A 141,603-nucleotide genomic window follows, 5' to 3' on the forward strand; every position below is an offset into this window, starting at 1 on the left:
CACGAAGCGCCTGGCCTGGCCATTGGGATGGGGACACTCACGAAGCATTATTGTGGCACTCGCTGGCCCTCGGGGAGGACAGCAAGCCCGGTAGGGCCCCCCCACGCAGGAGGTGAGCCGCAGGCCCGGGCCTTGGTCCCGGCAGAGTTGGGCAAGGCCACTGACCCGTCCTACCGCCCGCTGCTTCCGAGGCCCAGCTCTCCGGGCAGAACACCCCGGCCGGCTCTCCCCGTGGCAGCCCCTCCCCCTCCTTCCCACATACTCGCCAGCCGCCCCCCACACCCCTGGGAGGAAGGCAGGAAACACCAGGGCTTTCCTCATGCTTGGAGCTTGCGGCCATCTGAGAAGAGATCGGTGCTCTGGGCCCGTAAGGCCCCTGGGGCCGCACGCTCGGCCACACTGGGTTTGACCCCGGAGTGTCTCCAGGGCTCCGGACACGCGCGCAGTCTCCACGTGATGCCTGTTCAGCGGCCGCCGCGGGCTGCTCAGCAGGGGACACGGCACTGTGCGGGGGCAGGGGTGGTACAGAGCATCGAGTGGATCCAACGTCCCCAGACGGAGCTGTTAGAGGGACGGCATATGCCCGAGAGCAGATAATGGGAAGAGATGCTCAATTTATGGGCGCAGTGAGATCCCAGGGGACAAGGGTTTCCTTTCCTTCTTATTTCTGATGATGCGAGTGCCCTCCGTCTCTCTCTCCCCGTCTCTCCCTGTGTCCCTCTGTCCCTCCCCATCTCTCCCCATCTCTCTCTATGTCCTTCTCTCTCTCCTCCATTTCTCCCCATCTCTCCCTGCCTCTCTCCCTGTGTCCCTCTGTGTCTCCCCCATCTCTCCCCATTTCTCCCCGTCCCCCCCTCGCTTCTCCCCTGCTCACCCAGGAGCCGCCCCCAATCACCCCTGAGAGGTGCCCGTGGTGGGTCTGCCGGTGCAGCATCCTGCCAAGGCCCGGAATTCCTCCAACACCCACTGAGAGAGCCTGAAATCAGATCTAGCTCAGGGGACACCAAAGTGACACAGCCCTGGCCCAGCGGACACTCAGGTCCCAACCCACAAATTCTAGAGTACAAAGGCTGGCATGGCTGCCAAGTTTTGGGGTGATTTGCTGTGCAACAGGTGTTCATGAGCTCACAGAGTAAACCAAGAGCACAGGAGATTTGAAGGTGACAACCTGGTCACTCCAGGGCTCAGACCCTTGGGCACGTGGCCCAGGCAGCTGGTTTCTGGGCTTTTTTCTGGTGCTGGACTGTGGCTTTGGTGGCCTTCGCTCTACTTTTTCGGAGCTGATCACTGTGACCTGGGGCCCATGTCCTGACCTCCCAGAAAATACAAGGCAAGTGGAGATTCAGGCTCATTGGAGATAAACGTCCCTCTGGTTGTGGTGACAGGTGGCTGCCCATTTTGCACAGCAGTGTCTTCTGCCCTGAGGCCCAGCACATTCTCAGCAGCCCTCCCAGCATGGGCAGCCGCGAGTCCCCAGAAGCACCCTTGAGCCCCAGTGGTCGGCCTGCCCGTCAGTTCTACATCCGAGCCCGGCTCCTGGAGCCCAGTGGACCGGAGCAGAACCTGCAGGAGGGAGCACTGGGTGGGCAGGGAGGAGGCCGACCGGGAAGGCACCCGTGTCCGGATTCTAGGCCGAGGCCGCAGGGAGGGGGCTGGCTGGAGGGGGCTCACTAGCCAGGTGCTAATGGGGGTCGGGCCTGAAGCACACTCCTCTGGGCTCCAGAGCCGTCTGTGCCCGCAGCTGGCCAGCCCAGGGCCCTCGAGCCACGTGAGTTAACTGATGAGGCCTGGACATACGTGAAACAGCGTGTCACAGACTCAGGGATCTGTTTCTATTGAAAGGTCTTTTCAGGACAAACTAGGGCGGCTCCATGTCCCCTCGGCCTCTCTCCCCTGCGCTGTGCCATGGACGAGTCTGTGGGGGGATGGGTAGTGATGTCATCTGTGCGTGTCCCAGAACAGGCAGAACCAGGCCTTCTGCCCCCCATGGCCCCTGCCCGCTGACACTCCTGTGCACAAACCAGCTGCAGGCAGGGGCCCTCCCCACGGCTGCTTCCACCCTGACCCAGCCTGCTGGCCCTCACCGCTGTCCCCAACCTGTTGGGGCCGTGGTGGGCCATGAGGGTCCCTCCCTCACCCTCCTAGGCCCTCAGCTTCCTGGGGGTGCATGGACAGAGCAGCCAGAGTCCAGGTGGCTGCAGTGATGGTGACAGGGGACTAAAGTTCTGGGGGACAGCAGCTTTGTGGAAAAAGTGATGCTTGGCCACCGGGATGAGCCAGGTATGGGAAGGACGGTCCGGGTGAGTGGAGGCGAGGCTTGTGGCCAGCTGGCGGGGTCTTCATGCAGTGCTTGGGGCTCTGGAGGTCGGGCTGGGGGTCTTCCAGAAAGATGGTGGGCATGATGCAAGAGGAAAACAATTAGTTGGCCAAATTAAAAGAAAACTTGCCTGAAAACAAAGAAATTGCAAGATGCCAAACAAGGAACTCAGGAACCCCAGGAGACAAGCCGGTCAAACCCTCTTCCGTATCTGGGGTTTCCGCAGCGTCTGGCAGACCTGGGCAGTGCTGATGAGCACAAGGGCTAGGTGAGAGGATCTCCCGAGGCAGGGCACATGGACAGGGACCCTTTGTGAAGCCAGGACTTCACAGGTTGAACAAAAACCTGCATGTGGAAACACGCAGACATGCCAATGTTCCTGTCTCAGCCCTGACACTGAGGAAGGAAAGGGACTCGCCTGAGTGCTCAGGAAATCCAGACAGACCTCAGCACAGAGGGCGGTCTGAACTCAGGCAGACTCCGTGGTCCAAATTTCAAGCTGATTATTTGCAAAAACAGTCCCATTGGGGCATTCCCCCGGGTGACAGAAGCAAACACATCTTTTTGGGGAGAATTAAGTCAAGAACTCAAAGCATTACAACCAAATATACTTCCGAATCAAACAAGAAGTTGGTGATCAAAAGTCGTAAGAACGAAGGAAACAAGTCACCATATCAATGTGTAAGCAACAGATTAGATGCAGCTGAAGAGGGAAACAGTGAACTGGAAGACAGACCCAGCGGAGCTACAGCAGAATCGTCCAGAGGAGCAGAGACGTGGGATCTCATCTAATAAGAGTGAGATCACATCTAATAAGATTTTTTGAAGGAAACGATGGAACAAAGAAGAGGCAGTATTTCAAGAGATGATGGCTGAGGAGTTTTCAGATCATTTACAGATAGCCAAAAGATTCAGTAAGCTCAATAAATCCAAAGGAGAACGAATTAAAACAAATTTATATCTAAATACGTAATAGGGAAACTTCAGAAACTGAGAAAAAAGAAAAGATATTTAAAAACAGGCAAAACCATAGATTATTTACAAAGGAACGACAATCAGATTTTTGGTTTCCCATCAGTGTCAACGGCAGCCAGAAAACAGTATAATAACTTAGTCTTCAATGTACCACAAGAAAGTAACAACCCAGAGTTGTAGAAACAACCATACTATAATGAGGGCTAATTTTTTTCAAACAAAAAGGAAATGTGAGCGTTAACTACCAAAAATACTGTTAACAATGAAAAAAAAATACTGTTAGCAATGAAAGTATTCTGGCCGTGTTGTCTAATATTGTGGCGCTGACTTGCGCCGGGCTCTTTAAACATAAACTAAATACAAGTTTACTCCTCCTCCAGGTGTGTGGTTTCAGCAGCACCCGAGGGCGAGGTGTGGTGCAGCCGTGCTGTGTGCCCCACCGGGCCGCAGGCCTGTCGCCCCCGGTGCTCCGGGACGGTCTCCACACAGGTCTGTGCAGGACAGCCCACAGGAGCTGCAAGTCCTCCCGGGCCGGCCCCAGCTCAGCACCACATTCTCGCAGCTTTTCCATCAGAGCTCCTCCCACGGCGCGGGCTGGCCCGATGCCCGTGCCCCGCAGGCGCCCGTCTCTTCAGATCCCAGGCTCCTGGTTGGCCTGTGACAGCAGCATTCCTAGGGCCCCGGAGAGCTGGCTCTTGTTGCAAGGGGACAGTGACATCGCTGTAGCTGCCTAGTTCCCTGGGCAGAAGCGGTCACCTCGCTGCCTCTCCCGGGCACCTAGGACTTTGGGGCACGGGTCTACAGCTTGTCTCTGTCCACGGCTGCTGGAAGTGACACAGTTGGGTTTTTACTTATGTTGTGCCTGTGTCTGAAAGTCACAGGCTCTGCTTCGACGGCTCTGGGACCTCCTTAATGTCGCTAAGATGCCCTCTTGACGTGGCCCCCTCTGGGCTTCTGGAGAAGCGGGTGCGTGGCAGCCCCACTGTCTACGCCTGGATCTGGGACCCCAGACTGTCGACGGCGGGTGTCAGCACAGTGATTTCAGCCTCACTGGCTTCTGGGCTCACGGCCGTCCCTCGGCCCCGCACCTTCCACATCCCTGGGCTCGCCCGTCCTGCTCGGCACGGTCAGAAGTTCCGGAGATCTTTGTGCCTAAGTTTCCAAGGCTTTACGTTTCTGAAAATGTGTTTAGGCATTTGTCCACTTTCTGCTTCTTCTGTCCTTGCATTTTTAAGAAACGCTGTCTCACCATGTGCTGCCTTATTTCTGGTGAAACCCGTGCGTGGTCTCCTGCCGTCCTGGCTCTCAGAAGGGGGTCATTTCTGCATCCGCTGTTTCTGAAAACAGTGTGGGCTGCAGGGACCTCCGCCGGTCTCAGCCTCCCCGCCGGGTGCCCTGCCCCAGCTCACAGTCCCGTCCAGGAAGGGGAGCCGCCCGCAGAGCACCTGTGGGGCCCTGTGCTCCCATCTGCTGTCCCAGCTCTGCAGCCCCCTCCTCCTCACTACACGCTGACATCCTGCCCTTTCCCTCCAGCCACACACAGACGGGAGGTGTCGGCTGCGCCACTGCCCCTGTTTGCCCGAGGGCAGGCCGAGGGGCAGACAGCATCCTGGGTCCAGAGTTTCCCCCTGAGGCTTCGGATCCCAGACCAGGTCCCTCCCGCACCACCTGCTTCCCTGGTGCAGGATCCCTCTGGAAGGTCCCTCCCTTCCCACCACACTGGCCCTTCCCTGAAGCTCGTGGCCTTTCAAGAGCCCTGGGTCCTGGTGGTGTCCCCCCCACACTGCTTGTCCAGGCACAGGCTACCCCCAAGGGACTCGGTAGGTCCCCGGGACCACCAGGGGGGCTGGGAGAGACAGTGACGAGGCAGGGAGAACGGGTGGCCCCCTGTGGCTGCAGACACGCCAGCCACCTGTGCACTGTGTGACCGTGTTGCCCAGAGAATTTTGATCTGGATTTGCATGAATTCCTCTGTTCTTTAAACCACGGCCTGCCCAGCCCAGCTCCCAGCGTCTGCGGCGAACCCCACCTGCTTTCCCCTTGGTTCTGCTGTGGGAGGGGCACGGAGGCCAGGGCAGCAAACGGTGACAACAGTGAATTTGGAAATGGCAGCCTTGTCCCTTTTATTGTCAGGAGCCAGGCCACCTCTCTGTCACCAGGAATTGGCTTTGCCCACGTGACGGCTCCTGTTTGAACAGACGGGGACCGTCCAGCGTCACTCTCTCCCGACTCCCACAGCCCGTGGCCGGCGGCTGACGGGAAGCCCCTCGCGGACCCCAGACGGCTGACGGAAGGGACCGGGCTGGCCACTCTCTGCCCGGCGGGCGACGACACTCAGCCTGCAGTGGGCATTTCCTCGGAGAACAGTTACGAACAAGGCGATCTGACCAACTCCAGGACGGAGACCCTCCCTGCTTTGCCCCTTCCAGGACCAAGCACGAGCTTCAGCGGGAGAAGCTCCGCGACACGCTCTGGGCTCTGCGGGCAGACGGCGTTTTCCTCGCACAGGTCAGCCCTGACTGCAGTGGTCCCGCCCCCCGGGGGGACGCAGGCAGCCACGGAAGCCGGTTAGTTCTGGGCAAAGGGAGAAAGAAGCACTGGTTGGAGGGTCATCCTCCTCTCACTTGGCTTAGAAACAGGCCGGCTCCAAACCAGCCTTCTCCGCCACGCTCTGTCCAAAGGCGCGGTCCACTCTCTCCCCAGAACGAGGCTTGGGACGCACAGCAGGACACCCCGCTGACCCCAACCCCAACCTGGGGACCCCGGGGGTGGGCTGACCACGTCTCTGCAGACAGGCCAGAGCGAAGGGCGCCCAGCATGCAAGGCTGGGCTGGGGAGGGGCTGGTAGAGAAGACCCGAAGCTTAGGGTTGGCTCCCAGGCTGGGAAAACCTACACCCTTTTAAATACTTTTACTCTATAGCTGAATCTTTCAATTCAGAGTTTTTACAAAAGGAGGTTTCTGGCCTATTGTAAATATTAACGTGTCAAAGTAAACCCTTCCACTCCTCCCTCACGTGGAGGCACTTGCAACCCAGCGATCTTGGCTCCAGCCCCACTATGTGCCCAGCTCACGCACCCCTGCGCTCGCGGGCCCCACCCTCACCCCGTGTCCCTGCTGCTCCTTGATCCAGAACCTCCTGAACCCTGCTCTAGCCTACAGCCCCGCCCCGTCACCAGCCCCCCGGGTCCTCATCTCCCCTGTTGCCTCTACTGCCCAAACACCCCAGAGACAGCGAGACCCTCAACAGGTGACGGCCAGGACTCAGGACCCACGTTTAATATCCCTCCCCCTCCACCGTGAACCGTCCACCTCCCACCTCCACCGTCTACTCCCACGTAACACTTCCGGAATCAGAAGGTCGTCTGGAAAAGACGTTCATAGAAATTATGTAATAATTTATCACCTGTCGATTCGACCAGGCTTTTGTTACGGTGTTTGGAAAGCAAAGGGTGTAAACCACCGGGCCTGCAGAAGCCGTCACTGTCTGTCACTGCTAGTTCCGGGGCGTCAGCCCACACACATCAAGGGACTGTCGTTCGCCCGTGGCCCCCCGTCACGAGTCACGAGTCCTACGTAGTTTCTTTCCTCCTAGACATGCCAAGGGGAGCTGTGGACGTCGAAGGCTTAATTTCATCGCTTTTATGCCAACTCGACATTTTAAAATAAAAGCCTTCTGTCATTCCGTTATCTCAAATGTATTTTCACCCAAACTCGGAGCTGCCAGTTGAGTTCGTTCTATTCATGGCCCACGTCCTGCCTGTGATCTCATTCTTCTTGTCAAACCATCGAACCAAATTAGACTGATTTTCTGTCAAGAAAGGTCTGACCCACTTTTTCAATTGCGATAAGGGAATTAATATACTTTCCCCAGGATATTCCACAAGAAAAACACTGAGAAATGAAACTGTAGAAGACACGCTATGAAGTAAGTTCCTGGAGGCGGTAAACATGGACACAAAACCCACGTTACAACAGGCCACGGAAAGAAAAAGTGCTACAGGCTGCTTCCCTTTGTAAGAAATTCACAAATTTAAATAAATATGTAGGTAAATGCCAGGTTATCCAGTGATGAGGGCAATGATAAAACCTGTGTGTTGTGTGTTTGTGGAATAGTACAACACCTCAGGGGCTAAAGACGAAACGAGAACTAAATGTAAAAACCATCTCTAAAACGTCCCTCCTTCGCCAATTCTATCGCGCATCAGGATCTGCGTCTCCTTCGTGTTTGATGAGAGAGAGACGCGCACACGCAGCCACGAGCGAGTTAGTCTGGCCGTTGGCGCGCGGTGAGCTGCCGCCCACGGGACCCCGCCTGACCACTGTCCCCACAGACGCTCTTGTGCGGGTCCTGGGATCTCGCAGAAGCCACCGTCAGTGCGGGTCCTCGTGGGAAGGCTCTGGGGCGGAGAACCTGTACCGGTTCGTGCTCTTCCAGGGTCTACATCACGGGAGGCTTGGGCAAGTGGCAGGACGTCCGCGAGCAAACGCGTGCCTCTGGCCGCCCGCTGTCCCCGTGTCCCGGGCACGGGTGAAGCAGCGTAAGCGTTAGGAGGAGAGCACACGGGGAGCTGGACGTCGGTTCCGGGGATGGTGGAGCGTGAGTACGCGCTTCGGGAGATGCTATCGGTGGCCCCCCTTTGTGAACCTTCCCGGGCGCCTGGCTGCTCCGTTGGTGTGGGGTCATGTGTTCGAGCCCCGTGTTGGATGTAGAGATGACTTAAAAAAACAAAAACCCTTCCTGATAGTTCCCTTAATTTTATTTAAACTTAGGGAATTTACATTCGATGGCATTTTATTTTTTTCTGTGTACATTACCTGTGTTTGTGTAAAAACAAATCCATGAGCCCTTAGAATACCATAAAAATGGAATTTTTAAAAAGTCTTTGTTCAGGGGCGCCTGGGTGGCTCAGTCGGTTACGCATCTGCCTCCGGCTCAGGTCACCATCCGAGGTCCTCGGATGGAGTCCCGCATCAGGCTCCCTGCTCAGCGGGGACGCTGCTCCCCCCTCTGCTCCTCCCCCTGCTTGTGCGTGCTCTCTCTCGCTCTCTCTCTCTCTGCCAAGTCAACAAATAAACTCTTAAAGAAAGGAAGTCCCAGCCAGGTCACCTGCTGCAGCTCAGCTGTGACCCTCGCCTAGGTGGGGAGGTCGGCGTGTGGCCGGGTCACCCGGTCGGCCGGGTGTCAGCAGTTGCCATCAGCCCCCAAACGTCTCGGGATGTCCTTGTCTTTGTCCCTTGCGTCGTCCCGGCCAACTTCACCCGTTCGTCAGCTCGTCTACTGTGCTCGTGGTTTCCGATTCTTGTTTTCTTGTCCTTTCTTACAACTTTCACCAAGTTTATTGTAAAATCGGGGGTCTGCTCTGAAACCTCGGCACGCATACTTACCGAGCCTAATCCAATACCAACCATTTGGATATTCCTGGTTGTGCTTTTCAAACGTCTCATCTCCCCGAGGGGGGTTGCTGCCTGCTCTGACAGCATGTTCAGGACCTCGGTGTGACTCCGGGGTGCTGAGGGGCAGAAGAGGTGGGGAGCCCCAGGAAGAGGGCCCAGACTCCGGGCACGCCGGAGCCCGCAGGACACCGTGGCTCTGCGGGTGGGATCAGGCAGGCGGGGAAGCACGGGGCCCCCCACAGGGCCTTTGCACACCCCTGACTGCTTCGGGGGACGTGCCCATGGCCCCCAACCCGCGGCTTGTGCGCGCCCGTGGTCGTAGCCCAGCCCGAAAGCCGACCGACAACAGCCCTACGCGCCCCACGGAGCGGCCGGCTGGGGTCTCCGCTGAGCCTCGGTGCACAGGGCCGCGCAGGGTGGCCACGGGCAGGGCTTCGGGGCTCTGGTGGGCATGGCTGCTCCGCTGTTGTGGGACCTGCGCTCCCCACAGGGTCATGGGGGGGCGCGTGGTGCCTGCAGGTGCCCACGGGGGCTTGGGTGCTGTGATGTGGGGGCGCGGGGAGCGGGCATGGGCTCTCCGCGGGGGGGGGGGGGCTTTCCGCGGGGGGTGGTGGGCCCAGCAAGTGGCGTGGTGCGGCGGACTCTGAGCTCCGCTCCCGGATTCCCGCTCCTCCTGCCACAGTTTCCGACCTGCGAGCTCGCTGGAGTGTTGCTTCTGCTCCTACTAAATATTTGTTTTAATTATTTAAACATTTAATTATGTCACTAATATCCAAGCTCATTAAATAACTGCTCCTCCCTCCAGCGAGGTCCCACCTGGAGCTAACATCCGGCTCGGTCTGACCCCCCCTCCCCTCACCCCTTCCCTCCCCGTGGGGGCTGCGGGCGGGCACTTCCAGCCTCCTTCCCCCGGGGAAGCTCCGCCAGCGCAGTGGCCTCTGCGGTGCCAGCACCTGGGCGGGCGGGGACACGGTGACAGGTCCCCAGCCTCATGGCCATCAGGTGAGTGCCTTGAGGCACAGCCAGCAGCCTCCCCTCCCCCCCCATGACCTGGTAGGGGGCTTGCTGTCCCCATCCTTTCTCAGAAGCTTAATGTGTCTTTTTAGGCTACATATTTCCATTTTATTTAACTCTTTTTTAAAAGATTGATTTGTTTGAGGGGGGAGGGGCAGAGGGAGAGACAGAGAGACTCGCAGGCAGGCTCCCTGCTGAGCTCGATCCCAGGACCCTGAGCTCACGACCTGTGCAGAAACCGAGTCAGACGCTCAACCAGCTGAGCCCCCCAGGAGCCCCACATATTTAATGTTGCTTTTATTGTAGGAAAATAACAGAATGAAATTGATGCAAAACAGAGCAAATTATTTGTCAACAGTGCGTTTTATTTGTGTGTGGATTTTTACTTTTAAAGACATTTTCCTGGTTATTTTTCTCTGAATTGTAGGAACATCAGACAAATGGGTAAGTTTTAAAAAGTAAAATTGAATTAAAATCACGCCGAATCCTCAGTCGTTCACAGGGACTGGGCTGTCCCACGTACGCGTGCCTGGAAAGCGTCGGCATTTCTTTAGCACGAAATGCAAAACGGTGGGAAGACTGCGATTAGCACATGGTGGGTTTGGAGCATTCGTTAGTTACCTGCTCCCTAATTTATTAATCCCCAGTCTCTGGTAATTGGTCTCTGCAGCCGGTTTCACGGGTTTATTATGAACGTCCTGCAGAAACGTGAGCCCTGAATAGTAAAGCCCCCCCACCCCCCATAACTTAGCAGCTGGGCCGTCTCCCTGCACCTGGTAGCCCAGTCCCCCCGCCCAGTGGCCCACTGGTGTCCACACTCTTCCTGTGTCTTCCCACTCATGCTGCCCTCACACAGCCCAGCAGGTCAGTGGGGACTACATCGTCGTCCCTCCTTACCCGCGGGATCTCGCCCGGGGGCCGCCGTTTCACGGTCCTCTGCACAACTTCCACATGGGAGTGGGTGTGACGCGTGCTCAGGAAGACCACGCGGGACCCATGGGTCCCACGGGCTCAGTGGAACTGTCCTGAGTTGGGTAAATGTGCTGAGCACTGGGGCAGCGCACAGGGGACAAGACCAGTGTATTGCTCTCAGCCGGTGCTTACGAACCCCTCCCGATCACACTCATCAGGACGGACTTCGAGGGGACCAAGGGGAGAACTGGGAAGGAGAGAAAAGCCAGCCACACAGCAGCGGTGGAACACGGTGTCTTTTATTGAGAACATCTCCAGTCCTTTGTCTACAGGACAGCGTCTCATGCTTGGTTCCGGCTGGTCTCGGTGCGAGGGCAAGCTCATGCGGGTCGCACGGGTGGTATATACATCAGTGTACGTACAGAGGACACCGGGGCCTGGGTCTTAGCGACAGGGCTCTTGGCTGAATTACATTCATAGAAAAGTGTCCCAATTCTAAAATAAAACAAAATAAAAGCACATCGCCCAGTATCTGGAGAAGCAAACTGCTTCCAGGCTCACTTGACACACATTCCACAGACTGCCTTTAAACACTGGTGGTGGCGTCCAGAAGGACGGGCGTCGGCTCCTGATGTCCCATCAGCCCACGGCGGGGCCGAGCTACATGTTCTTGGGGCTCGGGGCTCGTCCCTGCACCGTGAGCGAGTGCACACAGCGGCTCCAGAGGACAGCAACGCGTCCAGATCGAGCCAGACCGTGGCCTCACCGGCCCCAAGGACGTGACTGGCCGCATGGCTGTAGAGGGGGTCACAGGACACGCCAGGGGACAAGGACAGACAACACTGGACACGTGCATGGTCACAAACACTCTGCCCTTCCCGCGTACATAGGTGTGGGTTTGATAACGAGGAATCTTTTGAGAGACTCTCTAGCTTCGTAGATTTTAGGGATGGGAAAGCCAGCCGATTTTACTTCTCTTGCTAGAACGAATTTATGGTTGGGGTAGACCCTGTATTTTGGTGTAAGATGTTTCAGAAATAAAAAAACATCTGATATTTGTGTTTTGAGAAAAAGCGGAGGGGCGTGCAGCCCTCGCCCACAGCATTCACGGAGCCACACCCAGGTCTGCCTGAGAGCGGCCTCGCCCCAGCGTCACTGCATGGAAACACGGAAACAGTTTTTACAAAGAAGCGGCGATCCCGTCGTCTGGGCAGCAGGGAGGGAGGTCATGGGAATAAAAACACATCCCAGGGAAGTGAGCGCCGGGTGAGATGTTGGCTTGTACGTTTTAAAATAAAGTAACTGTTTCTGGTTAAATGAGTCAAGCACACTCTGATTCAGAATCAGAATTGCGCTCTGTGGCATCTGACCTGCGAAGAGGGGACGCCCGGCCTGGGCTGACCCCGGGCGGCGGGAAGAGCCCCGCCGGGGACACCACTGTGACTCAGGCCTTCCTCTAGCAGGATAGTGGCCCACAGCGGGTGTCTTCCTGGAATTAATAGGTTTAGCGAACAAAACAGAAGAGAGCCCTCCCAACCCCCTGGTCAAAACTTCCTCAAAATTGAAGATTTTTCTCAAAAACCCAAGTTCCTGGCTGTGTCAATTTGTCTAAGTCTCTAGAATCCTGACTAAGGGCACGGTATGCCAAGTGACACCTGGGGAGACCGGGTGGTGCACCCTGAGCTTCGGAAGGGACCCTTTCAAGGGCCGAGTCTCCTGACCCGGTGCCTGGAGGGGTTCACGTTTCTGCTTCTGTTCTGCTCCCGCCGTCCGACCTGGGAGCCGCCCAGGGTCCCAGGCGGACAGGGCTCCCTTCCTCCCTCCCGACCCACCTGTGGGCCTGGACCCTCACACAGCTGGGGGTCGGCCGGGACCGGCACACAGGACAGCCGCGCACTCGGAGCGGGGACGTCGCGCTCGCCCCAGTGGTTAGTGGGAGGGAGGAAGTCAGACATACTGGGTAGTGTTTGTATGTATAATGCAATACATTTCCACTGAACTTTTCATCAAAATCCACGTATTTTTTTAAAAACTAAGTCCATCTCCCAATCCCCATTAGAAAAAATACCATTTACCGAGAGAAGAAAAACGCAGGGCTCTCGGATGGTCTGTGCGCAGCACCTGCTTGGGGAGGGCGGCGACACCAGCTGACACCCTTCCTGCTACAGCGGAGAGAAGGCGGAGGCCCCTGAGCCAAACCACACCCCTGGGTCCCTGCAGCACGCCAGCCCCACCCCCCGCCCTCCAGGGACTGCTGGCGACAGGGGCAGGCACGGCACTTCTGGTCCAAGTCTCCTGCTCTGAGCACGTGGGGTCCGGGCAGAGGGGACCGTGGCCGCCCTGCTCCTGTTCTGCGTTTTCACAGTCTGGCAAGGTGAGACGGGGTCTCCTGGCTATGCCTACAGCCTCCACAGCAGCCCCTGCCCACTTCCGTGTAAACGGCCCTGATCCAGCAGGGGCAGGATGCTCCCCAGGGCTCCTGTCTGATCCTGAGTGGAAGCAACAAGGCAATTGGTGCAAATCTCTGAGCTCAGGTCCAGGTGCCCCAGGACCCTTGCCCGTACTCCTGTCTGCTGACTCGGCCCAGGGCCACCCGGGGTGCTGGGGGATGTGCAGCAGCGCCCCTGGGCCACCCCGGGCACCAGCAGCACCCCTTCCCTGCCGTGACTGTCAACGTCCAGACCCTGGTGGGGACGATGCCCGCACCAGCTTCCAGCCTGAATACTGACTTCCAAACATGTCTTCGATAAAGCTGGAAAGAAGAATTTAAAAATACGCCTTAGTGGCATTTTCTAAGAACGAGTCTATCTACTTAATTCTATTTCCTTCCTGTGAAGATGTCTGGGGAGTCATCCATATCCGTGGGATTCGGAGATAGGGAGGGGATTTTAGGCTGACTTTTGTGCACTGGCCCCTACGGCTTCCTCCTAGTCCCTGAAAGTCAAACACTGCTGAGAACCTCACAAGAATGGCCAGGATCACTGCCCCGGTCTCATCTCTGGTTACTGAGAGGTAAACCAACACACGTTTTCCATGATGTGATTCCAGTTCCGGGGATCTGGGCTGCGCCCCCATGGGTGCACGCCGTCACTGCGTGGGGGACTTGGGGGAGCGCAGGGCCGGCCCCCTCCTGCGGGGTCTCCTGCGCTGGGAGGACCCGCCGAGCGATCCGGGGGACCTGCCCGCGGCACGGCTGCGAGGCTTCTCCTCCTACCGCTACTTCCTCACCTTCTCCACAGATAAATGCTCTAATTACTTTATAAACCACGTTCCTAACTCTGAATAAATTATTTATTCAAAAATTTCACACAAAGTAATTTCTATTTTCCTAAACTTAAGGAAGCCCTACTCAGTAGAACTCAATTTCTAGACGTAAACGGAGATGGAAAGCAGTCACTGGGTCATTCCAGGGGTAACGATGTTGTAGAGGGAGACGCTGGACCCCACACCCTCCCTGCCCAGCACCCCGCGTCCCCACACCCCTGCCCCAGTTCGGACGTGAGGCTCCGGAGACGGCGCCGGACGCGGGCAGCCCCCCCCATTCCGGGTCAGGGCGTGAGAGAGAACTGGTCCTGCTCCGTGGGCTTCTCCACCCAGGCGCCCAGCCCCGCCTTGATGAACGCTTTGAACAGACACGCCTTGGCGGCCTGGTACTCCTTGGCCACCAGCTTGGAGTCGTGGTACATGTTGGGCTTAGCGATCCTGGAGCGCAGCAGGCTGGAGGGAGCCTGTGAAGAGTTCGAACACAAGCACGAGTGTGGAAGCGGCCAGAGCAGAAACCAAAGCTCAGTAAGACATTCGAAACCTGGTGTTCGGTCCCGTGCAGGCTTCCGGGGGGTGTCACCCGCCGGAAGGCGCCGCCTCTGAGGACTGCGTCACGGGGGCTAAGCGTGAGCCCCGGGGCGGTCTGTGAACTCTCCCCCACAGGGTCCAGGCCAAACAGGCGTTTTCGGACCCCAGGCTCTAAACAGGCACTTCTGAACCCACAGGGAGTTGATTCTCATTCCAAGGTGAGTGTTTTCAGCCATTTACAACCCAGCACCCGACTGGCCACCGTGTCACACGGGAGGACACGGAGGCACTGCCCCCGCGGCTGCCTGACTCGTGTTGGTGCAGATTTTGAGAATAAATGCGGTGCAAGCCCCCGGCCCAGACGCCCGTCCTGTAGGCTCAGGGCCTGAACTCGGTGGCCTCTGTCCACACGGCCACGCCGAGGGCACCACCTGCTTCTCAACAAACACCCACCACCACCCATGAAGGGGAACCAGGAAAATGCCCGTCGACCGGAGGAGGATTTATCTGGGGAAACGGACTCTGCCCTCCAGCAGGAAACAGGCCCAGAGCCTTCTAAGGGCTGTGGGAGCCCTGGCTCTCCCTCCTCCGGGTGGGGCCAGGCGGAGACGTCCCAGGGGGATGCAGGGGCAGGGTGGGAGGAGCTGCGGAGGAGGCTTTACTGGGGAGATCCGGGGCCACACTCTCAGGATGGAGGAGAAGACCCCGGAAGGCTGGGGAGTGGCTGTGCGGGCGGCGCGGGGCGTCACGGGGGTGGCTGCGGGGAGGGGGGGTGCTGCGGGAAGGAGGGGCCGGTACCTTGCCGTGCACACGCATCCAGCGACAGTACAAGGCGTGCTTACACAGGCGGGACGCACGGCCCAGCTCGTCCTTCCCTGTCGTGGCGTTGATGACCTCGATGGCCGCGTCGCCCACCGTCCAGTTGACGCTGAAGTTGGGCGCCTTCCCCGGCTGCCGCGCTTCCGCGTTGCTGATGCCTGGAGCGGAGAGACACCGGTGAGGGACAAAGAGCCCACGGCGCGCCTGAGCGGTGTGAGCTGCCCAGGTGCACTCACCCCTGCCCAGTGCCACCTGCTGCCGCCCAGGAGCGGCCTTGACTGTGCTCGGGAGGTGGGCAGGGCCCGCAGACACCCGGAACCTGTCGGGACATCACAGCAGCTCCAAGCGCGGGCGCGCGAGCCCCTTCTGGGGCTGAGTCGGGTTCCGTAAGGTTGTACGGGTGAGGGCGGCCCTCACGCTCACGCCCCGAGCGCCCCACATGCCAGGGGCGGGGCACGGTCGGGCTACCCCCCCTTGCACGCACTGTACCTAAGACTCGAGGAAGCAGACTTAAGCAGCGCAGATACGTTTTCTTACCACACTGACGTGGTCTTGTCATCGCGAACCGAGCCTCCCTTGGAGGGGTGGAGAGACTTTTAAAGGACGCTCAGATGACTGGGAGCGGAGTGCTCACCTCCCCTCATCGGTGCCGCGGGTGCGACAGTCCACACCTCGGCGGGGACACAGACCACCTGACACAGGGGTGTCTTCAGGTCACACCCCCGACGGCAGCCAGCCGGGTGCGGGGACCCGGAGGAGGAGCTCAGCCCCAGCATGGGCAGCCGGCCCCTCCCTGACAGCCGGGGCGCGGTGAGCTCCGCGGGGCTCCCACCATGGTCTTCGCTCCATTTCTGCTCTGCGTGACTGTGACCCTCCCCCGGCCCCGAACAGAAAGCCAACGTCACACGTGGGCCAGCAGGAAAGCTTCATCACGGAGAAGCCCCAGTTCTTCGGGCAAAGCAGTCACCAGTGTCAGAGCAGGGTGAAAAGTCCTCCTTATAAGTCACCCGTGTCTGGGATGGCTGCTGCGCCAGAGGGCCCTCGGCCGGGGGGCCCAGCACTCCCATGGCTGCACTCAGGCCGCCGGGAGCCCTGGCCCTCTCCTGCAGGCTCCTCTGCTCCTCACCGCAAGGCCGGCAGTGGCCGGTGCCAGCTCCAGCCGACCGCGCGCCCCGGAAGCTCCTCCCGCAGTCGGTGCGACGCCCCGGGGGCCGCCTTGTGACCTGCTTCTGAGGAAGAAGTCAGGATTGTGGTCGCCACTCTCATGCTGGCCCCGGGCAGTGAGCGCTTCTACTTCCCAGAGGCCTCTTCATTGACCTGTCACAGACCACGAGGGCACGGCCTCAGGAGTGTTCACAAAGGGCGCACACCTGTCACCAGCGTCCCAGCAGCCGGTCACCAGCCAGGGCCCACTTGTCTGGGAGCTCTCCTGCCTCACGACCGGTCCTGCCCCGCGCAGGTCGTCATGGCACTGACCCCAGCACTCTGGCTGGGGCTGCCTGCTGGGAGCCTTAACTTTGTGGGGCCATTTACACACATGTACTCCCGTGCGCCGCACACTTTACTTGAGGTCACGTGTGTGAGTCACACACCCCGCGACAGAGCTGCCGTCTGCCCGCCCCCGTTGCACCGGGACCCCGCTGGGGACATGCCACTGGAGGCCTCCTCACTCTGTTGTTGGTTCTAGCACTTGGCTATTCTGAAGAGTGTGTGTGAGCATTCCTGACCACGTGTCGGTGACACAGGGCCAGGTGTCTGACGGATGCACACCAGGCGTGCAACGGCTGGGTGTACACGCAACGTCACACGGAAGCGTTGAAAATACCAGGCAAACCAGGTCAAGCTGGCTAGAAGCGTCTCCTACTTGATCACCTGGAAACGCTACAGGGAGCCATGAAACGGCGCGGCAGCGTCTGCGGGGGAGCAGGGCGCGGCCACCACTCAGCCGGCTCACCACACAGTTCAAGAAGCCACTCGAAACACGGGAAAATCAACGAAATTACAAATCAATCCAACAAAATTGCCTTCCTAGAAAGAAACCCTACTGGCTGGGACAGTCCCTGAACTTCAGCACGGCGACGAGCTCCTGTTCTCCCAAAGCAGGCGGTCGCACAGGGCGCTGGCGCCGTCCCACGGCCCGCACGGCTCACGCGGCCCCTGGGATCTTCGGCACCTGCTTCTTTTTCCATTTGTCGAGATTAAACACAATTTCAAAGGTTCTGGGTGGGATGTCACTCACAGTTTTTGGTTAGATTTTGATAAAACCGTCCTGTCGGTAAGCAAAGGGCCATGAGAAGCCGCAGTCCATCCACCCGAGAGGCCAGACCCGACCAGATTAAGGGGAACCGTGGCCCGTGGGCCGTTGGCAGTGCGACACGTGGTCTGCCTACAGCTCTTCTCTAGCACAAAAAGAACGGGGAAGACAGGGCCAGAATCTGTTTTTTTAAAGGCTTTAAACAAATGCTGATCTTGCTGAGACAGAAAATGCGATGTGTGTGGCCAACCTTCCTGGGACGGGATGGCGGCAGGGCTCAACCTGACACCGCAGTCATACGCCCTCCATCACAGGGCTGTGGGTCTCCATACACAAGGTCCCCGGCCGGCCGCAGCAGACGGGCCACGGACAGCACAGCCCGCAGGCCCCCAGTCAGGGCTTGCGGGAGAGGAGCAGCCCTCGGTGGGCACAGCCGTGTGGGCAGCTTCTCCTACAGTCAAAGCCACCTTCCCCTCAGACTTCCCCTTTCATCCGCCCTGCTGCTCGGAGCTCACGCTTCCCAAGTAAAGCACTTTAACTTCTCCCCTCCGTCTCTGCTGTCCAGGGAACGCAGACCAAGACCTGGAGATGTCGTTCCAACTTCCAACCAAAACCAGCCCTGGACGACCGGCTGCTCAGATCACCAGGCACACAATCGGGGCTACACTGCAAACACTCTATTTTGGAAGGGGGACACAGAAAGCACCGGTGTTTAAGAATGGGCGTTCTGTGATTTAAATATAGGTTCAGACTTTCATTTCTGGGTGAGACGGAGTAAGAGCTGCTGGATTTACCCTCCGTACTAAAATAGTAGCAAACCAGACAAAATACATCAAACACCAGCCTTCAAGACCCTGGACATTAAGCAAGGAAGGGCAGTGGTTCCCGAGAGACAGGAGACCCATGAGGTGAACCCATGAGTGCTCCAGGCTACGGTCCTGACAGCGTCCAGGCGACAGTGCGGAAAGAAGGAGCCGAGGCAGAGCCTGCAGAGCCCCTGAACCGAGAGCTCGGGAAACTAAGGTGGCCAGGCAGTGGCCAGGAGGGTGCAGAGGCCAGGGAGCTGCAGAGGGTCCCCTGAGCGTCAGCGGAAGGCGGGCAAGAGCGCGCTGCTCAACACTGGGCAAAGCCGCCCCAAAGGGTCGAGAACATGCCTGATGGCCACATAGGGACATGAAGAGCTTAGGTACACACTTGAAGTCATCAACCACCACACAGAAAGATCTAGAACAGAAAAAAGATTAGTGAACTTAAAGATACAATAACACAAACTATTCAAAATGAAACACATAGGAAAAAGGGGAAAAAGAAAACCCAGCAAATCAGTGGCTGTTAGACAAGTCTGTCAGCCTGACGCACATGTGACTCAGTTCCCGAAGGAGGGGAGGCAGAAGGGGGTACAGAAAACATGAAGAAAAAATTAGACAAATTTTCTGAGATCAATAAATGCACAGATCTAAGAATCTCAATGAAGCCCAAGCACAAGAAATGTGCAGAAGGCGACAGCAAGCACATCGTGGCCAACTGCTCCACGCCAGTATGAAGAAAAAACGTCAAGCCCGGGCAGAGGAACAACACCACATACGGAGGGACAAAGATGAGACGGCAGATTTCTTACTGCAAATAGTGCACACAGCACGACAGGGAGCAACATCTTCAAAGTGCTAAAAGGAGAAGAAAAGAAAACACTGCCATTTCAGCAAAAATATATTTGCCCAGAAATATATATTTTAAAAAGGAATGCAAACTAAAGGCTTTTCCAGACACACTGACGCTGAAAGACTTCATCACCAGAGGACTCGCACCACAAAAAAGTAAAAGGAAGTCCTTCAGGCAGGAGGACATGGTAACAGAGAGAAATGAGGGTCTACTTAGGGGAATGAAGAGCACCAGAAGTGGCAAATCTCTTTAAAAGCTAATTGGTTGTCAACATAACACTGTTTATCAACTATACTGGAATTAAAATTAAAAAATTAAAAAAAAAAAGCTAATTGACTGTTGAAACAAAAGTAATAGTATAGTATGGGATTGTTACCATATGCAAATGTTAAATGTAGAACAATATCAGAGACACCAGGAGAGGAGAAATGGAAGATTCCATTGAGGGATCTTAAAAAAAAAAAAAAAAAAAGACAAAAAGATCAATGGAAGACACTAGTATCCAGAAACAGACCTCCATGTGTGCATGCAAACTGATTTTTAATAAAGATGCAAAAGAATTCAGTGGGTAAAGGATTAACTTTCCCACAGATGGTGCTGGGTTGACTGGGGATATGCTAAACAAATGAACACGTGAGCTCAGGATGGGACGTAGTCCCAAGTTCAAACACTGAGCTGTAGATTTTCTAAGAACACAACAGAGGAGAAAATCTCTGTGACACTGACTTAGATAAACAGTTTTTATTTTATTTATTTATTTTTTAAAGATTTTATTTGTTTATTTGACAGAGAGACATCACAAGTAGACAGAGAGGCAGGCAGAGAGAGAGAAGGAAGCAGGCTCCCTGATGAGCAGAGAGCCCGATGCGGGGCTCAATCTCAGGACCCTGGGATCATGACCTGAGCCGAAGGCAGAGGCTTAACCCACTGAGCCACCCAGGCACCTAGATAAACAGTTTTTAGATGGAACATCAAAAACATGACTTAACAAAGAAAAGTTGATAAATAAGATTTTACCAAAACTAGAATTATTTGTGGTCTCTGAAAGCCATGGCTAAGAGAATGGAAAGAAAAACATTTTCAAATTATGTATCTGATAAAGATCTTATAACCAGGACACGTAAGTAACCCTCAAACCCAGTAAGAGATTAAACAACTCAGTAAGAAATGAGGAAAGTTTTGAAAGGTTCACTGAAGACAACATACGGATAGCAAGAGAGCACACGAAGAGATGCTCAACTTCCTTGGTCGTTGGGGATTAAAAGCCCACGGAGACCCCCCTCCACCCCCGTCACAAAGCCCGGAGCGGCTCCTTACTCAGCGCTGGCGAGAAGGAGCACAGATGGATGCTCACACAGCCCCGGTGGGCGTGTGAAGGGGCACAACCCCTCCAGAAAGGTGTGACAGTGTTCGGAGAAACACGACCTGCACCCTTCACACTGCTTGGTATCCACTGAAGAGGAGCGGAAAGGCATGTCCGTGCAATGGCGTGTATGCGAACGTTCTAGGCGCTTCCTTTGTAGCAGTAAAAGACTGAACACACCCCAAATGTCATCAACGGCCGGACGGACGCACAAGCTGCGATCTGTCCGCACAACCCATCATGACTTAACCATGAAAGTAACAACCTGCTGATAAACTCCACAAACACGGATGAATCCGAGAACAGTCATTCTGAATGAAACATGCCAGACAAAAAAGTACGTATCTCACGATTTTTGTAAAATCCTAGAAAATGCAAACCAATCTCTACTGGCAGATCAATGGTTGCCTGGGGATGGGATGGAGGAAGGGCAACCGGGAGGGTGGTGGGTGGGCTTGTCACCCTCCCTGCGGGGAGGGCTGCAGGCAAACAGATACACTTACCAAACTGTATCTTTTAAATACACAGTTTATGCCAATTACACCTCAATGAAGCTTTGAAAGAACACTGCAAGGTAATTTAAAAAGAAAAAATATTGTTCTCATTAAAAAGTAACACTTGCTCGTTGCGGGAAATTTCAAAAATTTACAGAAACCTGAAAGATGAAAGCTACGACCCACAGAGTCTTAAGCCGACAGAAGCTTCTATCCATTGGAAGCGTGCGCGCACGTGCGTCCCGCCTCTGAGGCCCGGACTGGGTAGGTTTTGTGCGTGGGGCGGCCCTGGCCGCCGGACACTCCTGAGACTCTGCAGAGGTTCTTACGTCCCCTCCCGCCAAGGATTCTTCCTCCAGATGAGAATCGCCACTTGAATCCCTACCCTTCGGCCGCGCACCCCTGCGCTCGAGAGGACAGGCGCGCGCGCGCCCCGCGGGCTCACTTCTGTGCCGCGCCGGTCCTCGATCCCCTCGTACTCCACTCGCAGCTGAGCGGTGCTGACAGCCGTAAAATTAAGCTACACTTCGACCTCTGGGTCTGTCGCTAAACTTGATTTCTAGTATTTCATTCAGGAGTTTTGCGTGTTTAGTCGTAGGTGATGCTGTCTGTGGTTTTCTTTCTATTCGTGCCTCTCCGTCCGGTTTTGGAATTAGGTCAACTGCTCTTTCCTATGACCTGGAACGTTCATACAGACGTGGAATGATATGTTTTTTGGCAGACTGATTGAACTCTGAACTTATTGGAAGGTAATGTGTTGATAATATTTTCGAAGGCTTTGCTGGAAATTTCCTTTGCCAGATTTTTGCATTTCTGTTGGGGTAAATTTTGGCAATTTACAACTCGCTTGTCCTTTTGTTGTTGCTGGTGAGATTTCCAAATTGATCAGTATTAGACTTGAATAAAGAATTATTTTAAAATTCTGCTGCCCGCCTCCGTATCGGTAGGTGCAGCAGATTCTACCATTACTTTTGTTTTGTCTGACACTATGACTTTTACCTGATGGTGGTAGATCTCCCTCCCAGTTCTTCAAATCAACACATTTTACTTTCATTGATGGCCTATAATCTTGTTCCTTGTTCCGTCCCTCCCCTTTGCTTTCTGCCTGTTTGATTTTCTTCCCTCCTCCTGCACTCAGCGTCTTACTTAGCTCTGCTGTAGTTTTCCTTCCCAGTTCTGGGCCAAATGCTTAGCTCACTGGTTTTCATTCATTCATTCGGGGCCGTGCACGATTTCTGCCGAGTGAAACTGTGGCTCTCATTTTTGATGTGTGTATTCTAGGAATCCAGTTTAAGGACTGGGTTCTTCTCTGATTGAAGAATTACTGACGAGAGTCTAACCTCCCAGTGGCTGAGGACTTTTGGTTTTAATATCAACTCTGTAGAGCTAACTTTGAGTTTTGAGGTCTGCAGTAAGAGGAGGTCACCTGTACAGTTAATGAGTCTGGATTTAATTACCTGTGACCGTGACTGTGTGAGGTCCGGCAGAGCTGAGTAGTGTGACAGACTTGAGAAGACAGTGTTCATCCTGTTACTAAGTCCAAATGACTTCAAGGAGACCATTTCAAGCACCCACTTGAAATGGACTCTGTCCCATCTCACACCAAGTCCTCAAAAGCATCCCAGGGCTAGGTTAAAACCCAGCAGTGGTGCTCAGTCTGAGCCCAAAGGCCTGACGATCAGGGCAGATGGGGTAAATCCTGGTCCAATGGCAGCAGCAGGCGGCACCCTGGCTCCCTCAGTGAGGCAGGAAAAAAGATGTAAATTCCTCGCTCCTCCACTTTTTGTGCTACTTTGTGTTGTGCATTCTTTGTTCCTCAGAAGGCTAGAAGATGTCCACCCACAGTGGGGAGATGCTAATTTCACCCTTCAAACACCCTCCTGGACGAAAACAATGTCTAATCTGGGTGCCTGGGGCAACTCAACTTGACACATAGTATGAGCCGTCACAGTATAGCAGTTTACCCTTCCTTTCCTAAAGAGCTTTTTGTGTTTCCTGGAGTTTCCATTTTCCTTTTTTTTTTTTTAACTGTTCACTGAGAAACATTTACTTTCACATTATTGCAAAGACCATTTACGATAGTTACGATAGTTTCTTAGGCTACTTGTTAAAATGCATTCACTTTTTTTGGAAAAAAAACATTATTTTTAGAGTTTTCTGATATGATTCTCCATTCTAACATGGAACCGTTACGTTTTAGTCTTGCTGACAACTTATCTATTTCACTGTATTCTTAGATTTACAAAGTATTCTTTCTTGGATTTCACGTTTCTCTTTCTTAGATGCCTTTTTCATTTTGCTAGGGTATCTTTACTTTTTTTTCCTCAAAAAAATATATTGGAAAGAAACCCTCTGAACCCTTGAATACCTGAAAATTATCACTTTGTCCTAATGCTTAATATCTGGTTAAATAAGAAATTCTACAAAAACCAGTTTCTCTTCAGCTCCAGCTTCCAGTGTCCCTGGTAAGCGTTACATAAATCTGATACTTACTCTAGTTAATTTGGAAGCTTTCAGCATCTTCTCTTTATACCTCCACTGGTCTGAAATTCGTAAGGATGTTCTAGGAATGGATTTTTTAAAATTAATTCTGCTCACTACCCAGTGCGCTCTTTCCATTGCAGTACTCATGCTTTTCTTCAGTCCCCCAAATTTTCTTCTGTCATCTCCTCCTCTGCTTTCTGTTTCTGAAATGCCACCAGAGGGACACTGGGTTAGCTCTCCACACCTCCTCACTCTTTACATTTAATACTTTTCTGCTCCGAGTTTCCAGAGACACACCTGATGTACCTTCCTCTCCGCTCACAAGAATTACAGTCTGGGGGGAGAGTTTTGTTCTGCCCACTACTCACCCCAACACAGAACACTGCCTATGACACACTCACTTGGTGTATTTGTTGAATGCCTTCTAGACCTTCAGACTGACACTTGCTTTCCACACTCACAAAGTACTCGATGTGTACTCACAAGGTTTGTTATTTATATTCTCTTCTATTCCCTGAGTTAGGATTGTTTTCTCTTAGTTGTTCAATTTTCTCATACAGAACATTCACGTTTGTGCTGTTTATTTTCCTTGAATGATAATGGTTATTCATTCACGTTTGTGAATAAAAATCTTGGTTAATTACTTTGGGTAGCTGGCATGGTTTCTTCTACCTGTTTCCTGCCTGTGTATGTGACTGGAGGGAGAGCCTAGAGGGAAAGCCATGTCCAGCCAGGACCCACATCACCTTCTAGACCAAGACTCCAGAGGTCCAGCCCAGTCACTGCTTGGCTGCCGGGATGGTCAGGGGACTCTAACCACTTACAGAGTAGCCCCACCATGGGTGAGACTCCCTCAGAGGAAACAGGTGGCCTCTCCCTAGATGTCACAAGACCATGGGACATCAAGGCACCGTTAGGAGTTAAACATCATCCCAATACCACCTTTTTCTCATTTTACTGATTCTCTGTTATCAGGAACCCATACCTTATGCTCTGGAGTTCTGCCAGGGTCTCTGGGTCTTTGATAGGGTTACTAGCACACCTGTCCTCTCTCTGGCACCCGCCTGGCATGCAGGTTCCTTCAGGCCACTGAGCTCATTCAAGGGCACGGCCTTTCAAGTAGACAGAATCAGGGAGGGTTTCCTGGGAGTCCTGAGTGGAGGTGGGGACCTGTTTAGGAACAACTGGTGGGGAATCTCTACCATAATGGAATTGAATCTTTCATGAATAAATGGATAATGCTTATATTATCTTCCTTTAGAATTCCATTAGTTGTTTACAATAAGATCAAAATAAAGGATTATTTTTAATGATACTTAAACCTTAGAATTACAACATTTCACATATTAAAACTAGAGTTAACTGAGAAAAATAAGACTTTAAAGTACAAATCGTTTTTATATTTTCAGCTAAATAAAGTGCCATCTTTAGCAAGAATGGAGAAAATAAGGCAATAAGAAATAGCTAGCCTGAAGGTTCAATGCAAACCATATGCCTTTTCTGGGGCGGAAAGCTCTCAAATGGTCACAAGAGTGTATGTATGTCTATGAGTCCCCAGGGCCAACACCACTGTGGGGACAGACACTAATGAGGAACTCGTCTTTCTGGGGCCACGGAGCGAGAACTAGGGTAATGAGTCACTCATGAGCCACGGTGCAGAAACCAATAAAAGCAGATGCGGCTCGGCTGGCAATGGGCGCCCCCCCCCGCCCCCCGCCGCTGTGCATCAGGTGTGCTGAACCCGAACTTTCGGAGCAAAACTACAGACTGGGGGGGCGCCTGGGTGGCTCAGTGGGTTAAGCCTCTGCCTTCGGCTCAGGTCATGATCTCAGGGTCCTGGGATCGAGCCCCGCATCGGGCTCTCTGCTCAGCAGGGAACCTGCTTCCCTTCCTCTCTCTCTGCCTGCCTCTCTGCCTACTTGTGATTTCTGTCTGTCAGATAAATAAAAAATCTTAAAAAAAAAAAAAAAAAAAACTACAGACTGGGAGCTGGCCTGATGACTGACACCGTGAGCAACTGAGAGCTCTGTGTGGCACTGGTACAGCTGCGTTCCCTTCCTCAGACTGTCTTCTATGGTTCCTCACACACTGATGGGTCCTCAAAAGTGACGTCTGTATGGAATGGTTGGTGACAGACATTTAGGGCCACGAGGGGTTCCCGTTACAGAAACTGTTCGCCACTTGTTGGTTGACCAGAAAAATGTAGAGCTGATGATCTCGGTGGAGGTGGCCTCTGTTCTGCAAACAGCCCACAACCTGTGAAGGCGTCCGTACAGACACCGAGCGTGTGGCCTCCCGCAGCGATGCCCCTGAGCCTGGGCTGTCTGCAGACGTTTCTGCTGGCAGCGGAGCACCCGCGAGACGGTCATTCTGATTTTTGTTAAGGAAAGTGACTCCTGAGCTGACAGGGAAGTGAATGAAGCCCGCGGGGCAGTGAGGCTCAGGCTCTTCCTGGCCTGGGCACTGCCTCGTCCTCCCGGGTGGCCACTAATCCTGGCCACGTCCCTTCACACCAGCACCTCTGGCCAAACAGCACTTCTTCTTGGAACCGGGCCTTGGGGTTTTACAGCACTGACTTTCGGGAAGAACCCGGGTGCTCTAGTCCAGAGAGACGAGCATGACGCTGGCGGCCTGGGCTGGGGAGAGCCCGTCACACAGACCCAGGGGCACCGGCAGGATCCTCACCGGACTCTGCGTTCCTGAGGCAATACGGGGTTGGGTGCGTTGCATTCTAAAGTTTCCACCAGCCGGCAGGCTGTGGGAGTGACAGAAGGGGCTCTGACTTTGGATGTGGGAGGAAGGAGGCCAGCAGCGCAGCTGTCCATTGTGTGTCTGTGCAGGGCGGGGCGGCGCGGGGTGGCAGCTCGCTCTATCCCGAGGGGAGACGGGAGGCAGGCTGTATGCGCCCCAGGACCTGGTTTGAAAGCAGCACTCCATCAAGTATTACAAGTTATCTCGAAAAATCTTCAACAACGTCAATTAAGTAAGTAAATACTTCACCACCAAAGACCCCAACAGAGAGAATTTTGAAAAACAACATGCAGATCACGTCCACGGGACTTAAGAGTTTAGAAGACACTTGCAGGTCGTCTCGGTGGCCTCCCACCGGAAGCTGCTGTCACCGCGTCCCCTACAGGCACTGGGGTCATCCAATGCGAGCACTTGCTGCTACCAGGGGCTGAGCTCCCATCCAGAAACTCTGGCCGAGGCCGTTCCAGCCCCTTGCGCCTACTTCTGTCTGGAAAACACCCTCCTCACCCGCTGCTCCACACAGGCCCTCTCTTGTGCTCTGGGCGAGAGGCAGATGTGGGCTCCTCCAACCACAGTGAATGGGGACGTGGATTTCCACTGGCAGAAGGTGCACGTGTCTCACCCAGCAGGCCAGCAGCGCCCCTGCTTTCTTTCTGCCGCACGTCCCAGAGGCCCCCACGGACCGGATTCACAAGAACCTACTCGCTCCTGGCGTTGCCCCGATGGTCACGCCCTGTGTCCATGCTGACGGTGCAGCCGGCCATGACCCCAGGGCCCCGGGGAAGGTTCAGACCATGGGCCTTTCTTCCTGAGGTCTCTGTGTGTACCTGGACAGCAGCCCAGGCCAGCGCCGAAGCTCAGACTCGGGGCAGACGGGTGTGAGCCAGAAGCCAGAAGGGTCCCTCGGCCTGCAGGGGCCAGATCGGAAACGCATCCGGAAAGAAGATCTGAGAGCTCAAGAGGCTTCCACGTCTGAAACGTCAGGGAAGGTGTCATGCGTGTGCCCGTGGCCCCATGGAAGCAGCTTGCCGCCGAGAAGTGCTTTCTTCTCGTAAAAATCTACTTTCCGGGGGCACCTGGGTGGCTCAGTGGGTTAAGCCTCTGCCTTCGGCTCAGGTCGTGATCTCAGGGTCCTGGGATCGGGCCCCGCATCGGGCTCTCTGCTCAGCGGGGAGCCTGCTTCCTCCTCTCTCTCTGCCAACTTGTGATCTCTGTCAAATAAATAAATACAATCTTTTTTAAAAAAAAAAAAACTACTTTCTGTGCTGAGAGGGAAACGACTCATCTGTCCTTGGTGGCACCAAGGAAGCCAGCCCAGAGCGATACCTTTCACCGAAGTCTGCCTGGGTCTGCTCTGGTCTCTGCTGAACAGGCCGTTCCCCGTGCGGCGCTGACGGCCACCCCGTTCCTCCCCGGGATGCTGTGCACCTCGGTACTGCTGTGCCGTCCTTCTCCCTGAACCCAGGCACCCTCTGTGAGACAATGGGAGGTGAGGGGGTAGGACAAACGCCCCGGAACTTTAACGAATGCACGCACACCCCTACGCAGGGGACCCGAGGGCAACAACTCCAGCACCCGGAGGTTCCACCGTCCACATCCCTTGTTCAACACAAGGCTTCCCTCGCAAGCAAGTCTGCAGGGCTTAGCCATGGGGCCCACCTCACGGGAGTGTGACCTCCAAACAGTCTCTGCTCTCGACTCCCCGTGCTCGAGTCCTTCTGTCCAGAACCACACCTGCCACGTTGTCAGCCCCGACTGCAGGGCGGGCCGTGGGCCCATGGAGCGGCGGCCGCGCCCCCTCCTGGCGTGCTGGTGCCCCCTGGCGTGCTGTCCCTGCTGGCCACGCGAGGACGCCAGGGACTGAGACGTCTCCAGAGCTGCCTGCTGCACAGACCTGAGCCCTCCTCGAGGTAAAGCAGCAGCACAGCCTCCGAATACAGCCTCGCCCTAGGTAACTCCCCCGAGCAGTCTGCGTTCTGAGGCGGACTTTGCCGGCGGAGTGACACTGCCCAGCGGCCCAGCGTCTGAGAAACACTATGCCTCCCGAACCCCAGGGCTGCCCTCGGATTTCACAGATGGGTCGTGCGGGCACCGGCCCGGCCCTGTCACGAGGAAGACCAGGAACCCAGGCTGTCCAAGCCGCCGAAGAGGCAGCAGCAGCCGGCCACCCCGACCCCTCAGGAGGCCCTCGGCACCCACGGGCACCGTCCACCAAACCGCCCGGGAGCGGAAGCGACACCGGGAGAGAGCGAAGAGCAGACTGATACTCGGTGACGGACTTGGTCTCTGCAACGAGACACAGGACGACTTCACGGTCTCCATCTCGCAAACGCTGTTTTCACCACCGTTTCACAAGTTCGTGCACACCTCACACACACATGCTGTGACAAGAACACTCCTGACTGTCACAAGTGCGCTTCCCTCCAGGGTCTTTAACATCCCCTCGGCAACAGGACCCTGGGCACAGTCCTGGCCAACACGGCGCTGGTCAGGCCATGCCCGAGCACCTGTCCTGTGCCCGGCGTCGCAGACCGTGGAGGCCACACGGGGAAAGCGATTTTCTGCGTCATGGGAAATGTGCGTCCTAACACAGGACAGGATACTGACGCGCGTCCCCTCTCTCCCAGGGCAGGCTCCATGCGTGCAGACACTCGGGGGCCCCCACCATCAAGTTTTAGCAGAGTCAGCACTTTTTCGTAAAAGTTAAAGGTTAAATTCAGGAAGCCATAAAATGTGATCAGAAACAACCACTGGTTTTCTCCGTTCTGCATAATTTATGTGCTCTAACAGACGAGGCTTCAACTCAAACCATGCTGCTCTCCTCCAGCTAAGGGCGAGCTAGTAGCCAGCACCACAAACCAGGAGCGCACACACAACGCCAAAAACACACGTGTTAGTTTGGGATTACGGTTTTAGTTCTCAGCTTTAAAAAAGTGAGTAAAATGATATTTTCAAAAGGATAAAAATACCTTAATTGTGTCCCTTAAAGAGGGGTGAACTGAGAAGTTAGGACCCTTGCACTCGAGAGCTCTACTCCCCTCACCGGTCACCACTGAGCTGCTAAAGGGAACACAGCAAACAAGTCAGTGACCACGGGCACTCAGGACCAGCCACCGCCGCATCGCCGACCTGTCCCGGGGGCGCAAACCTCCATCCCCACCTCCCTCCGCAGGAGGCAGCTCAGCATCCCTGAGTCTCTCCCTCTGACACGGGACGTTAATACGTACAAGGCAAAGAAAGACGGTGGGTGCCAAGTCTGGGCTGTAATTTATCTCTAAAAGGGAAGGCTTTCGGTCCGTAAAGAGAGGAACTGTACGAGGACCCACTTCAGTGGCACAGAGGCCCTGAGACATAGCCTCCCACTCTCTGCTCTGACAGACAAGAGCTTCCCTACAGCATTTTCACAGGTGAGACCCCGATGCGGCCCGGCCAGGTCACGGGAACACGGAGCCTGAGAGCCCGATGTGGCCCGGTCAAGGGACACCAACACAGCCGCGCGGCCCAGCCCGGTCATGGGAACATGGACCGTGAGAGCCCAACGCGGCCTGGTCATGGTCACGGGATACAGACACAGCTGCGCGGCCCAGTCATGGTCACAGTCATGGGAACACGGAGCGTGAGTGCCCAACACAGCCCGGTCACGGTCACAGGAACACAGAGCCTGAGAGCCCGACGTGGCCCGGTCACAGTCACGGGACACCAACAGAGCCATGAGGCCTAGTCACGGTCACAGTCATAGGAACACGGAGCGTGAATGCCCGACGCGGCCCGGTCACAGTCACGGTCACGGGAACATGGAGCGTGAGAGCCTGACGCAGCATAGTCACGGTCATGGTCACGGGACACCGACGCAGCCGCGCGGCGCAGGCACTTGCCGCTGAGCAGGGGCTTGTTGAGCATGTAGAGCGGGGGCAGGTCCTCTATGCCGCAAAGCCGCTGGTACATGGCCCTGGAGAGGTGGTCGCCGTGGTAGAGGCTGCCCAGGATGATACTCGAGAAGTAGATGGGCTCCACGAAGATGCTGAGCAGGGACCCCTGCACGCCCACCACGTTCCACCTGCGGGCAGAGGGGGCACACTGTGAGTGGAGGGGCTCCATGCCAGGGGACGCCACAGCCCTGCACCTGCACACAGACGTCCTTCCCGGCGAGCAGACCGCACAACCGGGAAGAGACAGCACCCAGAAGTGACACAGAGCGAACCCTGCTCAGCACTTCTTCAGGACCGTGCAATGGCCTCTGGCCACCCTACCTCCTGGGACGCATTCCTGAGGCTCAGTGCTGGGAAGGGGTCCATGAGCCACATTTCTTGGGAGAAAAACCAAAAGAGCACATACATTTTTCTTATTTCCAATAAAAGCAATGGCAAAGCAGATCTTGAAAACCTCAAACTGGCTGCTTCCTGCTCCCTGGTGACAAGGTCTGACATGTGAGGGGGAGGCTATGCCGGGAGGGGAGGGCGAGCTTCCCACCACCCTGGGTCACGAGTCATGGCGCCAGTCCCATCGCTGGCAACCTAGGCCTTCTGCTCCCACGCACCTGCCCGCTCACCAGCAGGCCCCTCCTCCTTCCCGAGTCCCACAAACAGCAAGAAGCCCGTGGTGCTGGGTGCCAAGGCCACGGCGCCAGGGAAGTCACCGCCCCGTGTTCCTGGGGTCGGGGGGCTGTGTGGACCGAGGGCAAGCAGGAATAAGGCAGACACACGACCAAGAACATAAAGGGAGGTGAGAGCGATTGGAGGGAAAGCGGGATTCCAAGAATAGGACACGGGGGTGCTGACCTCAGGGAAGGCTCCCGAGGGCAACCCTGACACTCGGGCCCAGGAGGGACCTCCGAGGTGGACGGAGGGGCCCAGTCAGACCCTGGAGGAGCTGCAGTGGCAGTGGGAGGAAGACCAGGGAAAGGCAGGCCAGGGCCAACCTGAGCAGCCCCAGAGCCGCAGGGAGCCGCGAAGGACTCTGGGCAAGGCAGTAGCACCATGTGATTTCACGGGAAGATTTCTAGAGGCGACGCCCCTCCATGCTGGGGAGGCTGTTGGGGGCCACCTTGGTGGCAGCAGGAGTCAGGGCTGAGCGGGGACAGGAAGGGAGGCCCATGGGCTCAGGCTCAGGGGCTGAGGGTCTGGGCAGGCTGTGGGGCTGGGGCTGGGGTGCCAAGCCCCTCTCCACTCCGTGTGCTGCCCTCACTGCGAGGCCACTGTGGCCGCACCGTGCTTGTACTTCGGGCCCAAGTCCAGTGGCCCCTCAGCCCTTGTGGAAAGGGGCAGAGGGCAATGCCCAGTGGGTCAACACTGGCAATGGGTGGTGGCACAGGGCCCACTGCCCACACTCTTGACCCACCCAGCTCCAGCTCCACACTGGGGCCAGAGCTGCAGAGTCACGGGTGGGCGGCTAGCAGAGCTGGGGACCCCGGGTCAGAACGGACCCAGGAGGCCCCATCTTGCCATGGCCCCTGCTGGACCGCAGATCTCAAGTCACAGGTCCCCAGCTGCTTCGCCGCTATCTCCTACAGAGACCATGGCTCCCACCCTCAGTGGCCCGTCCCAGGAGAGCCTCCGTGGGACCCTGTGCACACAGGCCAGGCCAGGGCACTCCTGTGCACAAACCCTCCAACACCCCCATCTTCCCCCTAGAAATCACAGTCATTTCAAAGGCCCCTCCACCCCATCTGGCCTGGCTGCCCCTTCCCCACCCTTCCCCTCCCGGGCATGGGCCACCAGGGGTAAGGGGGCTTCTGGCCACTCCCCCCAGGCCCTCCAGCCTGGAGCCCATCCCCAGCAGCCTCCGGGCCACAGTGCCCGCACCTCTCGGTCTCTGCAGGAATCCCTTTCGCCACAGGTGTGGACTTCCCACCCCACCCCCGGGCCCTAGTCCTCATTATCTGTCTCCATTCCCACCTTCAGTGTGTGAGCTCCAGGAGGGATGCGTGGGCTTCGTCTCCCTCACTGAGACCCGGGCACCAGAACCGCGTCCCTAATAAAACCCGCTGAAGGGACATACCCCAGTCCTACAAGTTCCTCCCACCCCATGGAAAGGAAGTTCAAACACAGATTTTCCCGTCTTCCAAGAAAAAGCGTGAAACGCCTCCATGCTAACAAAACCCACAGGGCACCCCTTATGTAAATCCAAGCCTCTATGGGGGTTTAGACCGTCTCCAAGGGGAATTCAGCTTCCCAGGGCAAACCCTGAGGCGTGATCCTGCAGAACCCTGCGTTTGTGCCGAGTCAGTAATTCTGAACACATGCTCCGTGAAGAATTCTAGCAGCCACGATGGCTCTGTGGAGGCCCGCGGGGACGCGTGGGACGCCAGCACTTCTGCAGATGGGCTCTGCCAACGTGCCTCACAGAGCATGGGGAGGGCGGGGAGGGCGGAGGCAGCCGGGCTCCCAGTGTCGCCAAGCAAACCTCTGCAAAGACTGGGGGCAGGTGTGCCCACCCACCGATGCCTTGGGGCCGGCTCAACCCCCCTGAGGGCGCCAGGATCTGCAGCAGAGCTGGCTGATACTAGGAAGAACCCGCAGGTGTCCAGGTAAAACGGCCTCTCTCTCCCCACCCCATCCCCACCGCATGTGATTTCTCCGAGGCCAGGGCTCAGAGCACCGTTGCCCTGGGTCCCCTCTCCTCTCCACTGCCCTACTGCCCTGCTCCCCCGCCTGGGCTGCCTCTGAGTCTGCCCACCCAGCAAAGTGGAGGGCACCCGCCTCAGGTAGGAGGTCCCTGCTTCCTCCCCCCTTCCCTCCATGCAGGTGAGGGCACAGAGGCTGTGGTCATGGGAACCGAGCCCCCACTCCTTCGGGACAGGACTCGCTGTGCGTCTCCCCTGGCCCCGGTGGCTACCCTCTCATCACAGGCCCCCACCAGACAGACAGACGGCACCTGGTGACCCCCAGCTGCAGGGCCGCTCCTGCCTCCCCACACCCAGCCTGCCCACTGCCCCAATCCTGTGTTCTTTTGTCCTAACAGGGACGTCTGTGGCATGGGGTGGTGGCCCTCTGTAAGGGACACGGGAAGCCTCGCCTTCCAGAGGGGCCACCCGGGATGCTCTCACTCCCTCGGGGAAGGGACAGGACTGCAGCCCGCTGGCAACACCCTGGCTGCCACAGCATTTCTGAACGACCTTCTAGCCGCCTGGCCTGTGCTGCTCCCTTCAAGCCTACCTGAGACTATGCTGCTGAGGTGACCCCAAGAGGGTGGGGGCTGGTCCAGGAGACTGGAGGGCTGGGCCACCCGACCCACCCCCGACCCCCACCCCCACTCCTGGGGAGGGCAGAGGGCTGGAGCTCCCGGCAGGCACCAGTGACCAAGGACTTTTTCTCTGTTGCCTTCCAAAATCATTTCTTTACTGTTTCCTTCTTTCCGTGTATTGGGATTTGTTCTCTTTGTAACTTAGCAGCTGTGGGGCTTCTGTGATCTGCTTACAGTCATTTTCTAATTTCCACTGCGGTTCCTTCTGGGAGTCACGGAGCTGCGGCTGACATACATACTGCGCGTGGTAAGGCACACACGGGATAGGAGGTGTGTGCTTGCTTGTTTTGAAGCAAGCTCCAAGCCCAGCACAGGGCCCAGCGCGGGGCTCAAACTCACGACCCTGAGATCGAGACCTGAGCTGAGATCAAGAGTCGGACCCTTAACCAAGCCTGAGCCACCCAGATGTCCCAAGAGGTGATCTGTGTGTGTTCTAGAGACCATCACCCCCAAAGCCCTCTCAGACCTTGTCCTATGCCTGCTCTGCTGCCCCCCACCTCCGTCCCCTCCCTGGTCGACCCCAGCCTGCTTTCTGTTGTGGGGGGTTGGTATGCATTCTTTAGGAGGTCTGTAAATGGAACCACCTGGCACGCACTCCTGTCTGGTTTCTCTCACTTTGCATCATCGTTCTGAGCATTAGCTGAGGCGCACAGGGCATCACTGTTCACTCTTATTTTCCCCAAGGAGTAGCCCACGGCACGGACACACTAGCACACGTTCATCTACCTCCCTACAGACGGCTGTTCAGGTTGTTCACACTTCTGACTACAAGGACAGCTGCTAGGCACGCACATGTGTGACTCTGGACGTGCGCTAGGCACATCTTTAACTTTCAAGACACCGCTGAACTCTGCACGAGTGGTTGTGCCGTCCCTACGCCCGCCCTCGGCAGCTAAGGGTACGGGTCCCTGGCATCACTGTCCACACCGCATCTGCTCAGAGTTCTGGTGGGTGTGTTTTGTGTCTCGCATGCGTTCCCAGTGAGGATGGGGCTGATGGTCCTCTTGACGTCTTCTTTGATGAAGTGTCCATTCAAATATTTGCCCATTTTAAAATTGCTTTTCCCCCATGTTGAGTTTTGAGGGTCTGAAGTTTAATAATGCAAACAGGCCCTTTATCAGATACCTGATTTGTGAATATTTTCTCCCAGTCAGTGACTTTATTTCTTATTCTTTCAATGGTGTGTTTAAAAGAGTTTGGGGCACCTGGGTGGCACAGTCGTTTAAGTGTCTGCCTTTGGCTCAGGTCATGATCTCAGGGTCCTGGGACAGAGACCCGTGTCAGGCTCCCTGCTCAGCGGGGAGCCTGCTTCTCCCTTTCCCAGTCCTCTTGCTTGTGTTCCCTCTCTTGCTGTCTTTCTCTCTCTGTCAAATAAATAAACAAAATATTTCTAAAAAATTAAAAATATAGAAGAGAAATAATTTTAATCTAATGAAGTTGAGTGCTTTTGGTATTTTATGTAAGAAGGCGCCTACCACAACTGCATGTCCCTTGCTTTCTTCTACAACTTTTACACATCTCAGTCTGTGACCCATCTGGAGGTAACTTTTGTATATGGTGCAGAATATGAAGTTCATTTGTTTGTTTTTACATACGGATGTCCAGTTTTCCCAGCACCACTTGTTAAATAAAAAGACTTTTTTCCACACTGAATTAACACTGCACCTTGGTCAAAAGTCAGCGTGACTAACATGGAACAAGTGGAATTTGAAATTATAACACATAAACCCATTTACATTACTGACATCAACAATTAAATACTTAGGCATAAATCTAACAAAACACATACAAGATCTATATGAGGAAAACTACCAAACTCTGATAAAAGAATCAGAGAGATAAGCGGGAGAGGTATCCCATGTTCATGGATAGGTAGACCCAACACGGTCAGGATGTCGGCTCCTCCCAACTCCACACAGATTCAATGAGTCTCCCTCAAAGGATCCCGCAGGTACTGACAAATGGATTCTGAAGTTCAAGCGGAGGCAAAAGACCCAGAAAAACCAACACGGACAGCACAGGAGGAGAACAAGGCTGAGCCCAAGACTGCGGCTTTACAACCGACCATAAAGCTACAGCAACGGTGATGCTGTGATTCCTAAGAACTGTATCCCGCCTGACGTACACTTGGTCTCCATTCCTGCTTCCCGGCTCATGGCTCCAAAAACCCTTGGGATTTCCCGAGTGAGGAGAGCACTTAGAGGTGTCTTTTGCTACGTGAATGAGGTAAGTTTTAGAAAGCACTTGAGGATGAGGGTAGAACCTCTAGTCCCATCCCCCAATCTCTAAGGAGCAGAGAGGGGCTAGAGACTGAGATAATCACCAATGGCCAATGATTTGGGGCGCCTGGCTGGTTCAGCTGGTACAGCATGTGCCTCTTGATCTTGGGGTCATGAGTTTGAACCCAACATCGGGTGTAAAGATTACTTAAGAAATTAAAAAAAATTTTTTTTAAATCACCAATGGCCAATGATTTAATGAATTGTGCCTGTGTAACGAAGCTTCCATAAAAACCCCAAAGGCAGAGCTTAAAGCTTCTGGGCTGGTGGACATGGGGATGTGAGGAGAGCAAAGCCCCTGGAGAGGGCTCATAAGCTCCCTCCTGAGGCCTCGTGAGACCCTTTCCCTGTGACCCACCCTCTGCGTCTCTTCATCTGGCTGTTCTGAGTTAATCCTTTTCTAATAGCTGGTGATTAGTGAGGAAAATGTTTCTCTGAGATCTGTGAGCTGCTCCAGCAAGTTAATCGGACCCAAGGAGGAGGGCCTGGAGACATCCAACTTATAGCCGGCTGGTCAGAAGCACAGGCGAATCACGGGACACCCAGCGGGTGCCGAGGGTTCCTTGTTACATGTGAGGGACCGACCCCTCCCCCACACAACGGAACTCGATTCAAAATCCAACGGTACGACAGTGTCGTGTGGCAGAACAGCAGACAAACGCGTCCCGGCAACAGAACGGAGCCCAGACACACCCGCAGAGATGCAGTTAACGATCCCTGATGAAGACACAGAGGCAGCACAAGGAGTCAACCAGGGCGTCTTCAGCAAGTGTGTCCCTACAACTGAGCAGCCACACGCAAACACGGGTCCCGAAAGACCTGATGCCCTCCTGACTCACTCATGGCAGGTCACAGACCTAAACGTAGCAAGCATAACTGGAAAACTCCTAGAAAAGAGCTCAGGAGACAATCTGGACGACCCTAGGTCTGGTGAGGACTTTTCCATGCACCAGAAAGGCACAACCCATGAAAGAAACACTGACAGGCTGGACTGCCTTAAAATTCAAGACTTCGGTTAAACACAGTATCCACAGAATGAGAAGACAGGGCACCGGAAATTCTGCAAAAGATACACCTGATAAAGGACTGTTATTTAAAATACACGGAAAAAACTCCTAAAACCCCCAAAAGAAAACAAACCACCCTATTAAAAAGGTCTTAACAGACAGCTCGCCATGTTTGTAGTTCTTGTGAGCTAACTTGAGCGTAGGTGAGCGTGAGCGAGCAAGGATCTCTTGGAGACCCGGCTCTCAGTTCTTCGGGGCAAATACCCAGAAAGGGAATCGCGGGGTCACACGGTAATTATACATTTAACTTTTAAGGAGCCAATATTCCTGGATGGATCGATTTAACTTTATGTTAATTCTTTCCATTTCCACCCATAATTTCACAAGTCCACACAAAGTCTAAGCAAGACATCTGGTGACACTTGAGCAGATTCTAAAACATGTGGGAGGCCACGGTAAGGCTTGAGACGAGGACCAAACCAGGCCCTGACTTGTGCCTCCTTTAAAGGCTGAAGAGCCGAACAAAAGGCTTAGGTCGATAAAGTCGAGTAGCACTGAGAGAGGGTCTGCTACTGGGGCCTGGGAAATAGATAATGGGAAAGCTTGAGGGGTTTTCTGTGCATGTTGCAAACTCTTTAGTAATCAGCTAAAAACAGAAACTTTCTTATGATTGTTTCTGTTAGCTATATAATGCCTCACAGCCTTGAATAAAATTGGCACTACTGGACATCCTCCTTGGTGCTCCTCCTGTCCCCATCTCTTGTCTCTTAATTTCTTTTCACCATCCTCTTACCCTCACGTTCCTGATCGATCTGTTGCGCCGGCTGCGACAAAAACATTCTCAGGAGAACAGAGGTGCATGAAAGCTGCAAAAAGACTTGGAAGACAGAAGAGCAAAAAACGACAGCAATACCCAGTCAGGTCTTCAGACACACCGAAATGCCAGAAGGTAAACACTGTGGGATCTGTACAGTCACGCCTGACTACGAGCTAACAGTGATTCGAGAGACTAGGAACGGACCCATCCCTGTAAGACAGTTCCATGTGTAAGAGAAATGCCTTCACAGATCAACGAGGAAAACGAGGCCAATAATTTAATAAATAGTATCTGGGAAACAGATTCGCTGTATTAAAATAACAAAGCCAAATTGTTACTTACAGTACAAACATGTTATGGGCCTGAATCTGAAAGTAAAATGATAAAAATCTCAGAAAAAGGTATGGGAGAACATTTTTATGTCCTTAATTTGAGAAGGAATTTCTTAAATAAGATTCTGAAAGTGCAAATCACTTTGAAACATTAATGAATCAGGTAGTAACAAAATGAAGGGTTTCTGTTCAGTAAGAGCACGGCACGGACCGAGACGAGACATGGGTTTGGACTGGAGAAGACACAGAACTTTTTTTTTCCCAAAGATTTTATTTATCCATTTGAGAGAGAGAGAGAGCACATGAGAGGGGAGAGGTCAGAGGGAGGAGCAGACTCTCCGTGGAGCTGGGAGCCCAATGTGGGACTCGATCCCGGGACTCCGGGATCTGACCTGAGCCAAAGGCAGTCGCTTCACCAACTGAGCCCTCCACGTGCCCCAACACGGAGCTTCTGAAACCGTCAAGGACAGCAGCACAAACCACACAAGGAACGTCTGTAGACAAAGAGGGAAAAAGCACGAGAGCCCAAAGACAAATGGGCAGAGGGTATCGCCGGGCAAGTCTGATGAGAAAGCTGCCGCCCCACGCGCCCAGCAGACACCAGTTTTCAGATGAGGAGGAGAATGGTGTCGCACACAGGTGGTGGAGGTGTGAACCGCGTGAGCGCTCTGGGGCACGTCTGCTATCATCTGAGAAGTTCCCCACGAGTACAGCAGAGATCCTGAATGGCGAAGGTCTAGAATGAGCTACGCTCACAGAAACTCAAGGCTGAACCATAGAGGAGAGTCGGGGCAGACCCAAGTCTGGTCGGTGAGGGAACGGACAGGGCACGGTCCGTGATGACAACAGGGTCTTTGCAGAGCTGAGAAGTAATCAGCCCACTACTTAGAGCATTGGGGACAGTCCCCGAACACTGGCTTGAGTGAAACTGTGAGACGCAGAACAGCATTTAAAACCCAATTCCAGGGGCGCCTGGGTGGCTCAGTGGGTTAAAGCCTCTGCCTTCAGCTCAGGTCATGATCCTAGGTCCTGGGATCAAGCCCCGCATCGGGTTCTCTGCTCAGCGGGGAGCCTGCTTCCTCCTCTCTCTCTCCCTGCCTGCCTCTCTGCCTACTTGTGATCTCTCTCTCTGTGTATCAAATAAATAAAATCTTCAAAAAAAAAAAACACCCAATTCTATCTCTAAAAATTACAATATACGCTTAAATACCCCAGCGTGACACGTGTTTTTCAAGGCTGCACGCACACGCACGCGCGCGTGCACGGACGTGAAAGTGAATGGAGGGCGGACACGACAGGCACGTGATAAGCAAAGGCGTCACGGTGGGCACAGTGGGCACCTGCACTTGGGGGGGCCGCGGCTGCGTGTAAGGAATCAGGTTCCATGTCCTTGAGGTTCCCTGACAAGATCCACTCAAGAAAACCAGCCTGGAAGGCTCACAGACCACTGATGAGGGTGCTGTGGGCACACGCATGCGGGGCTGACCGCTCTGGAAGGGCAGATGGGAACACGCTTGCAGCGGGCGGCACAGCAAGGATGGGAAGACGGACGAGATCGTAGCCTCACAGGCTCTGTACCGTCAACTCTCTGCCATCTACCTACCATCTACCTACGTTACTTTTTCTTCCAAGTAGACATTTGTTAAAAACTAAGAGTACTGGAACTAACGCCAGCATCTGAGGAAATGATCACCCGGCCTGCACACACCTGCTTCCAAAGAAACATCTGTCACACGAAGGCGAACAGTGTATCTGCAGCAGCCTGGCCTCGTGTGGAGCTGCCCCAGCCAGGATGCTAGGGACACGTGAACTCAGTAACCCAAAGTGGCAGGGAGCAGCGAGCAGGACCGCCTAGGTGGCACCCGGGAGGAATGAGGACACTGTCCCTTCAGACGGTTGTAAAGTCACCATCTGCAGCCCCTGGACTCCGCAGAACCCGCACGTGTGAACACAGATGCAAAGCAGCGTGAGCGGCCTGGGGCCTCCAGCACTCGGGGCCCAGCTTGATGCCTGCCAGGGAGGAGCCCCGGGCCTGCGGAGAGCGTGGCGGGCCGGAGCCGGGAGCCCGCGGCCGGGGGCCTTACCGCGCCATCTTGTCGCTGCAGGACATGGTGAGCAGCCTCTCGCCCTGCAGCACCCCGTCCCACGTCTGCAGGCTCGCGCTGGATCGCACGGGAATCGTGCCTTCGCCAGACTCTATTTTCGTCCGCAGCTGTCCTCTGGCCTTGCGGTTTGGGTGTCTGTCCGCTGGTTCTAGGAGAGGGAGGCCGGGTGAGAGTCCTCGCGGGCAGCAGCCCCGGGACGGCGGACGTCAGCTTGCAGCCCTGCGCACACGCATCCGTCTCTCCGACATGGATGTGCAACACGGCAGACAGAACTGGGCGGGACGGGCTGCGCTACAGACCTAATTCGTGACACTGGTCTCTCCAGGGGTTAGGGAGAAAGGGCTTCCATTCGAACCAAAATGGTTTCTCTCATGAAAAAGGAGCTGGAGCAGAGAAGACAAAACGCGAACATGCGCTAACTCTAGATGACGGGAGTTTGAGTGTTACGTCTTCTCCCTGCGTCTTTAAACTTTCGAAAACAAATCCCAGAGATGCTGAAATCAGTGAGAGGAAGTGGGCACGCACAACCCCTAACGTGTCATCTCTGGGTTACGTGAACACGGGCGGCCAAAATGTTTTCTCACACTGTACAACACGCAGCGGTTTCCCATAGCGGGCACGTGTTTGCTTTGTAATCAAGGGGAATGACGTCCTCAGATGCTAAACTGGAGTTGCTTCCGCTTAGGAGAAGAGATGAACGAGGACACGAGTTACTCCACAACAGCAGCACCGACCTGGCGCGACGACACACCAGGGCCCCCTTGTCGCTCGTGTGTGCCTGCCTCTGACGCACCCGCCACAGCCCGCAGGTACGCGCACCAGACCACAGCTCGTCCGAAGCCCAGAGGCGGAGAACGGACGGCTCCGATCTAAATACGAGTCTGACTCAGCAGCCTCGCTCTCACCTGCTAGTGCACGTAAGGCACCACTCAGGCTTCCTCATCCAATTATTCATTGAAAAGAAAAGCCTTGGGGAGCTTGGGTGGCTCAGTGGGTTAAAGCCTCTGCCTTCAGCTTGGGTCATGATCCCAGGGTCCTGGGATCGAGTCCCGCATCGGGCTCTCTGCTCAGCGGGGAGCCTGCTTCCCTCTCTCTCTGCCTGCCTCTCAGCCTGCTTGTGATCTCTGTCAAATAAATAAATAAAATCTTTAAAAAAAAAATCCTTAAAAAAAAAAAAAAAACACCTCGTGCTTTTATATATTCCCATCAGATCCACTTTCAAAGCCAGAAGTTTCAAGAAAAAGAAGAAAAGGACACTAACGTAGGTTTGCTCTGCTGTCACCCCATAACCCGAGCCTCCCGGTGACGCAGCTGGCCGAGCCCCGTACCTTCCAGGATGGGCTCGTGCGGCGAGAAGATCCTGGCGTCCCCGCAGGGGGACGTGCTGATGTACAGGTGGAACTGCACGCTGTCCCTCAGCTTCAGCCCTCCGCGCTCCGACTTCTGAAAGATGGATCGCTTCTGATTGTCTTTGTTACTAGAAGGAAACGAGTTGTAAAAATGAACTTTAAAGCCGTATACAGCCAAATTTTTGTCTATCATAACTTACGACAGAGGCCACTGCTTTCAACAGGGTACGGATGCGCTCGAACTGGGACGTTCCCGTGTTGATGAGAACAACACAGCTAGTGACCAAGTCCACCCAATGAAGAAGCCGTCGGAACGGCACGAGCGTCCCTTCTTCCCATTCAGAACTTCGACACAGACAGACGGCATGTAAGCAACGGCTCAGTAAAGAAAAGCGGCTCAGACGGGACTAGAACGAAGGGCCCTGGGCCCCAGGTGGCTCGGCTCTGCTCAGGCTCCCACTGCGCCCAGAAGCTCGCTGCCCCAAGCACAGACTTCAGATCAACGGCCGAGTGAGCCGCGAGCACACGTGTGCACACGTGTGTACCCGCTGGACTCGGAAGCTGGAGCATCATGGGAAAACAGGACCCAACCTCATCCTTGCCAATAAGTCACTATTTTAAGAATTTTTCAGAGATTACAGAAACCATGAAGGTTTTGCAATACACTCTGACGGGCGGCATGGTTTTTAAAAACTGCTTCCTTAGGGCACCTGGGTGGCTCAGTGGGTTAAGCCTCTGCCTTTGGCTCAGGTCATGGTCTCAGGGTCCTGGGATTGAGCCCCGCATCGGGCTCTCTGCTCAGCGGGAGCCTGCTTCCTCCTCTCTCTCTGCCTGCCTCTCTGCCTACTTGTGATCTCTGTCAAGTAAATAAATAAAATCCTTGAAAAAATCAAAATAAACAAAAAAGAAAAACCGTTTCCTCTAGTCCTGCGCTCCCGGAACTCACGTGAAGTAGAGCTCGAGCTGTGTATAGAGGAAGCGGAGCAAGGCCCGCCGTGCTATGATCTCCGCATGGCAGTCGTTCAGCGCGAGGCCGCGGTCGCTCATGTACTCGCCGTTGATGCACTTCGTCCCCGTGGAGACACTTATCACCTTGGCGTCTTTCACGTCTGTGCCTGGAGAACGAGCAAGAGAGGACACCTCGTGCCTCGCCCCCTCCCGGCTCTGCGGCGCTCCTGCTGTCTGGGCTCCCGGGGGGAGAGGCCCCTGCCCCCGGCTGGTACCCGCGCAAACTCAGTCTCTGGAAACCACCCCCCCCACCCTCGAGGACTCATGGCGCGACGCTTCTGGACGCAGACCTCCCTTGCCCGTTAGTCTACAGTCTCTAACCCCAAGGAAGGTGTTCCCTCTGGGGCGGCCCGGTCTTCTCCTGAACGTTCCCCGCTGGCTCCCGGGAGGCAGTCTCAGGTACAGGCCGACTAACTGGTCCACCAAAGCGTCGTGAGGCTACGGGGAAGGGCGTGCGGCCGCCAGAGGGACCAGAGGGAAAAAGGATGTGGCCGGTGGGGTGTTGGGAAAGGCCCTGGGAGCGCAGCCACTGATGGGACATCTGCTAACAGACCACGTGCTGCAGACACAGGGCTAGACGTGGACACGGCCCTATGATAACCTCCCTCGCCGCCCGCTACACGCACGGCGCGCCCCGAGCAGCAGGTGCAGCACCGGCCTGCAGGGCAGGGTCTCCGCTTCATTACCACACGCGCCCTCAGGGGCACGCGACTCGTCTCCATTTAGCTGATAAGGACCCACGGGGCCAAACGGCCTGCCCAAAGTCGCTCAACCAGCAGGAGCCCGACCTCAACCCGCCATCTGACACCAGGGCCACAGGCCGCGGGCTGGGTGGCACTATCTGCAAGGGAACACGGTGGCCCTGAGTAAGAGGTCCCCAGGGAATGCGTGGCGAGGGCACCACGGCCCGGGAGCCAGTCCGCGCCCCCGGGCTGGCGGGAAGAGCTACCCGGGAGGACCCGGCGTTGCTCACTCCTGCCGCTGGCCGGGGCGCAGAGCCTCGCCCAGGGAATACAGCGTCCCAGGAGCCGAAGCACCCGCCTTTCGTCATGCGACAGACAGCAGCAAAGGGAGGGGGCGGGAGAGCGCGGGCATCCATCCGCAGTTACACGGAAACCCCAGGGAACGTCCAGAGCACGTCCTCCGACCGCAGACACACCCTCAGCTGTGCCAAAGTGAAGACATCGTGCACGAAAAAGCCGTCATTAAACAGCACTCAGGTGTCCTCGACCATTGAGGGGCTGGCCAACACGGGGACCACGGACTCACGTCCGGCCTACAATGGGAGAGAGAGCTACCGTGGAAGAAAGGACGGTGTGTTCGCCCACACAGAGGACAGGGGTTTTCTCCCTGAGCAGCAGGTGTAGACAGACAAAGCGTTCCCAGCTCGCTCGCTCGCTCCCCGGCCTTCGGGCCTTTTTGCACACGGCCCTCTAGGCTCAGCCAGCCAGCGTGGGGCCGAGCGGGTGCCCCAGGGCAGAGGGCCCCATAGGAGCAGGGATCCCCACTGGGGCCACCACTGTGGTCTCCTGTCCCTGGGAGTGGTCCCCGGGCAGACAGGGCTCAGCGTCCTCACCCCTGGGGTGCAGGAAAGGACTCAGGGGTACCTTGCACTGGTGGGAACTTCTGGGTAAACTTAACAGGGCTCCTTCTGCCATCCTAAAGTGTGCTTCTTACCTGTGCATTTCCTGTTCTTGCTAGAGCTGCCTGTCCCCACAAAACTAGCTATCATGGTCACTCAGGGGGCGCCACTTTGCTGGACTTTCCAGGCGATCAAAACCGCTCACGTGGGTTTACAGGAATCAGATGCTGATACAGCATGCTTTCTCCAAACAAGAAAACGTAGGTTAAAGCAATGAACATGTAGGAGAAAAGTTTGGGAAGTGCGGTTCCTACGTTTGCAGGTGGCAGGGATTCTGAAGAACTAGGAAAACAGCCCCCTTAGTGTCACAGAGACGGTCGGTCGAGGCCCGAGAGCATGTCCTCTCTCTGTTCAGCACAGCATTTTACCTGTTGTCATGACGACGCCGGCGAGAACTTTCCTGCGAGCGTGAGGAGAGGAGAAGTTGTCCGTCAGGTCGCCGAACTTATCCAGCACCAGGCGGGCCACGGCATCGGCTAACACCTGAGGACCACAGCAGGGAGTCAGGGGTGCGGACTGGCCCCTGCCCTGCGCACACCGACAAGCTGTCCCTTCGGAGTGGCCTTACAGACGGCTTCTCTTCTGGAAAACCACACGGGCAAATCTGGCAAATAGGCACGTGTGTGTGTGTGTGTGTGTGTGTGTGCGTACATGCTTTTTTCTCCCTCTAAAACACTCCCTGGAAACAGAGGCCCCAGGAACACTGGAGGCTCTGGGTGGAATTCTTCAAGAGTCTCACAGACAGGGACAGTCCAGAGCCCGTGCCACCCCTCTGGCCCTCCCAATACCCCAGCCCCGCCCCCAGATGAAGAAGCTGAGGCAGGCCCCAGCCAGGGCGGCCTGCCCAGGCCACCCACCTCACACCCTCCGCGGCTCTGCACCCAGTTCTCCCAGCCTCCAAGGCCACACTCCCTGGAGTGACAGGGTTTTGGGAGGAAGTGAAAGTGCCCCTTTTCCTGAGTGCAGCAGGGGTGGCCATCCACTCAGGGGCTGACCAGGCCAGGGAACACTCCCCTGAGTGTGACCCACAACATCAGGACAAGAGAAGGGGCTGCGTGATGAATGCCCAGGAGAAGAGCCACGTGGCTGTGCTCAGCCTCCGCCCGGGGCACCTGCTGCACGGCCCAGGAGCAGCGCCGACGAGGCCTGCGAGGGCCCCTGCCACAGACCCAGCCCCCGCAGACAGCACTGACAGCCACGCTCCCTGGGGAAGGGGTGACAGGTGGCTGGTACACTGCCAGACCAGTCGGCCTGCCCTAGAGGCAGTGCTTCCCAGCAGCGAACACAGCCGTGGTCTTATCTTCACAGTTTACAATGTATCTTGGATACAAGTGTTTCTGGGAAATGAAGCCCAACGGGACATGCGTGTGGGTGGTATGTCCTCCCAATCTCACACTTGTCGTGGGTATCAAACAGCTACGTCTAGTGTCCCCAGCTTGGCCTGTAATAAAACACTCCCCAAATGGACGGAAATGTCCATCATCCTAAATGATGACTTATTTTGAAAAAAACAAAAGTCACCAGGATTTCTTCCTCCTTCCGTTGCCCCAGTAAGTACCAAAGAGCCCCCAGAAGACTGCACTCAAGTCGGGGGCGGGGAGCATGGACAGAAAACGGGGGGCAGCAAGCCCCCCACACCCTGGGCAGAGACCTCAGTGCCACACGCGTGGGGGCAGGTGACACGGTGGGAAGGGGATCAAAGATGAAGGACCCCATGTTCCAATTTACGTAAGAGAAAAAGTCTTGAGAGGCTAAGAATAAGCCACAGAAAAGAAAAGCTTCCGTTTCGTGGAAGGTCTGGCCAAGCTCCAAACCGCAGAGCTCAGAGACACTCAGAGGAGGTCAGGCCCTTGTGTGGACACTTACTGGTCACAGGCGGGCACTGTCGGCACCGGGACTGTTCCTCCAGCTGCTCAGAGACTGCAGGTAAGGAAGCGAGTCTCTGTACGTGCTAGGGGCGACGTAACCGGGAGAATCACGCCCGCGCCCCCCAGCCCTAGGCGTCCCCGCCACAGCCCCAGGCGCTGAGAGGCCCCGGCTCAAAGCTGGGCTGGGGCCGACGGCCCGCTTCTGCTGCTCACAGAGCCCACGAGAGGCTGAAGGCTCTGCATGCCTCCATGGCCCATGACGTCTGGGTTTAAACCCTGGAATGCCACTATGGACACAATGAAGGCAACAAGTCCCACGAGCAGGGACTCAAGGGCCACTCCAGGCAAATGGCGCGGACGCTCAGCGCTCCAGAAGGCAGGCCTGGAGACGCCCGTGCAAAGACAGCAGAGCCCAGAAATCAAGCTGTGAGGGCTGATTCTGCAGGGGCCCCCCAGGTCCTCCAAGGAAAGTGTGGCCACCTCCTGAGCTCCCGGGGGGGCTCCAGAGACACCACGGCGGGGGCACAGTGAGCAGACACGGGGACAGACGGCTCCGCGGCCACAGAGGTTCAGAAACGAGCGCTGGGCACCCGCAGAACCCAGGCAAGCAGCCGGGGGCAGGGCTGACACGACCCCTGCCTGCCTCCTCCCTCCCTTAGCTGGGATTCCCGGACGCCCCTCCTGGTGAGGCCCCACGCGGCCCCCAGCGGAGCTCTGGTCTCTGCTCCCGCAGGAGTCTGGGCCCAGGCTAGGACCCCTGCCTGCCTCCCTGCCACGCTGGGACCTGTCCACCCTGCAAAACCCAGTATCAGAGGTCCTGGCGTTTGACAGGATTCCAGTCGTCTCACATGCGACTCTTCTGATGTTAAGGGAAGTCAGGTGGCAGCGGACAGTGTCGTGAACTCAAGCTGGAAAACGTGCAGCCAACAGTAGACCTGAAAATAGGATATCTGCAGGGAACTGGTCCCACCGACATGTGAAACAGTAAGTGGACTGACGTCCTTCTGACAAACGTTCACAACAGGCTAATGGGGACATATTACCGGGTTCAGTAACTGCCCGTAGGACACTCTGAACACGCTACTTCTTACATGATGCTGTATTTGGCTCAGCTTTAGGCAAAATAAAGTTTCTTCTTCTAAACCCTAGCAGTACTGGTCACCTTGGGCAACAGCACAGAGAAGTTACTCTAATTGTGTTCAAAGGCACCAGAGAAGCTGAGACCTTCCGGATTCTTCTACAAGAAATACAAGTGGTCCGTGTACCGATCTGAGTCCCTTCATTCTCTCCTCAAACCAGTACACAATTTATCTTCAACCTTGGTACTACTTCAACAAAAAGGAACAGAGAAGGGTAATCGATTTTCTCTCTCAAAGAAAAATTTTTACCCTTAGCCAGAAAACTGGATTTCCAAGAAGAGAAGCGACACGTAAAGGGTTCTAGGGTCTAGAGATGCCAGCTACCTGCTATCGCCCCCCTTTGTGCTTGCCCTTTTGTGTGTAAGCCACGAGCCCGCCTGAAATTCTGTCTTCATGCTGGTCTTATGGGGCCGTCCAAGCCCAAACGAGGGTGGACGCCTACCTCCGGCTGAGCAGCAGGGAGGCCCACATGGACCGCACCTAGGACATTCTAGGTACAGATTCCCAAGCACCGTGAGGGCCACTGGAGGGTTCCCTTCCATCCCTCGCCCCTCCAAGAGGCTCATGCCTGTCATGAGGCACCCCCAGCCTGGCCGGCCCCTCAGCCGTCAGCCCTGCTAGAGCTGGGAGACACCCACTCCCACCCACGCTAGGGTTTCAGCAGCTGGCCGGCTGGCCTCTCTTCTGTGCTCGGGATTCCACAGGCAGACTTCGCAGGAAACTGCTGAACTGCTCCTGTCACAGGCTGCTACGGGACCTGGGTCCCCGCAAAGGGAGGCCTATGGGGGAAGGGAGCCACGGACTGCCATGGGGTGCGGGACAGGGCTCGGCCTGGAGGCCGCTGACAGCACTGCTCCAGCGGATGGGGCTGCACATCATGGCCCCAGACGGGCCGCCCAGCATGAGCCACCCGGGCAGGCAGGATGCCCGGGGCCAGACTTACCAGTGACGTTCCGGTGGGACATCAACAGGGACCAGAAGAAGGAGCCCTGTCTGAAAGCACTGTCAAGACATGGCCACCGTTTCCGGCAGCGGCGCGTGTCCTCACCTGCGGCAAGTGCAACTGCAGGCCCTCGCTGGGGATGGGCTGGCGAGACGGCGTTTGGTCCAAGTGCAAGTTAAAAATGGTCGCCAGGGCGGACTGCGCGGCCCGGGCCTTGGCGAGCTTCTTATTCCTGCCCGAGCCCTCGAAGAACTGGCCGTCCACCACCACGGACATGACGAAGCTCTTGGCGTGGCTCTCCCCGCTCTCCGACAGGAAGTCGTACTTCAGCCCGGGCCGCAGCTCGTTCAGGATCATCACCGGGTTCTTGCCGCTGGGCGGCGGGAACGGCGGGGGGCCGGGGAGGGGGGGCTGCGCGAGGCTCGCGGGCGCAGGGGACGCCGCCAAGCTCAGGTCCCCGCTGGAGCTAAAGGAGTCGTCCCCGTTGGAGCCCAGGTAGAAGGGCACCTCCGACCGGTCGGGGGTCTCGAAGCCGTTGAAGAGCGTGTCGGGGAAGTCGGCCTGGTCGGACGTGAAGTCCGTGTTGGTGGACAGGGTCCTCCCCATGGCCAGGTGCGCCTCGGAGGCGTTGGGGAACTGCACGAAAGACCGCAGGGCCTTCTCAGCGGCGTGCAGTTTGGCCTTCTTCTTGGTGGGGCCGGAGCCCTCGAACACCTGCCCGTTCACTTCCACGGACATGACGAACAAGGGCGCGTGCACGGGGCCCGTCTGCGAGAGCAGCGCGTACTGCAGGCCGGGCTTGATCTCATTCAGCTGCATCAGGGCGTTCTTCGGCAGCGCGGGCCCCGGGGGCCGCCTCCTCTTCTTCAGGCGGAACTTGGCGTGGCCGTTGCTGCCCTCCTCCAGGGGCCGCTTCCGGCTGGCGCCACCGCTGCCCCCGTTGGAGAGCGGGGCGCCCTCGCCGGGCCCGGGCGTGCTGCCATCCTTGGGGGGCACGCTGTCCAGACCGCAGCTTTCCTTAACATCTGTGCTGCTCGAACCTGCGGTGCCCAGAAAGAGTAACTTACAACGCCTTCGTTGTAGGATCTTGTAAATGCAAAATTTATAGATTCCTTCGTCTCTCTTTGTAACTGGGTAAGTGATGTGTGCTTATCCCTCCGTTCCCCGCGGGGCGTGCGGACAGCCGCCCGTGCCACCCACGGACTACCGCCCCGCCACCACCGCTAGTCAGAATCACCAGCTGCTCTGCATTAAAAGGGCAATCTTCGAAAGAACTTTCTCCTACAAGAATTTTCTGAGGTGTCTAGAGATGTGCCGTTCAAGCTTATCAAACTGCGGGATGGTAACCGAATCCGAAAACCTCCCGTCAGCGCACACACACCCCCTCCTCCCTGATGTCCCTGCTCTCGGGCTCTCGGGCTCTGGACAGCAGCACTTCCCATGAGAGGGAACAGGACTTCAAGCAGGCGTTCAGGCTCTGAATATTCACGTCAGGTGTGCAGTGCCTTGATTTAGTCCTGAATCGATCTCAGGGGACGCCTCTCGAGTCCTGGGAAGCGCTCTGGCTAGTGGGGAGACCCTGCGGGGGCGGCTGCACTTCCAGTACGTGCTTCCACTCTTTCCACGCTGCGTGGGGACTGTTCCCCCGTGAACCCTTACTACATTCCACGACAGGGAAAAAGCATGTAAAAAAGACTAAGACTGAAGCTGCAAATGGCCTACAACTTCCTGACATTCTAAGTAAAGCCAGTGATTTTGTCTTTTTTTTAAACAAATATTTGATGGACTTACAGAATAATTTGGTTATTCTACCTTTTACAGGTAGTTTCTGTTTACAATTAATAAGGATAATTTTAAAACTCTTAAAGTTCATGGCAAAATAAATATAATTTTAATTTCAAAAAGGAGAATAGGAAAGTATTCACTCTTCTCTGTAAGTTTATCAAGACTTAAAAAAAAAAAAACCAAAACAGAAAAATCCCATGTTTTCCAGGTTCATTTTCACAGGCTGCCCGCCGGGAGGCTAAACGGGACAGACAGTCTGGGCTGCTGGCCACCGATCCCCAAAGTTCAAGTTCTTGAGCTTCCAGAGCTGAGATGCAAAGATGCCCTGGAAACACCTGCAAACAGCCGAGGTCGAGCGGAGGGAGCGGAGACGGCTCTCTGACAACGGCAAGTACTCCCTGGGGCTCCCAACACACACACCACTTCTCCCAGTTAACAAAGCTGACGGAACGGACACTAAATTTTCATTTATAACATCCTCCAGCAAAAGCTCGATAGGTTACTCCTTTCGGTGCTCAAAGGAAACAAAGGTTAAAAAGGGCAGAGTGAGACAAAATTTAGTCCACAAGTGAGCAAGAGAGACACGCGCCACCCGACCGTGTACAGCTGGGCTGGTGCCAGAGAAGCTCCCAGCACGAGGGCCGGGCCACGGCGGCGCGAGCACGCGAGCACGCAATCACACACACAGCCTCGGACACAAAGGCTGGCCGTGCACGCATAAACACAACCAGTACTGGGCGACAGACAAACTTGAGATTGTCAGAAAAAGGTGCTTCCTGGGATACAGATCACACAGATTCCGGGTTGTCATCTGCTTCGGGGCTCGGATACGGCCCCGCTTCCGTCTGATCAGAAGTGCTACTATGTAAAGGAAAAGAACATTAGAGGGAGAGGAAGAGGCCCCAGTGTCCCAGCTCTTACACACACGTAGAGTGCTGCTTTATTTCACAGATGTGAATATAACCGTGATAAGCTCTTTCATTGCCTCTGAAACCACAGAAGATCTAGGACTGCCCGCCACCTCCAGCTCAGGAACCAGCATTCGTGTCTCCTGCAGAATCACTCAGAAGACTCCTTTATCTTGGCGAGTTACCACAGGGTCTACACACACGCGATGTTTCCACCCAAACGCAAGGCTGCCGCTGTGGATGACAGCCCATGGGCCCGAGAAAAGGAAGCTTGGAGGACAGGTGCTCACATATCCCCATGTGGGGGAGCACACGGGCAAAAGTGGCCACGGCGAGCAGAACTGACCTCCCGAGGAGGCTCTGCTGGGGACAGCAGCGTGTAGGAAGCAGGAGAGGCGGAGCTCGGGTCTCGCTGCCAAAAAGCAACTGCTCCCGCTTTCTCACACCCCCGACCACCAGAGAGCACTTTCCGTGCGGCTCGTGTAACAGAGGCCCGGCCCATGGCACATTCCCCACCGCAGAGCCCATGGAGCAGCCTGTGGGGCAGCAGGCCCAAGGGTAAGGCCTCAGCGGGCCGATTCTGGGTGAAGTCACATGGAGATGGACTGAACTCCGCTCTAGACACGGGTGACCACTCTCAGTAAAAGGTCACTGGTCATTCTGACCTGCGGGTCTTCCTTGGGAGCCACCAAACAGAGACAAGTGAGAATATACACATGTACATATATCCGAAAAAAATACTGTGTACATATATCGCAAAATGTGCTCTGCTGTAATTTCCCCCCTAAAAGCTCCCAACTTCTGTGGGAGCCTTTAAACCTTACGCAAATGCAGGCTATCTGGGAATAAAGATAAAACAGAGGACAGGTGTTCAGGGAACTTCTTCTCACAGAGGACACTGCTGCGGGAGGGAAGCTGTGTGCCCCTGAGGCTCGCCAGCCGGCACCCCAGAGAGGACAGTGTGGGACACAGAACAGGCCCAACAGTGAGCTCTGGTCCACAGCGCCCAAAGGCTCATGGAAGTCTGGAAACAAGATCAGCAGCCTCATGAGAGCCCCCTTCCCTCAAAGCACGAGAAGAATCCATCGTATTTACAGGGAAAAATCTGGGTAGTGTTATCCTAGATGAGCAAGTATTTAAATTAATCTCAAAGGGTATTTTGGATTGGAACAAATGAAAATCCGGCCACCTGTGGGAGACCAGGCTGTGATGTCTGATGAAGCCGGGCAGCTCTGTGGCCAGTGCATCTGGAGGCCTGTATTTGCCTACAGAGACACAGAGCGGCAGCCCAGAGTGACAGATGGTCCCACACACGGCCGTAGGGAAATGCCCACACCAGGTACCAGCACCTCCTGTAGAGAATACATCAGAGACTTCAAACAGCCACCGTCGATGGTATAGGAAATACTGTAGGAAACAATCACTTTTCCCAAATTAGTCTCATTAGAAAGACTGACAAGAGCACTAGGGTCGGACGGAGAGAGAGCTACTTGGTGCCACATGATAGACCGGGTCTTACTCGTGTTCTCTTCATCTTCTGTGTCCATGGCAAGGGACTTCTGAGGGCTTCTTGACCGGCGGAGATGGTTTCTGTCTGAAAGACAGCAAGGAAAGAATGTTCAGGGTGCCCGTCACGTGAGCAGATGGGGTCAGCCTGCTCCGTGGGAACAAGTACGACGTTACTACAAGCTAAAGAAGAAAGTCACGAACAAGGATGGTTAGGTCTGCTGCCCGGGATGGGACATCTGCATGGTCAAGGACACCGAATGACCGCTGCCAAGGGCTGTGCTGTCAGGAGGCGCCGGCAGGAAGGGGCCACCCCATGACTCCGGGGCCACTCCGAGGAGGGCGGCCCTGCGGCAGGGGCTGGGTCCCAGAGGATAGCGAGGACAAGGAGCTCAGAGGGAGCTCTCCCACAGCGTGAACAAAGACGTGCCAGGTACACGCCAGTCCCCCCGCCCTTTGCTCACTGCTGGGGGACTCTGGCCCCGGGCATAAACTACAGACGCGAGCAGGAGCGCCCAGGGTTGCACCGGGCGGCTCTTCTTCACCCTGGGGGCATGCGGCTGAAGAGCACAGGCCTATTCAAACCGATCTAACCCCGGAGCAACCTGTAACTTCTAATCCTGTGGGCAGGAAACCACAGGAAGTCCTGCAAGAACAATTACTCCAAGGATCTAACTCTTAACAATGTAACAGTCTCCTCTTCCCAGACACTGTACTAAGGCATCATCTGTAACGCTGGACCCATCACACTGCGAGCCAGGAAGAGAGCATTGCACATGTCGTAGCCACATTTGCTTTGTATACAAGCAAAATTTATCCCTTTATCCCGTAAGTCACTGAGAGGCAATTCAGTTCCGTTAGGAAAATGGTGACTAAAATGCGCCCAGTCGTGCGTATGTTATAAATCTCTCGTCTATCTAAAATGCATGTAATCTTCACAACAACATTAACATTTGTCAACGATGTTGAATCTCAATGAATATGCACCAAATTTGTGGCTAAACGTTAAATATTTAAGTTTCTATATAGAATCCTTCATTCAAGGGGCACCTGGGGGGCTCAGTTGGTTAAGCCTCTGACTCCTGGTTTCGGCTCAAGTTGTGATCTCAGGGTCGTGAGATCGAGCCCCATGTTGGGCTCCATGCTCAGTGGGGGGTCTGCTTGGGGTTCGCCCCCCCCACCCCTGCCCTGCCCCTGTTCTCTTTCTCAAATACATAAATATGTCTCTTTTTTTTTTTTTTAGAATTTTAGAATTTTAAAGAATCCTTGGGGCACCTGGGTGGCTTAGTTGGTTAAGAGTCTGCCTTCAGCTCAGGTCATGATCCTGGGGTCCCAGGATCAAGTCCCGCGTCAGGCTCCGTGCTCAGCGGGGAGTCTGCTGCAGATTCTCTCTTCCTCCTTCTGCCCCTCCCCACCGCGCTCGAGCCAGCTCTCTCTCTAATAAGTAACTGAATACTTTAGAAAATATATTATTTGAATAGCTGATTATATTAAGAAATTATTAGTCATTTTTGGTGTGGAAATAGTACTTAAATTTTAGTGACATATACTTCAGTATTTCAAGATGAAATGAGATTTGTTCTTATAAACTAACACGGCTCGGCACAGAGAAACGCAGACGCTGTGTGGATGACACGGGGCTGAAGGCCGGTACGCTCACGCCGGCCGAGAGCACGCGGGTGTTCTTATGCGTTTCTGTATTTGCATGTGTTTTAATATTCCCATTATGGCAAATTTTTTATAAAGATTTTTTTTTTTTATTTGACAGATAGAGATCACAGGCAGGCAACGAGGCAGGCAGAGAGAGAGAGGAGGAAGCGGGCTCCCTGCTGAGCAGAGAGCCCGATGCGGGGCTCGATCCCAGGACCCTGGAATCACAACCCGAGCCGAAGGCAGAGGCCTTAACCCACTGAGCCACCCAGGCGCCCCTATGGCAAGTTTTAATAAAAAAGTAACTCCCTTGAGTTCCAAAGTGGGAGGGAAGACACAGCCGCGAGTGCAGAAGTCCCACACGCCCTCAGTGAGACGCAGGTGCTCTGGGGAGTCCCTTGGCGGGACGACGGGTGCGCGGGTGCCGACAGGAGCCTTGAGGTCAGGCCAGCTGGGGCGCACCCTGAACACGGGACGCGGGTGGCAGAGAGGAAAGCACAGAGCTGGTGTGAGACCGACCATCACAAAGCACTTCAGAGAAACCCAAACTATTACAAATCCAGCAAACATCAGAAGGGCTCTGAAGGGTGGAGGGAGGAAGGCAGACTAGCCGGGGACCAAGGAGAGCACGGCAGGGAGGGCATCACCAGCCTAGGAGCCGAAGAAGCCTGGAACGACACTGGGGATGGGCACAGACACAAAACGAGAGCTGTGCCTTCGGCCACAGGTCCAAGACAGGGAGCTGCCGGCTACATGGGGAACGGGCAGAGTGGAAAGACCCCACTCCAGCCAGATGCCACCGTCCCGGCCATGGTGCAGAGTCGGGGGGACACTCGGGCCGAGGTGCCCATCTCATCCCCACTGGGGCTGTCAGGAGACCATGGAAGAGGAGCAAACTTGCAAGCTGTCAGCAGAGGCCCAGTGGGAAGCGGACCCCCACCAGAGAGAGAGCGGTGTGAGGGACAGCCAGCTAGCACACAAGGTTTAGGTAAGATTCAGGTCCTGTAACGTAGTATGTTCAGGTTTCAATAAAAATCATTCCTCATACTGACAGCCAAGAAGACCCCAAACTGAATGAAAACATACAACCAGGAGATGCTGTCCAGAGATGTCAGACTCACTGGAGGAAAACTTCCAAGCAGCCATCATAACGTACTTACTAGACAGCTTGAGTCTCCAGGACGGTGTACAATTGGTGTGGGACAGACAAGCAGGTCGCAGCGAGCAGAAGGAAGGACCTACGGAGAAGCTCTGGCCAGCACACCCGGGCAGGTCCGCGCGGGAAGGACAGACAGCCCTGTCAGCAAAGTACACCGGAGCGGTGCAACCACTCCCCACCCGGCAGGCCACCTGCAACGGGCCAGGGGTTTCAACGTAAAACACAAACCCTAACACCTTTAGGAAATTCATAGGAGAAAACCCTCCGGATTTTCAAAAATCCGGACAAAGCAAAGGGACAAAGCAAAGACTTCGCAGACTCTTTTGCAGATCAAAGCGTGATCTATGACAGGAAAGACTGATAAGTGGGATCTCATCGGAATGAAACACTTCTGCTTAAGACCCTACCGAACCGATGAAAAGACAAGCTACAGACACGGAGAAAGTCTTTGCAAGCCACAGAGCCAACCAACAGCACACGTGAGAAATTCTCAAAGCCAGACAATAAAACAAGCCAATTAGAAACTGGGCAGAAGACCTGAAGAGCGATATCACCAATGAGGGTGCTCAGACGGCAAATGAGCCCTTGAGACGGTGCCGGATGCCATCACCCCTCAGGGAGACGCACCTCAAGCCACATGCGGCACCAGCACACACCCGTGAGAACGGCTACGCGGGAAAACAACGGCCACCCCAGACGCTGGCGAGGATGCGGAGAAGCGGGTCACACACTCGGCTGGCGGGAACCTAGCAGGTGCAGCCACCCCGGAGAACAGTCTCGCGGTGTCTTAAAAACGAAACATGTGCATTCATTTAGAGAAATGAGGACATGTTCACATAAAAAATGGGTACATGGGGATGCCTGGTGGGTTCGGTGGAGCGTGTGATCTCGGGGTTATGAGTTCAAGCCCCACGTTGGGGGTAGAGAAGACTTGAGAAATTTTTATATATGTACATGAGTGCTCATAGCCACTTGGTTCACAATAAACCCAAACTGGGAAAACCCAGGGGCCCCTCAACAGCTGAATGATGAACTACAATACGGTCCGTCCACGCCACGGAACACCGTGTGGCAATAAAAAGGAACAGACTGTTGATATACACAACAACCTGGGTAGATTCCCAGAGAATGAGAATGAGTGGAAAACCCGATCTCACGGTCCATCGTATGGACCTGTGTGCAGCCCATGATGCGCACCACGGCGGAAATGAGAAAACTGCAGACGGAGACCAGGCTGGGGCCACCAGGGCTGGGGAAGAGGTGGCTGTGGCTATAACAGGGCAGCAGGAGGGACCCTGCAGTGCTAGAATGTTCTGGATCTTGACTATATGGAGGTCAACATCCTTGTCGCAACAGTGCTCTGTGTAAAGCAAGCAGGGCTCTCGCGCTATTTCTAACAGCTGCGTGTGAACTGTCGTGATCCCAAAATGAGAAGTTAAGTTAGAAGCAGACACAGGCACACGCGATCATTAACCAACAACTGGTCCGCAGAGAGGGCCGGCTTCCCTGCAGGTCCGGCGCGAGGAAGACCACACGCGCAGTGATGGGGAGGGTGGGTCTGCGCCACGGGACAGGCTTGGCCCTCGCGGAGTTCACCTGACGTGGGGAGCTCACCTCGTTTACCTGCTCTCACATACTAAAATTCTAAAAACGGACACAGAAAATGTCTGTGAACACAGACTGTACTGTGAACACAGTAGAAAAGAATCAGGCTATGCACAGTGGCGAGTGGGACATGCATATTAAGAACAGACGCTGGAAATCTCTTGTGGAGCAGAAGCCAACGTTTCCAGCACCTACAGATGCCAACTCCGGCACCGAAGGTTATAAAACAAACCAAAATAATAAACGCAAGCACTGCAGGGCGTTTCACAGAACCACTTCTCTTTCATTCGCAAAAGCACTTCTTATGGCCTGAACGATAAACAAGAAAGAATTAAAACCCCGTAAAAAAACCGCCTATCGAACAAAATTCCAGAAATGGCCAATTAAAGAATAGCTTTCTTTGACAGCAATACTCAAATAATCTCCCTAATGCAACAGGAAGTGAGCTAAACTGGGGCACTGAAGTGTGAAAAGACCCTTCAACTTGGCATCAAAAGACCGGATCTAAGTTTAAGTTCCAGGTACAACTGCAGCCTTCCTTTGTTTGCCAGCACAAGGCGAGCTGGATCCAGAGTTTATATGGAAAAAGGAACGGTTTGAACAGTCGTGCAGCGATGGGGCCGGGCTAGCCCTCCCAGACTGGACACAATGGAACGCCAGCGCCCAGGACTACACGTGCGGTGCAGACTGACCGCCAGGGTGACGGCTGCGAACCTGGAGTGGCAGCGAGCACACTCAGAAGTCCGCAGTGTGGCCACGGCGGTGGCCCGCGTCAGGGACGGGCACTTCCTAACAAACCGGACTGGACGCTGGGTGACGGCACACAACAACTGACTTCCAATAACACAAGTCAACCGGCAATGTGCCCGTTCCTACGTGGACCGTGCTATTACTCACGCCTTTGCAGATGCTTATGTTGTAAGACAGCGTAACTGCGGCAGTGCCCTGTTCTCGCAAGACGGTGAAGCTGCGTTCACTCCTACCCTTTCACGCCCTCCCCCTTCCTTAGTGAAAAAAGATATCCTGGAATGAAATATAAAGAACATGACTTACTTGTATTGAAAATGTGTCAGAACTTGAATATATTCTATTGTGCTGCTGAAAATTCTATCATTAGGAATTCACTAAAAATGTATAGATTAAAAAGTGTTTAAGGGGTGCCTGGGTGGCCCAGTGGGTTAAGCCTCCGCCTTCGGCTCAGGCCATGATCCCAGGGTCCTGGGATTGAGCCCCGCATCGGGCTCCTTGCTCACCAGGGAGCCTGCTTCTCTCCTTCTCTCTCTCTCCCCGCCTGCCTCTCTGCCTACTTGTGATCTCTGACTGTCAATAAATAAATAAAATCTTTTAAAAAAATAAAAATAGGGACGCCTGGGTGGCTCAGTTGGTTGAGCCGCTGCCTTCGGGTCAGGTCATGGTCCCAGTGTCCTGGGATCGAGTCCCACATCGGGCTCCTTGCTCAGTGGGGAGCCTGCTTATCCCTCTGCCTCTGCCTGCCTGTGCTCACTTTCTCGCTCTCCCTGACAAATAAATAAAATCTTTAAAAAATAAATAAATAAAAAGTGTTTAAGATAAGCAGTAAACTTGGTTAAGATTACTAGCAAAAGGGGCGCCTGGGTGGCTCAGTGGGTTAAGCCACTGCCTTCGGCTCAGGTCATGATCTCAGGGTCCTGGGATCGAGCCCCGCATCGGGCTCTCTGCTCAGTGGGGAGCCTGCTTCCTCCTCTCTCTCTGCCTGTCTCTCTGCCTACTTGTGATCTCTCTCTGTCTAATAAATAAATAAAATCTTTAAAAAAAAAAAGATTACTAGCAATTATTACTAGATTTTACCCATTTTATTCTCAAAACAGAACGGCTGTGAGAAAAGTCTTACACGTTATTTGCGGCTGGTTTATCTTTAACAACCACACCCAGCAAATTCTTAACATGGAAGCGTTAAAATGGGGGTTATTTGTGTTGATACTTTACTACGAATCAAGCAACTTGCTAAAGTCTAGATTAATTTTTTAGCCACAGCAAAAATGCTAAGTGATGATTTGGCTATTTAACAAAAGTAACTGAAATATATAATTCTTATATCATTTGAAAGAAAATAATCTGAAATTCAACAACTTAATCCAGCACCTTTAGAGAATAAACCTCACGATTTATATTTTGCTTTCGCCATTATATGAAGAAAATAATATCCTTGGAGAAGGAACAAAGAGAGCAATGGGACAGTACAGAGCGCCCAGAAACACAGCCACACACACGCTGTCCAGGGCATGAGGCCATCCGTGTCTTCAGCAAGTGGGGTGGGAACAACGGCACGTCCACACGCAAAAAGTGACCTTAGACACAGACCTCACGCTCTTGACGATTCACTCACAGTGGATCGCAGACTCAGTGCAGAATGCGAGACGATCAAACTTCGAGAAGACAACACAGGAGAAATCCTGGGGGACCCTGCAGAGGGGGTGACTTTTTACACACAGCACCAAAGGCACAATCCGAGAAAGAGAGGACGGGTGAGCCGGACTTTGTTAACACGTCAAACTTGTGTTCTGCAAAAGACCATGTCAGGAGAGTGAGAAGACAAGCCACAGCCTGGGAGGAAGCATTTGCCAACGACACCTCCTAAAGGACAGTTACCTGTAATATATAAAGAGCTCTGAAAACTCAACAATGAAACAAATGACCTTTTAGAAATAGACAAGAGACCCGAACAGAGAAGACACACAGACGGCCAATCAGTAAAGCTGCCCCACGTCCCAGGTCACCGGGGAGATGGAACGCAAACAGCGGCAAGACCGCCGCACCCCTCCGAGAGCGGCCACGGTCTGGTGAGGACGGGAGCGCCCGGAGCGCTCGGTCACGGCTGCTGGGAAAGCAGGTGGTGCCGCCGCCTCGGAAGGTTTGGTGGTTTCTCCCAAGACGAAACCTGCTCTTCCCATCCGACCCGGTGATCGCGCTCCCTGAGGTCCCCCCACGGCAGACGGGAACACACGTCCCCACAGAAACCTGCACACGAGGGAGCCAGCAGCTCCGTGCGTAACTGCCAACCCTTGGAAGCCACCCAGGGGTCCTTCAGCGGGTGGACTGACACGGGAACTGTCCCTCCAGCCTGTGGGAGGGTGTTCAGCGCGAAGAGGACATGAGCCATCCCACCATGAGGGGACGCGGGGGGCCGTGAGTGCATGTCAGAGTGACAGGAGTCTGTCTGAGAAGACGGCGGCCCCTGTGACCCCGGCGACAGGACTCTCTGGCGAAGGCACAGTGGTGGGGCTGTGACGGGTCGTGTTGCGGGGGCGGGGGGAGGAGGGTGGCGGGGATGAGTGAGTAGACCACAGAGGCTGTTTAGGGCCATGAAAACAAGGTGTGTGGCACTGGAGGGGTGGCTGCGGGCTGTCCCACACGTGTGCAAAGCCCCAAACAGCCAGCCCCGCCCTCTGGGTGGTAATGGTGTGTGAGTGCAGCCTTATGCGCTGTGACACACACACCACTCAGGGGGCAGAGAGACACGGGGGGGTCCCCCCAGTTCCACTGGGAACCAAACACTGTTCTAAAACACGAAGTCCTCATTTTTTTAAAAAAAAGCATACCAATGCACAATGACACTCATGACGCTACTGGGAAACGCTGATGAAAAGGGAATCTACTGAACCAGAGGAGGACAGTGCCGGGAGGACGACTGGCAGCAAGCACACACATGGAGTTGGCGGGCTCAGTGTGCGCGCACAGGTCGCCAGCAGCTGGTGGACAAACCAGCAGGAGCAAACACTACAGACAATTCCTCCTTCGCCATCAGACAAATGCAGGGAGCTGGTGCAGTGCTGAGCTGTGGGTCCAGATCCCCCAGGAAGGAGCTGCAGGCTGAGCGCAGGGGCACGCGGACACAGAGCTTGCAGGGACAGCGCTGGGGAGCCTGGGGCACAGGAGACCTGGCTCCCAGGCGACCTGGCCGGAGGCCTCTGGCATCTTCCCGATGGGCTGCAGCTCTGGTAGTGATCCCATCAGTGCAAGTGTGTGTGTGAGTCTGTGCCCTCGCTTGCCCTACCAGCTCCCGCACGTGCGCAGCAGGAGCTCCAAGCCACCAGCCCCCGGCCAGGTCGCCTGTGTGGCCGTGCTCACCAGGCATCTGGGGCCGGGCCCCCGTGTGACCTGCCTATGACATGGCCACGCCCCCACACGGGAGCCGGCCTCTTCTCCAGGTGACCAGGAAGTCCTCCACGCACAAGCATGGCACTTAGAACCACACCCACAGGCTTCCCCACAGCCCCCAGGAGCCGGGAGGCCACCTCCCCCCACACAGGGGACCTCCCTGGCCCTGCTGTCACTAGGCCCGACCTAGGGCCTTCCTCAGCACTCTCCCAACTGCTCTTCTGCATGGGGCCCTGTGCTCTAGGGTCACTGGGTCTGCCGTGCTCCTCCCCCCATGCCCCCCACCCCGTCAGTGCAGGCTGCCCCTCCTGGGAGAGGCTCTGCCACTGTCCTACCCAGGGCATCCCCCTCCACCTCCCTCCACTCAGTGAGGCTTATGATGTGCAGCCTGTCCCCCTGCTTGTCACCAGTCTCCCCCCACGCCCCCACTGGGCCTCCGGACCTCCTTGCCTCTGGTTGCCCAGCACCTGCCCATGCCTGCAGAGACAGGCCGGACAGGCGAGCCCGAGCTCTTCCAGCTCTAGCTCCATCTCCGGAGCCTGGGTCTGTGCTAGACAGGCCTTGCCTCCGCTCAGACAACCTGCACAAGCTCACAGCTCGTTAGGTGTCCCTGCCTCCAGCTCCTGCCCCCATCCCAGAGTCTCTACTTGCTGCCACAGTTGTTTTTCCCAAAATAAGCCACACTGTGCTCTGAGAACCACACACAGCCAGGACCCCCCCCCCCCCCACCGGACCGTGGGACAGGAGCACAGTGTGCTGGTTGATCCCAGCTTCCATTCCCTTCAGAGCCTGCTGCTCTAATGAGGGCATGTGGTGATCTGTGCCAGAAGGAAAGATGCAGGATTTTATCCATTTTTCCCAATTTATAATTTTTACTGAAACGTGCCAACTAGATGTCAACTCGTGCAAAGACAGAAGAGCTACTGTTAACAATCCAGACCTCATTAGAGCACACAAAGCCCGAGCCGCTGAGCCGGGCCCGATTCAGCGTGGTGGCATCGGGAGACGGCTGCCCGAGGAGCTCCCCTGCCCGGGTGCCCTGAGCAGAAACCAGGCCAGCAACAAGGCAGCGGACACAAAGCAGACAGTGAGCGCGCACACAGCCATGGCCAAGATCAGAGCCCCAATTTCCAACACGATTCTGCTTACTGGCTTCCACTCACCAATAAGTACCCACTATCTCGGGCTTTCCTGACATGGCCAAGAGAGTGCCCCTACACACTGACTTCTCCTCCCAGATGAGCTCTTCCGCTCCACAGTGGCATACCCCTAGACTCGTGACAGCTGGAGCTAAGGGCGCCACGGGCCTCGGAAGCCCCAGCCAGGGCTCTGGCTGTCCAACCGCAATGAGGCCACACCTCCCCGAGCGCTCCTCTCTGGGCAGACCCCCGTCCCTCCCACCAGGCCTCAGAGCCGACGGTCCCTGCTTGCGACCCTCCGTCGGGCGGCGCTCAGCCAAGCGCTGCTTGCTGTGGAGGACGGGCGTCCCCTGCAGTGTCCCCAGCTCCCTGACCACATCTTGACGGCTGCCTGTGGCTGTCTGAGCAGCTGTCTGTGAAACGCGTCTAAGCTAAAACACACTCCCTTGCCCCTTGAGTCCTTAAATCCGAAGCAGCTGTGAGCAGAGCAGCTGTAGCTTGGTCACCGTGGTTGTGAGAGGACAGTTCACGAGGCAGAAATGTCTTCCTGGCAGCCACAACTTTGCTCTTAGATGGGCTGTCAAGGCCTCGCGGGAGGCCAAGCTCCCCAGAACCCACTTGTTCGTTGCCTGCAAGACGCCACTTGCTGGGGTGACCGGCCCCCTGTGCCTGTTTCAAGTTCCAGCTCTGCGGCCTCAGGCAAGGGTCTGCTGTGACACTCACAGCCCACGGCCTGCGTGCGGCAAGCCCCGTGATCACCACTGGCGGCATCCGGACACGGCGGCACGGCCAGGCCCTCACCCTCCTGCTTGTCCCCGTGCCAGTGCCCGAGGCTGCTGCTGGTGACTCCACACCACAGGAGATAGTCAGTCACCAAAACACCAGATACTGCGACAACAGCAGACAAACGCAGGGATGATTCTGTCTGCGCTACAAGTCCCACGGCAGACGGGAGAAACCTCCATTATTGGCGATCTCTGGGGAACCAGCCAACCAGGGTTCTAGACACGTGAACTCTAAACTCTCCCCCTTCCAGGTAACCAGTCCCCTAGGCTGAGCGCTGGGGAAGCCGCACAGAGCAGAGCAGCTGGGTCAGCAAGCGGCCACGGTCAGCAAGCCCACACCGCCCGGTGCCACCACCACGTCGGAGGAAGCGAGTGGGTACACTGCGGTGCCCGCAAACACAGAACACCAGGGCAACTTGCTAGGGGCTCCAACAGCCGAGCCCCTGTGCTCTCCAGCCCCGGCCCCTTGGCCAGCAGGTGGGCGTGTGGCGGCCAGCGCCAGCGGGCTGGTGCCTCCAGGAAAAGCTGACCTCTCCATCCGCTCTTGCCGAGTCCCCTGGACACGTGGCCGTGTATCTCCCCGCACACCCAGGCACTCGGAGCCACCAGGCCAGAAGGCAACACCTTCTCGATGAGCTGACCTGAAGCCTCAGTGACCTCCCTGTGCCAGCCTGCCTGAAAGTAAGTCGCGCATCTCCCCGGGCTGTCTCTCAGTAGCCTACTACAGTCAGTACCACGAGGACGAACACCTAATTTAAGAAAAGGTACACGAACAGAACAGAACTTACAAAAGGACAAATGTGGATGGGCTCTCATAAGCTTTCCAGTTCTGCCTCGTTCGTCGTGAGCACAGGAAGACGTCCGCTGCCAACCGGTCAGGGAGCATGAAAGGCACAGGCTGGCTGAGCTACAGGGAAGCGGTCCCCATACAGTGACCGGAAAGAGGTGGCCCCCACGAAGGCCGAGGCCGTGCCTGCTGCAGGAGGCACCGGCCTTCTCCATGTTGGCGTCCAGAGAGCAGAACCCTCCCAGGATTCAGCAGGGACTGGGTGGGAGCGAGCCGGGGGCCGTAAGAAATGCTTCGAGCACTGGAGTCGGGAGGGTTCTGCGAGAGGGCGCTGACCTCCCAGGGGCCGCTGGGAGGGCCCAAGGCACAGTCGGCGTCCCTGGGCTCCCACCATAACGACCCAACACAAAGGCTCAACCACCACAAGCCTTCGCACTCTGAGCCCAGTTCTAACGACTGCAGGAAACTATTAAGACTTGCCCTTATAGTCAAAGATTTAGTTACAAAAATTCCTGCCTTTGCTTTTTTATAAAGTTCACTTCGCGTCTGTACTTCCTAATTCCTACCACAAACACTGCTTCTGTAATGAGAAAAGCAGAGTTTTTATTCTAGGCCGACCTTCTGCACACGGGCGTGCACACATGCACACACACGCACGGCGCACGCCTTACTCCACAGACTCTGAAAGTGGGCCGGGACGCGGCAGACCCCCATCCGAAGCCAGCGGGCTCCGTCTCTGCAGCCGTACCCGCTGCCGCCGCCGACAGACACGCGCCCTTCCGGCCGGCGTTTGGCAGAGAGCGGACGCCCGGTGGACTTCAGCATCATGTCAGAGCTCAGAGGGACAGTGCAGAGCTGAACTACGGGCAGAACGGGACCTGCTCAGGAGAGGACAAGCCAACGGGCTGTGGGACCACCGGGGAAGGAGCGGCCACTCTGGCTACCTGGGGACACAGCGGGGGAGGGCTGCTCGGCGACCTTGGGCAGGCCGCCCAGCTCACCAGGACCCTCCGTAAAATGATGTCACTAGTACAGGGACCAAAGGATTCTAAACCCTGAACAACGCCGTAAGTCTGTGGCACTTATTCCATTCAATATCACCATTACCCACACGAGTCCAAACACGCCTATTCTACTCCTAGCAAATACACAGAAACGAGTTTGCCCAAGATTAGATTCTGTGGCTGGTGAGGCCCCCAGCAAACCGTTCAGATGGTCGCCGGCTCTCACAGTGCCCTCGCCCACATCAGGTGGGGCCCTAGAGGATAAGCAAGAACCCCGGGACGGAGCCGGCGGCTGGGGGATGATGACCCCCTCAGAACACGCTGGGCCAGAGGGCATAAGCCTGGCCAGGCGAGACTTCCCCAGCAGTGGTCCCAGGCTACCCACCCCGGGTGGGCCGTGTGAAGTAGCAGGCAAAGACACGGGTGTATCGCCCTGGGCAGCCACCACACTCTCCATGCTGTGGCCATGCTTCCAGGCCTGGCCACGTGGCCTCCTGTGTGCTTCCCCGAATTCTTGCCCATCTTTCTCTGCGGGACCGGGGTGGCGGTGACCCCCCAGGGTGACTCCGGAACCTTCTGTCAAAGAAGGAAAGAGGCCTGAGTCCTTGAGTGCCCACCAGGGCCAGCTGTGTCTGAGCACTGGGCTGGCCCGTCCCACGGTCAGTGCCCTCCAGCCACACCCCTCACCCGCACGCGTGTGTGTGCACGCTCACGCACACAGACCTCCGTGCCCTCCCCCGCCCTTGGCTGTCTCTCCTGCTCCTCAACACGGTGACAGCAACCTCAAGGAGGGCACACACCTTGCTGAAGCCAGATTCCAGAAGCACAAAGTAACATCACCGACTCAGAACCAAGAGGAGGGAAGAGAAACCCTCACAAAGCACTGTTTTTACAACCATTCTTCGTCCTTCAAAACGGACACACAGTAACACTGCACTTGGAATCCTGTCTGTCTGCTCTGTCACCACAGCCTAACTAAAACCCTGATTATTTGAAAAATATACTTCATTTTCTGGAATCAGAGGAAAAGCAGACAAGAAGGCAGACTGTATCGTCAGCATGAACAGTAATAACAACGTGAGGGAGGAGCACTGTCGAGATCCGATCCATTTCCCATGGTATTTTGAGAACAACCTCACATATCTCACCCTGGGTTTTGCTTTACAATGTCTACCGCCAGCCCAGTGCGACTCTATCTCCGAATGTCTCCGCTAGCCGAAGCAGCCCCTTCAAGCGAGTGGGGCCCCCTCGTGTGCTGGGAAGCCCCTCAGGGTGAATGCCATGAGATACACCCAGACGTCGGGCACAACAGGTTCAAGGAAACCTAGGCCTTCGATCTGTCACTGCTGCTCACTGGTGGGGGGCAGAGCTCAGCAAGGTCCTGCCATGTGTCCTTCTCCTGGCAGACATGGGGACTTCCACTCTGGCTGGAGACTGGAAGGTCCGTCCCTTCCTCCCTGATACACAGCAGAGCAGCCACGCATCACACATACACCCTCGTCGTCCACCATGGCCCATTCCAGAGCAGATCCCAAGCCTTAACACTGGGCTGTCCTTCTGCCACTGCCGTCCTAGCACCGACACCTGTCCTGTGCGTGCCGAAATCCCCAGTGCCAGCATCCACTGGATGGATGGACAGACAGACGGACGGACGGATGGGTGGGTGGGTGGGTAGATATGGAGAGAGAAGGAAGGAAGGTTGGATGGACACACGGATGGATGCACGGAGAGATGAGGGGATGAGTGAGGAGATGCGTGGATGAGCAGGTGGATGAACGGATGGGTCGATGGACGGCTGATGTGGGAAGATGGATGATGGACAGACAGGGGGACGGACGGGTGAGTAGACGGATGGATGATGGAGGGCGGACGGATGAATGAATGGACAGACGATGGATGGGTCAGTGATGAATGGATGGATAAGTGAACAGATGTGTAGACAGATGGATAAACCGAGAGATGGACGGACAGGTAGACGGATGAACAGATGGGGGAGGATGGGTGGATAACAGATGAGTAAATGGGCAGATGGATGGATGGTAGATGGACAGATGGACAGATGGATGAACGGATGAGCATATGAGTAGACTGGAGGATGGGTGGGTGGACCACCAGACGGGCAGACGGATGGCTGACAGAGGGGTAGACAAATGGTGAATGGGTAGATGGGTAGATGGTAAGTAGATGGGTTGATGGATGGGTGGACAGACAGATGGATGAACAAATGCCATCCCGGCCTATATCTCAAGCTGTCAAGTGCTTTGCACCTTACGAAGAGGCACGTTCTCAGCAAGGTGAAGCCAGGGCTGCCACGAGGGAAGAAGCCTGGCTTGCTCTCTCAGGTCCCGCCTGCATCAGCGTACCGCCAGCGGCATCTCCTCGCTCTGTGAAGGACAGAGGGCAGGGAGGCTTCCAGGCCCTGCTCTCCAGCAGTGCTCAGGACGCACACCTCTACGGGTCTGGGTCTCCGCGTCTACACAAGGTGCCCAAACCCTGCTTCCTCTTCCACCCTGGGAATGTGGGAGAGCCCAGTCTCAGACTGGTGCGGTGCAGAGCTGCTGCCCGTGTGACAGTGGTCGTCAGATGGCATGCAGCATGCCTGCGCCCAGGTAGGGTGCTCTCACACCTGCGACAAAATGCTCCCTGAGAAAGCCTTTGATCTGGAACACAGAGCTCGTTCTCACATGATGGGGGGCAAGGGGCTCTGGGTCTTCCCCCCGACCCACCCACCCCTAACATGTCTTTACTCAGCAGCTGTACCAGCCCTGGAAAGAAGGCAGCAGATGCCGTCACCGGGGCTGGCCAGGGCCCCGGGAGGGTGGTATGCAGGGCCGACCTGTCCCAGCAGCGCCTGCTTTACGGAGGGCCCGGTCAGCACTTAAGCTGCACATGGTTCCCTTCCAGCCGTAACCTCCTGACGACTCATCTAACCCATCTGAGCCTCACCCAACCCACAGCCAACACCCTGCCCTAGAGGAGGTAGTAACTACATGGGTCAGTGAGAAGCCAAAAAATCCCTGAATCTTAGCATTCCTGAAGCCAATAGTAACCCGCTGCTGCTGTTCTCAAAAAAAATAATTCCATTTGAAAAAGCTGGGCCTGGAGCCTGCTTGAGATTTTCTCTCTGCCCCTCCCTCTGCCCCTCCCCCTGCCTCTCTAAAAAAAAAAAATATTGAAAAAGCTCACCTTATACCAGTCTTAGGAAAAATTCAACACACAGGATTTGGAGCACCTTAAAATCACGCAGTACTGAGACGATGCTGTACATCTTGTAAAACTTGGTTCATCTGGTATAAATGGAATGGCCAAGCTTAAAAATACTGATTTTTATTTTTATTTTTCCAAGATTTACTCATTTATTTTGAGAGAACGAGAGCGAGCACATGGGAGCAGGAGAAAGGGCAGAGGGAGAGGGAGAGTCTCCAGCAGATTTAGACTGCCCGCCAGGCACGAAGCCGGACATGGGGCTCGAGCTCAGGTCCCGCAGATCATGACCTGCGCTGAACCCGAGTCCAACACGCGCCTGATGGCCGCCCGGACGCCGAGACTGACCGTTCTGAACGGCAGAAGGGCTGCCACCACATGACGCGCCGCTCAGCGCCAGTCACAGCGGATTTACGCACGCGGAATCGCCCGGCGAACGCGACTCGCTCGATCCAGCGGCTGCAGTGCCGTACCCTGTGGCGCGCTCGGTCTCCCAGGACGCCGGCCTGAAGGCGCAGCCTAGTTGGGGGTGATTTTTCTACTGAAGAAGGTGGTTCCAGAATGCATGAAGGAAACATTTTAACAAACCGTTTGAATTACAGCAAGTTCCCCCCCCAAACCATTATTCCTGTAGTTTTCAATATTTTCCCCAAACTAAATGTTTAACGATGAAGGGCCACGGAAAAAACAGCGGCCAGCCTAAATTTGGGGCATTTGATCAAAAGTTCTTGCAGTTTCTGCTTTTTTCTTTGTCCTCCTTCTCCATGGCTCGCGTTAAGGACATTCGGCTTCTGATGCTTAACTCGGGAACAAAGAGCAACACCGAAGCCTGAGGCAAGGGTCTGTGACAGCCGCACTGAAGACACGCGTCCCCCAGGGACGGCGCCGTGTGTCCCGGATGCACACGGAGGCACAGCAGCCCTGAAGTCGGCAGATCGCAGTGCCCTCGCGCCCAGACACAGAGCTCTGCGGGACGCATCTCCGTAGACTCAGCAGGATGCCGTCATCTCAGATCGCAGCTCCGAAGTCGCTTTCTTCTTCTCTTCTCGGGGAGGCCCCACTGAAAACTGGCTCACCTCACTCCCTGAAGGGCCGACGGTCTCTGCCACAAAACAGCCCCATGGTGCTGGGGCAGCGACAGCTGGGTCCTGGCCCTACCCATGGGTGGCAGGAAGGAGACGGCCAGAGAGAGAGGCTCCCAGGACAGCAGGCGATTCCCTCGCCAGAAGCCTCTTTAGCCCGAAGACACACTGTGTCAGGTAACTCGGAGCACACGAGGACGGCACCCTCTCAACACCCTTCATCGCAACGACGCGCCCCACGCCGGTGCGGTGTGATCTTTACAGCCACGGACAACGTTTAAGTCTGGTGTCAAGAAAAATACAGAGATTTTCAATGTCTTAAAACATCAAGTTGAACTGGAGGCCAAAATTACCCGGTGTCGAATGCAAGGAAGTTGTTCTCCGTGTTGTCAAAAGCAGTTTTAACAACGGCTGCCAGAGCCTTATTTCCACAGCTTGAAGAGTAGTTTTAAGGTTAGGAAAGTTATGAATGAAGAATGGCAGCAAAGCAGAAGGCATCACAAGGCATCTGTCTCAGGAGGAAAGATCTTTAATACCCAAAGCCACAGACGTCTAAGGCTTCATAATTATCCTCCTTAAAATATACTCCAAACGCTGGAGCTAAAATGACTTCTATCTGGGTCTTTTAAAACCTTCGCATTTAAACTAGCCCCAAATTCTATAAAAGCCAGCACAGAAAGCAGAGGCACTTCAGAAGGGCTGCTGGGAAGGAGCTGGCACCAAGGAGACGAGCTCCCTATGAAGCCGTCCCCCCCAGAAAGCGTCTCCCTATCGCGTGCGAGGTCCTGCACTCCCCATTCTAGAATGAAAGCGAAACGAGTTACCTTTCCTCTCAGAGCGCTTCTTCCGCCTCCGTTTACAGCGACGCCCCGCGATGCTGAAGAAGGTCCCCGTGGTCCAAGTCCCGGCAATGAGCGAGGCCATACAGACAAGCGAAACCAGCCCGGGCCGGCCCCAGCCTTGTCCCTGCCCCCGGCCACCAGGCCCGCCAAGCGGCAGCACCGGCGGCGGGCCCCCCACCGGCTCGGGGAAGCAGCCCCTCCTCCGTCCCAGGCTCATTGCTCAAACTGCAGAATTAGGGCTTCGCGGACACCACAATGCCTTCGGAGCACACCACCCAGCAGTGACGTGTGACAGTTAACCCTTCCGTGCACTCCCGGACACAACACCACGGGAAGGCGTGAAAGACATGCCGGGACTCCTTCCAGGGGAACAGGAATCCCCACAGAAACACACCAAGTCTCGCCTTAGAAAGGCTTCTGTCACCTTGAAAACAGACAGAGCTCGCACGGCAATGAGGGAAGCCACCAGGGAAGGAGCACAGTGTACAAAACACAGCTGCAGAAAGCCCGGGGCTACCACAGCGCCCAGCGCAGAGGCTCGGCGACCAGCCGCCACAGGGACCCACAGAAGTGCCCGCAAAGCATGTGGGTGCCCAGAGGAGCCCCGGGTCAGGGGCCACTCTTCCTCCCTGCTGTGCCCACCAGACGGCCCACATGCTGCTGTCTCCTCCTCTGGGGAACAGCTTGGCCCCACCGCAGGCTCAGCACCCCGGGCGGGCAGACACTGAGCCTTCATGGCATCCCCTGCACCCAGGGGACTGTGCCCGGGACCCAGCATTTAGGGCTGACACAGCACAACCCACAGCCCCAACCTCCTCCTGTCCGTCACAGACGGATCAGGCCCCAGGGGGACACTATCCCAGATCAGGGCTCTGTGTCCTTGGAACAAAAGACAACGGCATCCGAGCGCCAGCAGATCAGGGACCGTCCCAGGAGGATCCGGCGGGGAGGACGTCCGTGGGAGAGCACTGGGTGAGAGGAAAGACAGTGCAGTTGCCCAGGTCCTCTCTCTTGCAGAGCCAAGCCCCTTTCCAGGAACGCCCAGCACCCGTCTGCCTACGCATTCCTCCAAAGGCGCACATGCTCGCGCAGGTCCCAGCCGAAGCAGAGGGCACCCTCCTGAGAGAGGGGCGCTCTCCCCCGCGAAGCAGTCCCTCTCCCCACGGTGCGCTGAAGCCCAGACCGCTCGGGGTGACCAGAATCGCCACGAGTTTCATTCTTCATAAAATTATTCATAGCATTTAACTAAATTCTCAAAGTACTAAATTAAAAATCCAGCGTTCTTTAAATACTTTTGTCTTTAAAATTTGATATTGATGGTAACATATTATGTAACTTACTTTTAATAGATAATTGTGAAGACATTTTCTGAAAACATGAAAAAATTACAATGTTTTGGTTTGTTGTTTAGCAAAATTTGCATTTTTGACAGAAATATATTCAAATTTTATACATTTTAAACTTGATTATGTATTTTATTTTGAATCCTTTGGATCAAAGACCAGATAGTGCTTCAGACTTGGAGGCCGTATGTTTCTGTCGCTTGCAAACTCATGGAGGTGGTCATGGCCTTGGGGCTGGGACCAGGAGAGAAGCTTCTGGCAAAGGCTTCCCCCACACAAGGCGCAGATTCTTCAGCAAAGCAGAGAACTCTCGGCTTGGGAGCTGGGTCTGGGAGGGAGGGGGGCACGGAGACACGGCATGGTGGGGGGCCGGCCTCCAGGCCAGCCGCACTCAGGGAGCAAGGGAAGGTCCGGGACAGAGAGGAGCTGCGGGAAGGAAGCTGGGGCAGGACGAGGAAAGGTCAGCCTGCAATCTGGCGAGGGGAGCAGGCGTGGGGTCCTGGGACGTCGGGTCTGGGCACGGTCTGTGTCCATGCCCCGACAGCTCCCGTGACGAGTGTGCAGCCCAGTGCACGGGCAGGAGTGCTGGGGTCCGATGCCCACCAGGCCGGGATGTCCCCTCTCCTGCGGCTCTGCATTTCTCATGCCTGCCAAGGCCTGGCCCGAAATACCCACGACAGCTTGTTGTGGTACAAGGCGCAACAGCCGGGCTCTCTCCAGCCGGACGCCACAGGCTTCACTGCTTCCTGCGACAGCTTGCCTTGGAGGAAGCCCCCGCCAGCACCGTGCACCCGGCCGGCCGGCCTGCCACCCGGGACTCGGGGGCTCGGAGCCTCTGCTGAGTTCGGATGCGGTCTATCCCCGACGGAGGAATCCTAAAGCAACCCAGGGGACTGAGAACCAAGAAACCACGGAGGAAACCACGAAAAGGAAAGGAAAACAAAGCACGAAAAGGAAAATGTAAACATTCTTCAATTATTTTAAATAAGAAACAAGAAAATTTCTTTGGACCTATTTTAAAATATGAAGTTACTTACTGTATTTAAAATCTGTTTGGGTATTTTTTCCATGAGTTTCTTTTTTAATTACTCCCTTGCCACGCACCGGAACTAGTTAGGTGCCTGACCCTGAAAATGGTCGCGCGCCATGAGTAACTGGGCTGCAGACGTCAAGGACGAGCCAGAGCACACCGGCGCAGGCGGGTCTACACAGCTATGGGCACTGGCCCCAGGGTCTCCTGATGCAGCTGAACCAAGGAAGCAAGATTTGAGAACAGAGCCGGAACTTCTGGAGCCCTCTGACCCACGAGAAAGAGCTCAGCACTCTCAGAGTCTTGGAGAGTCCGGATGGAATCAAACACAGACTGTTTTTATCAAAGGGAAGTGGTAAGGAGCTGTCTGGACACGAGATCCCTTAGGACGAGACCATCTGGGGAAACGGTGCTCAAAGAAGTCAGGTAAAACAGGTAGTGTGTCCCCAGCTATCAGAGACACTCCCATTTTCAATGTTTTCTCTTTCTGCATCAGGGTTTTCATTGGGATCTGGTCGCCCCCCCACCGCCGTGGGGGGCCCGCCCTGCCCCAGGCACAGGCACAGCCCTGGTGAGGCCACCTCAGGGCCAGAACAAACGGGCACAGGCTTCCTCTCTGCGTTCTGGAAAGGAGAAAATTTTAATTTCTCCATCTCCGTCACAACCCTGACCTAAAGGGAGACAAAAATGTTTCACATCACGACACACCACAATTCATAAAAAGTATATTCATAGAAAGCAAAACTTGCAAAGTGAAAAGCTTGCATACGCTCCTAGATCTAAAGTTCCCAGAGCATGAATCAGGGCGATCTGCAACCATAAGCCGGGAAGTCGGGGGCTGGTGTGAGAGGCCGGCTGTCCTGACCCGAATGCCCCCCGGCAAGCACGCGGCCAGCAGTGCGTACAGGCCCAATGGCGGAACTGCCAAAAACCTAGCCCGTGGGCAGCTTCTCGGGCCCCAGCAAGTGGAAACACACCAAACAAAGCCCAGGAGATCTGCCGTCATTACACGTGAATTTGGAAATGAGAGTTGACACGATGAAAGACACAGTGGTGGGTTTGCCGGGAGACCCTCTGCTGGTACAGTCTGGATGTCTGGACGTCCGTGTGTCCTGTTGTCCTGGGTCAGGGGTGCCGTGTTGTCAGTGGGGGCTGCTGTTCTACCTGCTGTCTTAGAGACTGTATTTGTCTTGTCGGCACACATTCGTCACGGGGAAAGTCATATCTCCTATATATTCTGTCTCTTGATGCTCTAGCATATGGGAGTCTTCCGGACGCAGGGAGAGACCGCCCCCCCCACAGGGCTTAGCCAGGACTGCATCCTTCCTATGCACACGACCCCCTCACTTCCTCTTGTAACGGTCACGTCAAGCCAGGGTTGCCCTAAATCATTCCAGGGCCAGGTACCAGGCAACTAGACCACGCAGAGCCCAGACCCTACCATAGTTCTTCAAACCGCCGGTCGTAAGCGGTCTCTGTGCCCTGCCCTGCCCTTCCTGTGGAAACCCCAAGAAGGCTCTGGCCTACCTAGGCCTTCCCCTCACTCCTTTCTGCCTCCAGACCAAGATCAATGCTCCCCATATGGCCCTGTATGGTGTGGCCCTCCTCCAGGAAAACGTGAGTAGTAAAATCTTTCGATGGCACTGGCCTCCCTCCCCATGATGTCATAAACTACCCTCCTGTGGGGACAAGCGGGACAGCAGTACCATTCTCGAGACCAGCTGGTTGGTCAATACCAAGTCTGCTTCATTTCCTTCTAACTAAAGGGCACATACAGGCTATAAAATGAAAGGCCAGCTGGCCCCCTGACCACCGTCCTACGCGGCCTTCTCCCGTACCTGCTCTGCACGCTCACGACACGCTCGATGAGACGGCAGTCACCCATAGACTCCCCCCGCCCCACACACTCATCACGGTTCCCTCCTCACAGGACACAACCCAGCGCACAGCAGAGCTTCCTACAGTGACAAGTGCTGTGTTTTCTGCTTTCCTGAAAGTCAGAGAAGCCGAGAATCCACGAGCATGACCAGGCCCACAGTGCCCCAGCCTCGGGGGCCTGCACTGCTGCCCGAGAACGAATCCCATTGGGACACTCCCAGAGTCGACGTGAGGTCCTGGCTCTGCGCCTCTCAGTTGTTTCTTCCTGATTCTTCCTACCTTTAGGATCACTTAAGAAAAGCATAAAAATAGAATCCTGCATTCATGAGAATCAAGAAGTTCACAGCAGAACGGCAGTGATTCAGTGCCCCAGATACGGTCTCTGCAATGACTGAACTGACAGTTCATAAGTATCTCTTAAAGAGATACTTTGAAGATCTTTTCTGCAACTGTAAAAGTACATCCATTTCTCTTTTTTTAATTTAATTTAATGTTTGTGTGTGTTCCAAGATTGTGTATGCGCCACACCCAGTGCTGCATACAATCCTCGCCCTCCTTGATACCCACCACCAGGCTCACCCAGCTCCCCACTCCCCTCCCCTCCAAAACCCTCAGTTAGTTTCTCAGAGTCCACAGTCTGTCGTGGTTCATCTCCCCCTCCGATTTCTCCCAACTCCCTTCTCCTCTCCATCTCCCCATGTCCTCCGTGCTATTCCTCATGCCCCACAAGTACATCCATTTCTGACTTCAGCTGCCACATCTTTGCGAGTTAACAGTATTGAATTCTAGGAGAATGTCATAAATAGCCCTACACCATGTAGCATCTGACGTTCCTGGTACCTCATTAATTTTATTTTTGTCCATGTCCTCAGAGTAAAGACTCTGAAATTTAATGTTCTTAGAACATTAATTTATGAAAAAAAACTCTTTAACAACTATTTTTCTCTTATAAGAAAAAAAGGAGTTGATTCCATTAGAACTCTAAAGTCTGTGAAATGAGTCTGTTATTACCACATAGAATCAACACATGGGAAATTGTAGCACTACTTAATATTAAAGTGCCTCAGAACGATCTGTTAGCATGAAAACAGCAAATATCCATTCCTTCAACTAACAGCACTGGCTAAGTGAGGGCCAGGCCTGAGCAGGTGCTGGCGACACACCAGGGAACAAAAGCAGCTTCTGCTCGCAGAGGGAAGAGAGACAGGCGACAAGGGGCCCCACAAGCCATCGACTGGCCTCGTATGTCAGAGGGGGTAGGTGTTACCCCGGAAGGTGACTGGCGCGGGAGGGCAACGGTCTCTCCCGGTCTTGAGGACAACAGCAGGGAAGCACACACGTGACGGCCCGAGGAACTGGGAGGAGGAACCTGGAAGACGGTGTCAAGGAACAAAGGCAAAGGCTCTGTGGCAGCAGCGGGCACAGCTCAGGAACAGCCAGGAGGCCAGGCTGGCAGAGGTGAAAACCAGGAGGTCCAAAGGCCGGCTCCGGGAACTCTGGACCAGTGCAGGGACCTGGCAGTCCCTCTGCCCAGGAGCTTTGGCCTGGTCCTAGCCTCTGGCCACTGGTGAAGAACAGATGCGGGGCGAGGGCTAACGCAGGGGGTCCTGTCAGGAGACCGGTGTGGACACACCCGATGGCTCAGGGCACATGATGGCAGAGGCAAGAAATAACCAACCCGGACACATGCTAAGGGATAGCAGACAGGTGGCCTAGAAGGGAACAGAAGACACAGGATGGCCAGGGCTTGTGGCCCGAGAGTCTGTAGAGATGGGAAGACTTCAGGTCGGTGAAGAAGCAAGGGTCCGGTTTGCTGTCTGAAGTCAGAGACAACGCGGATGCCCAGGAAGAGACGGTGGGCAGACCCAGGGTCCGAGGCCGACAGAAGTGCCCGCGGCTGACACGCCAGGTCACGAGTACAGAGAGAGCCCAGGAGAAGCCAGGACTGGGCCACAAAGGCACCACTGCTGGCAGTGACGGGATGGGAAGGATGGGCAGAAGCTTGCAAGGGAGCCACCACTAAGGCACAGTGTGGAGGACGAGTTTACCAGGAACTGTCACCTCCCAGATACCACACACGGGTCAGCTCACTTACACCTCACAAATGCCAGCCTCTGAACTGCCTGCGCAAGGGGCAGCCTAGAAACAGCCACCATCTGTTTTACAGCCATCAAGGTTGTCACTCAAGTCTTCGAATGGAGCTGTGCAGTGCACAGTCCATACAGCTGTACAGTGTGACCATGATTATAGCCCAGCAATAACCAGCACAAAGCCCAAAGCAAGTCTGTCTGGTCCAAGGCCCACCCTACCTCCAGCTAGCCAGGGAACCTTGGGCAAGTTCTTACCCTCCTGGTTCCTCGGACTCCTCAGTACAACACAGAAGGCATTGATGGGACCCGCCCCAGGCTCACTGGGGGGTCAAGAGAAGACGGTGCAGGACACGGTGCCCAGCTGGGCTCTGGCCGCTATCGTTCCATCAGCACTGCCGCTTTATAAAAAGGAGCCCTTCGGCCACAGGGCAGAGCAGCTCACCCAAGGTCACACACACCGTGTAAGCAGCAGAACACGGTTCAGAATCCAGGACACTTGGAACCCGGGGCCCGAGCTCTTCACTCCAGTGCCGCCCAGTTAAAGCAAAAACATGACTGCTCGATTCTACTTCTTTATATGTTACGATTCCTCACAACTTTAAGTCAAAATAACACATACATATTTCTTTAAATTAACACATCTTGATTTCCTATATGAAAATGGGTTCAAACAGATGGAGATAAGTATAGTTTACGTCTGCTCACAAAATTCCTCCACTCAATTAAGATCGTAAATTCAATTAAGCTTTTTCCATTTTCTTTTACAGTAACTCTATCAAGGAATTTTAAATTAAAATCAGAACATACATTTCTCAAATAAGTACAGCAGATGTTGGATTTGGCAGGGGGAAAAAAGGCACTTAAATTGAAGGCCCTAAAATTAGCTCCCAAAGCCTAAAGCAACCTAGAGATAAGGAAGCAGCCACAGGTGGTGGCCCGTGGGTGGGCCAGGTGGCCCGTGGACGGATGCTGGCAACAGGAACTCCCATCCAGTAGGCCCAGGGCTGCCAGGGAGAGCTCTGAACCCGTGCTACACGCCGTAGAAAACTCAGAAAGAAATGCTATGATCGAGTCTAAACATAGATCTGAGACTAAACTGGCACAGTCCACGGGTAGCCACGGTTAAACAGCTACTTCTTTAAAGACGAGTTTTTGAAGCAGCCTTTAAAAATAACGCTTATTATTACCGAACATGAAAAAACAAAATAAAACACAAACCTCTTGAAATATAAAGTAGAACTGGTTGGTCCTTCAAAGAAGACAAAGTGACTTTACTCAATCTGGGGTAGAAAACCTCTGGCCAACCTCGTGTCTTTGCAGGTGACGTCGGGCTGCTTCTAACTTGGACACGTATGGAGAAAGGAAGCAGCACAAACCTCAGGACGAACAAGAAACATACGACAGGGCCAAGTGTTCGGTCTGACTGAAAACTCAAACGAGAGTAAACGGAGAAGAAAACCGTAACAAGGGGATCAGAGACACGATGGCCTGGACCCACGGAGCGCAGAGCCAAAGCCACTCTGCAGTGCAGGTCAGACACACACGTCCACAAACCGTTCTTATCTTACTAAAACCGGCGACCTGTCAGCACGACTAAAAACAAGACAACCGGCCCCAAAATGGACACGCTTAGCCTGAGCCCCAGGTCACCAGACTGAGATGTCACCTAATCCTATCAACGGCCTCGCCCAGAAGCGGGAGCCCCGCGTCCGTCAGGAGTCACCGGGCGGGCACGAGCGAAGTCATCCGTCCGGCTGGCCCCGCGGTGCCCTGAAGGGGCGTGGCCTTGCCCAAGCAGCCCGTGCTCTCCTGGGTTGGCGTCCTTGTCCCACTCCTCCTGCCCAGACGGTCTCTGGTCTGTGCGGCTCCCTGGCTCCCGGGGCTCCTTCAGGGGCCGCTGGACGAAGCCATCAGACCTTCGAAACGGGCTCTGCTGGGTTTTGCTGACGCACATGCAGAGCTTGGGGGTATAAGCTTTTCTGACTTTTGTCTTGCCTATTCTAAAACAGTAGAATCACAACCCTATGTTACACGTAAACTGTACAAAGTGTGATTTTCTAAATACTGGAACAGGTGTATGAAATTGTGTCTTCCAGGCCCCTCCACAGACTCAATTAATTATTGTTAAATTTGTAAGTGATAAAATCTAATTTACAAATCCTACCACTCACTGAACCAAATGAGTTACAAATGCTCCATTACCCCGACCTCCTGGGTTCTCTAAAACGGTCCTAATAAAGCCATTAAGCAGAATCTTTTTGGAAGGAGCCCAGCATTGGGGTTCACAGAGGAAATGCCTGGAAAACCGGGGATCAGGCTCGGCGTCCCGGCGCGGTCCCACAGCACCGCCTAGTGGTGAGTCGTCGGCTCGCGGGGCCGGCGACTCCGGGGGTCACAGGAGCCCGCTCTGCGGCCCGGGATGCCCACTCAGACCAGGCCCCGCTGGGGCCATGAACAACCAACCCCGGGGGGCCGGGGCCCATGTCTTGGCTGCAGCGGGGGCTGTGCTAACCACACACAGTTGTCAGAACACAGCAAACTGTGCGCTTAAAACAGATGATTTTTGTCCTATGTAAATCATACCTCAGTTAGTGCAGCTTAAGAACACAGAAATCCGGCCTCGGTTCGAGGTAGGACAGAAAACCCGCAGATTTCAGGAAGGAGGAAGGAACGTACTCCAGCAAACAACAAGCCGGACAAGGCTGAGAGTAACGGAGCCTGCGGTTCCTCACCCGACGAGGAAACGCCACGAGCTCCAAGGGCAGCCACGCCCAGACCAGCCCCCGAGTGCCCGTGGCCGCCGCGGCACCCCCGCCACCCCCGGCGCACAGACCAGGAGACTGGGCGGGGAGGCCGAGCAGGGGCCTGGGGACGCAGGGCTGCCACGGGAAGGGCCACGCTCTTGCCCACTTTGTTCCACGAGCTGCAGCGACGCGAGCTTCAGGAAAAGGAAACGTGCGCCGGAAAGGCACAATCGATCCAGTTATAAGGTAAATTCAAGTGTAGCACGACAGTCCACCATGAGCAGAGCGAGCTAAAAGAGGAGTCACTTTAACATTTTGCTGTGTGCACATGGCAGCGAGGGCACGGGGATGACAGAGAAGGAAGTACGATCACACACATTTTACTTGACTCTAAAAACAACATTTACTCCTCGTAATAACATAAACACCACTTACGAATTGGAAACGGACTGACGCATGGTGACAGAACAGAAAATAAAATTATCTGCCTTGATTATGTAAAAGAAGGAAAGCGGGAGGGACCCAGACCTGCAGAGTGAGAAGGAGGTGACGGGCAGGGCAGGTGTCTGCACGGGCCTGACGCAGCGGGCCACTGGGAGGCAGTCTGAGCTCCAGGGTGAAGAACCGCTTCCTCGGACAAGCAGTACAAGAGCATGGCTGCCAGTCTGGGCTGCCTGGCCTCGTGCTCCCCACCTTCACCAGGGGTGATACAAGAGTCGGACACTCATGTTCTCAGGGTCCCTTGGACAACAGCTGGCCACAGGACAGACACAGTGCTAGACAATGAGCTATAAATGAAAGTATGGTGGAGGTTTCTGGAATGCCATGATGAAAAGGACAGACATGGGCCATGCTTGCCTGACCATTCCCAGTTATTGCTGCGTTGACTACAAATGTGATGGCTGGAGCTTCAGCAGCCACAGTGCACCATGAGAGAAGGGTTAGGAGAACCACTGAGACACAGATCCAGACCTCTGACACGGCTGCGCTATCAACCAACTCTAGCAAAAACCTGCCTTTGCATTCTTTACTATGAAGTAAAGGAATAAATCCCCACTCTGAAAGATACTGTAGGTCATGCATTCTGGGACTTTCAGCCAAAAGCATTCCCAAATAACACAACAAAGAAGGGCAAAAAAAAGTGTGACGTGAGCTCAAGCTGCTGGTATCTGAACTGAACGTCAACAGATAACGTCTAAAATATATAAATCACAAACCAGCCAAGTTATTATTTAGAAACGAAAGTACGGCAGGGACTGCCATCTTCATCCCAACATCCACTCCCTCCTTCCTCTGAGGCAGAGCACCCACGTGCTACGTCATTAAGAATGATACTCCCAGCCCCCTGTGACTGGTCGTGGTCATGGGACTGAAGTCATGTCTGCTGGGATGAGCACAGAAGTGTCACGTGGAGGCTTCTGGGAACCTCCTCGAGAAGGCATCCACGCATGCTTTGTCACAGTAGGGGAGCAGCAGTTGAGCTCACGTGTGACAGGCCACATACAGAGCTGAGTCGGGCCTGGACAGCTAGGACCTCATTCCAGCCCGTGTGCCTGAGACCACTGCTGTGCGGGGCAGCCCTCTCTCCTGGGGAGCCCCTTGCACTGTGGCTCTGTCATGGGCAGCAGGTCCTAACACTGACCAACCCCGAAGTATAAATATCTACAACTTTTTAAAAACATCAGAGGAAAGCGAAGGCTATGGATGGCCAATCTTCATCAAAAGCCTGAATTAGGTGACCTGCCTATGAAGGCATCACTCGGATAAAAACTGATACAACACAGACCTGGCGTCGGCCCTGCGGGACAGGCATCCACCCAGGCCCTGCCCTGCCCTTCCACACTCTTACCCTCTCCCTCCACTCAACTCCCCCCACTATGCCCCCTCCCACAGTCAGAGACGCACTGTGTGGCTGGAGTCCCCCCACCAGCCCCTGCTCAGCAGCACCCCTGCCCGGTGCTCCCGTCCCACAGAAAACAGCACTGTACCGTTCCGGTGGGTTCCGCCGCAGCCCAGGAAGCTCCCGCTGCCTGGACAAGCCACCTCCCTCTTGCCCCCACTTTTGTCACAGCAGCAGCAGATACCACTGTCCCACTAGGTCCCGGCCCCCTCCCAGGCCTCCAAAGCAGCTCTGCAGTGGGCGCGAGACCCCTGCCCCTCCTCCAGACGCCCAGTCGGTCCTCCCATGCTCCGGCCCCCAGATCCCAGAACCCGGAGGGAGGCCCGGGGCACCAGCTTTCTCTGCGGCAGCTGCAGTGGGGGCACCCGGCACCTGCTGGAACATGCCCGTGGGCGTGGGTCTGGCAAGGGGCCCAGAGCCCATCCGCTCGCCTTCCCTTCGTTCAGGGTGACGTGGCCCACAGGACGCGGGGGTTCCTGCCAGCGCCGCCCTGGGAAGAGCCTCCACAGAAAGGAGCAGGAAAGCGCGGGGGGTACCGGACCTTCCCGTGCCCACAAGTGCGCGTCCGCCGAGCTTCCACGGTGCGTGCCTGGACGCGAGTCCCCAGCAGCCGCGGCCGGAGCTCCGCAGCAGGAAAACCGCCCCCAGCTCCGCGCTGCTGCGGGGCCCGGGGGTGTCGGCCGGCGGCGCCCGGCAGCGCGGGCGAGCGAACTCCGGCTGTCCGTGTCCCGCTTCTGCGGTTCGTCGTGTATGTTTCTGTCCGTCAGGAAACTTGAGTCCACAGCACAAAAACTGGGAATACCACTGCTTTTTAGGAATTTCTCACACTTGATGCTGTTTGAACCGAGTTTTCCTCGGTTTTCCATTTTCCGGACAGAAAACGATCCCAAACCACCGGGTCGCTCCCGCGGCGGCCCCAGCGGGCAGCCGCCTCCCCGGGGTCTGCAGCTGCCCAGGGCTCTGCGGCCGGGAGCGCGTGCGGCCTCTGCGCTCAGACACGACCCCCGAGAGGCCGCCAGCCTACCCCGGGCGCCCCTGCCCAGCGCCGTCCGCTCCCACCAGGCGTCGGGACCCCGGGCCGTGCAGCCCGCACCCCCGCCATCCCAAGGGCCGTGGCCCGCAGCTGCCCGCACATGTCCCGGCCCCGCGAACCGCCCCGCACCGGCCGCAGCTCTGCCTCCCCGGCGCCCCCAGCCACTGCGGGCGGCCTGGCTCCACCCGGCCCGGCGCGGCCGCACCACGGGCAGCGCGGGCTGTCACGCAGGCCGGCCCTCGAGCGCTGCCCCCCCGGTGAGCCGCGCTGCCCGCCCCGTGCCCAGCGGCCGGTGCTCCACCAGGACAGGGCGGAAGCGGGAGCGGCCGCGGCCTCCACAACACGCCGCGCGGCCTCGGCGCCCGCGCTCGGCTCCCTCCACGCTCTGCCCCCAGGGGCTCCCGTCGGCCTCCCCGAGCCCCTGCTCCCCGCAGCCCCCGCCCCCTCCGCCTCCCCAGGCGCGGCGCTCAGCTTCCCGCCGGCCCAGGCACCGGGGCTCTGGCCACATCCCGCTGCGGTCGTCCTGGGGCGCACGAGCGCCGGCGGCGGGGAGCGCGGCCGAGGAAGCCCGGCGGCCCCAGCAGCGGCCCCGGCTCACGTCCACAGACGGTCGCTGGCGCGTCCCGCCCCTGCCCGCTCGCTCGGTCGCCCCCGGAGCCACGGGCCCGCCCCCCGCGCAGACCCCTGCCCCGCGTCCCGGCGCCCGGCGGCCGCCTGTAGGCCCCGGCCGGCCCGTGCGGACAGATGCTGCCGCGCTCCCCGCCTTCCCAAGCCGCCGCGGGGCTCCGACTCCCGCAGGCCGGCCCTGCTCGCCCCGGGAACGAGCGAGACTTACGGGCTCATCGGCCGCCCCGACGGCATCTTCGTGGAGACCCGCGAGTGTCCCGCGCCCAACTCCGCCGCGCGGCCCTGCCTCTCTGACCCGCCGGCCGCTCTGCGTGTCGGACCCTGGAACAGCCGGGCCTCGGCCCACTGGGCGACCCATCAGGCACACGCCGCTGGGGACACGTGCCCCGGGCAGTACATGTGCGTCAGGCTCCCGCCCCCGTCAGGTGTCCGGTATCCGCCCTATCAGGGGCGCGACTCCGCCAGGTACGCGTCCCCCTCGGGTGCAGGCAAAGCAACTTCTCTCCACATTGTGTGTGGGACCGGCGCCCCACCCCTCCCTCCGCCTTCCCTCTCCTCACCCCTCTCCCTCCCCATCTACACCCTGGACAATCCCCTCCCCTTGACAGGGGCGGGGCCCCGGGTGTGACGGCCACACTTCGATATAAAGCAAAGGGGAAGGGGGGGGTTTTAGAGACAAAATCACGGTCCCCCTTCAGCTGCCTCTGAGCCCCAGGGGGCGGCCCCGAAGGCAGGAGAAGGCAGCTACAGCAGGCAGAGGACACAGCCCCGCCACCTGGATGCGGAGCGGGGGGTAGGGGAGGGACACGGGGGGGGGGGGGGGTTGGGAGGCACAGCAGGGGTCCCTCGTGCCCGGGGCCACACCCCTGAGCAGAGGCCGAGGCCGCCATGCAGTCCTACGGGGCCGCAAGGCAGGACCGGAGGCCGGTGAGCCCAGGGATCCCTTGTCTACACAGACAAGGGCGCACAACTGGGGGGTGACGGGGTGCGCAGGGGCCTCTCTGCGCCGCCCGCTGCGGGCACTCTCGTCCAACCTCGGTCTTCTCGGGGGCCCAGGAGCCTCGTGGCCCGGGCGTCCAACGGCACCTCCCGCCGGCCTAAGCAACGTCCCACTGGCTTCACGCGCCCCTGGGGCTGGCGGTTGCCCACCAAGCGCCCCGCCTCTCCTGGGACTGCGCCGCACCAGGCAGCCGCGCCAGCCTCTGTCCGGAGCGCCTGCCCCGGGGCACGGGTTCCCCACGGGCCTTCCCGGACGCGGGAAGCTTGGCTCCGTCTGCGGGGCCATCGCGCCCCGGGAAGCAGCTCTGCCTCCCGTCCCACGCCAAGGGCGGGCCATGGCGCCCCGCACAGGCCATCCAAGCTGAGGCCGCGACTGGCGATGCAGAACTTCACCCCAGCGGGCTGCGTCCATTCCGGCTCCCCAGTTCCACCGCACAAGAGCCCACAAGCGCCGGTGGCATGGCTGGAAGAGCATCCCCGAGGCCAGAACTCTGGGCGGGACGCGTCTCCCACCGCAGCCGCTGCCCTGGGTCTGAGCTCGCAGTGCCGCAGAGACACCAACACCTTATCCGGCAAAGGCCCGTGAGCCAGGCTGGACCCACAGAGACACCTTCTCGGGGACAGTGACCAATGCCAGAAAAACAGAGAATCACAGCTCATTCGCAGGCAGACTCTGTCTGGGAAAGTTCAGGAACGCTTCTAAACGGAGGCGTCTTCTGTGCCCAACAGTTCCTCAACTGCAAGACCACTTTAAAGGAAAAAAGGTCGAGCTGTTGCCATGATCCATAAAGATCCAAAGCTCGGGACGCCTGGGTGGCTCACTGGGTTGGGCCGCTGCCTTTGGCTGGGGTCATGGTCCCGGGGTCCTGGGATCGAGTCCCAGGTCGGGCTCTCTGCTCAGCAGGGAGCCTGCCTCCCCCACTCACCCTGCCTCTCTGCCCTCTTGTGATCTTTGTCTGTCAAATAAATGTACAAAATCTTAAAGAAAAAAATCCAAAGCTTGGTGCCACTGCAGCGTTAACCTTCACCACAACAGCCCTCGTTGGTGGGACAGGCCACCTGGATTACTGTCACGTGGACACCCGTGTCACTCGCTCCCCGGGAGCCCACTGCCGCCTCCACCGTGAGCTGGAGACACAGCGCAGGAGGCCCCGTGGGACAGCCGTCCAGGACACCACCTGGTACTGCTGCTGACTCTGGGCCCAAGGCTCCTAGGGAACACCCTCCCTGCTGGCCGCTCACCACCATGCTGGGTGCTTCTGGCGCTCTGCAGGCGAAGGTGCCACAGGGACGGGACACACAGGGCAGTCCCAGAAACAGAGAAGCCTCCTGCAAGGAAACACTGATGCGGTGGGGAAGGCAGCCCCCCAGCACCCAGCCCCCAGCCCAGACCCCCACTGGGTCTTTCATGGAAGCACAAGGCGTTTCTCTGGTCTTTGCACACCTGACCGTGCAAACACGGAACTGCCACATGGGGACAGGGAAGAGCGGGCCAGCGTCCTTTGGAACTGCCCCGGGCTGCAAGCGTAGCCGGAGGTGAGCCAGTAGCCGCAGGTGCCAGCACCACAGGGCACTCCTCGGTGTCCCCGGCCAGCGGCCGCACCTGAGTACCGGGTGCTGCGCACTGGATGACTCAAGGGGCCTGTATTATGCGCTCGTAATTTCTCTTTTACTGGGCGTGGGCACTACATGCCTCTTTAAAATTATATGGTGAGAACGATACAAAGTAGCTCCTTCTGTCATCCTCACTCAGAGTACCACGGGGGAGTTCATAAATATTTGTTCCAGAAAAGTGTCCGGGTGTGGTGGTGACGAGAAACACAAGCGTCGTGGCTCCCTGGCCCCTCTCGTGGGGGAGCCCCCGGGGAGACACTGCAGGGGTCCTCAGGCGCAACCCCAGCTGCCCCAACCGCGGCAGACACTCACGTGTAAGACACAAGAAACAGGGCACCTGGGGGGCTCCATCAGTGGAGCGTCTGCCTGCAGCTCAGGTCATGATCCCGGGGTCCTGGGGTCGAGCCCCCGTCGTCGTGGTCGGGCTCCCTGCTCAGCGGGAAGCCTGCTTCTCCCTCTCCCTCTGCACCCCACCTTCCTGCTTGTGCGCTCTCTCTGCCAAATAAATAAAATCTAAAATTTTTAGAAAAGAAGACACAAGAAACAACGCCATCTCTTCGAGGACGGCAAAAGCCGTGAGCACATGTGGAGCTAAATGAAGCCGCGCGCTGTGGGGCCGCCGGCCCCCGGGCTTCTGGGGAAGCCGCAGGGCCTGGTGGGCTCTTGGGCAGCGGCACACCCAGGCAAAGGCTCCGGCCGGCCAGAAGCTTTCGGGCTTACTTTTCTTCCCAAACCACCCTGGAAAAGGAAAGGTGTCATACATCAGACTACGTGTTGCCAAAATTAGCTTTCATTTTATGGGAGAAATACGACGTCTCTGCTCTGCAGCTGGAACAGCCCTGGAAGAGCGCCCGTGGAAGGAGGCTCCGAGTCGCTGTGCCGGCCACTGCTCGGGCCCTCGCTCTGCAGCACGTGCTCCGCAGCCCTCCTTAGGGCCTCGGTATTGCTCCTATGCCTTTAAGGACAATTTATTTCTACGGAGGATCACGAATAATTCACTTCCCCAGTGCACACTTCATGGGACAGAAATACTTGCCGTTTGGCTACGGGACACAGAGACTGCGGCGCTCGCTGCCTCGGCATGACATGCAGGTTGTCACCGACTGCACGGCCCCCAGCGACACGGACGGACGGTGTTTCCCGCAGACTCAGCCGCTCGGCGCCACTCACCACCTGTCCACACCCTCTAGCTACAGGGACGCTGATTTCATGCCACGAATCCGGCTAACAGAAGAGCTGGGGCGGAAGGCGCCCCCCACCGGCACGGCAGAAGGAAATAACCAGAACTACACCCCTCCACACTCTCAGGGCTCTTGGGCCAGAAGGGGCGGGGTGGGGCCTGCGGTTAGAGAGCAAACCTTCCCTTCCAGGTCTCCCTGGGAGCTCGTCGCCTCACGCTCCGGACACATCCGGACTCTGAAAAGACCAGCAGACGTGGTGCACCTGCCCTGCCCCGAGACGGCGAGCACCCCCTGCCCACTGTGAGCTCAGCGCCCACCCCTGCGGCAGTCGCCCGAGTCCCCGGCCGCCTGTCAGCCTCTGCGGAACGGGGGAGCCAGCACGGGCGTCCAGCAGCCCTCCACAGACGACTTCCTCGTGCTTCTTCCCCACGACCAGTCCTCTTGGATGTTGAAAACCCAACTTCCTCGAATTAGTCACTCCACAGCGGCAAATTAATTTTAGGATTAATGTCATCGGGACTTTAAATTTGCCTCAATTTCTCTCAAAAGCAGATGCTGAATCACGTAATAGTTACCAAACAAATAAGTACTAAATAAATTTTCCTTTAAACACCTCAAAGGAACTAACATACAATGAAAAGCTTCCAGCAAGTGTAACTCAGTGCTGGGCAGGAGGCACAGCGGCACCCGGTGGAACCGGAAGCCAGGGCCGCTCTTGGCCACACGGCCACGAGGGGGCAGCAGCGCACCGACCCCGAGCCGCGCGGGGACCCGCAAGGAGTCTGGACCCCGGATGACAAGACCAGCCCAACAATCTGGGCTGGAAGTTACTAAGAAAACACACTTGAAGAGGCAAACAGCCTTAGTTCATCAGTTCACGTCAAGCAAAAGGTGTTTTTTAGTCCATCAGACGTCAGCAGGATTTTGCAAGTTTGTACCTTACCTTTAGAATTGTGTAGCGTCTGTGTTTGCTCGGACCCTGGGCAGAGCGGCCCGGGTGCAGGCGGGGCCAAGGGACCCGTCTCCTTCAGTCACTCCTGGAGCTCGCCATGCCCGGCTGGAGAGACTTCACTCTGTGCAAGAGAAAGACCCAATCACTTCGCCTGCTCGACACTTCCGATGAGAATTCTAATAATAAACACTGTTAATTAAAAGTCCTTATTCTAAATAGAAGCTTGAGTCATTTTTGGTGTCCTCCGCGCGTTCCCACAGCAGGTGCACAGTCATGAGCCTCACCTCCACCCTGATGCTCTCGAGAGGCAGGTGCACACGCCCGCGCTGGCCGCGTCCGGATGCAAGCACGTGCCAACCTACAAGCTGCGGAGGGAGGCCTCGGGGAAACCCCCTGGGCACCCGTCATCTTCGGGAAGATAAAAGGCCACATGCACACACGTGGCACGCACCCAAGCATGCATACAGACAGCAGAAACGCACGGACGCAGGTTTCCCCTGCCCTCCCCGCCCGGGCTTGGAAGATACAGGCCACGCGTGCGTCTGCAGGCAGAGCGTGTGAAACGTCGCCACGCCACTTCCTCTCGGCACAGATGTGTTTTCAACTCACAGCTCATTAAAGGGAGCACGTCAACATGCTTATATACTGACAAAGCCTAAACACACAATGTCGACATTTTCTTTTAGAGAAACGAACCGATATCCACAAGGGGAAAGTCCAGAGTGCGGCCTCCCCGGCGCAGAGCTGCACTCACAGGGAAGAGTGAGTAAGTCCCCGAGTGGGCGCCCAGAAGACCAGCAGCGAGTGTAGACAAGTGCATCTCCGAACGCGGAGGGGCCCCTACCTGCAGATTTAGTCCAGTCACCACGAACCTCGTGTGGCCACGTGCCCTGGCTGTGGGGCCTCCAGGGTCAGAAGTAACCAGTCTCTAAGCCCCACATCTCTCAGCTGTGACTCAGTTCATCGGTAACATATGTCGGCAGGTCTGCGAGGACAGGCCTCAGACACGGTCCCCACGTCCCGTGCTGCTGTCGCCCGCGCTAACAGTGACTGACGACAATGGCCTCTCAGCCTGGGCTCGTCCTGTCCAGCACAGAGGCGTCGGGGCCGAGCACAGAGGTCTGTGCACACTGCCACTGAGCCGTTAGCGCCCCGCCGGTCCTGTCTCCACACCCGGCTGAGGAGAATAAAGGAAGTGGCAGTGCCGTGCCCCCGCCCTGTCCTCCACGCCACCCCCATCTGCTCAGTAATCTGGCCGTAGCTCCTGCCCTGGCTGGAGGGTGTGCAGGAGACACAGAGCCCCTGCAACAAGGAACAAAGAGCAGGACCCAGACCTCCACAGTCCAAGGAAGGATGATGTGTGGCAGAATTCAGATGTCACCGCACCCACCAAGGTACACCGACGGCACAGAGAAGGGAACCAGCAGGAAGTACACGGCTGCGGCTCACAGAAGCCGGTTCCAGTGCCCACGCTGTGACCCGCTGGCCCAGAGTGAGGGCAGAAGTCACAGCCCTGATGTCAGCCGGAGGGACCAGGCCCAGGACAGCCCAGCACAGCTGCCCCGGGGGAGCTGGACTCATGTGGGGATGGCTTCTGCCAACTGCAAGGCGTCGGCAGGACGAACAGGAATGGGGTGGGGGGAGCTGCCACACACCCTGGACTATAGAGCTGCGGGTTCAGTTGGCAAGAGGGTGGCCTTGGGATGTCGCCCGGCTCCACAGCTGCAGGACTGGGGCGGCCTCCAGGTCCTGGCAGTCATGCGGAGGACGGTGCCACATATGGCACCGCGAGGACTGAATGGAGTCACAGACGTGGAGGTCTGGGCCCAGGGACAGTGACAGTCACAGCAGGAGCGTGACAGAAGGCAGGCAAAGACAGAGAAGGCTGTGGTCACGGGGGCCGTAGAGGACGGCAGCTGACAGAGCAGGGAGCAGCGCCAGGAACACACTGCAGAGCAGGCACATGGAGGCCTGCGTCCCAAACGGACGTGTGGGGATGCTCCTAGCAAACAGCGGGGCCCCGGGGGGCGGGGGTCAGCTCACGGACCCCCACCACGCCACGCACAGCGTCCCGTGCAAAGATAACTAGAGAGGCCTCCGTGCGTTTGTGAGTTAGGCAGTGTTCTTCTAAGGCATCCACAGCTGAAATAATCACAGCAGAAACCAGAAAATATTTAAACCTAAAAACCAAAGAGATTCCATATGGAAACGTGTGGCGTGCAGATAAGGCAGCACACCAGAGGGAAATGCGTAGCCTAACGCTCACACTTTTAGAAAACGGGGGAAAATCATGAATCCCCACCTCAGAACAAAAATAAACCCAGAAGAACAAAATAAGTGCAGAATAAACCCAAAGAAAATGGGGGAAAAGGAAGAAATTAAACCTGCATTAACCACACAGACTAGCACCACACAGGGACGGACGCTGGCCGGGTAATCCCACACACAGAGAAGAGAGAGGAGGCCCTAGAAACGGGGTGGTGGAGAGCCGGGTGCCCGCCCTGATGGGACACCCCTGCCGTGGAGCAGAGTGGTCCTTTCAAGGCGTCCCTGAGAGGCTCAGCAGGCTCTGGGCCCACCACGGTGGGTCGGGCGGACGTGGAGGGGTCACTACGTGCTGGGCCCGTGAATTCTGGGGCTTCAGGCTCCGAGAACTCTCCGTGCAGGAAGCCGGTTCTGCGGCTGAGCCCACCCAGCTGTGCATCTACACCGAGGACGGGCCCATGTCCGCCCCAGGCAGGTGCCCGCCACGTCGCTCAGGAAGCCTCCTGGGACAGGATGGACAAGATGCTGACTTCGGGGACTGGCAATGCAGACGCACGGCCACTTCCAGTCACCCGAGGGGCCCCCGCAGAGGTCCCAGTCCCATGGAGCACAGATGAACCGTCCCTGCTGCACCCTGCCCCCACCCTGCCCCACAACGTCAGCAGCAAAACCGAATGGTGGTTGTTCCAGCCACGAGCTGAGCTTTATTTGGGGGCGGGGGGGGGGGGTATGTTAGTCAACAAGAGACACCGGGACAGAATTATCGTGCCAAATTCTCACATTAAAAATATAGTAAGAGGGTATTAGGAGCTTTATTTCAAAAATTTTGTAAACTTAGGTATAATGAGCAAGTTCTAAGAAAAACACAATTTATCAAAACAGACTGAGGAAGAAATAGAAAATCTGACTCAACTAAAAGAATTGACACAAAAGTCACGCCCAGAGTATCAGCCAAACTGACCCATGAAGGCAAACGTAAAACCCCTAAGGAAAGGATCTGCAAACTCAATCCAACAACCTTTGGAAAAGCTGATATATGGTCCAGACGGATTCACTCCGGGAATGCAGAATCGAGTCAGTGGACGAAAATCAGCGAATGTAACCTGCCCCGGTAATGAACTGAGAGAGGCACAGAGGGCACCCGTGACGCCACTGGCAGGTGACACCGAGGCTGACTGTGTAGGGACACACGCCCCCGCGGCCAGCTGGGGAGCAGGGCCATGCGCTGGAGTGCAGGCAGCGGGGGCCACGGCCGAGCAGCACGAGGGAGGCTCAGACCTACAGCGTCTGCTATGTCTCCACTCCCGGGTGCCGGGGACAAGAACACGTAAGGAAAATCATCCTTCACACACGCGCTCTTCTGCAGGAACGAGGAACTCACAACAAACATGCCCTAGGAAACCCCCAGGCAACGGGACCCAGAAATGGCCAACAGTGACCACCATTCTCACCGAGAACGGTCTACCACGACGGAACCACGCGGTGGCCGTGCCGTTACTGACGTGCAGCAAGTGTCTGACTGAGACCGCCAGCAGCCAGCTGTCAGCAGCAGGGAAGGTAGGAGCTAGGGCACCAGGGGTGCCAACCGCCACCAGCCTGGCGGGGAAGCTGGTGAGGCAGGGAGAGGTCTCGAGGGAGAAACCCAGGTGGGAGAAGCACAGGAAGACGTGCCCTCCAGGCAAGGAATGAGTTACCAAAACCTCAATCTGCTCAGAGCCACCCCAAGAAACAGTGGGCCCGGGGGTGGCCCGAGGACCTGGACAGGGCATGGAGGTCGTGTGGGACCACCACTGTGGCCGCTCTGGAGCCTCCAGCTCCTGCCACGCTCGAGGGCAACAGCCCAGCTCAGCCCACACCACCGCCTTTCTGGAGCCTTCTCCCAGTGCCCGCTCCTGGGCTCCCTGAATGCAGGGCCGAGCTGCAGGGGTCTCCACACCAGCTGCGTGCCCAACTCCCTGCTACCACGAGGAGACTCGGGGCCACGGTGCTGCCCACGACACAGGGCTCACACGGGGCTTCCCAGCCCAGCGCCGACAGCAGGACAGGACTAGTCCCGCTCAAAGACACGTAACACCCAGCACTCGATGGACTTGCTGTGCCGGTAGTAACTGCACTGACTAAGTAAAACCACTACATTTCCTTTAAAGGGAAAGTTATCATCATAATTCAATTAGACCATGGAAATTAGGGCTTTCCTCTGCCAAAAAGTAAGTACTCTCACTGTCCATCTCGTAGACACGTCACTAGACCACACAGCTGAACAGAGATGTTCGGTGGCTACTCGGTCTCTCACGTCTAGAGACAACAATTATTGCAAGACAGAAAGGCCTGATATGCTCAAGTGAAGGAAATAAGTCCCAATGGACTAAGAGACAGAAGCTTCTTCCTAGTTTTCAACAGCGTCTTCCATTTTAAGTGCTTTGTCAGTCCTAAGAATCGGTACCCCAAGAGAAGGACCGGAAGCCGGTGGCAACGGAGAGCAGGGCCACGGTGGGGCCTGAGTCATGAGCCCTGAGGCTCCAAAAGGACACAGTTCCTCAGCTGAGACGAGCAGAGAGGGCCTGTCAAGGTGCTTCTGGGGAGGAGGGGGCGGCCCCTCGGCAGAGGCACTGCACACGCACTTTGGTAAGACGGCGATCTGGCCTGTCTGCAGAAGGATGGCTCTCCTGGCTCCGGGGGCCACAGCTGGAGGCTGGGAGGACAGCCAGGGACAGAGGGACGGCGGCGGGGCGAGTGCCCCCAGTGGGCGGCTCCAAGGATCCTGATGCTGTCAAAGGGGTGATGGAATTTCCAATAACCAACATGAGAAAATCGAAAGGAAAGAGGAAACTTGAGAAGAGAGGCATTTTTCAGTTGTCTTCAACTATAAAAACCTTCAAAGTACGTGAACTAGTCATCGACACTTCGACGTCAACAATGCCAGCCAGCGCCGGCGACCTGACATTTCCGGAGGAACAAGTCTGTTCTGCATTAGGGACCACGGGCAGAGGTAAGGTCTTCACATGGCAAGGAGTCAGTGAGCACTTACAAGGCGAGAGCACTGCCACAGGGGACCAAACCCACTGGGCAGCGCGGGCCGCGGGCGCACCGTCAGGCACTCAGTGTTAATTAAGAGGCCGGGAGGAGGGCGCAGGCCCCCCTTTCCTTGGTGCTTCTAGGGAGGAGGAGAAATGCAAGAGGAAATAGTGCTCTAGTCCAAAGGTCCTGGTTTAATCTAGATTTTTTTAATATTATTTAAATTCCACTTAGGAAGCGGTTTGCAGAGCACATTCTGTTCTGTGTTCTGGGCCGGAGTGGGGACCAGCTCAGGCAGAGGACACACGCCTTCTCCCCGGGTGTGGAGCTCAGTCTGGGATCCGCTCAGTCTGGAGGCCTTGACTCAACACTGTGACCACCACGTAGACCACGAAGCCCGTGTGTTCTTCCCTCCACTTCCCCGATGTTCTGGTCTTAACAGAACCACCAAGATGGACTTTGTCATCCCTTCTACTTACTGAATTCAGCATATTCCGTTTTCTTAGCAAGTAAGAACGTATCTCGCCTCGTTAGAAGGACTGCTTCAGAATGAACCATGACATACGGCACAGATGAATCTCGAAGCAGTAACGGGGAGTGAACGAAGCCAGACAAAAGTACCCACTGTCTGACCCTATTCACATAAAACTCTAGAAGACGCAAAGGGATCTATCGTGACAACAAGGAGAGGGGCGGTGGCTGGGGCGGGGAGAGGATGGGGCACAGGGGACCTTCAATGGCAACGGCACGTTCACCACCTTCACTGTGCCAACCACCTCATGGGCATCGCAAAACTGACCAAGCTGCCCAAGTTAAAATATGTGCCGTTTTGGCAGGTCAACTACTCCTCCAAACAAAGACTACTTCGCTTTACATTTTAAAACCCCTCCTCTTATTTTCTGAAATGAATTAGTAAACATTACTGAAAATATTTGTGTGACCTGAGGGAAAGCATGATTTTTTAAACTCTGAATAATCTGATGTTCTATGGGACATTAAAGCTTGCTGCCAACGTTAAAACAACTCATTAAACAGGCCAGGGAGTTCTCCCCTCCAGCCACACTCTGCTGTTGTGTGATCCTTCCCAGAGGGACCCGTGCTCCTGGCACTAGGCATGAGCTCTGCTCTCCACAGACACAAGGCACATGCGGGTGGGGACGGAGGGACAGACGAAGGAGGGAGGGAGCACTGAGGTCAAGCAGGCGAGTGACCCTGGGCGTAGCGGGTGGCACCCACATCATTCCAGCCCGGAAGACCAGCGTCTCAGGTCACGGCACGGAGGGGACGGCCTCAGCCACCGGGATGTCAGGTAGGGAAGGACAGTAGGAAGGACATGGGAGGGGCTCTGAGCCCTCCCTGCCCTCGGTGCCTGCTCCCTTCAGGACAACTGTCCACCCTTTGGCCACATACGTCAAAACAACCCAGAAAGGCCGACAGGCCGGGAGAGGGGGCTGTGCTACGGGGGGCACGCAGGCGTGGCAGCAGTGCCACACACAGGGATCTCCTGTCCTGGTCCACGCCACCCACTGCAGGCTGGCCTGTGTACTCGGGCAGCGGGAAGCAGAGGGCTGCCTCCCGGAGTCCACACCTCTGTTGTTGTTTTTTTTAATTCTATTTAGTTACATACAGTATATTATTAGGAGTCAACACCTCTTACGGGCGGGACTTGAGGCCTTGGGTCTCCCACGATTAACAGGGTCGTGGCAGAGACCCCTACACTAACAGAGATGATCAACCACATTGCTTTTATTATGACTTTCCCCCTTGTTTTAGGGAGTGATTTTTCATAAAAATGAGGACTGATTTTGCCCAATCACTGCGAGCAAACAAACACAACCCTCAGGAAAGCACTTCAGGCCCCAGCCCCCCGTGGAGCATGAGAGCCACGGGCCCGAGGCCCGCCCCTGTGTCTGCAGTGCACACGCACACGCGGGGGACACTAGGCGCTGGTCGACCACCTTCTCCCGTAAGAAACTCGGGCTGGATTACACCAAGAACAAAGCAGGACAGGCGGCAACCTCTCCACAAAGGCAAAGCCAAGTAAGAAAAAGAGAGTGGATGGAAAGATGATGCTGAGAGCCCTTCTATGACGGGGACGTAGACCCGTCCGGCCAAGCACGGGGGGCACCGCAGCCCCGGGCGGCTGGCAGCTCCAAGACCCCCAACAGACTTCAAGGTCTAGAACAGTCCGCAAACCCTAAGCTTCCTGAGGGACCTGTGGCCACGGGCCTCCTCGGCCATCTCGCGCCTGCGGCTTCCATAGACGGCAGCATCCCCAACTGCTCTCATCACACTCGTGTCCAACGACCAGTGTCACGAGTTCTTAATTCAAAGCCAAACAAATATGACGTCTGTATTTCAGTGACATTATAATTTTAAGATGATTCAGGTTATTTATCAAACACTAAAATTTAGTGTAACATTATCCACTGCAAGGAGATGAACTGTCTAAAAACCACCTTTTACTATTTTACAGAAATCTTTCAAATAGGTCTCACTCTCTTATGTAATACTAAATTTAAGTTTTTAACCAGAGGATGCCAACTCCTCCTCTCTTTGGTGAACAAAAGCAAGGAACAGAGGGTCCCTGGCAAGGTGTGTCATAATCTCCCAAGCCCCAAATCATACCACCCAGATGCCCCAAGACGTATCCAAAGGGACCCGAGGAAAAGCTTTCCCTGAACTAGCGGTACACAGACACGTGGCAGAAACAAAGGAAAACCGTCTCTGGAAAAATGCACCATCATCTGAGGCCTCGAAGAACTCATACAACTTGTCTTCCGAGGAAAACGAGCCGCTGAGAGTAAACATGAGAATCCCACAAGGAAGCAAGGCCTGAAGGACAAACAGCATCACCAAGAGACAAAAGAAACAGACCTGCAGACGCGCTGGAGCTGCCAAGCACGCCACGTGCTCGATAACCGGTGAGTAACGAACAGACAACCGGAACTGGCGCCCGTCGGTTCGGCATCCGACTCCCGATTTCCGCTCAGGTCGTGACCTCAGGGTCAGGGATCGAGCCCCGTGTCACCCGGCTCCGTGCTCAGCGGGGAGCCTGCCCGAGGTTCTCTCTCCCTCTCTCGGCCCCTCCCACTCCATGCGCTCTCTCTAAACACAAAAACAGACGGGAAACGGGACAATGAAGAAGAACCAGTCAGATTCAGGAAAGAAAAAACTTCCTATCAATAAGAAACATTAAAGACTAAAATTACTAAAATTAAAGGCTCGATGGTGGGTTCTAACATCCTATCCGACGCAAGGAGAAGGTGAGTGAGCCGGGAGAGAAAGCTGAGGAGGTGACCAGATTGCAGCCGCGGGGAAGAGGGACAGAGAGCGGGGCAGAGCCAAAACGCCCGGCCAACCCCACGTACAGGAAACCAGGCAACTCGCAGCCCAGACACGTCAGGGGTGGCAGGCGGGGCTGCGCCCCAGACAGCCGGGGAGGGGGCAGCTCTCGGCTGGACAAAGAGCCGAGCCAGGAGCCACAGACCTGCACGACATCCTCTCCCAGCGAGACGCATGAAGACGTCTCCCGCAAATCACAGCCGGGACGTCGGCCGCCAGCTGACCCCGGTCTGGAGAATCCCTAACGGGTACGGTTCGGAAGGGAGGTGGTCTTCGAGAGAAAATAAGTGACAAGAAAGGACAACATAAAAACGAGTGGCCTGTGGGAGGGGGCGTTCTATTCAGGAGTGCTTTTGTGTTAACTTTCTGAAATTTAAATAAAAAGCTTTTACTTTTTCTTTTTAAGAGCTTTAATTTAGAGTCTTTAATAATCCAAATTGGTATTTTCCTACATTTCCCTTAGCACAATGAACCTGACATTTTTCTCAAAAAATATGATCCAACTGTGAAAAACTGAAAACAGAGGGAAAAAAAAGAAGCTGATAACATGAAGACACTTTTTTTTTGCAATCATGAAAATAGCCCAAGTACACAGACATCGCTACATGTTCCTTCCCTCGGGAGGAGCGAGGGCAGCAGAGCTGGTGACAGCTCCGGGGGGGGTGGCGTCCTCGAAGATTCACGCGTGTCCCCCTTAAGGCACCATGAGCAGAGACAGAGGGCTTGGCGGGGGGCGGGGAGGTGCACCCCGGCCCGCACAGCCTTTCCTCGTTCCCCGTGCGCAGGCCACAGCCCGGGTGACGGCCCCGGGCAGAGAAACAGCCGCTTCCCACACGGGTTTGGAGCATGTATCCCTCAAGGCTTCACATCCGTGAAAAAGGCAAAATTGTGTACAAAATGGTGTGTTTCTAAGCCCACATGCATCTTTTTTTTTTTTTTTAAAGATTTTATTTATTTATTTGACAGACAGAGATCACAGGTAGGCAGAGAGGCAGGCAGAGAGAGGAGGAAGCAGGCTCCCCGCCGAGCAGAGAGCCCGATGCGGGACTCGATCCCAGGACCCTGAGATCACGACCTGAGCCGAAGGCAGCGGCTTAACCCACTGAGCCACCCAGGCGCCCTCACATGCATCTTTTTAACGACAACGTCCACAGCTTTAATCGGGCGCTCAGAAGGACCTCTCAGAGGACCCCGAACGGACCGAAACCCAGTCCTCTCTGCGGCACCAAACCGGCAACACTTCACGGCCCTTCTTGAACCACACGGCGGTGGCTCGTCAACGGTGACTACAGAGTGAGGTGTTGGGGCACTAACAGTGGGATTCGTAACCTAAACCAGAAGCGTCACCAGAGCTTACAGGCCTCAGTTCCGAGCCGTGTGGCTCCCACGCACAGCGGCAGAGGGGCCAGACGGCGGCCACCATCCCTCACCGCCCTAAGTGACCGTGGCTTCAACGACAACCGTTCCCGCTTCTATGATGTACATTTTGATGTAAATTTTGCTTTACCGGTTCACTTCGGTGTAATATGGGTTATTTGTGTCCACAGTGATAAAAATTTCATCAGGTTTTTAAGCATATTTTTTAAATAACTAAACTTCTCAGTGTCATGAATCATCTCCAACCTCGTTTCAAAACAGACGTATAGACCCCCCCCCATTTCAATAAGGCAGTGACACTCCATTCACTGGCAACCTTCGGTCTCAGAGTGTGAGCTCTGACTTGCCACACACTACAAGGTAAGCGGGACGGTTACCCCGCTATGCTGAAGTGGACAGACGGCCCTTACATACTATAAAATGACAGGTGGAAAGTACAACGTCTCTCATAAAGAATTTACACAAGCAGCTGACAGATTTCCCGGAGCTGGCTCACTTCATCTCGAACCAATTCTTTGATAATGTTGAGCAATTTTTCCACTAGAAAAAAAACCACCACTGTTTCAGATATTCAAGGTGTGGAATCTTGCCATTAAGAGTGATCTAAAAAGGTGGGGGGGCGGCACCTGAGTGACTCAGTCAGTTGAGCATCCGACTGGATTTCAGCTCAGGTCACGGTCTTGGGGTTGTGGGATGGAGCCCCATGTTGGGCTCCGTGCTGAGCGTGCAGTCTCCCCACTCACTCTCTTAAAAAGAAAAAAAAAAAACAAAAAAACTTAAAAAAAAAGATTAAAAGGCTTTTTATTAAAAATGGTGAGAAAGTACATATCTTCTTTCTTCTCGTCCCAAAACCCCATCAAAATGGCAAAAAAAGGTACTTCTTGGCAATGAGCCATAAGAGGAATGAAACATGATGAAGCAGCTCAGCAACAGACAAGGGAACTCCGTACGTGGTCAAGGCATGAAGACGGAATCGGTGGACCCGAAGGAGCCACGGGAACACAGCGCAAGACAGCCGGAGACGGGGCTCCGAAGAGAAAGAGCCTCGGGGCAGTCCTCTCACGTCTAGGCTGAGCCGAGAATTCCCCTCCAAAGACGGTCTGGGGCTTTCCAAAGGGGGGGATCCAAACGTGGCCAGTTGATCCCGGAAGAAAAGCAGATCAGAGCACAGGGCGGTCCCCCCATCAAAGCATCAGCGCCAGAGGCACAGGGGAGAGCGGAAGACACAGGCCTGCGGAGAACCAGAGTCAAGCTGACGACTGACTTTTCCTCGGCAGCACCAGACTGTGGAAAAGAACAGGAAATGTTCTCTGAGTCTGAAGGGAAGATTTTCAGAACCCGGAATTCTGGACCTCGTCAAAGGATCCGTCAAGTGTGGGAACACGGTATCTGCACACAAGAACCCAACACGGTCGCAGCCATGCGGTCCGTAAAGAAACGGATTACGGACGCTCCAGCAAAACCAAAACTGAATCCAGAAGCAAATGGACGTGACGCGAGAGACCACGGCACCTGACACAGCTCAGAAATGTGAGAAGAACCAGTGGTTCCGGTCAAACACGCTCTTTTCCTGGGCAAGAGTCCCGGGGCAGAGACTACACTTTCTGCTTCTCCCGTCTGAGTGCTCGGCTCTGCGGTGAAATTCACACGGTCGCAATCCTACAGACGCTGTCTCCCCCCGTTACCACGCGTAGACGAACGCTGCAGAGGAGACACAGAAAGCCCGCACGGAGACCAGAAAGACAACAAATCCAAAACTGTAACTCGCGAACACCAAGACCTGTGAGACCCGGCGCGCGGCCCGCGTGAGCTAACAAACACAAGTGGGAGAGCGGACAGACACACGGGGACTGGTCACCCTGGGAAGAGGGACGGAAAGAAGCAACCTTTAACTGAACGGACTCGCGCTGGCGGGTGGGAACATGCTCGAACACCACACGCTGGCATCATCTCAGGATGTTTTGAAACAGTTCAATGGAGGGCAGTGCACCCGTGCGGCGTCTACAGGACCGACAACAGGCCCTCGTGTAGTAAGAGGCAGTTATGGGCACTGAATCAGTTACATGAAATCAGGATGTTTTTGACAGAGAAAGGGGGGACAAAGAGAGAACCTCAAGCAGGCTCCACACACAGCACGGAGCCCGACACAGGTCTCGATCCCACAACCCTCAGGTCACAACCTGGGCCGGAATCAGGGCCGCAATCGGGAGTCAGACATTCAACCGACTAAGCAAGCCACCCAGGTGCCCCTAAAGTCAGAATTTTTTTTTACCCTGGAAGAAAACAGATAAAGCGCATCAGTCCTATGAAGAGGGAGAGACCATTGTATGACACGTCCGGGGTGCGACGAAGACGGGCAGTACAGAGTGAGGGAAGCCCACACAGAACAGAACTCCCATACCCATCAGAAGTCCTATATACCGGAAGTCCTTGTACACGATAGAGAGATCCCATCAATGCGCGCAGCAGGAAGCCCACACGCACGGCAGAAGCCGGTGTTCACAGGCACCACGGGCTCCCCACACGGAGCACCTTCGGCTGGCCTAGCGCCCAGCACGGCGTGACAAGGGTGAGCCCGCTGCCGGAAGGCCACCCCCGTGGGAGCGGGCGGGGCAGCGGGCACAGGCCGCCTCGGAGACGAGTGTGGGACGGACCGGTGCTCCGGCAGAGCCACAGCCCCTCCCTCCGTCCCCAGAGGAAGAAAGCCAAGAAACCCAGCAGTGTGGCGACCGCACACGGCGTCCTCACCACACACGCACACACGTGCTGGACAGTCTCTACTCACACAGCGAAGGGAAAGCAGAAACCATCTGTCCACGCGCCAGCTGGCCGTCTACATCCACCCGGGCCACGCCCCGTTCCAGTGACTGAACAGCGACGGCCATCGCTCGGCTGAGCTTTGGGGATAAAGAAGGTATTTGCGCAGGAAAACAGACGCAGACACTCACCCGCACAACATCACCAATGCCTGCGGGGGGTGGGCAGTGGGGCTCACAGAGGCCTTCGTCCTGTCTGCACCTCTGCAAAGTACATGCAGCTCCCGGGAGCAGTTCATTTTCAAATACCATACAAACTGCCCTAAAAGACACTCACAAACGCAGGAAGTGTTCTTCCAAGATGCTTCCAGGGGGCGCAGGCTCAGGTCCGCCTGGAGCCCCCGCCTCGGCCAAGGCTGCTTCCCAGTCTGGTCCTGTCATTAGATGGAACTAGCCCCGGGCCACGGGGCCACGGGGCCACACAGCCAGCCACGGCCATCTGACCCCACGTTCCCGGGAAGCACTTGTCTTTCCCGCAGGGCCCACCCTCAGGCAAAGGGCTCTGCCTCCAGGGTAAAAACGCGGCACACGGTTCCCGGCGCAGAGACGCCATCCAGGCAGTCACTGATGAGCAAACGTGGCTCGTCAGCTTTTGGTTCTGCAGAAAATCAAATAAGGCCCGTAAAGCACAAGTCCTTGTCCCTACCATTTCATGTGGTGATCGTCCTTGCCCCAGATCTTGGGCAAGACGCTGGACCCTCTGAGCAAGGCCAGGGCCCTTGGACTTGACGCTGTGGGCCACGTGACGCACAGCGGATTGCACGGCGGGGTGTGAGAGCAAAGCCCCCACCGCGCACACGTTAGAGACGCGAGCAGAAAGGGCCTGTGGCTCTGTGAGAACTGAGACAAGTAAAAACCGAATCTCGCTCTTACACTCACACGGTGAATGCGTGAAGTTCAAAGCCCGAGGATGCAGAAAAAGGGGCAGACTCTCGCTGAAGTCAAGACGTGTGCCCCTAGAAGTCACAGTCATGTGGGAACGTCCAACCCCTGTGAACTCTGCGTGGGCCCCGGGGCTCGCTCTGCCGGGGGGAGGACCCAGAGCCATCACGGAAGCCGTCCACGACCCTGGCACCTGAGTGCCCAATGAGGACACAGCGTGCCCCAGAGCTCCCTACGTGACCACAGGGCCCCAAGCACCACTCATCTGTGGCCCACAGCCAGAGAGCAGGACTAAAGTGGGTCACCTCCTCCTGACCACGAACAGATGTGATCAACTGTGCAAAACCACGTATTTTTGCATTTCTGGGAAGAGGGAACAGAACTAAGTCCACAATACCGTCCATCAGCAGAGGACTGGCACTTGGACTACCCTCCCTACCCTCAGCAAGCATGTCCTGAGCCACCATCCCGAGGGGGAGCTCCAGGCCCCACTCCCCGGCGAGCCCCGGCCTCCGCACACAAGAGTGGGCCCTACGAGCCCGGAGGGAGGGCCACAGCGGGGAGGCCGTCTGCTCGAGAACCCAGGTCCCCAGCCCCGGGAGCCTCACGCTTTCCCACCTGGCACCCGGGGTTAGCAGCCGTGCCCCCGCATGCGGCACGGCCAACGACCAGAACGACAGGCTGAGCCGCCCACACACTCGCCCGGCCCCCCAGACATTCAGCGACGGTGAACGGTTGCACCCGTTTCAGGGCCATCGAAGCTTTAAAACGCTGTTCCCCTGCAGCCCCATGTCCTCCGTGAAGACCCTGCAGACACAGAGCTCTCCCAGTGAGGGAGGAGCCCCTCTGCCCGCAGGCGGCCACACGCCTCGGGGACTGAACCCAGCGCCACACTGACACGTGCCCCGGGGCTGCCACGGCCCCATGGAAAAGGCCGGCAGAGCAGATCTCCCACGCCTGCCACCGGCAGGGCGGTGCCCCCGCGTCCTCCTGACGTCCCTGACAAGCTCTGCTTCCTTCTGCTGTGACCCGTGCCGGCCCGCATGCCCCCGCCGAAGGGCGGACCGTGTACGGAGGAGCCAGCACTGCCTGGCCGCATCCTCAGGCCCGAGCCCCGCACAAGCGAGCGCTCGTGCCACAGGCGGGGACCTGACCGGTGCGCGGGCTGCGCTGCGTCTGCTGCGGACGCTCGCTGGACAGAAACGCGGCGCCGCACCCGTGTTGGATCACGCGGTGCTCCTCGACTTATGGAAGGACTCCAGCCTGGTGACAGCTGTTTAGAAGTACTTGTGGCTAACTAAACAGTCCCCTTCTCCTCCGTGATGTGTGTGCGTGACTAATCACAACAGCGGGCTGCTTACAGAAGGAGCGGCCCGGGGACTGCCAACCGGCAGTCTGTGACAGATTCATAAAGGGGTAAGCTAAACTGCCCTTGGCCTTGGCTGGGAAGGCCTGGCAGGGCCGCAACCACGTCGGGCGCGAGGAGCTCATTCACACGGTGACGAATGGGGGCGGCTTCTCGGGAGTCAGCGTGCCAGGCGGACAGGAGCCGTGGAGGCGAGACCTGCACCTTCCTCGGCAGAATCAAGGACACCAGCTGGAGCAGACCAAGCTCTAGAGGCCCTTCCAAGACCCTTTAAAAAAAAGAGTTGAAAACAAAATCAGTAATCACATTTTACAAAATATTTTTAAGTTTTATTATCACATTTTATTCCCCCAACTAGCCCTAAGGAAAGGGATTCAAGCAAGATGAACAGATTCCCTTTTCCATGAACGAATAAAACTAAACGTTAAAAGACGACGTGAGAAATACTTAGAAACACTTAGAAATTCTGCCTCCAATACCAGATCTCCCCACGGTCCCGACAGGCTCCGTCTGGCTGCGGTTCAGAATATACACAGGACCCCCGAGCGTCCCCTCTGGGCGTGGCTACCCAGGGGACACACAGGACCCCTTACAATGCCCGGTGGACCCCTTTCCGCCTCCTGATGACCCTGTGGGCCTCTGGATGGCAATTCTGGGATCACGACCCCATGGGCCCAGGACATCCAGACCACTGTGCCCTCTGTGGTAATTCGTAACCGCAGGCCCTTGGCTCTCAAAAGCTGGCACCATCCCAGCAGCCAACGGCCTGCCCGCCTGCTTTAACACAAGCCTGGTCCCCAAACCAGAGCGGACGGTGAGGGGCTGCAGAGGACCGCTGGCTACCCAACTCCCCCTCACACCAGGCAGACCAAGCAAGAGATATCTGGGGACCCAGGTCCCCTCACCTCTTATTTCCACCCGGCGGCACTGAGAACAGAGGAGTAGCTCCCGGAGCAGCTGTGCGCAGAGATAAGCTTGAGATCAGGGCTTGCGAGCTGGGCTTGGCCGGTGCCCAGGCAGCCCAGGGAGTGGGAGGAGGCCCTAGACGGAGTCCCAGGAGCACAGAGAAGGCAAGGCCCTGCCAGAAGCTTCCGTGTATCTCCAGGGAACTGGCCACACGAATAGCAAGGCTATGAAGTATTCATGCCTTTCTTCACACTAAATACAACGGGCAACTCCAGGAAAGACAGCGGAGACAGAACTCAGGAAGGATGAGCCCATTTCTTTAACTTACGAGGGAAACAGGGTTTGCTTGTTTTTAAGAAGAGATGTAGGCGTGTCAGAAGCTGCGGCAGGGACCCCGACCCCAGCCCCACTTTCTTCCCTGGGGCAGAGGTGTGAGCTGTGCCCTTTCGCCGGCAGCCACCAGAGAGCCCAGGGGCACCTGGTCCGGCGTCTGACTCTGGATTCCAGCTCAGGTCACGATCTCAGGGTCATGGGCCCAGCCCCGTGTCCGCTCAGTGCTCAGCGGGGAGTCCACTTAAGACTCCCTCTCCCTCCGCCTCTCCTGCTCATTCTCTCTCTCTCTCTCAAATCAATAAGATCTTTGAGAAAAGAAGGGAGGGAGGGAAGGAGGGAAGCCCCCACGATCACTAAGCACAGGACAGAAGTGCTTGGTCTCATCGGCGTCCGGGACCGAAATCTACAGCTGCAGGGAGACCCTCGCAGCAGCATCAGGGGTAGTAAGGACTGCGAGGGCAGCCGATGCCCCAGGGGAGTGTGGAGAAAACAGAACGGCCGTGGACGTCCAAGTATGCCCGTGGAGGCCCCGGCCCAGGAAGACGGGCCCTCCTGTACAAACAGCGCGTCGGAACGGTCGTGCGGCAGTGCTCGTAACGGATGGAGAGCCGCCCTGGGAAGGAGAGGGAACGGACGCCGCGGTGTGCAGAGGACTAGCTCAGACGGCACGAAACCCCCCACCAGCCTAGCCTCTCACATACAGCCCTGAACCAAGGGAAACAGACACAAAGATGAATTCTGTATTTATACGAAAAAGTTAAAACCAACGAACAGGCAGGCTGGCAGACCTACGGCCCAGAGCTGCAGGCCAGGAGCTCCGGTGACACACCTGTCACCCAGATGTCTGCGGGCCGGCTGCGCCCCACGGCTACTCCTGGGCAGAAGCTCCGAGGGAGCGTGCTCTGGGACAGCTCACGGGGGACACACCGTGCTCCGTGCGCTGCTCCTCGGGCGACTACACTGCCAAGCGCCACCACGGCTGCCGAGGCTGGGTAGGAAGAGCAGGGAGCAAGGGCTGTGGCCGAGACACGCGGGACCCCCGAGCGTCCCCTCTGGGCTGTGGGCTGGGGACACACATGGGAAGCAGAGGGCGTCCAGGTGCTGGATGTGGGAACAGGGGCCTCCGCCGCACACCCAAGCACCGGCCAGAAGAATGAAGGTAGACGCAAGCCCACATTCATGCAGCATGTGAAGAATCTGTTGTGAAATGTTGTACGTGAGATTTGATCTAATATGTTTACTTATTACCCTTTAAAGTAATTAAAATATTAACAATAAACAAGCACGTGTCCGGGGACCGGAGTGTGCCGCCCGCCCGCCTTCTCTCCCCCGTGCCTTTCCTGGTGTGTCCTCCGTCACTACGTTGTAGGCTTTCCTTGCTCAGAATAACGGGAGCCCTGACACCAACTGGCAGTACTAAAGGCACAGCAACGCTAGTGCTGTGAGAACCATGAGAAACTCCGAAGGGGTGGGCACGTGCTTAAATACACTAGGATTCTCCTCGAGGGGCTCCCGGCGGGGGTTGATCTCCTGGAATTCCAGTGGGTTCCCGCCAGTGACAAGTGCTCAGGTCAGTTCCTAAAGAAAACAAAATGAATAAACACCAAAGCGTGAACAAATTCTCTGCTGTGTCGCCTCACCTGGTTCTCGGACAAAGCGACCACCGCACGCAGCCCGCCCCACGCCGCGGCGTCTCGAAAGCCTGCCAGCCTGGCTGGGAGCACAACCGCTCCTTGGGATACGCGCGTACCGTGCTCCAGATGAGCTGGGATTTAAAATTATTTCATAGACTAAACTGATGAGCATTTGAAAGTTTGTTTCATGAATGGAAAACGCAAGACGTGCCACCCTGGGGCTAACTTCACCACCTTCCAAAGAAAATTGTGCGGGGAAGAGAATCTCACATTTTCTTCTCAAAATTTAGAAGTGAAAAGGTCAAGTAAAAATAAATACAAAGCAAACTAATTTGAGCTCCTCTTCAGCTCGCAAAAAGCTCAAGTTAAAAATAAAAGAAGTGTGAGCTTTCTGGAGCAAGGGCTGGGGGGTAAAGTGTACGCTCACGTCCGGCTTCCCGCCGAGACAGGACGGGGCGGCAGCGCCCAGCTCCGCCCCGCTCTCCCCGGATACCCTACTAAAGCCAGAAGGAAACAGAGAGACCAACTTCTCACGGGAGAGCCGAAAACCCAATAGTGACGAGCTCATTCCTGCAACGATTGGGGAAATCCAAAGGAAAGTTTCAGGAGTAAAAACCCTGTTTTTACTTAAAACTAGTTTGTGTTGGCGTCTCTATCGCGTGCAGCGAAAACGTGAGCAAACCTGGACCCCAGAAGGCACACGACGAGGCTGGAAACACCATGGTCACCCACTCACCCTCCACCGGATGGCCAGGGCCGCACCGGGAGGACACTCATGGCACGGAGGGGAGGACAGACACGGCGAGAACTCGGCGTCCGGAGGGGAGGGCGGGGGGACACCACACAGCCCCTGAAACAGCTCCCAGAGCGGGAAGGCGCTCCCATGTGGGGCGCTGCAGCGGGTACGCCCGTGCTCTCGGGGGTAGCAGGGCAGATTAGCGGCTCACACGTGCACTCCGAGCCCCGGGGACCGCCCGGCCACCAGCACCACCGCGACAGCCGTGCGTCCTGGGCAGCAGCGGTGTGTGTGGCCGCGGTTCCTCTGCTGTTCCGCAAGTCGGTCCGCAGAGCTCGCTCCCTGCGGCTACGGGAGGCCAACCACTGAACAGAGCGACCCCCGTGCCTGGTGACACCCGCATGCACACATGCATGCGTGTACACACATGAAGACACCTCCCAGCCTGGGGACGGAGCTTATCCCGTGGGGAGACCACGGCTCTCGACGCCTTCCCTTGTCTCCACCGTCGGCACGTTCTGTGACGAAGCCTGCGGTTTGTGAAGAGAACAGGCCCAGGAGAGGCACGAGGGGGACAGCAGGTGGGCCGCACATACCCGCTCCTGCCCCACTGGGCACACGAGGACCAGAAGCAGAACGGGTACTCGGTAAGCGTCATCCCCCTGCCACGCCATGTTCTCCATGCAGAAGGCACCAAGCAGAGGAAAGACCGTGTGGTCTTAGGTCCACACTGGGAGCTACACAATTAGGTCTTCAATCAAACAACAATTCAGCCTTTAACAAAAACCCAGGTTTCCTGTCAACAGAGGGCGCTTGTGGTAAGGTGGCAGTGGGAGGGCCAGGCCTATGCTTCAGGAACGGAAGGTTCCAGCACACCCCAGAGCAGACGTTCTGCCCTTCGGGAAGCTCTGCGGGTCTCCAAGTCCTCCTCTCCATGTCCTTCCTCTTCTCCATCAGACCTCTTCACTTTGAATCCCCAAGACAGACTCCAGCCTCGCGACACCAACATTCTCAGCGCCGCGTGCACAGAGCTCGTCTCGCCACCGAGGATGGGCTGCACCGAGTGGCCCAGCCATGCTGGTGCAGTAGGGCCATGGCCACACAGCCCGCAGACGGGGCCCTGCCTCCTCCCCGGGCTCCCCTCTGCCTCAGACCCCTTCCAGGCCGACAGGAACTCCGTGAGCAGAGACACCGCAGGAAAAACGGCAACAGAGCAGACGCCCCAAACTCAACAACCCCCGTGCAGAGATGAGGCATGGGGAACAGCCCAGAGCAGCCACAGGGGCCAGAGACGGAGCTAAGAGGGTGTCTGGCAGGTTCCCAAAAACCCACGGACTCGGCGAGCTTAGTCCCGGCAACCTAGAGGCAGAGCTGCGCTGCCCCGAGCCCAGGTCGAAGGACCCTGCCGCGAGCAAGCCCGGAAACGAACCCGCAGAGACTCCCCCGCTCCGCAGAACTGGGCCGTCTACCCCGCCACGGCCAAGGACGCGCGGCCACAGCTGACAGCTCACTTCCACCCGCGTGACAGGCGAGGCCGGCACCCCAGCGACGCTGAAGGGCCGTCGTCACGTGTGTGGGCGTGCACGGGGACACACACCCGTGCCTTCATCTGTTTTCCCACAGGAGTCTGGTCTCCTTCTCTGCGATTTTTAAATATTCATGGTACGTTGCAAAGCTTTTTCTCACGGTTGGTCTCTGACTCTCCGTTCTCCTTGTTCTGTTCGGCTCGGGCAGGTTTCCACTGTTGCCGCATCTTCCTAACGGAGCCCGCCTCGGCCATCGCTTCTCTCGTCGGACCTGACCTTCCAGTTCCTCTTTGACAAGCCTGGCCTCACACACGGGTCGGTTCGGCCGCGTTTCTGTCCACACGAGCTCCCTCCTGCTCCCGGAGCTCGCGCTGCACGTGGCGCGAGGCGGACGGCCAACGCTGTCTTTCACATGACGGTGCCCGGCTGTCCCCAGATCACGTTGTCGGGCGTCCCTCACGACCCGGCAGTCTGAGATGCCGCCGTAGCCACAGACGACACGCCCATCCGGATCTGGGCTTCTTCCCGAGCCGACGGCACCGTCACATCACACGCACGGACTCTACCCGGACGGGCTGTCTGGGCGCTTCAGTGTCTGGTGGGCCGTGCGCCTTTCCTCGCCCCTTCTCTTCTGAGTTTCTAGGTCTCCACGAATGCTTGTTTTTCTGCGTCCGTGTTAGATTCCACATGTCCGGCCCGAGGGCACTAATGGCATCACCACCGCTGCGACCCCTACCCACGAACAGGCGCGCCCCTCCCCGGGCTCCAGGCTACTTCTGCCTGTCTCCAGAGTTTTACAGTGGTCTTCACTCAGGTTTGAACCTTCCCTACCACATTCATGCCTGAGGTCGGATCTTTTTGTAGCTGCTGCGAATGCGGGGCCTCCTCTAGGGTATCCGCTGTGAAGACTCCGTTTCTAAGGATGTTTGCATGTTACGTGTTTATTGGCGAATTTTTAGGACTTCGGTTTTTTATGAGTCAGCACCGCTACAGAGGGTCTCCTGAGCATCCTGCAAACACATCATTTTACCTACTCTCTTTTTTTTAAGATTTTATTTATTTATTTGACAGACAGAGATCACAAGCAGGCAGAGAGGCAGGCGGGGTGGGGGGGGAGCAGGCTCCCTGCTGAGCAGAGAGCCCGATGTGAGGCTCGATCCCAGGACCCTGGATCATGACCTGAGCCGAAGGCAGAGGCTTTAACCCACTGAGCCACCCAGGCGCCCCCATGTTCTACCTATTCTACTCTAAATCCCACGCCTATGTTTTCTCTCGTCCTGTCCTCGCACTGGCTGGTCACAACACTTGGATCCTCCTTGCAGTCGTTAATGAAACCGCACACCTGTGCTTCATGCAACTTCTGCTTCTGCTGTCCTGGGGACCCTGGCGCCCAGCCCTCCTCTGCTGCGAGCATGACAGATTAGCACCAAAGTTTACTCTGTTGCCTTCATCTTCAACAACATCTTCCTCACCCTTCTGGCTCATGATTAAACTTGGAGAAGACTTTTTCCTAGACAAAAGGAGAACTTCCATCTAAAACAAACTGAATGACCGACATTCATGGGTCCTAAAAGAGATTTTTAGATTTCTAAATGTCATATTTTTATTAAAACTTGAAATAAAGAGGAAAGTCACATCCGACTCCTATCTCATTACTTCAGGATTCCAGCAATCCTGTAGTGCACCCACTGCGTCTCTGCCACGACCGCTCCCTCTCAAGGGACACCTTCCCCCCCTGCCCCGCTCACCCCGGCTGGGAGTCCCCACCCCAACCCGCTCACCCCCCGGCTGGGAGTGCCTTCCATCAGAAGAACCCTAACAAACTACAGACAGCACTAAACAGGCTTTGTATAAGGAAAACATGCTAAACTTTTCTTACATTGCTGGGAAAATTCATTTCTTATTAATTTGTCATTTTGACTAATTCCTAACTCACTCACTTTTAGGAGAATAAGAGAAAAGTGTGACAGCAAACACACCGAAGGCCTGTAGCGTCCCTGGTTCTTTACCACGGAGACTCACATCTGGGAAACTCCATCCAGGTATCAAGGTACGCATGTCTACACACACTTGTCTCTGGCCACACGGTTAGGATGGCTTTGGAGAAACGATCATGAACACATTCAGAATGATGAGCCCCCGACAGGCTCTACTTGCATCCACTGCGCTCGGCTAGGCTGCAACCGTGAATGCGGCCACCAGCCACACTGCACACAGGCGCTCGGTTAAACGTCATGAAAGGGCTTGAAGATCAGCAGGCGTCGTAGCCGAATGAAGAAAGGGAACTATTAAAAAACCAACCAACGATCAAGGAATCCGGTGAGGCCACTGTGATAACACAACAGCAGTAAGCACGAGGCGACGCCACCGCAGAAGAGAGAGAGAAGCAAACAGCACGGAGAGCTGCGGACCCTGCTGGGAACAGGACAACTTCGTCAACAACTCAGGAAGCAAAGAAGCCTAAAGCATGAAGTGACACCAAGGCAGCATTTTTCTCACAGAACCTCCGGGCTGGATTGTTATCTTCGTCCATGGTTGTTTCTGCGAGGAAACCACGAGGAAACCAGACGAAACGCCAAAGCGGCTGATCTCTGGCGGAGCGCCTAGACAGGGCACGCTGTAGAGAGAAAACTCACCCAGGTTCCAAAGCCCGGACGCGGTGGGTTTCTTGGCACGCGGCGGACGGGCGAGCCAGGACTTCAGGTCCCGCACCTTCCCACGGCACCATTCGCCCGCTCGAAGAGCCCGGTTCCAGAGACCCCTAGGACGCACGTGTGCACGCTCTCGCCAGGTCAAGTCTGTAAGCCAGCACAGGAGCAACGGCGTTAGCAACCTTCATCGGCGCGGCTCGGACGACGCCAGGGTTCCTTACGCCTAGCTCTGACGGGCGGTCTCATTCAAGATACTTTCAGTTGGGACGCCTGGGGGGCTCCGTCGTTACGTGTCGGCCTTTGGCTCAGGTCAAGATCCCAGGGTCCTGCGGTTGCGTCCCACATCGGGCTCCCTGCTCCGCGGGGAGTCTGCTTGTCCCTCTCCCCCTCCCCCTACCTGTGTTCCCTCTCACTGTGTCTCTTTCTGTCAAATAAATAAATAAAATCTTAAAAAAAAAAGAAAAAACTTTCAGTTCATGGTGACCTGAGAACCAGCGAGGCTGCAAGGGGGCATCGGAAAATGGAGAAACCAAGCCATCTACCTCCTTTATCATACTTAAAAGGCCAAAATGAAACGAGATCTCTAAAAAATCACAAGTGACAAAGTCAAATATCAAAAAAGCAAGGGATCAAAGATGCCCCGAAAACACAACAAAATCACCTCAGAAGTGAACGCAGCACCCACGTCACCTCGCTCTGTCCCCACGCTGCCCCGGGTCCAGCTCAACACTCGGAAGGCACCGGCTTCATCCAGGACTATTTCCCTCAAGAAAGACACCAGCTTTGCGTTAATGTCATAAAAACCACGACCCCTTGCAGCCAGCTGTCCCCCCAAGGAGACTTGTGGGGTAAGTACGGGGCAGCGTGCTGCGCCAGGACCCGCAGACTGGCTGACGGGCGCTCACCAGGCCAGGAGGTGGCACTTCTAACCCCACGGGCTGCCCACCACTGCAGGGCAGGGGCCCCACTCTCAAAATCCCCACTCACCACTCCGGACACTTCCTCCGCCCCAAGCCCCTCGTGGTGTCCCCCGCAACACTGTGTCTGTCCAAGCAGAACATCTCGACTTTGCTGGAGTTGACCACCAGCCAGCTGGACAGGAGCTTCATCTCAAAGCTCCTTGAGAACAGCTCCTTTCCTATCCATCTCCCACCCTCAACCCCATCCAACTCCCAACGGCAGTCGGGCCGGCCCCTGCCCGGATCTTCTGTGTTCTTTCTGGAGCCTAACTCTCCCCCAGGGTAAATGGGTGCAGTGGGCCATGGCCCCTCCCATCCTTCCATCTGGCCCTACTCCTTTATCCCCCCTCCCCGCACCGCATGGGATGACTACAGGATCCAAGGTTACAACACCGGGCAGCACCGGAATCTTCCCAGAAGCGACCACACCCCCACGCAAGTATCCCGTTAGACCCAAGCTAAATGCAGCCCAAGGTGATTTCCTCTCAGCCAGCTCAGGAAGAAGCCCAAGGCCGTCCACGGCCTCCCAGGACAGGGGATGGGCAAGAGAGAAGCCAGGGGACAAGGAGGCGGCAGGCCCGGTGACTGCAGCTAAAAGATCGTACTCCTGAGAGATGTAAAGTGTGTGCGGACACCGGCCAGGAGGGACCTCCGCGAGTGAAGCCGCGGCCACGCCCAGGGCCCCACTGGCCATAGAACCATTTCCTTTTTAGGGGAGTCTGGGCCAGCAAAACCAACGGATACGCTGCTCAGAATAACCAAAGTGATAAATCCACAAAGGAAACCGGGGAGCAATTAACTCAAAAGTCAACGGGACTTAGGGCAGAGGATGAGAACACAAAAGGAACATCTGAGAAATTACTTTATTTTTTAAAACCATTTTAGATTTAAAGAACAAGTGAGATGACAGTAAAGAGGTTTCCCACATACTCACACCCGGTTTCCCCTTTATAAGCATCTCACATTGTTGCATTACATTTGTTACAATTAACAAACCAGTATTAACACATCATTGTTAACTAAGCGATCAGATTTCCTCAATCCCCCCAATGTCCCATTATGTCCCAGGATCCCATCCAGGACACCACGTGACATTGATCACCTCCCTTTCCGTCTCCTCTTGGCTGTGACCGTCCCTCCGAGGACCCCTAGTGTTAGGCAGAGAGGCCCAGTCAGGCATTTGAGGAGACGCCCCTTGCTGGGATTCCCATGGTGGTTCCTCATGGGTGGACCGGGGTCAGGGGCTGTTGGGGGGAAGACTGCAGAGGGGAAGTGTCCGTCTCCTCCCATCCACACTGCACGGAGGGGGACCGGGCACTGGGGGCACCTGTCACTGCTCACGTGGGCCGTGGTCCCCTAGCGGAGGTGGGTCTGCCGGGTGTCCCCACCCCACGTGGCTCCTTCCCTTCCCTGCACCGTCCCCTGGGGCACAGCCCACACCTAAGGAGGGGGAGGCACACTCCACTCCCCGAGGACAGAGCGGCTGTGCAGACACTGGGGGGTTCTCCTTCGGAGGAGGAGAGAAATACCGTTTCGGCACCAGCGTGCGCGTGAGCCGCTGACCGATGTCAGTGCAGGCTCGTGGGTAGTTACGTATAGTGCGGGCTGTGATCCAGCACGACTTCACTCTGTGGCTGGCACGGGTCCGGCTCTGGCCACCGGGAGCCCCTTCAGGTGGCTCCTCTGTCCCTCTGACACGCCCATCAGGGTGGGGGCTCCTTCCCTTCTGGCTCTGCCTGGTGCTCTAGGGCCCCCGGGGCAGGTCCTGCTGGGCCCTGGGAAGGAGCCCTTGCTCTTTATTTCTTATATGCTCTTTCACACAGCACAGTTACACGTTTGAAAAACACACTTATGGAAGAAGCTAGTTTACCCGACCCCAAATCCATCTTCCCACCTAGGATACAGCACCACATTTGTTCTAAGGGAACGGCCTCCCCAGGGCTACCGACCGGGTGGTCCTACGGAAGGGGCTACCTGCAGCGACTGGGGCGGGGGGGGGCGGAACCCTTTGAAGTCCTTGCACACTTACTTCCAAAGACATGCATACTTTTATAATTCAAAAACACGCAAAATTATTTCAAACCCTTGTGTGGACTGCACGTAGACACCCAGTGCCAGTAAGGAAGCCACACCAACAACCCTTCAGAAGAGGAATAAGCAGAAAACAGGCTCCCTCTGCTCAGAAGCCGATAAACTCCGTCTGGCAAAGCACAGAGCGGCCGCGAGCCTCTGAGCCTCTCCGCAGTGTCGCCAGCGGCTCTCCCCCGCCCAACAGTCAGCACAGACGGAGGCTCCTACGGGGCATTCAAAATGTTCGGGTGTCCGGGTGCACCTGGCGGGCTCAGCTGGTACAGCAAGTGATTCTTGACCCTGGGGTCATGAGTTTGAGCCCCACACTGGGTGGAGAGTTACTAAAAAAGATAAAATAAATAAGTAAAATTTAAAAATTCAAATGTCTATATATTAAGTGTATAGTACTTGGAAATTTTCACAAGAGCTCTGCCTGGGAACAAAATGTTGCAGCTCTGCAGACGGCTGCGCTCGTCATAATTTCCAAAAGCCAGAAAGTCCCAGTTTACCGAGAAATAAGTTAACCCTTTCTTTTTTTTTAAGATTTTATTTATTTATTTGACAGAGATCACAAGTAGGCAGAGAGGCAGGCGGGGTGGAGGGGAGCAGGCTCCCTGCTGAGCAGAGAGCCTGATGCGGGGCTCGATCTGATCCCAGGACCCTGGGATCATGACCTGAGCTGAAGGCAGAGGCTTAACCACTGAGCCACCCAGGCACCCCTAAGTTAACCCTTTCAAAGTGCAGTCCACGAAGTAAACGGACACAAGTAAAACTCTGGAGAGGCACTAACAAAACAATGTTTTCTCTACATCACAGGCACATTTAAGAAAAGGACGCCATAATCTCAAGGTTTTTAACATAAATGCTCTGTGTGCACACTTCAGGAGGAAAGGTTCCCAAAGTTCCCTGAAACTGCTGAACCCACGGATTGGCAGAGGGGTGGTACGGTGCCACCGGCCTGCTGGGAGCCCCTGCTCAGCACCTTTGCAGCCAGGGCTGGGCGCCGCCCGGGCGCTGGAGGCACCTCGCGGAGGGAGCCAGGTCGCTGGAGGCACCGCGCGGAGCGGGAGGTGGGAGCATCGCGCGGAGCGGGAGGTGGGAGCATCGCGCGCGGAGGGGGCCGGGGCGCCGGAGGAACCGCGCGGAGGGGGAGGTGGGGGAACCGCGCGGAGGGGTCGGGATGGTGGGGTCACCGCGCAGAGGGGGAGGTGGGAGCAGCGCGCGGAGGGGGCCCGGGCCCCAGGGACACCGTGCGGTGGTGCGCACTCAGCAGGCTCAGGGCGCGCGGGAGTGCGGGCGCGCGCGGCGGGATCCCGGGAGCTGACCGTTAACCGCCGCCAGCGGACCAGACCTCTCGGGACAGGACCCTGAGAGGACTGCGCCCAGGAGACTTGCCAAGCGGCAGCCACTCCCGCCAGCACTGACAAGGGGACTCGCCCTGAGCGCTCCGGCATGGCGATCCAGCCCGTGCCCGCGCTGCTGCTGCTGCTGGTGGCCCTGCTCCTGTCTCCGCACAGCCGCATGGAGCCCACAGAAACCACGCCCACCCTGGCCCCGGCCCTGGCCCCAGCCCCGACCCGGCCCTGGACCCCGGTAGGGAACTCGTCAGCAGGCCAGCCCCTGCCCGGCTTCGAGTTCAAGGCCGCAGCCCGCGCCCCGCACCCCGCACCAGGCCCGCTCGCCCTGCGGGCCCCGCTCATCCCGCTCACCCTGTGGCTGGTGCTCGGGTAGGGCACCGGTCCAGCGCGGCCAGCACTGCCCAGCGTGGACACAGAACTCCAGGGCTCACCGACCTCCACTCCTTGACTTCGCTACAGAAATGGGTCCAGAAAACAGAGAATCCCACCATGACTGGTTTGCAGCATGTGGATACAAAGGTCACACCTCCTGTGACTGCAGGAACAGAGTGGGAAGAGCTGGTGACATCCTACTGGGTTCAAGATGGAGCTTGGGAACTTGGGGCACCTGCAGCTCTACCATGAGAATTAAAAGATAGTTTACCTTTACTTTGGTTCATTAAATTTATAAAGTCACAAAATGGGTGGCGTGGCAGGTGTTTCTGTGGATTATGTGTGACGGGGAGTGGTCAGACCCGGGGCCTCCGGTGAAGCTGGCACCTGTCTGGGGAGCCGCGGCTGCATCTGACGTGGGGATGGTGACGAGGGCAGCACGATGAGAGCAGACCACCCCACACCTGGCAGTGCACTCTGCGCCCTTCATAGCCCACACAGGACCACTGTTCACCTAATTCCTGAGAGTAGCACACAACCTCGCATCTTCACACGCTGCTTTACTTCTGTGTGTGCGGAGTACGTTTTGCCGTTTAAAGGTGACTTCTTGAACACGAGGTCTGGCGTTACACTGTGTTCACCTGAGTTATATCCACACTTTTTTATAACATATATTTTTATCTTTATAAACCCACATTTGAACTCTTTCAATATGTTTAGACCGTACCTACAACAAAGCCTACAGTACTTTCTGGAGGTTAGTCTAATCCAACCATCAACACACACACACACACCCTCCCAAGTCCCTCAATAAAGCAGACACGGGGCCTTCAGAACCAAAGACACGCCAGCCTCCGAGCGTTCCAGAAACAGCGGCTCGGCAGCCCGCAGAGCAAGAGCACGTGGGACACGCAGTCTGCGTCCTGGAGCGCGCACTCTGTGAGTGGTTCCGCTTCGATTTCCATGACGGGATCCAGTACTGACGTGCACCAAGCACAAATGCAAATCATTTTCTTAAAGGCTGAAGGAGCAATACAAAGAAAAATCCTAATTTAGCAGGTTTTGCTGTGCACTACAGGATGGCCAATTACAGCTTTCCTTGACATAATAATGGGAAGGCTGCTCTCCCACAGGAAACTACACTTTCTTGGTCACCAGTCTGACCCCTTCTCTCTCGCAGCAGTGCTGAATTAACAACCCCTAAGGAAAGATGTGGAAATTCCTATCAGATGATCCAAGGGTTCGTTCTGAGCCCAGGCGTCCGTCAGATCTTACCTCCCCTTCCAGCTCTACCTGCCTGCTGGTAAAAAAAAACTCAGATGCATGTTTTCTTGGGGGAATCTATGTCCCCAGATTGGGGATCAAGCGTTTGTGCTCCGCAGGGAAGGTGCCCAGTCTGGCCTGAAACACCAAGAATCACCTGGCGTGTCTCTGGTCCCAGGGCAGAGGCAGCAGGGCTCAAGGACCAGGGGCACAGCTCCTGACTTCCCGCACACCTGCCGTCCTTGGGGAGCTCGGCCAGGTGCCGGTCCAGGGCACGCCCAGCCCCCGAGATCCACAGACACGGTCACCAGGGGTTCGCACAAGCATCCCATCCTCACAGTCATGAGGGGATATCAGTCTCCCCAGTCTGCAGACTGGGAGACCCAGGCGCCCAAGGTCAAATAACACGTCAAGGTCACACAGTGAAAGGTAGCATTGGGATGGCTGAACCCTAACAGGCTGGTTCCAGAGACCAGGCAAATAAGGACTTTTCTCGGCTGCCTCCCAGCTGAAGAGGAGAGGACAGCTCCACACACGGGTCAGGACCGTCGCCGAGGTGGCCGCCACCATCTGATGGAGGGAGAGCAACACAGGGAAAGACACGAGGGGGACAAGCAAGCCCTGCAAGAAGCCAAAGAGGCAAGAGCTGGACAGGTGGGGAGGGGCCGTGGGCCGGAGGAGCACCGGGGCGAGAGCCGTCCAGGGAGGCTGCGGCAGACGGGAGCTGGGTCAAGCCAGGTGTTGGCGGAGTGGGTAACGGTTTTTACTGAAGCCCTGAGGCCCAGTCCCGCGGGGAATGCAGGCACAGCGGAAGACAGGGAGCTCAGGCAGCTGCACCGACGGCGCGGAGAGCAGGAGGGAAGGTTCAGGGCCCAGTCAGGAGGCTTCTACTGGGGGCAAAGGAGAGCGGGTGGTGGCCTGTGGGCCACTGGGCCAAGGGGGACGTGGAGAAGCAGGCATCCCGGGTGGAGGACTAATGGGACAGCAGCACAGAATGTGCCGGGGACTGGAGGGGACTGGAGGGGACTGAGGGGACCGCAGGGAAAAGCTGCCAGGTTCCCACAGCTGGGGGCAGTTGGTGACGCTTGCTGTGAGGAGAAAGGAAGGAAGTGAAGGCAGGTAAGGGGTGGGTTCCAGAAGCTAGGGAGCCCCTGGGACCCGCAGCCGGGGAGGGAGCTGCAGTGCACGGCCTGGCAGGCCTGGGGCCCAGAGCCCACAGGGCGCAGCAGATGGAAAAGCAGAAGCAAGGGGCCCCAGCCCAAGGCCTGCACGTCCACATCAGAGCCGCGGGACCCCCCAGCCAATCTCGCTCCCCACGAGCTCTGTCCCAAAACGCCCCGCCTTCCAGCCAGTGCATTCGCCAACACCTAGGCAGTGTGCCTCAAGTCTCTGCCTGCCTTAATCCTTCCCTCCAGCCTGGATGGCGGCCTCCCCACCCCCGCCCCCACCTGCTCTCCTGCCAGCAGCATGGAGAACCTTCCAAACCACAGCTCTGACCTCACCTTCGCACCCCCGCACCGCTGCCCAGGGCCACCGCTGGCTCAGCATCAGACTCGCTGTCCTGCGGCTGGCCCGCTCGCCCCTCTCGGGCCACATCTGCCTACCGGGCCTCCAGCAAAGCTCACGAGCTCACCTTAGCTTTTCGGCTCTCAATTAACAAAGAGGCAGCATTGTGACCGGCTCACGGGGGAGAGACCCTGTGAGGACCTGAAGGGGCCCAGTCCCCATCCTCCCTGAGCCTCATCTAATCCCTGCAGAAACCACCAGGGGCAGCTGAACTCGGAGAGGAAGCTGGGTGGGGATGCTTCAGCTGTGGGGAAGGTCCTTCCCGAACCCCAGACTGGCTCCCCCAGGCTCCCCTCCGCTCTCAGGAGCTGTTCTGGATATGCCCTTGGCTAGGGTTGCCGTGCAGTCGGTCGACCTCAGACACCACCCCAGGAGGCTGCAAAGGAGCAGCTCTTCCGGAGGAGGGCCTGCCCCTTCCCTGCCTCCTGGGAGGCTGTGCGAGTACGGGGCTGTGGCAGCCATCCCTGGGGCACGCGGCTAGGCGGGAGCCCAGCCCCAGATGGCACTTCCCCCAGACTTCTTCCACCGACACAGCAAAAGCCATGTTGGGGTCATGGGGGCCCACATTTGGGTGCTTGGGGAGAACCCAGCTGGACCCTCCCCGCGGAGGGAGGCATGGCTACTAGGGCAGGACCCGCAGAGCTGGGCGAGGGCTCCTCTCTCCACTCAGGGGCCAGGGCTGGGTCCACCCACAGCGACCATGTACTCAGGTCACTGCACAGAAGGAGCCTGTCGCAGCCCAGGGCACCCCACACCTGTCCCCAGCCATTCTCGTCACCAGGCAGGTCAGTCTGTGCAGTTTAGAGTAAAAGCCCGCTTGGCCACAGACAGCCCCACTCTCCAGTTAGTTCTAGGGCATCAGAGCCCGCATCGACTCCCCACTCACCTGTCTGTGGGCGGGGACTGTCCCAACTGGTCCAGAACTTGAGACGCTGCGAACGGCGCTAAGTACAGAACCCCGCAGCGCCAAAGCCTCTGTTGGTCGTAGGACCCCCGCGGACAGGGCTGTGGGGGCGCCGCCCACTGTCGCTCTTACCGCTTCCTCATGGAGCCTGGTCTTGCTACGCACAGACACTGCCCCAGACCCTAGTGACCAAAGGCGGCACGGGGCACTCTCCCAGACCATGAGATGGAGCCCGGGGGCTTCCTGAAATGCCTTCCTGAGAGGGACACCGCCCCTTCCTGCTTCCCCTCCTTCCTGCTGGAACACCAGGCTGCCGTCCGAAGTCACCCACCAGCACGAGGGCGAATCAGCAGACGGGAGAGACGCAAGGGCCCAGAAAGCACCTTCCCGGCCCCAGACTGCGTACTTCTTGGTACGAGGGGCCCAGGAGCTGAAGCCAGACCAGCCAGGCTCTGCTCCAAGCTGCCAAGTCAACCCGACCCAAACGCAGGCCAAGGATGCTGCCTGGGCACAGGGACTATGACCAGGCCTGCTACAGACCTGGATCCACAGCAGTGACCAGCAGTGACCAGCAGCTCCCAGTGCAGGGCACAGGGGAGACCACACGCATGCCACCAGCAAGCAGGCCCACGCCACGCGTTCCTCAAGCAGCGCGATGTGGACAAGAACAACATGGGCGAGGGCAGAGGAACAGCCCCACCAAGGACGCACCCCGGGAGCCGAAGGCTGGACGGCAGGCGGGCTGCAGTCTAATCCACACCCCCCACAGGAGGCACAACAGACACATCGGACCCGGGGTGGCGGGCCCCATGGGTGCAGATCCACAAACAGGGAAAATGGAGGGAAACCAGCAAGATGCAAGACTGTCAACCTTTTCCTGAGGGAACCTACTTTCCCCATGGTGAGGGGAAGTCACTGGAAGGGGTCCAGCAGGGGTCAGCTGCTGGAACGGCCCTTGGAAGGATGGGCACAGTGGCCCCATGACAGTGGACGGCACGAGAGCGAGTCTGGGCCCAGGAGAGCCAGCGAGGGGAGACAGAGACAGACCAGAAGGAGCTGGACAGAGAGCAAGGCGGGGAGAAAGGAATGAGAATGAGCACAGGACCCCGTGGGAGGGACAGGGACAGCGGGGGATGTGCAGTGTGCCACGTCTGGAGCGGAGGGCACGGCAAGCAGGCCAGGGAGGCAGCGGCGCCCAGGGCAGGCGGGGGCTGGGGAGCCAGGCAGCTCTACCAGACATTGCTGAGGGCCTGACAAGACAGGACAGTGGCTGCTGACCTTGACAAAGACAGGTCACCAGTGACTCAGAAGAGCCATTTCAGAGGGACAGGGAGGCCAAAAGCCAAGCAGGACAGTCAGGGAGGTCATGAGAGTAGGGACAGGCATCGAGCCAGGAGGCCCCAGCATGAACACCCAGGGCCTGCCGCCCCCACACCGAGGCCCCCCTTGGTCTGTTCTCGGACGACCTCTGTGCGTGCACAGCTCGAGGCATACAGGTCCGCACGAGCAGACATCTGCTGGCCTGGCTTGCTCAGGGCCTGGCACAGAGCCCCCCACGCGAGGGGCACTCAGAAAACACTGACTAGGAGGAGGTGAGAAGAGCCATGTGAACGGACAGCCCACCAGGACAAGGTCCTGACGGCCCCAGGGGTTCACGTGGACACACGTGCACCAGGGATGCAGAGAGCCCGCGGGCGTGGAGCCGAGACCCGGGCGGACACACGGCCTCGGTGCTGCCTCTCTGCGCACGGAGAACGCGTCCCGCCCGGAGCCGCACCAGCAGCGAAACATGAGAAACACACTTTCACCAAACCCACAACTCAAAACATCCTGCGGAATTAATAAAAACTTTCCAAAATTTTACTTTGGGATTTCCCATGTAAAGGAAACTTCAGACAACAAACTAGCACGGGGTGCGAAATGGGCTCATTTCGAGAAGCTCTGCCCGGAAGGGAGGTCAGGACCGGAGGCCTGACGGAAGCTCCTCTCGGGGTCCCCCGCGAGGCTCGGAGCCCGCGCTGAGCACAGGCCCTCGGGGAGCTGTAAGAGAAGCGTCTGAATAATTTGATATATTCTATTTCTCAAAAGAGCCTCCATCTGCAAACACGGCGTCACCAGAAACCCATCTTACGAACAAACACACTGGACGTTAACACCGAGAAACCGCTGCTCACGGGTCTGTGACTGCAGCCGGCCGCGATCACACCCAGCCACGCGCTAACGAGATGAGCCAGGAGCGGCGAGGACGAGCCCGTCACCCGCAGAAGTGAAGCACCAGGAATTAAGTCCGTTGTTGAGCATGATTTTATCAAACATCGTCCAGCGCCCGCGTGTGACGGCTGCGCGGGGAAGGAAGCCGAAACCGAAGGTGCTTCTCGGGGCAGATGAGAGATAAGTGGCCCGAGTTACAGCCTGGAGAACGAGAATAATTGAGTTCTGGCCTGTCAATCAACAATCCAGAAGGCGGGGGCCTGGGCGGGTCCCTCGGTTGAGGCTCTGACTCGATCTCAGCTCAGATCTCGATCTCAAGGCCGTGAGTTTGAGCCCCGCATTGGGCTCCACGCTGGCCATGTAGCCTACTTTAAAAAATAAATTAAATAAGAACATAGAAACCCAGAAGGCCTTGACTGGCAGTGTCCACCTCCAGGACCTCGTGACGCTGCCGGAGATTCCTGGGGCTGCACCAGACCCAGCTACCACCGTCCGCAGAGGCCGCCACCAGGCCTCTTCCCAACAGAAGACACAGTGAGGGAGGCTGTGGCCAGGCCAGGAGGCAGGCAGGCTTCTGAGACACCACTGTGGACACACGGTGAGAGATCACAACCACCCTGACTCTCGCCACATAGGGCCAGTTCCAGAACCAGAGAAAAAAAGGTGACTGCCCCGGGTCAGAACAGCAGCAGTGAGGCTCTGAGGGCTGTGCACCCACAGAATTCCTGCTTCTCTCTGCCGATGGCCAGGGAGACCCGCCAAGGGGAACGTGAGCAGGAAGCCACGGCTGGTGCACCTGGCCTGGAGTGCCCAGCGGCAGGCTCCTACCGCGACCTGGAGCAGCCCAGCATGGCATGCCAGAGGCCCAGCACCCCAGCCACGGTCACCCCAGGCTCCTCTGTGGCCTGAGCCGTATGAAGGTGGCTGTGTGGCCCCCACGACATGGCAGGAGCCCCTGCTCATCTCAGACAAGCGATACCTGGTCCTCACTGTTTACTGTGTAAATATGGAGGGGGCAGCAAGGATGATACGAGACTCATAGAAAGATGTCTATAGCCTAGTAACAGATACTCTGCTGGCTCTGAAAACAAGATAAGGATTTCCTCGGCTTTAGAAAACTAAACACGAAGGGGCTCCTGGGCAGCTCAGGTCATGGTCTCGGGGTCCTGAATCGAGTCCCACGACGGGCTCCCTGCTCACGGGGAGTCTGCTTTTCCCTCTGCCTCTGCCTCCTCCTCCCCCTGCTTGTGCGCTCTCTCACTCTCCCAAATAAATAAATAAAACCTTTATTAAAAAAAGAAAGGAAGGAAAAAAGAAAGAAAAGAAATGAAACCCAGACATGATGCTAGTTCTGACACCTCCAGGACCTGAGATCTACCCTCAAGAAAGAGAAGTAAAAAATACAAAAATGTACGATGATGAATTACGACTCACACTGTATAGGCTTGTGAGAGGCTCTATTCAAACAATTTTTAAAGTAATTATTCAGGTAAAGTTAGATTTAAGCTACCCAAAGCTTCAGTGATTTCCTCCACCTCACCGGCTATGTTTTTGTGCCATTCCTAATTGGACGGTTACTTTAACACTTACAAGAAGGTATGTGACACTATTATCGGTGTGTCATTCTGGCTTATAAACTTACAGATGAGTAAGATGTACCCATTTTTAAAATTCAACATGTATACAACAACGGGAAAATTACTTTTGATGAGGATTCTTGAATTCTGATTCATCTACAAGGGTTCAACCATCGTACTAAGGCTTAGTCCCCATAATTACTATTTTCAAAGAAGAGATTCCAAGGTGCAACTATACTGGAAAAGAAGGTGTTTACTGCCACGAGAGTGCTTCTCTTTGCTGTCTGTCTTTCCGGTGCCTCTTGGTAGCCGGTTACAAGACAGCAGAAGACTGCGGGGCCAGTGGGCCAGCTGACTCAGTCCCTGCCGAGAGGCCAAGGTCAGCTGATAAGCAAAGGATGGGCTCCGGAGGTTCCCCAGCCCCGACAGACACCCCGGCTGGCCAGGAGGGGTGTCCTGCAAGACCAGGGCAAGGAACAGGCGTGTGGTTTTGGCTCTGGGTCTCAGCTGGGCCAGACAACACCTTCTACACCAACAGGCCCAGCAGGTCTAAGGTTCTTCTCCACAGACAGGATGCTGGGGGAGGGGGAGCCCTGCCAGGAGCCAAGACCCACCCAGACTGCGCTTTCCACACTGTTTCTCAGCACCCCCAACCAAGGACCGAGGGAAGTTGATCTCTACGGGCTTTTAAATTGTCTGAATAAGTAAAACAGAACTATTCTCTTACCAAACTGGGCCAGTGCATTCCTGAGGCCCCGGTCTGCATCGAGCCTCCCCACCCGGCCCAGCAGCTTAACTCGCTGGGACCCTCTAGATCTGCCCCCCCGGGCAAACCCAGCAGCCTCCCTGGGCAGAAGCCTGGAGAACGGGGGCCCACACGTGACCTCCTGCACCCACCCGGCCGCAGAGTGGGGAGCAAACGCGCAACGATGCCACACGGGGCCCGGGGCCGAGCCCGTCCCTCAGAGCCGCCGCCTCCCGAGGCACATCCCGAAGCGCACCCCCACCCCCCCCCATGCCCCGGTGCCTCGGGAGGCAGAGACCCTGCCGGAAGCGAGCCGCGGGAGCCCAGAGGGCCACAGAAGACGATGCTGGCGATGCGCTCGCCCGCAGCTCCAACCGGAGTGTCACTTCACCGAGTCACTTACTGTCACGACCCCTGGAAAAACCAACCGTTCCTAACGTAAAACCACCAGATCCGACTCCACCGTCTTCTCCTCTCGAGAATTTAGTAGAACCAGAGATAATTACAGAAGACGTAAAAGTGGACGTCAAGGAATACTGAAGCAGGAAATTTTGAATTAAGCAGTGAGAGAAACTAGATTAACTGAAGGTCGATCTAACACCAGGGGCGAAGACAAGCGGCTGTCTGAGCCGGGGACACGGCAAGGCCGGGCGAACTGGAAGAACAGGCGGCTTCCAGGTGTTCCCGGAACCTGCACTAGGTGACTCTGGTCCCTACTACATCGCTGGCGTCCCAAGCGCTTGACGCACTAAGTAGGTGCTCAAGAAAGACTAGTCATGATCGCAGGGGTGGCGGAGAAGAGCTTGTTTGTACAAGGGAGGGTGAAGAGCTGCCCAAGTTCAAGATGAGACACCCCTCAGGCCACAGGACGCTCCTACCGTGGACCCTCCCTCGTCTCTCCAACAAGGGCAGCTGCTACAGAGGCAGTGATGGCGGCCAGATGCTGACAGACGTTTCCGACAGACGTCGCCAGGAGCCCTGCACCTTGGTAGCTATCAGTGAGAAGACCGCGCTGGCTCTGAGGGGAAATGCGGAGCTGCGCCTGCACAGAGTGGAAAACAAGGAGGACCAAGGACAGCAGGGGACCAAGACCAGACCAGCGGCTCCCCCAGGGAGGCAGCAGTGCTGACCTGGACGGGCATAGGAGCCTCGGGGTGGGTGTCAGAGACGGTCATCGGGCTGCCCGCCAGCTCCTACCGGCTCAGGGGAGAGGACTTTCTGGAATGGACCAGCTGACGGCTCACTGGTAGCTTGAAAATATTTATGCCACAGAAATTGGCAAATGCTACACACCAGGGCCCTTCGCAGCCCCGTCCTCCCAACACACCAGCCTTTGAGGACTTGCTGCACGGAGCTACACACCTTACGGGCTGTGAACTGTGCTCCGTAGAGTAAAATGCTGGGATGGGGGGGTGCGGTTAGGGGAGAGGGGAAGGGCTTATTTTGGAAAGGAAAAGGTGCTAAGACACATAGCAAATTGAACTTCCAGTGCGTTGAAAGTAAAGAAGGAAAAAATGCAGAACATCAGGAAATCCGTTAATAAAATTACCGTGTTAACAGATCGGAGAGAACAAACCATACAACCGTCCCGACAGAGGCGGAAGAAGCTCACGAGATCCCACCGCTGGTCTCCCAAGAGCCTCTCAGCAAGCAGGCAGGGAGCCACTGCCTCGCTGGGCATCTGGTCCGTCCCGCACCCGGCGGTGAAGCCCGAGGCCCAGGCGCGGAGTCAGAGCAAGGGGGGCCTCCGACCACGACCACCGTACGCGCAGTGTGTGCGGGCTGGGACCGGACGCCCAGCCAGCCGACGAGGGCAAGGACGAAGACGCGCAGGAAACAGCATTATCTGCACGATTTGACCCTCTACCCAGAAGACACAGGACGCAATGACACGTGGTGCGAGCCCGAGCGCCTTTCTGCACGGCAGGAACCGGTGGTCGGAAACTGCTCCGTACGGCAACGGCGGCGGTTCTCATCCCCCAGCACAGGGCGGACCGCTGGGTGATGGACAGGCCACCGGCTCCGCGACTGGAGAAGTACCGGCTCTCACTTCAAACTGCATAGGAGCAAACTTCACACAGATAATAAGCTAAGTGTGGAGACAGACTATAAAACTGCCAGAAAAAATGGCAGAGGAAAGACTCCTGAGGTAGGAAAATGTTCTCAGACAGGACTGAAAACCCAAGTCACAAAGGAAAAGTCCAATAGAGTTTAATACGTCAACATTTAAAATCTCTCTTTGGGAAAAAAAGTAACAGAACCACAAGACCAAGGGCAACCTAGGAGAACGCCCATAGCCATGTGAGAGGTCCCGGGAGGGGCCTCAGGCCTCCCCATTAGCCAGAGCTGCAGCTGCCTCCCCCAGCAATCCCAAGGCCCCCCACCCCACAGCTCCAGAACGCTCCAGCGGGGAGCGAGGGCCTAGAACTCCCAGGAAGGAGGCAGGAGGGGATTTCTCAGCCAACCCGACTCTGAATCGGGGACAGCAGCGGGGATGGGTGGGAGGACCCCGTCCCCACCCTGAGCTCCGCGGTGTCCCATCACACTCCATCACGGGCTTTCTTCTTCGGCTTCCTACTTTGAAAGGACAGACTTAGAGGAAAGTCACGGTCGAGAGCTCCCCTGTATCCTCCGCCCCCTCTCCTACGTCTGCATCCGACAGCATCGCTGATAAATCACAGAATTAGGAAATCGACTCGAGCACGAGCTGTATGCGCAGCCCCCAGTTTTCCTCCTGAGACCCCTCTCAGCGCCAGGACCCCATCCAGAAGCCGCGCCACGTTCTGCCCTCGTGTCCCCTCCAGAAACTTGTCCTTGGGCCCCTGGGCGCTCAAGGAGCACCGGTCAGGTGTCGAGTGGGGCCGGTCCGCTGCCTCCTGACAGCCCCGTGATTGTGATTGTGCGTCTGGGGCTGGAACACCAGAGACGGGATGTGCCCGTGTGTGGTCTGGGTAGGTGGAGGCCCTGGGTCTGATCACAGGGCGCGGTAACTTGCGTCGCCTGGGGGAGGTGGTGTCTGCTGGCTTTCTCCACTCTAGAGTTACCGTTTTCCCCTTTTCATGAATAAGTAACTCGGGGAGGAGACACTTCGGGTCTAGGCCGATATCCTGCTTCTCCTCAAACCTGGCCCGCGAGGCTGAGCCCCCGCGCCGAGCTGCTGGTGTGCCACCTGCCTCGCCAGACGCCTCACCGGCCGGGCTCTTCCCCCAGGAGAACAGTCCTCTGTCCCGTGTGCTTCCCTCTTTATGCCGCCGCGGTTCAGCCCGGCGTGGAGCGGCGGCCGTCATCCGAGCCGGGGGCTGCAAGCTGATGCTATCGTCCCATATTTCCTCACTCAGCTGGACTCAGTGGGGCCCTCTGTGCCCCTTCAGGGCGGCCCCTGCGCCCCCTGGCATGCCCCAACCTTTCTGAGCGCGTCCTTCCTCTGCACACCAGCCGCGCCCCCGTCGGGGAACCCCGTGGCTCTCCGGACAAGGTGAAGGAGAAGGGTGCTCGGGCACGCTCGCGTGCTGGCCTTGCTGGGCACAGAGCTCGGACACATGTACTCACGTGTATCTCTGCGTCCCCGCACCCGCCTACCCCTGTGTGTACGTGTTAGACACCGTGGGTTTACACAGTGACCCGGTTCCAGCCCAGACACACTGGGCCCTTCAGCCTTCCTCCAGGCTCCGGCACACGTGCTATCGCTCCGTCCCATGCACTCACACTGCCGACCTGACCCTTGCAAGAAACAAAGGCACCGCTAGACTCCAGCCCCACTGAATCGAGCCGGAATGTGGCCTTCCGCGACCAGGCTAACCCGCGTCCTCCCAGCCCGTCTTCCGTGGCCGCACCATCGTTCGTCCTACAGTAAGGCGTGCTTGTGTGTGGAGTCCACGTTCGGACCCCCTACATCCTGGCGGGTTTCCTTACTTCATTCCAGGGCCTGCGGTTCCAAGAGTCAGGCTGCCCTGATGTGTCCTGTGGCCCCACACGTGCAGCTGAGTCTACGCCCCCTCCCCACCCCCACCACGGCACCACCTTCAGCTCAGCCTTATCTTGCCCACGTCCCTCTGGCAGGGATGTGCGGCCACGTGGGCATCTTCTTAGCGGAGGGCAGCATACTAGCCACTGGCGCTGTGCCCCACTCGCCTTCTGTGTGTTCTGGAAATCACCCCAAATCAGTTCGCAGAGACTGTCCTCCACACGGCCTCTCTGGACGGTCAGCACACTCGCACCTCCCTACAGCCGGGGAGTTCCCTCGAGCTAGACTCCTAGGAGTGGCACTGCTGGGTCAAGCCACTCGGCACACGGGGCTCTGTAGGCCGAATAGTGGCTTTGACATGCCCAGCCGGGCGTCACTGACCTCCTCCCCGACGACGGAGAAAGAGAAGATGAAACGCTAGGAAAGAGCTCACCCGCGGGCCCCTCACCCCACACCGCACACCGGGCTGCCATCGAAGAAACCCAGCAGCCGATGCTCCCATCACCACCGCGACCTCTTGTCCTGAAAGAGAAACGTCCTCACTATTCAAGAGCTCGGTGCACCTCCCAGCGACCCAAAGAGCGGCCTCACGTCTGAGCAGCGGTTTTAGCTGCGTGAGCGTAAGGAGAGCTTTCAGCCTGGACGCCACCGCGAGGCCCCCGGCCGCACCAGCACAGGCGTGCAGAGCCGGTCGGCCGGCATTGGGGACGGCGTCACTCACAAACGCGCCTACGGCCCCAGGGATGGGGGAGCGGGTCTGCCGCACCCTGCGGGGGGTACTCGCCGGCAGCCAACGGAACCAACCGGGTCCGTTCCCCAACACAGCGAACCCCAAAACCCTGTGGCATGGCAGGAGCGGACACAGGAGAGGCCACACGGCCTGACCCCACATAGGTCTGTAGATGCAGGAAGGTCGGCAGCTGCCCGGGCCTCCAGGTGGTTATCGCGAGCGCCGGGACACCCTGGGTGCGACGCAGGCGTGGGAACAGCTGCACGGCTCAGGCCTCTGCGAGAATCACCGAACTGTCCTCTGGCGGAGCGCACGTCTCACGGCAGCCGCGGAACGCAGCCCCAGCCTCCTCACGGCAGCTCTGCCCGCTCTGAGCCGGCCGCAGTGGATCACGCCAGCCCCCGCGGCCCGCCTGCCCGCAGCCACTCGGAGACTCCGGCGGGAGCTCGCCCGTCATGCACAGCCCTGCCCTCTCCCGCCTCCTGCACCCGTGGCGGGGCTCCATCCACGGGGGACGTCCCGCCTCAGAGTCTGGGTTCGCTAACGGAAGACACCTCCCTCTCCTACAGCAAGGCCTTCCGGGGAGATCCCCCGAGTCCAGCAAGCACCCCTCTCCTACCCTGCCCTGCAAACGGAGGGCTGATCCACGTGGGGAGCTTTAGGGAGCTGAGCGGGACAAGGCGCACCGCACACGGGCTGTCGGCTCTCCGCCCCCCACATCCCCGCGCCGCATCCCGCTGGTTTGGTCCATACCTGCTGGTTCTATGGAAACACCAATCCCCGCTCAGTCTCGTCGGAGGAGGGAAACTCAAGGAGAGAAAGCTTCAGAGTAAAATGACCAATTCGTCCCTCGCTCACGTGCTGGGGGGGGGGGGGGGCCTCTGCTCCGTGGCACAGAAAGCCTGAGAGCAGGAGTGAGGAGAGGTCACTGTAACCCCAACGCCCCCATGACGGCCCTCCGTGGCCGGACCGCAGCGGGCAGTGCCGCCACTGAGCTCCCGCCTCAGCCCGTCCGACCTCCGCCGGAACCCGACAGGACTGATCCTCACGGGGCTTCGGGGACCGTCCAATCTAGGCTGAACTCTGGGACCCACATGATTGCGGCTCTCAGGTCCCGTGACTCGGTCCTGGGAAGGCCGCCCTGGGTTCGGACTCCGGCCTCCACTCCGGAACCAGCTTGGTCCGCAGGCCGAGCCTCCCCCCAGAACTCCGTGACAGGAGAGCCTTGAAACATTTCGGTAACTTCCGAATGAGAGTGAAGTTTGACCATATTAACAACAACAACGCGGTCTGGGAAGCCGCCCAGCAGGAACGCAGTGGGGACGACGGCGCGCACGGTCGGAGCCGGCGCACGGATGGCTCCGGAGCCATCCCTCTGTCGCTTAGGTCGATCCCTGCGGGGAAGACGCTCTGGACCACGAAGCCCGCACTTGCACGGACTGATCTCCCCCGTCGCAGGCTCGGGGACACGGCCCCTGTCACCACCGCTCTGTCGGCTGCGGCCCGACCCTGCGGTCCATCCCTGTGGCTGCGGGTGCAGGGACCCCAGGCCAAAAGTCCGGGCAGCGCCACGCAATATCCGCGCCCACATGCCCCTTCTCTACGTGGGGACACCCCCTTCTGCCTCACGCGGCCAAGCTCGGGGACAGGCACAGAGCCCAGCCTCCACAGACAGGAACCTGTGAAAGGAGGTGCCCAGCAGAACCCCAAAAGAGAAGACAAGGATACGGAGGAGCCCCCGTGTGGGGTTAGGACGGCGTGTGGGCAGCGGGGAACCCTGTGCCGTGACCGACAGCCTCGTCAGATGGCGGGAAGCCACCTTACGTCCTCGAGCGAATTCCTCTTCTCGAGAAAACCAACTCACCCCACGTGCTTAGCGCTGGAAGAGGCAGAGAACCGGGGCGTCCTGCCGACGGCCAAAAGCAGAAGGGAAGCGAGGTCCACGCGCGCTGCCCGCACACGGAGCCGCGGCCTCGGGCGTATCCGCCGAGCTCAGCGCCCCACAGCCGGACTGTGCGAAGCCCCCGGAGGCGGCCGGCTCACTCCTCACCCGCGGCCAGCTCTGCCAAGCTGCAGACTCTCCCACCGGAGACACAGGCCTCGCTCGATTCCGGACCACCAACACCGACTCGGCCCCCAAGACTGAGGAGTTAGCGAGAGGGGCCGTCTGGAGTCCCCTGGAGCTGGGACCCATGACCGACCCCCATCTCCCTTCCCGCGCCCCACCTCCTTTTGCAGAATGCCGGGCCCAGAGGGAGGCGGCAGGACACTCCGTGCCACGCGCGAGGTGCTGGTGGGTCTCAGCTGCCAGGAAGGGACAAGGCACTGCCTGCTTCCAACAGGGGACCGCACACAGGTGCCAGGACGACAGCTGACGGGATGACCCTGGAGACCCTGGGAGTTTATTACTTCACTCCGCGTGCGGCCGTCTTCTGGAAATGGAACAAAGCTTGGAAATCGCCCCCGGCCCTATTCCACACCCGAGGGCCGTGCGGCAGGATGCTGAAGGGAAGCCCCGAGTTCGGAGGCAGCTTCCTAAGTCCCAGCAGGCCCTCTTGCCTCCTTCTCTGCGCTGCGTCCTCCTCCGGCCACCTAGCGGCCACCTTCTCTCCGGTCTGCGACCCTCGAAGCCCCCACCGTTGAATCAGTGTTTTCCAAAACCTCCCAGAATTACTCGCTTTCTCACGTGTGTCCCAGGGCAGTGGGAACCCCTACTTCCCCGGCTGTTACGACTTAAGAGAACGCATCCCAGCTGTGCGTCGCCCTAAGGGGTTCAAACGGCGGCGGCGGGACAGACTAAACTACGATATTGTACTTCAGGGTTTCAGAACAACTTCGAATGTTTTGCAAATGTTTCACTCTACAAAGAAAAGCACACAAATCTGGAGATAACAAACATACGGGGCATGAACAGAGGCCTGATGGCCGGAGCAGGGGAGGGGTGCGGCGGGGAGGGAGACCACGGAGCCTCCGTGCGCTCTGCCCACTTACTACCTACAGAGTACGAAAACCCCAGTCCTTCGTTCCAGACACAGGTAAGTGCCCACTCTCCGCTGAGCCGTTCTGAGCCCCGAGGGCAGAGACGGGCAAGAGCCCTGACTCCGGAGATAACGCTTGCTCAGTCGGACGGCAGCCTGATGGGAGGGAGGAGGTACGGGGAGGAAGATAAACGGAAGGGACAGCAGGACACACCGTGGCTGGCTGAGGAGGTGCGGGGGGAGGGGAGCAAGCCCAGGGGGTGGCTGGGGGCGAGGCCCCAGGGCTGGAGGGGGACGGGGGAAAGGGAGACCAGGCCCCGGGAGGACTCAGAGATGGGGGAGTGGCAGGGCCTGGGCAGGAGAGTGATGGATCCATCCTCCCCACTTCAGGCTCTGATCAGGAGGCCGGTCAGGAACAGGCGGAAGCAGACCCAGGGCAGGAGGCTACGGAGGCAGCAGTCTGATGGGGACGATGGCCCCACGTCAGGAAGACCCCCTCCGAGCTGCGTGGGCAGTGGCCGGCTTCCCCCGCTCCACCACGCCCAACACACGGTGACAGCTCACAGAGTGCGAGCCGAAGGTCACCCCGCTCTGCTAGACCCTGCCCGACCTCTCACATCCAGTCCCCGGCTGAGAAACAGGGACGATACACTTGGGAGGGATAAGTGAGCCCACTACAAGCACTCTTCGTTCTGCCAGTTCGGCCACATGCAGTTGGTTTGGGGAGGGGTCAGAGGGAGAGACACTCTCTAGCAGAACCCCACTGAGCACAGAGCCCGAGGCGGGGCTGGACCCCAGGACACCATGAGGACCCTGGGGCCAGGACGACCCTGGGGCCATGCCTCGAGCTGAAACCGAGTCAGACGCCCGGCCGACTGAGCTACCAGGGCACCCCTGCTGCCCCGCGTCTTACGAACAACGCGGCACACACGTCCCGCATCACACACACATACGTTCATGTTCCACACGTGACACACCAAAGGATCGGTGACTCCCAGATTCAAACAGAATTGGATGCAGAGTGATGCCCGTAACTGAAGGACCTTCATCTCAGGTCGCAGAGAGTGCTAAGAGCCCCTCCTAACGCCCCCTGCTCCTCACCCCCAGACCCCCTCCCCACACAGCCCGGCACTCAGCACCCGCAGCCTCAAACCGCGTGCACAGCTCACCTCCAAGCTCCCCCATCAGTGACCGGACAAAGGCTGCGCCCCCCCGCCACGGCTCCAACAAGCAGTGCTCCTGCAGGCTGTCCCTTCCACTGGGAATGTCCTTGTCCCCGCTCTGGGTAGGAAGAGCTCGTCTCCGCTGGGCATCAGCGTGGTGCCCCTCTGGAGAGAGGCCTGACCTGCCCAGCTGCCGTCCTCTGACGCAGACCGTCTGCCCTAGTGCCTGGCTTAGCCTCCCCGCTGGAACGTTGGCCCGAGGAGGCAGAGGGCTTCTCCTTGAGAGTGCGTCCTTCCATGATGACTCACACAGAACCTGTCACTGTGGGAAAGAGTGCGCAGAGCGGCGTGAACAGTCTTCCCGTGGCACCGAGCGCGGGCACGCAGGGAGCCGGTGAAGGCTTCCTCACCCCCGAGCCCACGGGGGGAAGTCCTGCGAACGCGCCAGCCCACCGCGGACAGCACAGGCCCGCACGCAAGGAGGAGCCCCTTCGCCCGAGCCGGCAGAGGGCTGCTGCCCCGGGGACAACCAGCTTCACTGGGCCGAAGTGACCCTGTCCTCCCCTGGGAGGGGGGGCCGTCCGGATGCAAAGCTCCCCCTTCTAGATGGCTAGAGACAACCGCAGCGCGAGGCAGGAGGCACCCCGCGCTCGTCCTCAAGAACAGGACCCGACCCGGCCAGGAAAGGCGCCGGCGTCTCGAGAAGCTCATGACACTTTCCGAGCCAAGGCAGGGAATGGCTCTGGTGAAGTAAAACGCCGTTCCCACGTGTGTCTTTCCATAAGGGGCCCCAAGGCACGCTTGACGCCAGGAGCTAACAAGAAACTGGGGCCTAAGTTCGAGAGCACGAGCCCCGAGTTCCTGAGACCGAGACAAGGGTCTGTTTTATGTCTCCCTTCGAAAGGGCAGCACGTCTTCCAGAAGTACCACGAAGCGAGTCCAGGTCCCCGTGCGCAGAGGTCCTGCTGCTCCGGCCTCCCGCCCGCCTTCTCAAGGACGAGGCTCCTGCAGCGACCCTCTTCCCGACGTCATACAAAGCTGCCCCCCCCACTGGGTCACTCCTGTGAACCCATAAACACACCATCATCATCTCCACCTGAAGAACGAAATCACGTGACTCCCTGGAGCCCAGGACCGCTCCAGCTACAGACCCACACTCTGCCCACTTTTAACCAGACCCCCCGAGAACCCCGCACGGTGCCCTGACCACCGCAAGGCCCACTGCTCAGCCCTGGCTCCCAGGCCCCGGGCCTGCCGGCTTCCGCCTTCAACAGACCCCTTTACAGCAGGTGTGGCCAGACCCTCCTCCTCCCGAGGACCCCTGACCAGAAGTCCCCAGGCTCCACCCTGTCTGTACCCACAACGGCGAAACGGCTCCCAAATTTACATACTTGGCCCCAACGGCGCCTTGAGCCCAGCCTTGAATTTCCGCTTGTATCCAGACATCTCCACGCGGAGGACTAATCGCAGAAGTACCAAGAACAGCAAACCTCGTTAGCACTGTCGGAGGCGCTGTTTTAGGCACTACGCCGGCACAGTGTACTGACCCAGCAACCGGAGGACAAAGGTCGCCACCGCTCTGCCTAACGTGCGGATCGGAAAACCCAAGCAGAGAAAGACCCGACAGCTTGCTCGAGACCACACATCCGAGCCGCGGCAGCTCAAGGCCCAGCCCACGGGCGCGCCTGCTGGGGAACGGCCTTGGCCAGGCCCTGCGGCCCCCACGGCCCGCCCCCAGCGCCTGCTCTCCCCGCACACGCTCACTCTTCCCCAGTCCCCCATCTCCTCACCAGCGCCAGCCAACCGCTGGGGCCGGCAACCCAGGGACCGGTCTGCGATGCTCTGATCCTGACGGGCCTGCTCGCCGGCCCTCAGACGCGCATCTCCCCCCACAGGAACACCCTGAAATCGGACATGCCTGGCCGGGTGGTGTCTCACAGTGACAGGAGACAGGACGACACGGCCCATCAACACGTCGGTCGACAAAGACCGGAAACCTGCCCTTAACAGCCACCAGGAAGATCAAGAGGGCACCCAGACGGTCCGGGCGGGCGTCGGGGCTTGGAAGACCTCCAGACGGCAGGGGTGAGGTCGTAAGGAGAGCGGGCACAGGGATCAACAGAGGGGCAGCTCGGAGCACATCGATGCTCGAAGGCTGGCTGGGAAGAATCGGATTTTTAACAGAAAGAAATTTTGTAATTACTGTATTTCATTCCACTTGTGTTTTCTTTTCTTTCTTTTTTTCTTTCTTTTTTTTTTTTTTTGAAGGCACAAGGGTATGATTTTAAACGTCTGTGCTTCAAGTCCAGGAGCACTAAGTGAGTGGAAGTGAGGCAGAAGTGGTCTGAAGGCACCTCACACCCCAGTGTGACCGGCAGCATGTCCCCTGCCACCAGTAGAGCCCACGGACAGCGGGCCAGGTCTCATGTCACCCTCTGGCCCACGGGGATCTTGGCACGTGCCCCTTTGGAGACCCCTGCCTGCAGCCGCGGCGGCGGGAAGAGCCCCTGTGTTCCCGGGGCGCCGGGCAGTCCTGGCATCGCCCCTTCCATGTGCCCTCGCTGGATGGGAAGACAAGGGGCACGGCCCCCCTTTTGGACTCCCCTGAGATGTAAGTCCGTAGATGGAAGGGGATCCAGAAGCCTGACTTGTCCTGAGTCCCTGACACACACGAGCTGCGCAGCCGGTGACTGTCCGAAGGCTCCATCATGACGTCCCCTCATCCAAGACCCCCCAGGGCACCCAGGGAGGGAGGGAGGGCTGCCCTCGGAGGGCTTCCCACCACACCGCAATTCCAATCCGAGTCGGCCCTCGGCCTCCCTCCCTCTCGTGAGCCTCCCTGAGCAGCACCGGACAAGGGAGCGCCTGCGAGTCCACCCTGCCCGCCTGTCGGCACCCAGCTCCCTCGTCCTCCGGGCCACCTCCCCCCACCCCCCGCCCCGCCCCACCTCTCCGTTCTTATGTTTTCCCTTCCTGGCACAGTTTAAGACTTCAGCTGGTGCTTGCCGCCCTCTCCTCCCCCATAATGCGCATCCCATGAGGGCAGGAGCTACCCTTACGGGCTCACACCCGTCTCCAGCTCCTGGACCGGTAACGGGTGCTGGCGACCCGGTGGGACAGACAAGACGCCCACACTTCCCGTGAAAATACCCGGTCCCTCCAGGCCATCGCTGCCTCCCCACCCCAGCTCATTTCAATCCATCACAAAGATGCCGACGGAAAACCAAAGTCCGTTCTCTCGGTGCAGCCCGGGCCCGTCGCACACACGCGTGGAGGACAGCAGCGGGCAGCAGGCATCGGCACCGGCACAGCCGCACAAGAGCAGTCGGGCCCCACGGCCGCGAGCTCCGCAGGAAGGCCGTGTGAAGACCTCTTGCGGCCTCCGCATCTTCCCTGGCCACACCCCAAATAAAATACGGAAAGTCACTCAAGCAATAAAGACATTTTAATTGCTTCAACATACAATTTTTAGTTTATTTTTATTTTTTAATTAATTTTTTGGTTAACATATAACGTATTATTTGTTTTAGGGGTACAGAACTGTGTATTTTTATTTTGTTTTAAGTAAGCTCTATACTCAACATGAGCTCAAACTCATCACCCCGAAATCAAGGGTCACAGCTCCACTGATGAGCCGGCCAGGCACCCCTAATTACAATTTTTTTTTAATTTTATTTATTTATTTGTCAGAGAGAGAGAGAGGAGAGAGAGCAAGCACAGGCAGACAGAATGGCAGGCAGAGGCAGAGGGGGAAGCAGGCTCCCTGATGAGCAAGGAGCCCGATGTGGGACTCGATCCCAGGACGCTGGGATCATGACCTGAGCCGAAGGCAGAGGTTTCAACCCACTGAGCCACCCAGGTGTCCCCCTAATTACAATTTTTAAATGAAATTCTCACTATTCACCTTTTCTACCACACATTATGAACTTAACACCACCATTTCCATCACACCGGATTATAAATTTGGAAATTCACGTTTTAGAAAATTAACACAAAAAACCATCAAGTTCTTACATAGAATTGGAACTCTCTAAGCTTTTCAGTTTCACACTAAGATTGACAATTTTTCTTAAATTTTTTAAAGGCTGGTAAGTATATAATTTCACCTATTAATCTCCAAAGTACACTTGCCAAGCACCTCCTATTTAAATAGCAGTCCTCGTTCCTAAGGCTCTACCCAGCGCATCACAGCATTGCAGGGAATGAAACTCCATTCGGAACTAAACTTTAGGACGAAGGGATTGTGGGGACGAGTGAGATCCGGTCGGTTTCGCTTGCACCCACGTATAAAACGCCTCGCAGGCTGCCGCAAATATTAAAAACTGCATCAAAACAGTACAACCTGCCTGTACTTTGACCACGGCTTGGAGATACACATCAACGTCAGGGCAGAGGGAACGGAGCGGAACGAGCCTTCACTCCGTGTACCTTCTGAACGCGCTGTTACGCGCGTACGTCTACACGTAAGAACTTTAACGCTGTACGTCTTCAAGCTTTATGACCCAAGTCATCATCTTACTTTTTCTAATGAAATGCTATGAAGCGACCACTGAACTGCCGGCGTCTGAACTGTCTTGAACTCTTCTGCTCAGCACTGACCCCCAGCCCCGGAACAGGGAGGGCCCCGCACACAGCGCGCCCTGGAAGTATCTGTCAACGGAATTCAGTTTGCTTTATTCATTCACCAGAGAAATGCAAGTTTAAAGAATTTTCGCATTGCAAAACTCTGGAAGCAGCTGAAACGCTTTCACAACGTGTCGGTTCACAAAGGGGAGCGTTTGCCTTGGAGCTGAGCAGTTGTGTGCGGACCATGACGGTGAGGGTATCAGATAAGCCTCCTCCCCTCACCTCTCCGCAGGGACTTCGTGAGCACACCGCACCTCGCCCTACATGTGTCATCAGTTTCCGAGCTGGACCAGTGTTCTTTTCACCACTGCCCCCTGCAGAAAGGCCTCCTTTTCTCCCTTCCAGCTAGAGCTTCCAATTTTGTTGGAGATGTAGCTGAGTCTGCTGGGTCTCAGGAAGCCCAGGCCATGGAACAGGGCATGACTCACAGACAGGGGCACTCCTCTCAAAGCCCCTGCGAGTCCCCTGCCTCCCCTCCGGCAGGGTCTCCACACCCAGCTGAGCAGGTCCTGCCCAGCCCGAGTGGTGGCTGCGCTTTGGGAGCAGACCTGCCCACTGGAAGGGCCATGGGGGCACGGACAGCTAATTCTCCTGTCCTATCGAAGCGGTACCAGCCTGCCTTCTCCCTTTCTCCTCTAGGAAACTCTGGGCAGGCAGAGGGTAGTCTCTGCGCCAAAGAAAAGATGGTCATTAAAAGACATTTCCCAGGAACTGCTATTAAGACAACCCACTGTTTTAGAAAATGTAGCTGTGGAGGCACCTTTCAAAGGAATAAAAATAGGTAAATATAAGAGGAAACAAAGGATTAAATCGATGTTCCTATTCCCAAGCTCACTCATGGATCTGTCATCTTAATTAGGGCACTAAGAGTAAGGAAGCAAGTTTGGTTATCAGGCTGTTTTCCTCCGACGTGCAGGGTGGAACGCTGACCATTACGGCTCCTTAGTAAGGAAACAAAATGTCCTTATCAGAAGTAACTACCAAAACCTGGTGCCTGAAAATATTAACTGCGAAACACAGGCCAGGGTCCGGGACGCTGACAAATCCCGGTCCGGAGCACGTTTCTCGGGTCTGTAAATCCGGACTCCAACACTCGGAGCGGCCACAGCTCAATGTGACACCTTCCCTCCGACCCATCCACAAGCCGGTAATTTTCCTACTGCAGATGTGAACGCGTCAGAATTCACCTCGGGCCCCCAATCGCGCCAGATTGTTCGGGATGGCTCCAGTCGCCCGCCTCCCGCCGGGGAGCATCCCCGCCCCAGGCCGCCCCGGGCGCAGAGCATCCCACGCGGACACCGCGCCTTCGGGAGGGGACGCGGGGCGGTCAGGGGTGCAGCCTGATCCTGGGGGGCGCAGCCTCCCCTTCTCGGGCGCGGCCTCATCCCAAGGGCGCACTCTCCCCTCCTGGCAGCGCAGCGCCTCCCGCGCGGACACGGTGCCCTCCAGAAGGGGACGCCGGCCGTCCCGGGCGCAGCCATCCCTCCCTGGGGCGGAGAGCGGCGGCGGAGCAGACGCAGCCCTCCTGGGGAGGAGAAGGGTCTGTCCTGGCGCAGTCTCCCATTCCCTAGGGCTCATCTCCATTCCGGGGTGCAGCGTCCCCTTTATCCCGGGGCTCAGCCTCATCCCGGGCATAGTGTCCCCTCCACTGGGGCGCAGCTTCGCGTCCCAGGGGCGCAGTCTCCCTTTCGTCCCGGGACGCAGCCTACTCTCCCGGCAGCGCAGCCTCTCCTCACAGAAGTGCAGTCTCCCCTTCACTCCAAGCGCAGTCTACCTCCCCCCACCCCAAAACACACACCAGTGCAGCTTCGTGCCAGGGCGCCGCACCCTCCAAAACGAGCACATCTTCATCCCCGGGCGCAGTGCCCCCCACCAAACGCAGCTTCGTCCCGGGGCGCAGTCCACCCAGCCCCCAGCGCAGCTTCATCTCCGGGCTCAGCCTCCCCCCACCGGGCGCAGCTTCATCCCCGGGCGCAATCCACCGCCCCCCGCCCCGGCGCAGCTCCCTCCCGGGGCGCAGTCCACCCCCACCCCGGCGCAGCCTCATCCCGGGGCGCAGTCCACCCCCCTCGGCGCAGCCTCATCCCGGGGCGCAGTCCACCCCCCTCGGCGCAGCCTCATCCCGGGGCGCAGTCCACCCCCCTCGGCGCAGCCTCATCCCGGGGCGCAGTCCACCCCCCGCCGGCGCAGCCTCCCTCACCCGCGGCGCAGAGCATCCCGCGCAGACGCGGCGCCCCGGGGAGGAGACGCGGGGCCGTCCCGGGCGCAGCCTCCCCTCCCCGGGCGGCCCGCACGCGGCCGGGCAGCCCCCGGGACACCTCCGCGGGGCAGCGCCTCCGGACCCCAGCGCGGGGCCGAGCAGCGCGGGGGTCCCGCTCGCGGCGCACGCCCGCCCGGCCTCCCCACCTGCCCCGCGGCGCTTACATAAACGCGGCCCCCGCGGCGGTGCCGGGCCCCGGGGTCCGAGCCCCCGCCCCCGCCTCCCCTCGCCTAGCCTCACCTCAGCCGCCGGCCGCCCGCTCCGCTCCGCACGGCGCGCCCGGGCTCGGACCGCGAGGCCGCCGGGGCTCCCCTCGCCCGCCGGGGCTGCGGCGCGCTGGCCGTGGCCTGGCGCGGCCCCGAGCGCGGCCCCGAGCGCGGCCCGACCCCGCCGCCTCCGCCGCCGCCGCCGCCGCCGCCGCCGCTGCCGCCGCCTCAGCCTCCGCCTCAGCCTCCGCCCTCCGCCCTCGGCCCTCCGCGCCGGCTCCGCCTCCCCACCGCCCCCGCCGCCGGCCGCGCGCACGCCGGGGGGAGGGGGCGCAGCGACGCAGGGCGTGCGCGCGCCCGCGGGCCGCCCAGCGCCGCCCCCCCCCCCCCCGCGCGCGGTCCGGGGCTGCGGGAGCGCGCACCTCGGGGGGGCCCGGCTGCGCGGTGCGCGTGCTCAGAGCAGGTGGGGTCCCGGGCGCCCCGGCGCGGAGCCGGTCCCCGCGCGTCCCCCGAGCGCTCCCGCGGAGGTCGGCAGCCGGGCGGGCCTGCGAGGGGCGGGGGCGGGGCGGGCTCGGAGGGCGCTGCGACCCGCCGGCTTCCGCCCTCCGCCCTGCGCGGCGCCCCACTGCGCGCACGGCGGGGACACGCGCGGAAATGCCACCGGCTGCGGCTCCGGTTCCGAGCAGGACGCAAACCAAAGCCTCGTCGGGAAAGGCGCACGGCCCTGGAGCAGGTGCTGAGAGCGGAGAGCTGACCCCGCAGAGCAGGCCGCTGCCCAGGCTGGACCCCGAGGCGCCGCGCTCAGGGCCGCCTTAGCTCGGTCCCTCCGCAGGGACGTCCTCCAGCCTCCTGCCCTGCAAAATAGGCCTGGGGAGGGGGGGAAGCCCAGGCCAGAGCCTGTTCGGCAGGACCCCCACATCAGCCTGCACCGACCACACGGGCCAGGGACCTGCTTCCAGCCGCTCTCCTAGAAAGGAGACGCCTCTGTCTGGGGCCAGCCCGCCAGCAGTCCAGCCCGTCCCCCAGCCTGAGGGCTAAGGGCCAGGCACAGTGCCCAGAGGAGCACTTGTGGACAACCCAGGAAAAATCGGGAGTCCCGGGATAAACGATACATGCGTGAGGACTTGAGACCTGTTTCTGTGAAAGAGACCCCAAAGCCAGGCGGCTTAACTGCGCACGATCCTGTGGCCACCAGCTCACATAGCTCAAGTCTACTTCATGGGACATGGGCCGGACCCAGGCGCATGGGCCACCGGCAGGGATGGGGGTGGGGGAACCAGGCTGCGTGTCACCTGCGCTCAGCAGGCTGGCCAAGGCTGCTTCTCATGGTGTGTGACTTACATCCGCAGCTAGAGGAAAGGCAGAGCTCAGTGCATGGGGCATTTCCAGCCTAAAGTCCCATTGGCCAAAGTCACAGGGCCAAACGCTGAGTGGGTGTCAGGGGGACTGTTCAGGGCACGTGAAGGGACGTGTGACTCACTGGAGGGCACTTCTCTGTGTCTGTCTTCCATAAGCGAGCCTTCGTTTGGTGCAGCCGGACTGGGACCTTCCCGCTCACACTGCTTGGACACAGACTGAGCAAGGAGCCAGGAATCACGGGCGAAGCGGGGCTTGGGGCGTTCCGCCCTGACTGGGGACGATGGCACGCAGAACATGCCTCTTTATGCTGATGTGGAGAAAGCAGTTTCCAGTCACCAGGGCCAAGACGTGGGACGTTGCCACACCCACGCAGCACCTGTGAGGTCCAGGGCCACGATGAGGGTCCTGCAGGCTGCAGAGGAAAGCCTTCCCGTCCCTTGCTTACCGTCAGTGTCAGACACCGGGACGCTGGGGACGATCCCTGGGTCTCCCCAGAAGTTCTGGCAGCTGAACTGCGTGGGGCCTACAACCTGGCAGCAATTCCATGTGGCCCGCCCTGCCCCCCCGGAGAACTCGGTTTGTTCTTTACTCATGCAAACTGTGAAAATAAAATACCACTTTGGTGTCCTGGGAAAAAAGCCCAATGCTCAAATGCTCGCCCAGGGAACCCAGGTATAGGGTTTTATAGGAGTGCATGGACCTGTCAGCTGCGGGGCACGCAGTCTGTACAAACCAGAAGACCACCTTGGCCGCGTTTTCCCTCTTGCTGACATGGCCTCCTAGCTGGATCCCATGAGCAGAATTAGAAATCACTCTGGGCAGGCGCCTCCAGACAGAGCTACAGGATTTGTGACCCTGAGACACTGGCCTCCTGCAGACTCCAGAGACGGCATGTGACCTGGAGGACGCTGGGAGGGGAAAGGAGGTGCCCAGCCCGACCACACGGGGCTGCTTGCCTTCATTCACAATCTGGGCGTCCGGAAAGACTTTCGGCAGAAGGAAGCGTTTCTGGCCAGCAGGCAGAGAAACCACTCCTGTGCCCAGGTCCCCAGTAGAGTGGCAGCCAGGGGGCAGAAGCACATGACCTGTGCCCAGTGGGGAGCTAGTGGCTCTGGGCGGCCCCGCTGGGCTGGCCTGGCTTTCTGCCCCTCATTTCTAGGCCTTGGGCCCACCACACCTTCTGCTCACACACCATGACCATGTGGTCCCAGCACTGCCTCCCCGTGGTGATCCCATTCCCGATGTGTTCTGTGGAGACTACACTCTGGTCATGGTCACCGTGGACGCAGGCTCATGACCTCAGGACCCATGAGCCTGGAGTGTGGGTCTCGATCATTCAAGGACGACCTTGCTCGTGTTCTTTTAAAGTCTGTTCCATGGTGGTCCCTGTGTCTGACCAAAAATGTGTCTGAGAGAAGATGTGTTTCCTTGTTTTATTTAATTCTACCCAGTGTGCTTGGGAGAGGACACCCCCGGGGACTTTCAGATTGTCGTC

General features: G+C 57.0%; 2 protein-coding genes across 5 annotated transcripts; one reads left to right on the forward strand and one right to left on the reverse strand.

Annotated features, from left to right (window-relative positions):
- Nucleotides 1-10,892: 10,892 nt before the first annotated feature.
- Nucleotides 10,893-69,756, reverse strand: ADARB1 (adenosine deaminase RNA specific B1). 4 transcript variants are annotated; one of them, XM_047718223.1, is made up of 10 exons: nt 69,537-69,735; nt 52,174-52,248; nt 48,067-49,001; nt 44,380-44,494; nt 42,308-42,476; nt 41,341-41,489; nt 39,992-40,160; nt 30,106-30,287; nt 15,205-15,383; nt 14,031-14,342 (listed from the first exon to the last, which is right to left on the reverse strand). In XM_047718223.1, the coding sequence occupies exons 1-10, from the start codon at nt 69,634-69,636 to the stop codon at nt 14,163-14,165; spliced, it is 2,253 nt and encodes a 750-aa protein (XP_047574179.1). In that variant the 5' UTR covers nt 69,637-69,735; the 3' UTR covers nt 14,031-14,162. The 4 variants fall into 4 exon arrangements, with proteins under 4 accessions (XP_047574187.1, XP_047574179.1, XP_047574198.1 ...); XM_047718242.1 differs by having other exon boundaries at nt 14,164-14,342; nt 15,249-15,383; nt 69,537-69,738; XM_047718231.1 differs by lacking the exon at nt 30,106-30,287 and having other exon boundaries at nt 10,893-14,342; nt 15,249-15,383; nt 69,537-69,756.
- Nucleotides 69,757-72,796: 3,040 nt separating this feature from the next.
- Nucleotides 72,797-83,784, forward strand: LOC125087804 (basic proline-rich protein-like). The gene is made up of 6 exons (XM_047708477.1): nt 72,797-72,892; nt 73,488-73,544; nt 80,533-80,634; nt 80,986-81,278; nt 81,417-82,664; nt 83,256-83,784. The coding sequence occupies exons 1-6, from the start codon at nt 72,797-72,799 to the stop codon at nt 83,782-83,784; spliced, it is 2,325 nt and encodes a 774-aa protein (XP_047564433.1).
- The last annotated feature ends 57,819 nt before the right edge of the window (nt 83,785-141,603 follow it).

The sequence above is a fragment of the Lutra lutra genome, chromosome 1 (genome assembly GCF_902655055.1).
Source record: "Lutra lutra chromosome 1, mLutLut1.2, whole genome shotgun sequence".
NCBI classification, from domain to species: domain Eukaryota; kingdom Metazoa; phylum Chordata; class Mammalia; order Carnivora; family Mustelidae; genus Lutra; species Lutra lutra.

What these genes read in the sequence shown, in the direction of transcription:
- ADARB1 (XM_047718223.1), bottom strand. Translation starts at nt 69,636, where the DNA reads ATGGCCTCGCTCATTGCCGGGACTTGGACCACGGGGACCTTCTTCAGC. An exon ending in CAGCTCGAGCTCTACTTCAC is followed by an intron (nt 41,490 to 42,307) that starts GTGAGTTCCGGG and finishes GTTTCCTTCTAG; the next exon opens with TAACAAAGACAATCAGAAGC. An exon ending in GGATGCGTGTGCACGGCAAG is followed by an intron (nt 14,343 to 15,204) that starts GTACCGGCCCCT and finishes AACTCTTCACAG; the next exon opens with GCTCCCTCCAGCCTGCTGCG.
- LOC125087804 (XM_047708477.1), top strand. Translation starts at nt 72,797, where the DNA reads ATGCCCCCCGGCAAGCACGCGGCCAGCAGTGCGTACAGGCCCAATGGC. An exon ending in TGGCCCTCCTCCAGGAAAAC is followed by an intron (nt 73,545 to 80,532) that starts GTGAGTAGTAAA and finishes CCCCTCCCACAG; the next exon opens with TCAGAGACGCACTGTGTGGC. An exon ending in GTCCGTGTCCCGCTTCTGCG is followed by an intron (nt 81,279 to 81,416) that starts GTTCGTCGTGTA and finishes TTTTCCGGACAG; the next exon opens with AAAACGATCCCAAACCACCG.